A 144,179-nucleotide genomic window follows, 5' to 3' on the forward strand; every position below is an offset into this window, starting at 1 on the left:
GGAGAGGCTGCCAGTGATGGTCTATGCGGCTGGGGCCTATGGAGGGTCCAGGAGTCCAGAAGGCTATGCTGTGCTGTAGGTATCTGTAGGCATCTGTGTGTGTGTGTGCACGCGTGTGTGCACGCACGTGCACATGCACATGTGCACGCATGCATGTAATGGATTATTGGGTGTGTATGTCTGGGGAGGTGTGTGGACATGTGTTTATTGTATATGTGTGTATCAAGTAAGGTCATCAATGACAAGAGCTTCAAGGGAACATGTAGCACAACAAGTTGTTCTCTTATTCTGAAACCTATGCACAGAATTTTGACCTAGACATAAAAGACCCCTGACTTTTCTTTGCTGATGTAGATGCTGTTTCTAACCTAAGCCTAATTCCATTTCTGGCATATTAAAAATAGTACCTTGGATTTTCTGGCAATTTTATATTCCTGAATTTATTTCATTTTTTTTTCCTGTCCTGGGGCCTGAACTCTGGATCTGGGTACTGCCCCTGAGCTTTTGTGCTCAAGGTTTGGAGTTTACACTTGAACCACAATTTCACTTCCAGCTTCTTTTTTTTTTATAGTTAATTTGAGATAAGGGTCTTATGGACTTTTCTGCCCAGGCTAGCTTTGAGTCCTAATCCTCAGATCTCAGCCTCCCAAGTAGGTAGGATTACAAGTGTGAGCCACTAGCATCAGTCTATTTCATACTTCTAAACCTTATGAGCAGACAAAGATTATTATGGTAACTACTATTATAGGAGAGGACCTTGAAGCTCAGAGAAGTTAAGTGACTTATCCAGGTCTCACAGCTATAAAGTCCTGGAGGTCACTTGGAGGACAAAATCCCAACTACTTTTAATCAGACCATTGGACCTACCAGAGTGAGAGAAGGTTCTACAAACTTTGCCCCTTTGAAAGGTGTTTAACATCCACTGGATGTGGCCTCAGGCCTCCATACCTGTTACTAGTCCCTGAGACAGCCCTGTCAACACAGGATTTGAACCCTGTTTCAATTAGCTGGGGTAAGGGGAGTATAAAACCCAGCTGTGTGGATGGATGGAGGTTGACGTCAAAGCTGGCAGGGGAATGACTTGGCCACCAGAATCTGGATGAAAGACTCAGGAGCAGTAGCATCAAGGAAGGGAAGGCATCTTGTAGGGGACATGGTGCCACTGCGATGGCATTGATCTCCCTCCAGAACACATAATGGGAACAAACTGACATGTTTTGCCTGTGAGGGCTTTAGGTTAGATGCTAGAGAACTGCCTGCTACTAAGAGGGTACAGCTTTGGAGCAGAGCCCCAGGGAGGCCAGGGCTGTCTTTTCTTAGTGATCTCCATGAACAGGTCTCATCTTGTAGAGGTTGGTACAGTGGTGGAGGGTTTGGAGGGAATAAACTCCAAGCTTCCTTTCAGTTTAAGAATGTAACATTCCTTAGCTTTGGGGTAGAAATCAGGCTCCTCTCGACTTAGCTATTTGACACGCAGTCTGAGGTTGGGGATGAGTATGTCTGGTGTGCCCATGACTGTAGCCCGAGCCACGGCCCCCTGTCTGTTTGGCAGGTCTGTGGTGTGGAGGGTGACTTAAATGGGTAACTCAGATTCCAAGGGGAAGCACCTGCAACCAATGAGCCCAGTCACATTCCTGGCATTGGGGGGCAGTTTCTTCCTTCTGCAGAACATGCAAACGGCACCCAGATCCCTCCTTGTTTTGTTTCAGCTCCAAGTGAAAAGATCACAGTACATTCCCTGCCCCTCTCCAGATGTTGGCACCGCAGGCCCACATGTGGGGGCGCCCCGGCCCCGGCCGGCTGGCTCCATGGATCCGGGTGACTGCCAGCCCCGACTCCTGCGCAGCCCAGGGGTGAGCCAGGTCTCTAATTCAGCCTGACCAAGTCTCCATTCCAGCACTCCCACAGATGACAGCGCGCCTTTCCAGGGCCGGACGCACACGAAAATAGTTCTCTGGGCTCTCAGGCTGCAGTGCCTGACTGGGGATCGCGGTTTGGCCAGGAACTGCTGTGGGGCTGTGCGGCAGGCGGGAGGTGGGGGAGGACGGGGGGGGGGTGGCAGGGGGAGGGGCAGGGGCTGTGCCGGCCTCTGCGGCCACTTTGCGCCCAGCCTCTGCAGCTCCAGCTGCACCGCCCTGCCACAGCTGGCACATCAGCTCATTCCATCACAGAGTAGGTAAGCAGACCCGCTTGCTCCTCTGGTTGGACCCTTGGGCCGGTGCTGGATCTACTAGCCTAGTTGAGGCCACAACAGGTTTGTGTCTACTTGGATAGTAAATGTCAGAGTGTCAGTGTGGGGGCTTGTGACAGACAGTGTGTGCGTGTGGGAGGGAGCGTGTCTGGCCTGGGACAGAGTGGTTATAGAATGTTCTAGCATGTACTCCAGGGTGGATGAGGGTGTATAGGTGGATGTGTATGAGCACGCCCACAGATGGCTGTGTGTAGGTGACACCTAACCACCGTAGGATTGGCAGCTCGGTCTCTGGCAATGCCTTTGTGTTGGGGAGCAGCGTGGTCTCAGCCTGTCCATGTGTGAAGGATAGGTAGATGAGCGTGAGCCCCAGGGCACAGAAGCTGGGCGGTATCGTGATATCTGAATGTATGCTCTCTCAGAGTGTGACCTGATTTGTCCCCAGCTGGGGTGTCTTGTCTGTGGATCAGACAGCTTTGGTTTCTCAGGGCTTGGAGCAGAAATGCAGCTCAGAGTTCTCAGCCAACCCTGGAGCAAATGGTATCCTGATTGACTCCATATGACCGGACCAGAGTGTTGGGGACAGGTTGAGAAAGCCCACTTTGATGCCAGGAAAGGAGCCAACAGGGAAGGGCATTCACACTCCTGTGCTTGCGGCTGCTCAGGTGGATGTCCTCCTGCTACATTTGTCTGTCCTCCACACATGTCCTCACAGGCAAACCGTCTCACACAGCACACTTGCCCAATAGCATAGTGAGTACAAAATGTATATACAAAACCACATAGCCCTGGCTTGTTCTTCACCTCAGCCTCTAGTTGTTCTCAACCCCTTTGCACTCCCTATAGCCTGTATATAGCTCCTCTAACAGTGAGTCCCAGAAACTGACTCAGTAGGGGTTATCTTAAGTTAGGGGCTTTAGCTGGGGGTTAGGTGGTGGAAGTGATGGCATGAAGGCTTTGGGTTGTCTCATTGTATCTTCATGGAGGCTGTTCACAGAGCCCAGCAGCATAGCACCTTTTGGGCCTTAAAGTCTTGGGCTTGGAAGCAGTATATTCTCTTTCTGGGGTGAAAGATTGTCTTATAAGGCTAGTTAGTTTAGATAAGGATGTGGAGCAGATTTAGCACTGGTAACTTACTCCAGGGTATAGTTTATACTTCACACTTTCCCTGCTGTTGTAGAGAAGCAGGGAGCCTTTGGGGCTGGCTTGTTGGATAGTCCTGGGATGGGGAGCATCCGTGAGTGCCGCTCTTCTTCTCTAATTTCCATGGACCCCGCCGGAGTCTTCCACGTGCAGCTGATGCAGGCTGAGCCTGCAGTCTCGTCCTGTCCTCTCACCCAGTGGTTATGGGATCTTCTCTCCCCTGACTTTGTTCTCCTGGAGACCACTGGGGACACTGTAAACAGTGCTTCACAGATTAGGTACCCCCAAATATCAATTGTTGGTGATTATTATTTTGTTGTTCATATTTTCTTATGATTTCTAGACTTCTCCCATCCTGGCCATCATGTTCTGGACAGGATTAGGTGAGGTGTTTACCCTCAATGGGCTTCTGGAGTTGAGAAGTTAGAAAGACTTCTTTCTTAGTGTTGGTAGTTTGGTCTAAGGGTATGCCAGCAGCTCCCCTAATGGGCAGGGGAGCAAGTCAGATGTACATCCTGAGGGAAGTACTAGGGTCTATCTTTCTAGTTCTAGTCCTAAACCTGATCCTTGTGGATCGTTAAAAGCAGGTTGTGGTCAGTCCTAACAAGCTTCCTGCGGAGTAAAGGTGAAGTGGCAAAAAGTATTTCCTTATAGTGTTTTAATTCTCATTCTGGCTGCTAGGGAGTTCTAGTGTATCAAGTTTCTCCATTCTAGTAACTGTTGGAGCCGTGACTTTGACCTTTAATTTCTACTTCAACAATTTTATAGACTATACATCTTTAGCTGCAGGCTCTTGCATCCGTTACAGAGGGAGATCAGAACAAAAAAAAAAAACCCAAGCAACCAGTAGCTAGGTATTCTGTTAGCCAGCCTTTAAGCATAGGAACCACATTGGATGGATGTTTTTCAGGCATCCACAATTTCAAACATTTCATCGAATTTTCAAACCATATGTCTCTATTGCAACTTTTCTATGTTTGGTGACCCTGCTTGTGACCATGTCTTGGAGCTTTTCTTCTTAGTGGCCTGAGAGATAATGCCCATCTGTGCAAACTAAACAATGGTGATTGTTGAGAATGAATGGAGCCATTGATCAACAACCCCCACTCTGAGTGCTTCAGCTGCTAGCTCCCCTCTGTCTCAAAAGCTCAAGTGTCTGGATACCCAAAGGAGTGTGACCCTTGCCCTAGAACTAGCCTTAGCCCCAGTGCCACCCCTTGCTCATGTGACCCCACCTAGCCAAGGGCCCAGTTTGAAGTTCTGTATCTCTTGGGCCTGAGCCCTGCCTCCCTAACATGGACAACATTATCTTTGGTTAGGACCTTGTGGTGTCAACCTTGGAATGAGGGGCTTGGAGTTTGGGCCCAGGAGGGTTGTTCAGATTCCTTCCAGTGATGTCAAGTGAGAACCCCACTTGTCACCTCTGAGAAGCAGAGGTGCAGCTGTATTGCAAAGTTAGTGAAACTTGTAACTCATTAATTCTAAAACATTATTTTACCCTACCAAAGTCTTCCAGTGCTTAGAAAGGGGCTTGCAGGGGAGCACTGCTTAGCACGAAGAGTGATTAGAATATATTCAGGACAGACTCACAGACATTGTGTTGGGGGCCTGCTTCTCAGTCTGTGCTAAGTCAACCCTAGCTGGTGGCTGTCACCTGTTGTCAAGGCTATTCCTTCTAGAATCATTTGACCATAAAACCAGGAACTGGAAATGCCTGGGGCCTGTTACTGGCAATGTGGTGGTTTGGTATGAGAGAGGAGAGAGGAGTGACAAATGTCACTTCAAAAAGGGAACACTCAGATTTGAATCACTGATGCTGAGGATCCATTCTGTTTGTAGTCTGGTTGTTTCCTGAACTTTGGATCTCATCCCAATGCAAACAGGCTTAATGTCTAGAAAGAGCATTCATTGAATATCAGAACCCCATAAGGGAAAAGTCAGCTAATTCCCCTCACATTTATTTTGTATCCATTAAAATATCCCTCCACATTGTTCTTTCCTCTTTGCACCTTTTCTTCATGACACATCTATAACAACTCCCTGTAATAGTTAATTATTTTAAGCTCAAGGAAACTGAAGCACACTGAGGTCAAATATTAAGTGCAAGGTCAGCCCTAGTGACCATTCTTTCCTAGGTCTGACTCTAGCATCCATGGTAGATGGCCATTGATCACTGAAGGGGACGAGAACTTGTCTATTTTTTTATACTTATTTATTGTCAAAGTGATGTAAAGAGAGGTTACAGTTTCATACATTAGGTCTTGGGTACATTTCTTGTACTGTTTTGTTACCTCCTCCCTCATTCACCTTCTCCTTTTCCTTCTCCCCCATGAATTGTTCAGTTGTTTTACACCAAATGGTTTTGCAAGTATTGCTTTTGGAGTCGTTTGTCTTTTTATCCTTTGTCTCTTAATTTTGATATTCCCTTTCACTTCCCTAGTTCTAATACCAGTATATACAGTATCCAGTGTACTCAGATGAGATACAGTGATTCCGGTTTAGGCTAGTCACAGCAGAGGATCACAAGAGCCTAATAGCTATGCCCCTATGAATGCATAAGTTTATGCTAAGTGAAATGAACTCCATGTTATGGAAATGAGTGTTATATCACTGTTGTAATTACTTTCAACATGCCATGTGAAACCGTAGCTTCTTTTCTTGATGATCCTCTTGTATCCTCTTCCTGTGGTTGTACCTGGACTTGTCTATTTTGAAGGCCTCAAAAGCAGGTTAAAATTATTCCTTTAGGCAAATGGGGACAAAGCTAAGAGATCAACTAACTGATTCCAGAACTTGAACTTCATGGGTATCACTGGCTAGAAAGGCCTCATTGGCCTTGCCACTGTCTGATGTGTACCATTGTTCCACAGAAGACAGGGATGGGATGGAGGGCAGGGCAAGGAAGGCTTCCTGGGTTGGGCAGAGATCCTTCACCCAGCACTAGAGGGTGGGCAGCCTTGGACTTGTGTGGCTTCATTCTTCCCTGCAGCAATCTCTGTCCTAGAAACCCAGTCTCTACCACCCAGGCTCTGTGATCCAGCCAGCACAGGCTCCCCTCCTCCAGCTTCAGGGTCCCCTCAATGCCAAGCTCTGGGGGAGTCCTGAATTCTCTAAGGACATCTCTGGGCAGACCAGACTCTGTTCAGCATGAGGCAGTGTCTGTGGGCGTCAGCACTTTGGCTGGATAATTGTGTATAGTATTCAGTCTGTGCTGAAGAAGTGGAGGTTTTCTCTTACAAATCAAATATACTGGTTTGGAAACCATGCAACATGTGGCCTGTGGTCTGAGAGAGCAAGTTGCATGATGGGCCAGTGTGTTGTGCTGGTTTAAAGGACACTGTTGTGGGATGGAACATTCCATAAAGCCTCATGCTTCTAATGGATGGTCAGAGGTGGCTTTGCGCTCTGGCACTGTGTGGAGGACAGACATGGGCTTTGCAGACGGATGGATGTAACTTGGAACCTCCAGGTTCCTCATCTGTAAAATGAGCTTCCTCCGAATACAATGGTGATGCGAGAAGCTGGAAATGTATTAGAAGTGCGGTTGCTGGCATAGACTAGACACATCATGAAAGGAAACATCTTTCCTTCCTTTCCCACTCATCTTTATTTCTAAGTTCTTGTCTTTCCCAGCTCTCTCCTCTTTTTCCTGATTCTCCTTTCTTCTTATTGAAGCCTTATATGTTTATAATGAATTACCCGAGTTATATCAATTACTCCAAGGGGAGTAATTGTTTACATTGTCCCTGATTCAGTCAGTGGGAGGCTGTCCTGGTTGGTTTCTGTGGCTTTATGACTTGTCCTCATGACTGTCTGAGTATATCCTTATTAGCTGTTAGAGCAAGAAGTTACAGGCTCACTTTATTCTTTCCTTGCCCTAGTCCAGGAATTAGATAGCTGCCCAAATAGTCCTGGATACTCTGAGGAACATGACATTTTGAAACCAAGATCTGGAGGCTTCTTGTTATTGATCTGTCATATATCTATGCCCTCTTAGCAGAGCGAGGACATTTATATCTACCTACTTGTATAATGGACAGATATAACACATTGTTATTTACTTTTAGAAGAAACCACCCAAATATCCGAAGAGAGAGAGTAATAGGGCAGGATATGTCATATGGGAGTAGGGTGTTAGTGAGGATCTATTTCAGGAGATGATATTTAGAAAGATTTAAAGTGGGAGACGAATAGATAAGAACAGAGAGCCTGGAGATTGTTTTTGGTTACCGAGAAAATAATTGCAAGGACAAAAACTGAGCCAGGATGGGGAAGTGGTGGAATCAATGGGTCATGGTGACTTATCAGTGCAGAAAGTTGGGGAAGTAGAGTTAAGGTAACTCCCAGGTTGACATCACCAAAGCCTGTCAAACTCGACGTATGTACAAAAAAATTCCTGGCTCTCTTTCTTGGCACTCTCCCACTCATAGCTGGCTCTCTTCATAGATATCTCAGACTTCACTGGATGGCTTTTCATCTGGCCACAAGTCAGAGAGCTCTGGTGCTCATCCTCAGCATCTCTGTCCTTCATACCCAGGTCCAACTATCTCCATGTCTTGTGGATAGATGTCAGTGTATGTCTCTTAGGTCCTTCACTTTTCTCCATCTCTGTCTACATCCTCCTAGTTCCAGGTACCATTTATTTGTTCTCCATTTAGCACCAGAATACATTATAAAATCCCACTCTGTTCATGTCATTTTCCTCTTTGAAAATACTTTAGTGTCTCCCATCTGATATTAAAAACAAATAATTCAATAATTCAAATTATTGTTAAATAATTGTACAAAGGAGTTTCCACTTAAAAAGCAGTTTATGAATACAACATATCTTTTTTAATTTTAATTTTATTTTTTGGCTATAATATCTTTTTTTCTTATTTATTGTCAAAGTGATGTACAGAGAGGTTACAATTTCATTCCTTAGGCATTAGATACATTTCTTGTACTGCTGTATCTTGATCGCTGTAACCCCTTTCATCATTCTCACTCATCCCTTCCTTACCCACTTCTTTCCTCACTCATCTTAATTTTGTAGGCTATATATTGGATCCTTTTCTTCATTTCCCCCTTCTTCTCCTCCTCATCTGTTTACTCCTTTCCCCTTCACTTCACCTTACCCGCTTTGAGTACTTGAGTCTTGGTGTTTTATTTTATTAAACTTTGCTTTTGGCTTTCTAAGGAATTGCACTATTTGAGATCTTCCTTGAATCTATTGTATTTCAGTTAATACATTTCTATACACCACCTAATATACTTATGAGTTTGTAAGCTAAATCTAGTCTCTACATATAAGAGGAAACATAAATATGAATAATTTGTCTCTCTGTGCCTGACTTACTTCACTTGCCACAATTTTTTCCAAGGAAGTGCAAATCAAAACAACATTGAGATTTCACCTCACCACAGTTAGAATGGCCATTATCAAGAAAATAAACAATAACAGTTGATGGCAAGGATGTGGTCAAAAGGGAACCCTAATATACTGTTGGTGGAAATGTAAGCTTGTTAACCACTCTGGAAGGCAGTTTGGAGGTTCCCCAAAAATTAGACATAGAAATATCCCATGATCCAGCAACTTCACTGTTGGACATTTACCCAAAAGATTACAAATCAGGATACAGTAAAGCTACCAGTACAACCATGTTTATTGCAGGTAAGGTACAGAATCAGCCCAGACACCCCTCAATGGACCATGATACATGGGTCAGGAAAATGTGGTATATATACACAATAGAATTTTACTCATATTAGAAAGAATGATATTGTACCTTTTGTAAAGAAATGGAATGACTCCCCACTGATTTTAAGATAAAGATCATACTCTTGAATAATTCCTACGAGGTCTTGCTTGTCCACCATGTCATCCTACACAGCCTACACATCTACACATCCTACACTTCTTCCTACACAGCCCTCCCTCATCCATCTCTCAGGCTTGTTAAATTGCCTCCTATCACAGGCCTTTGTATCAGTATTTCCTATAGTCCTCACAGGCCAGAAACCTGGGTGAGGAACCATCAGAGCTAAGGAAGTACTACTGTGCTGGTGAGGCCTGGGCCACATGTGAGTGTAGGGTATTAGGAGGAAAATTGTTCAGACAGAAGTGGCCACACTGATCACACAGTTGTCTTTCTCTCTGATTTCTCAGTCTCTTCATGAAAATGTGGAGTTTGACTCCCCAGTAAGACAGGCAGAACGAGATAGTTGGAAGGGTAGGGTCTCAGGCCCAAGAGAGGGGAGAGAGGAAAAGGGGGGGCAGATTTTGCTCCCTTTGGACCTTATTTTGAAAATAAGATGCTTTCTTTTTGGCCACATTTGCCCTTTAACCTTGTGGAATTTGTAGAGAGGCTGGAGGGAGGGTGGGGGAGCAGTGTTTTTAAATGTGGCATTTAGAAAGCATGCAGTGGGCTAATCTATCCCCACCCTGCAGAAGCTGCCCTTTAGTTTTCTGAGAGCTGTCATTTACAAAGAGCTGCAGAAGGCATGCTGTCCATCTGCTGTGGCAGCAGACAGGGCTGGAACTGAGCAGACAAGGACAATGGCAACCACATCAGATAAGCACATCTTGGAAAAATGCCTAAAGGGGCCAAGGGCCTCTGTTAGAGACTCATTTATGCATTTGACAAGTAATCTTCTCAGCACCTACTAAGTGCTGTGTATTGCGTTCAGTGGATACATCTTTAAGCAAAGCTGAACTCCATGTTCTTGTGGCATTTTGTTTTTACTTGAGAAGACAGGACATAAGCAGTATCATGTACAGTATGCAAAGCGGTGCTGAGGGCTATGGAGGAATATAAAGAATCCTAAGGGTGCTTCAAGAGTAGGTGGGGTTTGCATGCTTATACAAGCTTACTCTCAGATGTGTAGATACTTTAGGCAGAGGCCAGGAGGGAGTAAAGGAGCAATGTGGGCATGTGGCGAAAGAGAAGTCAAATAGAAGAGATTAAAGGTCAAGGCCCTGATGTGTGTTTGAATCATGTGACTGGAACAAAGGGAGAGTTGGGAAGAGCAGCATGAGTTGAAGTCAGTACGATAACAGGAGAAAAATCATGAGGGCTATGCTTTGTTATTTTAAGAAGACCTTTGGCCTTAAATCTGAGTGATATGGGTGGATAGTGAAAGTTGTCTTTTTTTTTCCCCATTGGTAGTATTGTGATTTGAACTCAAGATCTCATTGCTTGGTAGGCATTCAGCCACTTGGAGCAATGAACTAAAATCTAGTTCTAAAGCCAGATTTGGATATGCTATAAGAAAAGACTCATAAAGAAGTGGCCTCTAGTTCCTGGGAACCATGAGAACAGATAAGTAGGTCTAGGGAAGTCTCGGAGGCCCAGCCTCTCCTGCTGTCCCTTCAGCTGGACAGGGTCTCTTGTCTCTTTTAGTGGCACGGGACACAGGACATACCAGTCCTTCATGTCCCACTCTTTCCTAGAGGGTATCTTCCTGGCAGCTGTCTGCCTCCTCTTTAGCCACCTGAGTTCATGGCCACTTCTAAGATCATGCTAAGGGCTGTGAGTAGACCTGAGGTGGAACTGGTCCCAGGTGATGGTGAATGCAATAAGGACCCAGATCCATGCTTTGTCTCCACCCACAGGTGTCTTTTCTGATCCCATATCCTGTCTCAGTTAAGATCAAGAGGAAAGACAGCATAGTTCTATGGGTTAGCCAGAGCAACTGCCCTGCTTCAAGCCACAGCTAGAAGATAAAGATGGGCATGGATAAAAACAGTTCTCTTCATAGAGTTTCCCTTCACTTGACAGAGATGTATAAATGTGTAATTAAGTAAAACATAGTGATTCCCCAGCATGAATTCAGTAAGATGTTTGACCTTTCTCTGCCACAAGCAATTGCTCTATATGCCTTAGGGAATTTATGCCTTGCTTGGGCCTCCAATTTCCCATCTGGTTGAATTAGCTGTGCTCCTGCCCTGATTGTCATGTTCCTACAGTCCCATGAGCCCCTCTACAAGTTTCTGAAAGAGTCACTCATGACCAGTGGCCAGACCCAACCCTTTGTCTAGCCCGTTCTGCCAGAACCCAGGCTGCTCTGTATCCTTTGATCAAAGGAAGCTTTGAATTGCAGGAGACATCTGGGTCCTGTCCTATTGACAACCACTCACATCTGCTGACAGTGTCAGCTGCTGTCTACATCACCACATGCTTGGCTACCATGCATCCAAAGGTCACTCCAACTGCACTCTTGCCTCAAGTCTGGGAGGATTCTCGACTCCTTCCCTTCTTCAGGCTGATGTCAATTTCTGCCACTTAAAAAAACACAATTCTCATGGAAACATCCTGTGTCATGGAAACCTGTCCTGTGTCCCTATTGGTCCAAGCAACTCAGCTTCACAGTGACCTCTGTACCCTGTTCCCAGCACACAGGTCTTTTATGTTCAAGCTTCAGGAGCATGCTCTACTATCCTCACAACTGACCTGCCTACCTCTCCTCCTCACCCTTCTCCTCATCATCTGTTATCTTCACCATAAGCAGAGCACATTGAGTTTCTCCTCAAAATCTTTTAATAAATCCAGGCTTACACAGTGGCTCATGCCTATAATTCCAGTTACTTGGGTGGTAGAGATTGGGAAAATCTCAATTCAAGGCCAGTCCAAGCAAAATAAACTGGACATAGTGGTTCACAGCTATAATCCCAGCTACATGAAAGGTATACCTAAGAAGACTGGGTCTGAAGCTAGTTTCAGGCAAAGCATGAGAACCTATATTAAAAAATAACTAACAGCAGACAAAAGTTCTGGGAACATTGCTCAAGTAGTATTGCCTACCTAGGAAACATGAGGCCCCGAGTTCAAATTTCAATTCCACTTAAAAGCATTTAAAAACCTTCCATATCCACACACAGCACTCAGAATAAAGGCCAAAGGTCTTCAGACAACATACCAGAGCCCTCATTATTTGGTATCCATTACTGAACTGAACTGATCCTAAATTTTATTCCAGGTATTGATGTCTAGGCCTGCACTTGACTTGGATTTATTCATTTCTTGTCAACTTTCTAAGCTTTAATATAAAAAAAATTGTGTTGTAGATCCTTCTGGCTTTTCTATGTAGACAATAAGGGTGAATTCTTGTCAGAATCATGGAAAGGTACCATGTCGGGCGATCCAGACCCACAGACACTGGTGCACAGGCTGGTAGACCCAGCCCTGTGGCTGATCAGAGTCCACTCACTCCTTTGACTGTATTCTGGCCTGCATAGGTAGGAGCATAATGACAATTTGGATTATTCTCATTCTTATTTTCTTTCTATTCTAGCCAAGATGTCTAATTCAGTAATGTATAGAAAGATGTTGGTAAAAACAAGGCATCTTGTTCTAATCTCCCTGGAAATGCTTTAAATATGTCATTGAGTATGTTGACCATAGTAGTTTCCCTTTTTCAAGTAGATGTTGTTTAATTCATTTAAAGAGTTCTTTAATTGGTCTGTTCTAGTTTTCTCAAAGGTTTTATTGTGAATGGGTGTTGAATTCTCTTGAATTATTTTTTATTATTTATTGAGATAGTAATAAACCTTTTTCTACTTATAATTTGTTAATATTGTGTTTCGTTAATTTACTTACTAATGTTAAATAATTATGCATTTTAGTCCAAACCCAAGCTGTATTATTTATTTTTATTTATTTACCTAGTTTATTTTGCTGGTTCTGGGATTTGAACTCAAGGGCCTGGGCTTTGCCCCTATGCCTTAAGGCTAGTGTTACACTACATGAGCCACAGCTGTATTTCCAGCTTTCTGGTGGTAAATTGGAGCTAAGAGTCTCATGGATGCTCCTGCCCTGTCTAGCTTGATACCTCAATCCTCAGATCTCATTCTCCTGAGTATCTAGGATTATAGGCATGAGTTATTGGCACCCAACTGCCAAGCTGTATTATTATCCTTTCCATTCCATTGTCTAATATTTTGCATAATGTATATTCCTCTGTTCATATATATGTCTGTATATTTCCTTTCTTGTATTGTTCTTGTCTAGTTTGAATACCAAAGTTATGACAGCCTCATAAAATCAGTTAAAATATACATTTTCTTTCTTATTCTCTGGAAGAATGTGGGTAACTATAATTCCTTTGAATGACATAAATTCCTCTATGAACTTCCGTTGGCCTGGCATTTTCTTTATAGGAAGATTTTAAACTACTGATTAGTTAATTCAGTAGATACAAATCTATCTCTTTTTGAATCAGCTTTGTTAAGTTGTAATTTTGTGGGAACTTATTGCGTTCATTTATGTTTTGAATGACATTCTCTTATTTATATGTTTAATAATATCCTCTTATCTGCTTCATCTATAACAATAAACCTTTTTCTTTGCAAATATTGTTTGTGTTTTCTCTTTTTTTCTTGATCTTACCCAGTGCTTGTCTAGCTTATTTGCATTTTCAAAAACCAATGTTAACTTTATTATTAATTTTTTGTGGGCTTATATTTTGTTCTGTTAATTTTTCTCATAATTATTTTTCTTCTTTTATTTTGAAATTATTTTCTTCTTTGTAAATTTCCTTTTATTAGATGCTGGAAATATTTCTAATTTTCAGAAGCTATAGAGGTATAGTCTTTGCTCTAAATTCTACTCTACTGAGATCGTGCTTAAATGTGTATTTTTAAAAATAATTTATAGTCACTCAGTTTTGCTCTCATTTTTGTTATGATTGCTTCTTTGCCCTGTGACTTGTATGTGTAAAAATATCTAAATGTATGGGAATGTTTATGTGGGGGTAGAGATTGCAATCTGTAGAATCTGCAGTGGGATGTTTATTCTTTCTTTTATCTTCTTTAGTGGTATTGGGGTTTGTACTCAGGACTTGGTCATTATTAGGCAGACACTCAGTTAAGCCACTCTAACAACCCTTTTTTGGGTTGGTTATTTTCAGGACAGGGTCTTACTTCCATCTTCCTATTTGCACTTCCTTATATTACAGGGATGACAGGCATGTCCAGTCATTGGTCCAGATGGAGTCTTTCAAACTTGTTTCTGCCAATACTGGCCTTGAATTATAATTCCCTGATCTCTGCTTTCTAAGTAAGAATCATAGGCTTGAGCCCTTGAGCCTGGCCTAGACTCTGTCAATCTTTTGATATTTACTGAGTCCTGCTTCAAGCTATTCCTCTTTCTCTATCCTCTTTAGTAGTACAGCACTGGTAATCCTTGCTCATAACCGGTTAGTTTGGCTATGGTTACTAGCATGCATGGATGCATCTCTTTCTATGATTTTTTTTTATTTTGGGTTGATTATTTTTGTTCATAACTCATTTATTTTTCCCCTTAGAGGAGATATTTCTTTTCTACACTTATGCTTTTACTTAGTTATCTTTGATATTATAACATTAATAAAAACCTAATAAGCTTAAAGTTAATTCACATCTCGATTTTCTTCCCTATGCAATATAAGAAACAGCACACTTACATTTATTTTAATCATGTCCTTCTGAATTTATATACAATATTTTATATTTAGCTTTTTCTCACAAATGAAATACTGTAATTGTTTCTCATATTTAAAGCTTATTTGGATTTATAGTTTTGCTTCAAATAAATGATTTCTTTGTCAGTGTGTGTATGTGTGTGTGTGTGTGTATGTGTGTGTGTGTGTGTCCTGGGGCTTGAACTTATTGTCCAGGAGCTGTCCCTGAGCTTTTTTGCTCAAGGCCAGTGCTATACTACATGAGCTACAGCTTCATTTCCAGCTTTCTGGTGGTTAATTGGAGCTCAGAGTCTCACAGGCTCTCTTGCCCTGTCTCACATTATACCTTAATCCTCAGATCTCAGCCTCCTGAGTAGCTAGGATTATAAGCATGAGCCACCAGCATCTGGCAATTATTTATTTTTCTACATCAATCTTCTGTCTAACATTACATTTTTTACACTTAAATTTTCCAGAATTTCTTCTAGTATGAGATTTTTATTTTTCTAAAAAAAGTCTTATTTCATCTGTATCCTCATAAAAGAAGTTCTCTGGAATCAGAATTTTAGGACAATTATTTACGGCAATCAGGTTTTTTTCCCCTGATATTTCTGAATTTCACAATCTCTATTTAGTAGTTATCACTCAGTTTAGTTTGCTTTATCCTTTGGGTGGTTTCAGATTTTTCTTTGTCCTCAGTGTTTTTCAGTCTTAGGAATTGTCTAGTATGTGTATGTGTTTTCTATTTATCTTGATGGGACTCATTGATTTCTGGATTTGAAAGGTGTGTTGATTGAATATCACTTTCTCCCCTATATTTTCTCTTATCTTCTTTGGAAATATGATACAATATTTATTAGACTACTACTATTCTATATTCCTTGATATTAATTTTTTCATGTTTTATCTCTCTTTGTCAGAGAGAGGGCTAAATTTTGAGTGATTACTTTTGTTCTATCTTATACCAACCCATCTTTGGGCTGTAATTAATTTGTCCAATGAGTTTTTTTCATTTTAATTATTGTATTTTGATTTATAGACATTCTATTTGACCCTTTCTCAAATTTTCATGGCTATGTTTTACAGTCTTTGTTCAGTGAAACTCTTTCCAAGACTCTCTTGCATTTCTTGACTAAATTCTGTAACTGAGCCCTTCCAACAGAAAAAATAAATTCAAGCCATTGCTTCTATGGGAGTCAAATAGTAGCGATCAATTCTCAGCTTTCTTTGGTGGTACTTCAGGTACAAAGGTTCATTTGCCATTCACTTTTCCACTGAGTTTCTGGTGTTCTGGAGTTCTATTTGTTTCTTTACTTTTGGAAGTCTCTAGTTTTTATTTCATCTCCCTTCCTTCCCCCTGTTTTGTATACACATAAGACAGAAACTTAGAAAATAGAGGATTCAGCAGATATTCAAAGAGGAAAATCTGCCTTAACTCCCCATGGTTGCTTCTGTTTTGCTTTTGACCTCTTACATTTTTGCGAGTTCAGTGATAGCTAGCTAGCTAGCTAGAGATAGAGATTTTTTTTTTTTTTTGCCAGTCCTGGGGTTTGGGACTCAGGGCCTGGGCACTGTCCTTGGCTTCATTTTGCTCAAGGCTAGCATTCTACCTCTTAAGCCACAGTGCCACTTCTTGCTTTTTCTGTTTATATGGTGCTAAGGAATCCAACCCAGGGCTTCATGCATGCTAAGCAAGCACTCTACCACTAAGCCACATTCCCATCCCCTAGTTCAGTGATATTTTAAGGACATCATGGATATTTCAGTGATATTTTAAATACTTCTTTAGTTTAAAAGTTTCTTTGATGGAGGAGTATTTTCAAGTACCCAGTTTACTATATTGATGGAAATAAGAATTCCATGTGATTTTTTTTTCTGTAAAGAAAGGACTTGGTTATTGCTTTAAAATTAACTGCTGAAAAATAGTGAATATAATAGAGGATCTCAAGGAAGGTCTACAGTCTTCACCACATTCACTCACTTTATTCATCTATGCTTACAAATTATTGAACCTCTCTGGGTAACTATTTCCACATCTTTAAAATGAGGATTCTAGTAGTATTTGTTGTTTTAAACTTTTAGAAAGAGAAATGCATTCATTTATGTGAAATGTGGCACATTAGTTAAGTGCCTAACACCTTATTTCTTTGACTTTAAGATGCAGTGTATTGTAAGATGCCGTGCTACTTCACAAAGATAAAATGTTGTTCCATTCAAACTACAACACAATGCCAAGATGCCATTGGTTGAAACACAATCCATGTTCCAATATACAAAACACATCTTAGAATGACATGACTATAGTAAATTGTACCTATTTTTATGAATGAGTACATAAGACTAAAGAAGAGGGAAGTGGCTTAGAAGCAGAATCTTTCTCTCCAAAATGATAGGACTTTAAATGCTCATAGGTATTCATTTCACCCTATCATCATATTTATTAAGTTTCTACACTGGGTTTCTGATCTTTTTAACTCCTATTTTATTCCTTCCCTTGGGAAGTCTCTAGGCATTATGTTCTGTCTCCCCAAATTACAGCATTCTGTGATATTCTTTGTGTGGGGGGGGATACAGTCTGTGTTAGGCACGGTCCAAATGTTACTATAACACATTGGCATAGTAGATAAAAGATGAGTTTTAGTAATGCAGTGTTCTGTGAATGGGCATTTTTCATGCTTGATTCATTCCTAAATAATTCACTCAGTAGCAAGATGTAGACCATGTGGTCCCTGTACCTGACACCTTCCCTCCTGCAACTCAAAGAATTCTGAGGGCTTGGAATATGTCTTAGCGGTAGAGTGCTTGTCTTACATCCATGGAGCCCTGGGTTCAATTCCTTAGCACAACATAAACAGAAAAAGCCAGACGTTGTACTGTGGCTTTAGTGGAACATTGTTAGCCTTGAGCAAAAGAAGCCAGGGACAGTGCTCAGGCCCTGAGTCCAAACCCAAGGACTGGCAAAAAAAAAATTCTGAGTGTGTTATGACAATTACAATAAGATTTGTTGAGAATGATTGTGTTGTCTGGGTACCTTTGTTTATAACCCTAGAATGACTGGAGTCCCAGAGTGTTTGCTGGCTTTGGTTCCTTTACTAGTAAGCTGAGAACTCATTGGTGTTATGGCTGAGACAAGATTCTGGTTCAGTTTGGATACTCTTTTGTATGTCCCAAATTCTTTGTCACACAGAACTTGTGTGTGTGTGGTTTTTTTTTTTTTTTTCAGATTGTAACTAATCATAGGAAATGTGTTAGCTTTTTGGTCTGGGCTTATTCAGAGCCTGCTTTCTGTCTTCATCTGTTTTGTGTTGCTGTAACAAAATTGTACAGTGTCTACAATGAACAGAAATGTGTAGGCTCTCACTACTTTTGGTTAGGAAGTTCAATATCAAGGTACCAGCAAGTTTGGTGTTTGGGAAGGCCCTTCCTTCTTCCAAGTTGATGTCTGCATGCTGAATCTGATGCTGATGTTCAATGGACAGGAAGCCTGGATCCTCTCATGGTAGAAGGGAAAAGGGAAAATTGAACAAACCTTAAGTTATCCCTTTATATGATGGAATTCATCATAGTCACTAAGTACAGAGTTTTATTTTTAAATCATATGTCCTATATGGAAGACATTGCCTCTTTCCAATATATTCTGCTTTATTTGTTTCTAATATACTCTATTTTTTTCTCTGATGGCAAACAGCTCTTTGAACCTGATTCTGGATAAGAAATATATCCCTCATTGGGTACAAAGAGGACTATCATGAAACTTCTTATATAGCACTGCTAACTCACTTCCTGGGTTCTAGCACCTTTGAAGATTCATAAGGCTACATGGCTTTAGATGGTTCTTACAATGAAAAATAGATTACATTCCAATTTTACCAAGAAGCTGAGTGTCAGAGAGGCCTAGTAAGAGGTGGATTTGTGACTGGCCATGGCTTTTGGTGACCTTCCTTCTGTGCTACCTTCCCAATGTTACTGAGAAAGTTCCAGTTTGGAGAATCTGGAGAGGAAATAAAATCAGAGAAGATTCGATTGACATGGTTGTTGATGGAGCACTGTCATCTGCTCTTAGCTTTAGAAGAAAAAATTATACTTGTGAGATATAAGATATTTTATATTCTCCCTCCTGTGTTCTTCAACCTGGGTTCTTGTCATGACTCAGAAGGAAATAGCTTGCCCAGTGTGACCTCTGAGTGTGATTTATGAAATAAGATGTATCCAAATTCTCACCATATTGGAGCAATTCAATTTTCTCTAATGGCCTTTATCTGAGAGTTATGTCTATTCATGGCAGTCACAACCAGTAAGTCATTAGCTTAAAGTATAATGATTGTTAATTTTAGCCCTGTGGGACCTGGGCCCAGGGAGAAAAGTCTCTTGCTTTTGCAGATTGAAGCTATGGAACATTCCATAAATTGGCTCACATTTCCATCAGGGAAAGTTAGAAAGTAAAAAGAGATTAAAATTTAAAGAGGAAAAATTAGTTGAAGAGTTGATGTTGAGAAATAGGCAGACAAGTCTCTGTCTGGCTTCCTCTGCACAGCTAGATGCCAGCCGTTGCCCAAGGAGAAATGGAACCAATTGTTATACCAAGTGTGCAATCCTCCACATACTCAGTGATATGCATAGAATTCTCAGAATATTATTATTATATGCTCTATTTTACAAAGAAACCTATATCTGAGGTCATATCCATATTCTAATAACAGATTTGAACCTGGGCAGCTTGACTCCTGAATCTATACTTGAATTCAGGGCCTGGGCACTGTCCTTAATCTCTTTCACTCAAGACTAGCACAATTCCTTTTCCATTTTTCTGATTGTTAATTAGAGATAAGGGTCTCACAGATTTTCTTGCCCAGGCTGGCTTTGAACTGTGATCCTCAGATCTCAGCCTCCCAAGTAGCTCACAGGTGTGAGCCACCTGTGCTTGGCTTGTCTATACTCTCAATCAACAGAGTTCTGATTGAGGGTACTAAAAGACCCAGCTAGGTTTCTTCTGTGAGGCTAGTCCACCTGTGGTCGTAGAAGCCTGCGTATCAATTACTTACCTTTGACCTTTAGAAACCTTCCAGCTCTGGGCTAGCTTCCAGGATGTCAAGATCTACAGCTTCCTGTGCAATTTTCCATGCCCAGGGCTTGGGTCCTTTTATGGGCTGTTGGGCAGTGCAAGGCTCCTAGTGATGAGATGCCTCCTAAGTTATACTGAGGAGGTATATCCTCCTTAGGAGGAGGCTGAGCATTCTTCTGCCACACAAGCCTCCAGAGAAAGCTGCTTTGTGGTGTAATTGGACAAAGTGGAGGCTTTTTAGAAGACACATATTTCTATAAATCAGGTACTGGGTCACATGGGCCTTAGTGGGGAGAGCCTGATGCTGGCTTTTCCCTCTCACTGACTGGAGATTTATAGGCACTGTTTCATCAACCTTTCCATCCCATTTCAGGGCTGGCTGTATCTAACCTATCCTATCCTCTCTTTACTTGTATGCACTGTATGAGAATAACAAAGGAGAACAAGCATGGCAAGAAGTCCCATCTTTACAATTGGAGAAAGAGGTTCCATTGATCCATGGCAAAACACTGGGACACCCTGGTCTGCTGACTCTCTAGGCTTCTCTTGAGCAAAGCTACCTTGGGCTTTCCCAGGGGGTGATGAAGAGTTTATGGAAGTGACAAAGCATGCATGCATGTCCCAAGCGCAGCTCAGCTTGCTGCATGACCTTGGGCAGGCTGTTTGCTTCGAATGTGTCTCTTCATCATTCCATATTAACCTGTGCTCCAATTCCTCATGTGAGAAATGGGATCAACAATAGTATCCTACCTCATAGGGTTATTTTGACTAAATGTAAAGCACTTGGAACAGTGCCATATACACAGTAAACACCCAATATATATTTCTTCTTCTTCTGCTCTTCATTTACCTCCTCCTTGTTGCTGTTGTCACAAGAAAGATAATCTCCAAGACACTTGAAATTTGAAGGCTCTAAAAGTATGATGTGCACTCCTCCAAGAAAGCTGTCGGAATTACCCTGGGTACTGTAGCCTAACTTGTGTTAATGTTGGTGTGAATTTTTATACCTGAGATTCCTATACCTGTCTTTGATGGTTGGTCCAGAAGGTAGATGGTATCCAGACATGCAGGCACAGGCTTGAGACTTTATCTGTGCCTTGCTGAGACTAGTTTGGGCCATGTGGTGAGGGTTTTCAATGCCTGGAGGCATTGTGAGTCCTGTGGTCTGTTCTGCCTGTTACCTGGACTCTGTCGCTTGACAGCTGTGAGGGGCTGTGAGGGCCTCCTCCAGGGAGCTAGATCTTTCTATATTTCATGAGGCTCAGTCTATTGGGCAAGGCTTTGTGGCAGCTTGCTTGGTTTCTTGCACCTCCCCTGGGAATGAGAATTCTTAAACGATCTGATTGCCACAGGATGCTAGCCTTCTCAGCTAGCGACACAGAACATCTCTGATGTCTGTTGCCACCTGCATTGCACAGGTCAAACAGAGGCCCAGGTTTGGGGGTTGGGAGGGCAATTTAGTGTCACTACCTTCAAGAGTTCTTGATGTATCTCCTTTCTCCCCTACTGTCCTTACCTCTTCTTCCCCTGAAAGCTCTCATTTACTTTTAAAATGAACTTAACAAATTGTAGTTCAATATTACGGCATCGGTATTAAGTTTTTCGTGCCTTGTGTCTGATCGATATTTTGTTCTGACTGAAAAGCATATCAAGAAACAAGTATCCAGCCTTCTCTGTTCCTGTTTTGGGAGACCAATTTTCTCTTCACTAGAACTCATAAGTGCACGAGTATTTCTCAAATGTAGGAAATAGGTGCATATCTTAAGAGGTCAGAAACAAAGATTTTACACATGAATTATCTTAATGCCCATAATACTACTAGAAAGTTGTCTATCCCCTCCCCAATTTTGCAGATGAGGAAGAAAGCCCCACTTTTTTCTCCAGTGAAGTAGCACCCCTACAAGGACCTTTCCTTTTAGCTATAAAAGTGGATGGAGATTTATAATGATGATGGGACATCTCTGTCACTCCTAGCTTTTGTACTCTCTGAAGCCTCGGAGAAAGAAATCACAGCATGGTTTGTTTGGTTCACTTTTCTCCTCCCAGCTCCTCCTTGGCCCTACTCTAGCACTGCTGCTGCTGTTGTTGAACTGTATTCTACAGCATTGACAGCCCTAATGGACTCTGAAAATAAAACAATCCCAGCCCAGCCTTGAGTGGAACCCATATTGGCCCATTAAATGACAGCAGAAAACTCTATTGCTACTGGTTCTAATTGAAAAAAATGGCTGTAAATAGCTTGCATTTCCTGCACATGGCCTGTCTCTTTTTCCAAATGGGAGTAAGGGCTGCCTTTAATGGGATATGGGAGCAGAAAAGGGTTGTTCAAATGGAACTGTTGCTGCAACAGGTGTTGAATTAAATATGAAACAGTCAAGGCTTTAAGTCACTCACTAACTGCTCCTGGTGGAGATACAGCCGACTATTCTAAAAAGCAAGGCTGAACATCCATTATGGAATTTTCAGCAAATTAAGACTTGTAGCAAGTGACAGAGGGTTTTTGTCTTCCTTGCTCATTTATCCCTGTGTCCTTTTCACCTCTCCTGATGAGCAGAGCAGCAACCCTGGCTCTGAAATATATTTCCCAAATCCTCCCAAGAAGAGGCAAGTGAAATTTTAGAAATGTCTTTGAGTAGTGTTGGCTAATTCTTATGAAACTCCTGTATAGTAAGTATAACTGAGGGAGACACTTTCAAAAAAAGATGGTGATTTTCCTATAGTTGTGTGCTAATCAGACAGATTTAGGGTTTCAATCTCTCATACTCTCAAATTCAAGCTTTTCTTTTTGCCTATCGGTGAGGGCACAGGGTATAACCTTGAATGAATTCTTGGCTTCCTAACACACTGCGTAGTTTTGGAGGGGTTTCACTCTTTGAATCTCTAGTCAACAGGGTGAGTTAGACTCAGAGAAGTGGGATCGGGTGGCTACAAGGACATCAGAAGGAAGATAAAACTTCACTATAGAACTCCTCTGTCAGCTCTATGCTGGAAAACCTCTCTTTACAAACGCTGCTGACATGGAGACTTTAGCTGGGGCTGCAAATTACCACTGGAGAATGAAGTCAGGCTGCTTGTTAGCAAGTACTGGGAATATTTTGGTTGTTCATTACTTTCATTATGTTCATTTGGTGCTCCCTAATCATAAAACCTGGATCCTAGTCCTCTACCACCTACTTGTACATGCTAGAATTCGCTGTTATGAATTTCTTATTGAATTTTGGAGGTGTTGTCTGTAACCAAGGGGTGATGATCATATTAAATAAGTTAATACTATCAAAAACATTTAGATCTGTGTCTGACAAATAGTACATGCACCATAAATATTAGCTGTTATTCAGTCTATCCTCTGCAGAATTTGCTGGTAGCTGTAGCCTAGTATTTGGTACATACCAGAGTAAATATTTGGCAATCGAGTGAAAGGAAGAGATTGCAAGGGGTTATCACGTGAAGGATTCAGGACAAAGGTCAAATCTATCTTGCCTTATTTATGTGAGGACTTCAGAGTATACGTTGATTCAAAAGAAGAGGAACATTAGGAGACCTTTCCTGCACACCTGCCTTGCTTCCTTCTGGACAAAATCTGAGAGAGAAAGCAATGTACCTTCTCTCTGTGTGTCCTCATTGACCCATCCCACCCTGTGTTTTCAGGGTCCTGACCGCTGTGGGCAGGCCTTGCTGCAGATTGGGATCAACATGATGGCATTGCCTGGAGGCCGCCACTTGGACCCTACACCTCTGCCAGGGCAGCGGTAAGTCCTACAGCTATACTCAGGGATGGCAGAGAATTGAGCACAGAGCTGACACTTGAGTGGTACTGATGGCTCTGGATTTAACAGAGTGGGCAGAGGAAAGGAAGTGCTTATACAGTGAGAAGTCAAAGCCCAGAAGATATGAGGAGAAAGTACTGGACATGTTTTGTCTGAAAGAAGAGACTTGGGGCTACCTGAGATGCCTTCACAGAGCTGAAGGTTTACATGGAGAACCAAGTGCTGATTTGACTCAGGGGTGTAAGTCCAGGGTACCAGATCCATGTTAACCAACTCCTTGGGTTGGTCTGGGACTGTCCTGATTTCATGTGAAAGTTCTATGCCCTCCTGGGAGCTCCACTGTCACAGACAACCTAAACAGTTGGCCACTCTGAGCTGCTTTAGTCCTGAGAAGAGGTTTTTGTTGTTGTTGTTTTGCCAGTCCTGGGGCTTAGACTCAGCCTGAACACTGTCCCTGGCTTCTTTTTGCTCAAGGCTAGCATTCTACCACTTGAGCCACAGCGCCGCTTCTGGACGTTTTCTATATATGTGGTGCTGGGGAATTGAACCCAGGGCTTCATGTATACGAGGCAAGCACTCTTCCCACTAGGCCACATTCCCAGCCCCTGAGAAGAGTTTTGCAGTATGAATGCTCAGGGCTTCTGCTCAGCTGTTTTCTCTGTTTTGGCTGAGACATTTTGATGGGGCTGTTCTGCTATGTTCTCTTCCAGGTAACCTTTGAGATTGTTATTTTGTTTTATCTATTACCTACATCACTGCTATTTTATTTTTATTCTGTTCCGAATCCCTCATCTGAGTTGAGATATAAACTTAACTCCATTCATTTACATACTTTTTGTGTTGTTTTGTTTTTTGTTGTGGTACTAGAGTATGAATTCAAGGCCTTGTATTTTCTAGGTAGGGGTTCTACCACTAGAGCCACACCTCCAGCCCCTTTAGATACTTATTTTTTAAACAGGTCTCATATTTATACTTGGAATCTAACCCTCCTATATAAGATTCTCATGTATCTGAGATGAAAAGCGCATGTCATTTATACCCATCTTTTTATTGGCTGAGATGGGTTTCATGAACTTTCTTTTGCCACAGTTGGACTTGAATTGATCCTCCCAATCTCTGCTTTCTGAGTAGCTAGGATTACAGATGTGAGTGGTGTACCTGGCCTTCTCTTTATTTTTTAGTGTGTGTTGCTTTGCATTTAAATTCATAAAAATTAGTTACTAAAATTTCCTGAAAGGGCAGTCAAATTATATGAAAGCACCAGTATGTTCCCACAAAACTATGATTAGAAAGAGATTTAGGAATAAGATCTATGCTCCTGGATGCTTCTAAGGACTTAACACATTGTTAGAAACGTGATAAAGACTTCCTATTCAGTCAGAAGCTGAGAATAAGGGATGGCATGGGACCCATTTTCTTTGTACACATTGTGTCTAAGGTGAAACTCAGAGATGACATGAGACAAGCCTGTCAGCACCGATGTGCTTACTCAGATAGGACTTGCCTCGGCCTCGTCTGTCAGGTGGTAGCCTTTCCTCAGAGGAGCAGGGGTGGTTAGCTTTGGACCCATGATTGCCTGGCTTCCAAGCATTCTACTTCTCCTAGCTGTGTGGCTGGTGCAACTTCCTGAATTCTATGTTCTCATGTCTCATGTCTATGGCAGGTGCACATTCCTAAGGTCCTGTCCTCACATCTAGGACAGGGCGAAAGGTACTACCTGCTACAGCGGGCTTCGGTGAAATTACATTTGCAAAGTGAACTTTGTCAAGTGCCTGCTGCATGACAGGATCATTTCCTGTAGGCTATCTTCCCACGCGTCTTCTTTCTTCCCATTCTTTTGTAGTACTTCTCTTGCCCACCGATCAAGCTAGGACATGTCCACATTTACTTGTCTGGGTTCTTGCTCTTGTGAAGAAACATGCTTCCCACTATTACCAGAGAGCTGGCCTTTACTAGCGCTCAGGATCAAGTTGGCTGATGCTCACAAGCATTTCCTGTGGTATAGGTACTTGGAGACACAGTACTTATTTAGTCTTCACGGTGGCCCACGTATATAATTATTTCTGTTTTTCAAAGGAGAAAGTCACAGGTTAGTTCTCTGAGAAGCAGCCTTTGAAGTAGAGTTCAGAGTTCAGGGTGGTGAATGGGGAACCTCTTTGAGATCAATGTTGTGAAGGAAGAGACAGTAAGTTGAGCTGGGAAGAGGGTGAATTTGAACTGTAATGCTAGCCCAGCAACAACTCAGCTGACCTCACAGGGAAATTCGCAATCAGAGTTGTTGGTCATTGGTCAAAATGTCCACAGCCTTTGGGTCTCACTTTCATCCATTATTGGAAGGTGTTAAAATCATTTTCCAGAAACCAGTGGACTGGTGCTGCAGCAACATGTTAGGTTAAGCAAACTAAGGCACTATGTCAATTTTTTTAAAAAAGGCTAACCAATACAACAGAGATACTTACAAGACAATATGTTGGAAATTAACTGTACAACTGGGGGGAGTGGCAAATTGGGGAGAAGGGAAGGTGGGAGAAAAAAGAGGGAGGAGGTAACAAGTTTGACAAGAAACGTACTCACTACCTTACGTATGTAAATGTACATCACCTTGACAGTAAAATTAAATTAAAAAAAGAAAAGAAGTGAAAATGGAGATTTTCCCATTCAGAAACCCAACTACCCTCTAGCTGGAGTCTTTCTACTTTAAGCAGTGAAGAATAATTTTTGTCTTCTTTCTGAATTGAACCTGCAACACATCTCTATGAGCCTCTTCTGCTTCTGAGTATGCCTAGACTCGGAGTAGTTCTTCACTCGTGGGCTGCCCTTAGAAGGGAAGGTAGCAAGGTAGCTTGAGACCATATCTAGAGGTCCTGAGATATGCAGACTATCAGCCAATGAAGGTTGAATGACAAATCTTTTTGTTACTAGGAGTGATCAGGGAAGCACCTGCAATCTACATCTCAGGAGGAAATGGAGTCTTAGGACAGTGAAGTTAATTGCCCAAGAATAGAGCCAAGCCACTTTCTGTCTTTCCTGTGGTGTTCTTGTAGGGCAATACACAGACAGATCATTTATTCTTTTATCCATTAGGCCTCAACAAAAGCATTGTACAAGTATTTACTGAGTAAAGACCACACATCTTGAATGATATTGTATGCTTGAAGACATGTTTGTGACCTGGTTGGACATGGTACACCATCACAGAACTCACATTGTATCCTAGTCACTTCTTTCTTTGTCTGATGAGATCTAGATTTATGGCAAGTACACAGTTTAGGACTTTAATCTCTGACCTTGTGCTGTGAGTTATTCCCTTTGTCACATGGTTTCTGTTCAACCCTGAGATGAGCCAAAGCTGGGTGCTGTGGTAAGGTATGATGAGAGGCCTCCTAGCTTTCCTGTCAAGCAGGGGAGACATCCAGCTTCCCAGAGCCAGTGGGGGCCATTGCCGGCAAGCCTGTCTCCAAGTCAATAATGGCTTACATGTGTGCACCCCTGGTCTGTGGCTGGTTTTCTGCTGCTGGGTCATTTTCTATGTCTGTGGTGAAATGCTCAGACTATAATTGTCAATGGGATAATTGGCCATTTTTCTGTTGTTTAAGCCAAAAGGCAGGCCAATCAAAGCTAGAATTATATTCCCTCCCTTCTCCTATTTCCCAGGAGAAATCCACAAAACTGAGTATGACCTTGAGAAGGCAGTTGATGATTCAACAGCTATTTTTAAGAAGAGAGATTGAATTTAAGTTTCCCTACTGTTCTGGGAACCGAGATGATAGGGGCATGGAATGCTGTTGCTGGAAGTTTCCTCAGAGCTCACTTGTGTTATCCCTTCATTTAAAAGTGGGAAAACTGAGGCCCAGAGGTGGGGCTGGAACTGTCATAATACATTTCAGGCATGATTCCAGCTTTGTAGAATTCTACTTTAGGCTCTTTCTTAGGCTCATTCTCTCACCCATTCTCCAGGAATCTCCTGTAGTAGACAAACAACTTCATTCATTCACTCATTTATTCATTCAAAGGAGATTTATTTTGGACTGAGACTTTAGTTTTGATCTAGGCTCCAGGCAATCCAATAGTGACTTTTTGTACATGTTATCTTCTCTATTCCATAATTAATGTCCTGAGGACTGAATTTGTATCTGATCCATAGTGGTGTTCTTGTGATTAGAATGCACAGTGTAGGAGCTCAATAAGTTGTTGTTGAATGAATAAATGTTTAACAAATGTTTGATGAATGAAGAACAGAATCTAGGGAGTCTCGAGGGCATAAGGGAGATTAAATAGCTTGGATTTTGTTTCTTTCATTGAGATATTTTTCTAACACCAGAAAGCTACTGCTTCCCTATGCCTTTTGACAGAAAACTTATGTTTACAGAGAAAAGGTAAGCTAGAGATTTATTCTGATTGACATTTATCTTGAATCAGGGCCAAACATTTAATTGCTTGAAGGAATAACAGTTGAAGAAACATTTTGTCCTTAAAAAGAAGAGTAATTCACAAGTATTTTTGGGCTTTGCTTTTAAGTTCACTGGGGAAAAAAAGGAAGTCTATAGTTTCATCATGTCTTTTGTGGGGAAGCATAGTGCAATGAGTAGCATGGATTAGAAATCAAAGGCCAGCCTTCCTCCAACCTGCTGTGCATCCTTGGCCAACCCTTCTCCCGCTCTGAGTTTTAGTTTCTTCATCTGAGGAAGAGGAGGTAAACTAGAGTCCCCACTTACCTTTCTAACTTGAGCATTCTAGGAGTCTATGAGTGACATTTGGATGGTCTTGTCGCTTTGCTGGACAAAAAAATCCTACTTGAATGCTGTAGGTCTGAGAAAACAATCCCATCAACTACAACAAGCTCTTCTCATTCCTTATTGTGAGATGCACAAAAACGTCTAGTGCTGATTGTGTCACTGGTAGAACATCGCAAGATGTATGAATTTTGGAGTCCTGCCATCTGAGCATGAGCCCTGTTTAGGTTTTATGGTTGCTCTGTGGTGCAGTCAGAAGTGCTGTGGGGGAGGTATTCAGAACAATGCAGATAAGACCATGGAGTCTTGCATTTCAACAGGCTTCCGGATTTGACCCGGCCAATTTCATCTTCACCTCTACCCACTCTGGCTACTAGGTCTTCCCCCCATGACTCCATGCCTTCACTTCTCTGCATGCGGTGCTTCTTCTGTGGACTGTGCTCTTCTAAACTTGAAGGCATCCTATAAAGATCAGGCTCAGAAACCTACTGAGACTCCTTAGTGGGTTAAGAACGTCTTGTTTCTATGTTCCCATCATATTCTCTGGTAACTTGGAAGTGCCATGAGTAGCACAGTGAGCTATGGTTATTTCTTTACTGATTTGTTACTCTGCAAATGTTTGTTGAGTGAACTATGGTAGGTGGAAGGAATTTGTCAATTGGCAGTGAAAGGTCTTTCCTATATGGGAATATCTCAGCACCTCCATTGTATATTCCTCACTCATTAGAGTGACCCATTAGAGTGTCATGTTAAAATTAGAAGACCATTGCTCAGAGTTTTGGGTACAATATGGCATTGCTTTACACAAAGCACACTTCACATAGCAGGTGGCAAAGAGCAATAAAATAGCAGAGAAATCTGTAATCCAGAATTGCAATTAATGTAAACCCAAAAATAAACTAGGCATAGCTTTCTCCAAACTATTGACTGTAGAGTTTGTGGGGGGAAGGATACTAGAGGCCAGACCACCAGCAGAAGCTGAGAGTGAGGAACTAGTACCAACTAGGTGGAGGACAGGCCAGGTCTGCTGAGAGACCATTTCCTTTGGCATTTTAAGGGTCATTCATAGTGATCTTTCTCCAGTGGTGGGCTTTGAGGAATGAAGGGGGCAATCCAGCAGGCAAGAGCAGAGGCAGAGCAAGACAAGCAAGGGGATAGGAAGTGCTGGTTGAGTCCCCAGAAGGTCACCCCAGTCATGTCATTGACTTTCCTGCTTTGGAAATATATTTGCTGCAAATATATTTCCTCAGCAATCTGTGATGATGAGACTAGGTTCAGTAGCTCTACCCTGATTTTTAGCAATATGCATTCTCTCTGGGACAGAAATGCAGCAAGGCTTTGAGAACTTATTAAACACACCATGGACTTTAAACAATCACAAGTTTCACAAAGGCAGTAGTATGTCCCATAATAGAAATAGCTCCAGCTTTGGGATTGTATGTCAGTTGAACTGTTGAAGACCAAACAATGAGCATAACAATTAAGAATGAGACTCTGGGGCTGGACATTTTCATGGTTCATACCTGTTATTCCAGCACCCAGGAGGGTGAAATAGGAGAAATGCAAATTTGAGGCTAGCCTGGGCTATGTAGAGAGACCATGTTTCCAAAAAAACACCCAAAAAACCAAAAAGCCAAAACAAAATAAACAAGTAAACTAAAAGGCTCTTAATTTCACAGTACCTGGATTTTTGTTTCTATTATCTACTGTGTGATGTTGTTTAAGTCACATAACCTTCCCATTGCAACTACCTTCATAGGACTGTTTTGAGGGGTAACTGAACAATTAAGATTGAACTGAGGACTTAGCACTGTACTCAGAATGTCTTAAGCACTCGATAAGTTTTAGCTTTCTTATCATTGTTCCTAGTGAGCGCTTGGTCAAGTAATGCAATGATGCTAAGCCTTAGTTTTTACATCTGTAAAATGGCCAATCTCCTACCATAAACTGCCAGGAGAGCTGAAGCATGTGGGGGAGCTAGGTATACAGGAGATTCTCTATAATTCTTTTTGATGTGAGATAATCATCTATGACTTTAGATCATTCCTGGTGAACTATCTTAAGCAGTTCACTGTGGTATACTATGATTCCTTGTAATGAGGCTGTTTTATTCCTTTCCCCTATTGCAACTCCATTCTGAATAATTCTAGTTAAAAAAGCTATCAGCCATCCAGTGGTCGATGGTGAGGAGATGATTGTGGTTACCCCTGGATTCGTGTTTACAGTCTGCCAGACTCCAGACTGCCTAGATCTGAGGGATTGACCATCTCATTCCAGATCTCTAGGAAAGTCTCCTTTGGAGGAGGGAATTTGGAAGAACAGGGAATTTGGAGAACAGGCATCTGCTGGAACTTGCCTGCATTCTGGAGACCCCCATCACTGTGGGATCCTCCCCCTGCTCTCCTACAGGGGCCATTTTTCTAACGTCTCTGTCCTAGGTCACCATGGAGATGGAGATAAATCCGAATCCTGGCCCTGATGCCCCTAGCTCCTTAGCCACAGATCCTATAGGATTTTCTTGGTGATTTTCCACCATGAAGGGACTGTGACTCATTGCCAGTCCATCTGTATTGACCTCAATTTTCAATTCTCCTTCCCTGTGTGAGTAATAAGATCCGCCGTCTGTACTTGCAAAGGACAGATCTCATGCATAGTGAGATGGCAGCTCAAAGTTCATGCCTGGGGACAGTTGAACTCCAGGGCATGGGGCTGGGCAGGGATAGCAAGAGCCCCTGCCACATAGTTCGAGCTGCCCTATTTAATTAGATTTTTTTTTTTAAATGTTGGGGTCAGTCAGCAAATCCAATAGGGTGGAGCCCAGAGAAGCAGAGAGCTTTAATGACAGAGAGTCAGGCAAGCCATGCAATTATGGGATGTTTAGGGCTAACACAGTCCAAACCTTAATGAGCCACAGTCCCTAGACTCCAAAACTGAGAAGAGCAGTTTATTATGTGGCGGCACAGTGACCAATCTTGGGCCCATGGTGGGGCCACATGAGGTCTACAGAGCCTGCTCTTCTCCCTGGGAAATCCTAGAACCTCTTTGATGTACCTCTCTGCAGGGCTTGGACCTCACTTCTATGGTGGCCAGGATACCTCATTTGTCATAGTACATCACTCAAACAAGATGAAGATAAGCTCCTCCCTGGAAATCTTTCCTGTCTCAGCAAGAGCAACTGCAATCTTCCAGACCTGGTCACAGAGGTCAATTTGGATATTTTCTTCCTCCTTATACCTTTCACTTCCCTCCAGGTGCCCTATTTCTTCCCTTCTCATATCACTCCCTTCTCTCTCTATTTGATTGTTATCATCTTTCAAGGAGCCCCCTCTGGCTGGTATTTAACCCTGCTTAGCTGTTCTCTCTTCCTACTGACTCACTGCACCATTTTGTCACTGCTGATCTTGAAAATGCTTTCAGTGGCTCCAATTGGCTTCCGGACTAACTCCAATTTCCCATACATGGCATTCAAGATATACGATCAGCCAGCCTGTCTGTCTTTTCAGACCCCTTCCTTGTCATCATATCTTGTGCCCCTGATGTTTCAGTCTATGTTGAAACATTAAACTTGCTGCCATATTACTATGTGTCTTCTAGGAGCAGAGCACTTCTGGCCCACTGGCTACAAAGACCTACAAAATCATATGGAAAGTGTTGACAGACATGTAATGCATTTCACTGGTTGTCTTCTGCTTGTTTACCTGTATGAATAATTTTGGATGACCCTTTATGAAGAAAGATTTTTTTTTTTTTTTTTTTTGGCCAGTCCTGGGCCTTGGACTCAGGGCCTGAGCACTGTCCCTGGCTTCCTTTTTGCTCAAGGCTAGCACTCTGCCACTTGAGCCACAGCGCCACTTCTGGCTGTTTTCTGTATATGTGGTGCTGGGGAATCGAACCCAGGGCCTCATGTATATGAGGCAAGCTCTCTCGCCACTAGGCCATATCCCCAGCCCGAAAGATTTCTTTTTTTAGATAAATTTTTTATTCAATTTTATGGTCAAGGTGACGTACAGAGGGGGTACAGTTACATAAAAAGGTAGTGAGTACATTTCTTGTCATGTTTGTTACACCCTCCCTCATTTTTCTTTCCTTTCCCTAGTTCAGATAAGCATATATACAATATCCAGTGTACAAAAATCATATACAGTGATCACAGGAGGTACACCATAGGAAATTCATCTAGTACATTAAACATAATGACAACAATAAAATCCTCCTTTTTCCATCTCTTGGAGTTCATTTTGCTTAGCCTCATCTTATATAATCATATGTACATAGCTATTGAGCTATTGTGATCCTTTGATAGGTCTGTCCTAGAACTTATGTTTATTTAGTAATTATTTGGTTTTAGAGACATAATGTAAAGTCACTGACCAAAACATGTGGAAATACCATTTGAAAAGAAGTTTGTTATTTTGTTCTCTGTGTTCTAGGCTTGTCTCGCTCAACATTATTTGTTCAAGATCTGATCATTTCTTTGTGAATGCCATTATTGTATCATTTATAATCGCTCTGTAGAATTCCATAGTGTACAGGTACCACATTTTGGGGGTCCATTCATCCGTAGTGGGGCATCTGGCTTATTTCCATATTTTGGCTATTGTGAATTGTGCAGCGATAAATATGGATATGCAGGTGTCTTTATAGTATCCTGGATCCTGTTTTTCGGAGTAGATGCCTAGGAGTGGGAATGCTGGGTCATAGGGTATGTCTATGCTGAACTTTTTGAGGAATCACCATATTGTTCTCCAGAGTGGTTGTACTAGTTTGCACTCCCACCAACAGTGGAGAAGGATTCCTCTTTCTCTGCATCTCCTCCAGCATTTGTTGTTGCCTGAGTTCAGTGTATAGGCCATTCTAACTGGAGTGAGGTGGTATCTCAGGGTTGTTTTTATTTGCATTTCCTGAAGAAAGATTTCTTGTCCCTGTGAAAGTTTATACCATGTATAAACTATACAATTTTCTTGTCCTCATCATCCTCTCCAGCTCCTTTCTTCTAAGAAGCAGGGTACATGTCATTTCCTTTATGTCAATATTCCCAGGCAAAGTCAGGCTTCATCTTCTGTAATCCTGGGCTTCCCCATTTGTATCTTTTTGATGGCAGTGTGGTGTTTAGTTAAGCTCTCTGGAGCCTCGAGACCTGGGTTTCAATGATGGATCAACCATGTATTCACCATGAGACTCCTCTAGGCAGAAGTTTCCTCATCTGTAAATGCACATAGTATCATTAGTTCTTTCACAGGGCTTTGGAAGGATAAAAGGAGCCAATGAATGTAGAGGGCTTAGAACCTTACTTGGCTTTTTGCTGAAACTTAGCACAGTAGCTACTTTTCTAATTCTTACATGATTATGTTGTTGATTCTTTCTGGCCTATTTGGAGGTCTTGATGAACTTTTTAAGGGGTGATACTGTCTCCTGTTCAACTTTGTACTCTCAGCTCCTAGAATTTGGTTTGGGTTGGGCAGACCCACAGAAAACACCAGGTTCTCCTTGTCCTGGCCTTGGTGGGATGGCAAATTGTCCTGACTTTACCTGGTAGCCCTTTTGGAGGAAAGAGATGCCAGGGCAGCCCAAGGTGGAGGATTTTCTGTCTCTAGAATCTACCTATACCTGGAGAAAGACTCTGTGGTGGGAACCTGAAGCTTTCACCATGGGGGAAAAGAGTGTATGTTCTGGAAGCTGATGAGGTTTCTGGGTTCTGTAGCTGGTGCCATGATGGGTTTGGGGAACCACTCTACTGGCGGTTTCTACACTGGAAGTCCCCATAAATGTTCCATGCTGACAAGTGCAAAGCCTCTCTAAGGCAGGGGGAGAACAGAGTGAGAAAGATTCCGTGGGGTCACCATAAAGATGGAGCCCAAACTCAGGAATGGCGGGATTTGTGCATGTGAAAACACATGTAGTTTTATCTGACAGTGGCCAACTTGATCTTGGAACAAAATGCAGCCTTTCATAATGCAGTTTAGGCAGCACTGAAGAATAGAGTGGGATGGTCTCAGAGATAAACTTGGCCATTTATAAGCTTTACAGTGGGCTATTTAACCTGGCTACATTTCAGTTTCTTCATCTGTACAAGTGAGAACTGCGGTACATTTGGAGCAGTCCATGTGCTCACTGACACAGGGCTTCCCCTCAGGAAATGTTTCTAAAATGAATATGGATGGTTTGTCTGGACTCTAACACTTCAATGAGACACACTGTCCAGCAGGACATAAGCTATTGTCATTCCCATCTGCAAGATTTTAAAATGTAATTCTATTCCATAGCTACCCATTGGGTATATTCAGGATGTCTCCAGTATTTTGGGTGCATGTAGGAGACACAAAGCAGGTCCTGCAGATAGTCTAATGGATAAAACAGAGGTTGTGGGTAGTTACATCACTGAGTCCAGGGCATGACAGTGGACATAGTGATGCAGACATATAGGACATCTGAGACATAACTAAAGCTAGAGGAGATTGTTTTAGAGGAGACCTTTAGGTCAAGACTTCAAGGATGTGTGGGCATTGGCCAGATGAAAAAGAAGTGGGTGAGAGATGGATCAGTGTCTCTCATTGGGAGGCTGGATCTCACAGCAGGGGACCTGAAAGAACTCAGTGTGATTGAGACAGTGGTTAGAAATGAGGAGGAATGAGCAGGTGAAGGAACCAAGGCTCAGAGAGGGCAAGTGTCATATGTGAGGACACATAGTTATTGGGAGGAGGGAGAAGAAAGTGAGCATGGGTGATGGTGTCTAATCGGGTATTCTTGCTGTTGACATTCATATTTATTCTGACAGGGCTGATATCTATGTTCACTTATGACAGGATAAGAAATAAGTTGCATCTGTGTCAGTGAAGTTATGGTGTTATGTTTTGTCTTATATCAGGGGGCAACAAAAATGCCAGAGTTTGACAGAGTCAACAGGATGGACTCTTTGTGACCAGAAAGAAGGCAGCTGTCAGGTGTCCATATTTTCTCATTGGACTTGAGATACATACTTGCAGCCAGACTTGGGCTCCTTGGCTTTCTGGAACAGAAACTGCAAGGCCTCAGGCAGGTGTTGGACAAACTTGAGAGGAAGGTGGTGGTAGAAGAGCTCAGGCTTTAGAGTCAGTTAGACTTGGATTTAAATGTTAGCACTGCCCTTGACCAGCCATAGGTACCTCTCTGAGCCTGGTTATTCTCTTTTCTTTGAAGCCAATAAATAGCTGCTGTTGCTTGGAACAGAGGACCAAAGCATGAGACTAGGAGACAACCCAGAAGTGCAGAGGACATGAGGCCATTTGCCACGTAAATAGGTAGGTCGAGGAGACAATGTGCCAAGTCCATGGAAGTAGACAGAACCTCCACTTTTCTGGTCCTGTACAGTTTCATCCATGACAAATTGGAAGCAAAGCTGCGCTAGCATTTCAGCATTGTTCATCAGCACATGCTCTCTCTGAGCCAGTAAACTTGGAGCTGCTAGAAATGCAGAGCTGGGGAGTTGTCACACAAAAGCCTCAGTGCAGTTCAGCCTGGTATTCAGAAGCAGATCAGAAGTAGGACCATGAAAACACTGGCAAACTTGAATAAGATTCAGTAGCAGCATTTCATTCAGTGTCACATGGCTTGGACTTCCCCAATGCTTTAGCACAGAGGAGTTAAGAGTTATAGCCCTGACAACACTGTAAATTATTTATGGCTTGTTACATAAATAGTTATACTTACATACACTGCTTAGTAAACAAAGTATAACTCCCTGTACAACAGAGGTCATGTTATTCCAAATTAATCTATGTGTTGTTTTTATAAAACCCCGAGAAGAGTGTTCCATATTGAGTTATAGAGAGGTTATAGACATCCGTGACAAGATTCCTCAGGGGACTAGGGCTTTCCACTGTTTACTCAGAGAAATCCAAACTGCTTACAGTGTCTGCCAAAGCCACCTGTGATCTGGCTCAATCCCTTTTTCTAGATTCCTTTTTTTTTCTCTCCCTTTTTTGCCATTGTGGGATTTGAACTCAGGAGCCTGGGTGCTATCCTTGAGCTTTTTGTGCTCAAGGATAGTACTCTACCACTTTGAGCCACAGGACCACTTCCATTTTTCCGGTGGTTAATTGGAGATAAAAGTTTCACAAGCTTTCCTGCAGAGGCTGGCTTCAAATCTCGATCCTCAGATCTCAGCCTCAGGAATAGCTAGGGCTATAGGCATGGACCACAAGTCTTCTGTTCTATCTTGCTTTTTAAAACATTTCATATCTTTAATTTGTATCTTTAAGCAATTGTACAAAGATGTTGCCATTTAATAAAGCAGTGCACGGATATAATGATACACTGAATCTTGATCAGTGCCACCCCTTTCTTCACTCACCCCTATCCCTCCCAACCCCACCCCTTCTCTTAATTTTCATAATTTTGTAGACTAGGCATTGAATTTTATAACTGCATTCTCCCATTTCTCTTTTCATTCATCTATCCCTCTCCCCCTCATACCACTTCCTTACATTTGAGTATGTGATTCCTGGCATTTATTTTGTTGGACTGTGAGGGACTGTGAGGGAATTACAGTATTTGAGTTCTTCCCTAAGTCTACCATATTTCAAGTAATACACTTGCTTATGCTTAGCTACCCCCCACAGCATATATTTATATATTTTAAAATTAATTCTAGCCTCTTCTGCATATAATGTGTTCTTTTAATATATAGTTTTAATTATTCTCTCCTGGATGTTTTTCTAACATATTTTTTACTATTCATTTTTCCTATGCTTTGGGTTTCTTTTCTAAGAACTTCTTATTTTATATATGCTATATCCTTTTTTCTTATTTTTAGTACTTGTCATTCTCTCTTAAAATTTTTTTTTGGAATTTATTTTATTTTATTTTTTTAAAGTTTTTATTATAAAACTGATGTACAGAGAGGTTACAGTTTCATACGTTAGGCATTGGATACATTTCTTGTACTGTTTGTTTGGCCAATCCTGGGGCTTGGACTCAGGGCCTGAGCACTGTCCCTGGCTTCTTTTTTGCTCAAGGCTAGCACTCTGCCACTTGAGCCACAGTGCCACTTTTGGCCATTTTCTGAATATGTGGTGCTGGGGAATCGAACCCAGGGCCTCATGTATATGAGGCAGGCACTCTTGCCACTAGGCCATATCCCCAGCCCCTAAAATTTTTAACTTCATCTTTAAATCTTCTTTTGACATTGGATTTTCTTAAGACATTCTTTTTTACATTAAATCTTGTTTACTCTGTTTCAAAATTAACTTTACTTCTATTTTTAATTATTCCCTGAGTTAGGATATCACCTTTGTAAGAATTTATGCCTTTCTCTTGTGTTTTATATAATTATCTAAAAATCTTAAGCTTATATTGAAATAGTAAGTTATAGCTTTTATGTATCTTGTGAGTACATTTTCCTGGCATTTTCTCATTTAAAATGCAGTCTTATGTTCTCTATTCTCTTTTAAACTATGTACAGGCTTTTTTTTTAAAAAACATGAAATCAGCTTTTATGGACTTTTGGAGGCAGGCAGTTCAGTAAAGCTCTTTTCACTTCCTAAAGCTTCACTTTCCTTTGTTTTTGTAATGGATCTCATTTGGCAATGTTCTTGGAGAATAGATTGGTTATTTAGCTTGATAAAGATATGCAACAAATGGCAGAGCTAGGATTTGAAACGAAGTAATCTAGCTCCAGAGTTCATGCTCATGGGAGAGCAACCTAGTGGCAGTAGGATAGCAACTACAGGGGATATCAATAGGAGATGAGGTGGCTGGGGTTCTGTAGGGCTCACTCAGCATGCCATAAACCAGAAGGAAAGACAGTCATATGGGAAAAACATGGCTGGGAACGGCACTAGAGTGCCTCTTATACCCAGTGTAAGAGGCCAGAATGAAGACAGGATGATAGAGTCAGCCTGTGATTAACTGGAAGGAAAAGGAGGGTTGATACTTGAGATGATCTCTAAGAATGATCTCTTGGGAACACTTGAGTAAGTCTTCTGACCCATCATGATGGCATAGAAGAAGAGATGAAGAGCAAAGCTGGGCTCTTTGTGCTTATGTCTGTCTCTTACATTGTGTGAACTTGCATCATCTGTCTCTTAGATTGTGTGAACTTCCTACAGGCCAAAGTTGCCAGCAAAAGGCTTGATACACAATCAGTATCAACAGTATTTCACTGAAGAATGATAATAAAGGATTGCCTCAAAGATAATCACTTACTGTTTTAAATCTTGAACTGGTTGAGGATACTTTATGTTTGTTACTGGTGTCATGTGGGGATAAGCACTACCCTGAGAGATCAGATGTCCCTTCAGGCCCTGCTTTTCTCCAGGACTTGAGTATATGTATCAAACCTCAGTGGAGCATCATTTGCCTGTAAGTTTAGGACAGATTCAGACCATTGCGACAGTAGTTGTTAAGGGTCCAAGTTCTACCTTACAAGAGCTGAAATATTTATAAAAATGTCTTGTACCAGAGGTTCCTCTGGTTCGATGAGACCTGCTTTAAGTATTTCTATTTAAAAATAACCCAAAGCCATAATTACCCTGTCTTTTGTGGGATCTAGTTACTTGCCCAAGTCTTTTTAGCAAAGGGCAGGAAACATTCATTCTTTGTTCCTGTAAATTTAGAATATATTTCTAGCTGGCCTGGCAAGGTTTATTATCTATGTCTCCCTAGCTTACTTCATTGAAGTGCATATTTTTATAATTAACATATGTCAATCTTTGTGCTTGCTGATGACCCTGAGATGAATCAGACATTACTTTTTGTTGAGGACATCTCAATATCTCAAGGAGAGGAGACATAGACTGGAAATTGTGCACTATGACTTAGAGGTACATAGTCTCTGGTTAGGTTGCCTGTGTGAAGTTCTGGCCCTCTAAAGTCATATAATACTCTTATACCTATGGGATTTCATCTGTAAAATGGAGACAAAAAGACTATGCACCTAGTCTGGCTGCTATATGAATAAAATAATACTTGGTAAGGGCACAGTCTTCGGGGAAACTATAAAGACTTAATAAATGTTAGTTATTACTGGTGGCTATTTTCTGCTTTTCCTTTCCCTGTGCCTTCAGAACTGTCTTTTCATCCATCCCCTTCAAGTTATACACCACTATATAATGAATCCAGCTGGGGAAGCTTGAATGGAAAGCATTCTGAGAGAAGTGAGGCTGAGTTAGTGCGTCTTGAGCAACCAACTCATTTTGTTCTTCATCTGCTGAGGGGCTAGAACTTTCAGTGTGCTCTCTTCCCTGGTCTTATCAATATAGTCTGCTTGGACAGAACGAGTGATAGTTTTCAAATAATCTCTGAAGAGTTATTTGAGAGTGTTCCTGCTTACTGACTTCGCTGATTGTGTACATCTTATGTTTGTCACAAGGAACCAGTACTCATCCATTACCACTGACTGAATTCCATATACAATTCACATTTTCATATTCTCTCAACACATGTCCTTTTCTGTTTCAAGATCCCACTCAGGATACCACATCGTATTTAGTCATCACATCTTGTTGTTCTTTCTGGTGTAGGACCATTTCTCAGCCTTCCTCTGATTTGGGTGTCAGTTTGAGGGGAGTATGGGTCAGGCCAGTTTGTAGGCTGATTTAGTTTGGGTTTACTTGGCATTTTTTTCATCATGTGATCAAGACTATGTATTTTTGGGAGCAGAAAATTGCTCTTCTTATGTTCTCAACATAACTTACCATTGTTAAGGTTAACCTTGACCACTTGGTTAAGGGAGTATCAGCTTTCTCTATCTAAGGTTAATTTTTATTTTCTTTCCTTGGAATTGAGTCACCGACAGCCCACACTCAGACCCACCTCTTCCATGTTTAATCATCAAGTTTATGTGATGTCATGCCTGCTAACATGCACAGGCTCATCTGAGGCAGGGAAGCAGACATACAAGCAGACAACACACAGACACAAGTGTCGAGATAATATAGACAGCCAGATGAGTTCATCTCCACAAACAAAGACACTCATAGGCACAAACATGCAGATCATGGAGAAATCAATAGTTTTGTTACTTTACTTTTTCTCCTAGCACAGTGATGAATCAATGAGGATTTAATTAACAGTTCCTGAAATCTCAATTTCTAATTCATATAGATCTTTAAGAGCAAAGAACTAAGCATGTTTCTTGTGGAGAATGAGGGTTAAGAACTAGATAAATGTATGATAGCATGCCAGATTTAAGCAGGCCTCCCAGGGTGGGCCTGAGCCCATCTGGTGGCCTTGAAACCCTTTATCTCCTTTCTTGGTTCTTTCCTGAAGGCTGGGATAGTGATCTTTACTCTTTGATATGGGTTGGAGGTTAAATATCCTCTGAACACTCAGATGTTGAAGGATTGGTCCTGAACTTGTAGTGATGCTAGAATGTGTTAGAATCTTTAAGAAGTGGTCCCTAGTAGAAAAAAGTAAGATCATTCAGGCTGTGCTCTTCAAGGGATATTTGAACAATGGCCCCCTTTTCTCTCCCTCTTTTGTTCCTTGGTTCTCCTGAGGTACATAGGTTTCTCCTACCATAGGCACTGTGATCTACTGCTTCACCATAGGCCCCAAAGCAATAAGACCACCCAAACCATGAACCAAAATAGATCTCTCCTCATAAGTTGACTATCTTAGGTATTTTGTCACCAGCACAAAAAGCTCGTTTAGGCCAGAGGTAAGGGATATGAATCTGTTCACTTGCATAATCCCATAGCTTGTCTTCAGGAAGATATGTTGAGGGCTTCCCCAGCACTTGGGTTTCCTCTGTGCATGTGCTAGATGCTGTGATTTAACTGTCTTACAAACCTACCAGTCCTCACCCCTATTGCATTGCTTTGTCACCCTTACATACCTTCTTGGAGATTCACTGTAAATGTCTGATTCCAATATTCTATTCTTGATTTCTCAAGACCAGGGACCCAGTCTATCACTGCGCTGTTCTTCCTTTCTGCACCTTCGTATTCAGGATGTATAGCTCAACTTCAGAAACATATTCATTTATTCATTATCCCTTTGACTGCCCCACTTTGCCATGACATGTCTAAACTGTAGCTAGCTCCTATAAACACCTCTCGACTTCCATTGGAAGAGTTTCCTCCCTTGAATTTTCAGAAGCTCTACACTAGAAAGGGCTGGTACTAACTAATACTACAGACTTATTTGTGCACTTGTGTTTTAGAACAAGTTATTTGTGTCTACAATCAACAGAAATTAACTCGGGTTATTTCTCTCTCCTTCAAATGATCCTAGAGTTTCTTTCTTATGGAGCTACAGAATTTGCCATCATTAACATGGCTCATTGAAAGCAACTCCCGTCTCTATGACTCTAGCATCATTGGAGGAGGAAATCTAATTACTATTGCTTGCTTCCCAAGCTTTCCTCTGGATCAGCCTTCACTGTTGCCATGGGTATTTTCTCTGAACCCGGACACGATTCACCCTTAAACCTGGGTGAGAGATCTTTCCCTAAAAAGAGAGAAAAGCAGAAATAGTATGTAGCTACCACAAGAGGTCACTAATAGAAGAAGGAAGAAAGAATGCTAGAAGATAAAGCTGAACAGATGTCCACTGCAAAGTACTTATGGAATGAATGAGTCATTGAGGGAGTGATTAGTTCATTTTGTTGTCTCTTAAAAGCCCCTAGATTAGTTTGTTTCCCTGTTCTATATATCTAGAGAGTACAGTGATTATGTTTTCCCATGGTCTATGTCTCTTTCCTCTTCATGTTAGTCTTGAGGTACTCTGGATATCCTGTGTGGGGGAGACATAGGAAGTCCTCTGTCTAAGTAGCATATATAGCAATAAATGCCTGAATTTCTGCCACTGAGTTGTTACTGTGCATGAATTGAGCAACTGGGCACTGGTAATAAGCCAGATACAAGGGGTTGTCCCTCATGTGATGTGGAAAGTTCAGACAAACACTAATTATAGTAGATTTTTGCTCCAGTAGAGGATTCAGCAGCCCTGGGGGAAGACTGAGGAGCTCTAGCTAAAGAGTTTTTTTTTTTTTAAGGAAGTAATGTTAGAGGTAAGTCTTGTGTGATGAATAGGACATTGCCAGATAAGGAAGAAGAAAATGGAAATAATTGTATATTTAAGATGGGGGGTTTAAATAGAGGGATGCATGGGAGAAATAGGGAGGAAGAGCATGCTGAGGGTGTGTCTATGGAAGGAGTGCCAAGAGTTGAGGGAAGATGGGAAAGGAAGATGGGAAGGAAATAAGGGGTGGCAAACCATGGAAGCCTTCTGTTCTATTCACATGGACTTTGAATTATATAAGGACATGACTCTGGGGGACACAAAGGATTTAAGTAGAGAGCAATGTATTATAATATCTACACAGAAAGTTGGGGGAATGTTAAGCCCTGATGTGTTGAACACCAATATGATAATATCTATTGAATATAATTCTGCTTCCTGTACTATGTTCCATAAAGATTAGGATATTGATATAGAGAAACATATAAATGCAGATGTTTATCTAATCCATTGCTATGGCAGTTAAGAACTGGAAACAAAGTGAGTGTCCAGAGTGTCCAGTAAATTGCAATGCACATACAACATAGAGTCATTTTCAGACTTTGAAAAGAATGCTTGTAGACTCAATTAGAACACTTAAAGGAATTTCAGTGCTAAATAAGAAAATAACAATGCAGCAAGTTGTTTATATTTATAGTCATATTTAGGAAATAAGCAGTGTGAATAAACAAGATGACATAGATAGATACAAATATTGACATAGATATAGATCGGGGCTGGATGTATGAATGTTATGAATGTGAAGACAAATATGGAATGCTACTTATGAAGTTTCCTTGGATTGGCCAAGAAGGGAGTGAGACAGGGGTAAGTGGGTGTAATGAAGTATAGATTAGACACACCTGTAAACACTATATGAGCTCTGACTACCCTTACATAAATTAAAGATGTTTAGGAAACACAATGGGGATCAGAGCACTATGGCTTCAGATACTGGGATTTTCACACACACACACACACACACACACACACACACACACACACACACACACACACACAGTGAGGTGCACATTCAAATTCTTGACAAAATATGCCGTCTCTTTTCATGAAGGGAAGGGGTGAAAGAAAGTTCATTGCATTTGTGAGTTTTTTTGTTTCTGGCAATTTGAAAGGCAATTTCCTATAGGGAACCACAAATATGATTTCTCTGGTTTCACACTATAAGCTTGTGGTTAAAAAATACATTTAAAAGCATTAAGTCAAACAGATGTATCTCTCAGAAATCCCTGGTCTTCTCATGAAAGAACAGTAAACAAAGATGATTTTAACTTTGATACCTAGAATGTCCTTATCGCTTCAGTTCCATCTGATATCTTTGGCTTGCACAGGCTGACTCCACTGGTGTCTTTTATTTGCTAATATAAACAAAAATCAAAAGCCAGGAACTTACCTGTCCTACACACTCCCCTCCCCCTCCCCCCGCATCATATCCAACCTCTTACCTCCTCATTACTGTCACTTGACCTCTCTCTCCATCCTTACTGACTCTTCTCTGCTACCGTGACATTCTTGCTGCTTGTTATGCATCTCAAATTATTTCTGACCCCCAAGCCTTTTTATTTACTGTTCCCTTGCCCTTGAACCATTTGTCACTAGATATCCATTTGGCTTTCTCCCTTCTGTCCATCAAGTCATTGACCAAATGTCTTATTGTCAACGAGTCTCTGATCCAAGTATTGTAACGCGCCAGTCCCCACCTCCCTCAGTACTCTCAAACGCCTTTCCTCCTCTTCCCTCCTAGCATCTACTACCTCCAACATAATTTATACATTGCTCATTTATTTTTCAAGTAGACTGTCATTTGGATAAGAAAATTGATTATTTGTAGTTATAGCCCCATTCTTACCACATTGCTTGGCACACTGAGGCACCAAATACCTATTTGTAGAATGGGTGAGTGGATTGTGGCAGGTGGAGAATGGCTTGAAGCCTTCTCCTCAGAGACTATTAGAGGACTCTTAGAAGGCTAGAGGAAAACCCTCTCAGTGTTGGTGACCCTATTGTGTGCACAATGTATCTTCTTAGGCTGTGCACTGATGGTAAAATTGGTCATTGTTTCATTCTTCTTGCTTCTTAGGGCAGATCCAAAGCTCTTTGAGCATGGAGGCTTAATATCTTCATGTCTGTTCACAACACTCAGGGCCTGGAGTTAAATATAAGACACATGTTTAATGTTGCATAAATTATCTGATATTACTGACTTATGTGACTAAGTGCATTCTAGAGTGAATTATGTTTAAGATCTTAGGATCTATCTAATACACATTCTTATGCTGTTGTACTAGAATTAACTTTATTTCATCTCAAGAATGATTCATAGGCTCATCATATAAAATTTGGAAACTAGCTAGACACAGTTCTACAATACTGTAATCCTACCTACTTGGTAGATGGAGTTAGGGGGAATCACTGTTCAAGGCCATCCTTGGCCCCCTCCAAAAGACTGCTAACACTCCATGTTCACTAATGGCTTGGTATGGGGGCCTGTTCCTGTTATTACCCAGTGACACAGGGGAAAGTATGATCACAGTCCCACGTGACTGGAGGAAAAGCAAGACCCTATCTTGAAAATAACTAGTATGAAAATGAGCTGGTGGAGTGGCTCAAATGGTAGAACATCTGCCTAACAAGTATGAGTGCTGAGTTCAAACCCTACAGCAACAATGACAACAATAAAAGGAAAGTAGAGAAAAGTGAATAAAGAAGAAGAGAACCCTTTTAGTTTCCTAACCCATAAAGCTCCTTCAGTTAAAAATCTTTCCTTTAAATACATTTTCTAGATATATTATTTTAACAACATAGTCATAGTTTTGTGTGTATTTGCATTTTTGTGTGTTCGCTTCCCTTTTTTATGAGTATACATTTTTCTTTGCTGTGAACTCTCTCATGATATAAAGTTAAGCACACTATATCACCTTCTGTATCAATACCCTGGCTCTCTTAGCATCACGATTTCCTTTATTGTAAGGATCACCCACTGGCTACTGTCAAGCACCATTGCCTGTTGTTTGGTAATCTGATCACTTGCTCTCACACTTCCTGCCTCGGTCCATTAGCTGGAGATCATGAGGAATAACAGAGGATGACCTTCAGGAATTAGAGAAGCATTGCTGAGTAGATAGTAGCTACTTAGTAAATGTCCAGTACCCTGGGGTTAAACCCTTTGTTTCTGGGTTGCAGGCTGTGCCTAATGCAGGTAGACTCAGTCCAGCGCTGGATGGAGGACCTGAAGCTCATGACTGAGTGTGAATGCATGTGCATCCTGCAAGCTAAGCCCATCAGCCTGGAGGAGGATGCGCAGAGTGATCTCATTCTGGCAGGAGGTCCAGGGCTTGGGGACCCCCTGCAGCTGCTGCTCAAGCGGGGCTGGGTCATCAGCACGGAGCTGCGCAGGATCGGCCAGAAGCTGGCACAGGACCGCTGGGCACGTGTGCACAGCATGAGTGTGCGGCTGACTTGCCACGCCCGCTCCATGGTCAGCGAGTACAGCACTGTCAGCCGGAGCGCCTCGAAGGAAATGGGCCAGGTCAGTTGAGCTGGGGTGGGGCTGAGTGGGAATTGGGAGTAGGTCTTTCTGAAGAACAGATCTGCATTGTATGGAGTCTGAATCTTTGGGTCAGTAATGTCCTTCCTCTTCTAAGGAAGCAGGGAAGGATAATAAAGATACAAATGGGCATGCACTATGTAATAGGTCAAACATATTGTTTAACCTGCACAACTGTTGAAGTAGACACTACCATTGTGGAAAGCTACACAGTAGTTTATGTATCAATTTTAATACTAGGCTGCCTGGGTTCACATGTTACCTTTGCTGTGACTTATCCTCTCTGTGTACCATTTCCTGCAGCCAACTCAGCATAGGAACATTTATTTCACAGACTTCTTAGAGTTAGTGCATGTAAAACATTTCAAGGATTCAGTTAAAATATTAGAATTACTATCCTCACTTTATACTTGAGGACACAGACGATCTAAAAGTTGAGCTGTGAGTAGAGTAAATGGGGCTCAAGCTCAGCTTTTCGGATTTCACAGCCCATTCAAATCTCCTCAAAGACCCAAGGAAACCACTGAAAATTTCCCCCAAATGACCTCTTTCTGGCCTCTCACACTACATACATTAGTGCTCATCCCTTTCCTCCTCCACGATGTAGATAGTAGGCTTCTGTTCATCCCTTGAAACCCAGCAAACACCCCCCTTCCTTGACTGAGCTTTTAGAGCTCCCAGAATAACTAGCTACTCAATTGTACTTTCTTGTGCTCTCAAAGCAGCAGGCATGATCACTTTTGCTGCATATAATATAGCATATTAAGGTTTATGGGATGGATTCCTTCATTCTTCCCCTTTGTGCCTCTGAGTGCTTGATATGGCAGTTGGACCTCAATCAATGCTGGTTGAATTCAGTAGCCCAGTTCTCTTTTCTATAGGTGGAGAAGTTGCTAATGGAGAAGTGCTCAGAGCTCTCTGCAGTCACTGAGAGGTAAGTCTGCCCTGGGAAGAGAAAGGAAGGGAAGAGGCTGGTATCTCTCCTGGTGGGAAAGGAGGAATGTGGGGATGAAGAGGCCTAGTGGCGGTCTAGATGGGTCCTTTTTCCTGGCTTATATCAGAAAGTTAAAAAAGATTTCCTTAGATTTTCTACCATTCATCAGATAGGAGGTAGAAAAGAGTCCTCGGCATTGGAATAAAATTGGAATCAAAAGTGTTGGGAACAAGGAAAAGGGTTCCTACAACCTTGGAAACTACCCTTGGCACTCCTCAAAATGAAGGCAAGAACCAAGGCAAGGTGAAAACCGACATGCACACCACATACACACACACACACACACACACATACACACACACACAAAATCACTTGATATCCACAGAAATAAACATACTTGCTCAATAACAAAAACACACTCATACCCTCTTCCCTCCATTTCCCATTCCTGAATATGTGTCCATCTTCAGAAGTACACACACACTCAGCCTCATAAACACACACTCCTGAGTGTGTTTTGACAATCCTTGCCCTTTCCTGCCTAGAGTGTCCTGGTTCTTGGTACCCTGGGACTCGGTGGGATTTTGGGCTTTCTCTGGGTGAATAGGAACTGGATCCTATTCTGTTCTTCCTGAATTGGAAGAAAACCCTCCAGGCTGCTCTCTGCACACTATAGGAAGCCATTTCTGCTGGGGCCATGGGTATTGCCTCATGCCCTCAGAGGGAGTGCTGAGGGCATTTGGCATGCCAGTGATCCTCTTCACAGTTTCCTACCTTCCATTGTCACCCTGGACATCACTGAGATCCTAGACACTGGTTGTAGTGATAACTGGCTATCAATGAGACAAGCCCCAAGAGCTGGGTTTGCCCAGATCTGATGGCCTTACTTCTCAGTGACAAGTGCTTTGGGTGAATCCAGCACCTCCCTGCAAACTAAGGGACCAGGGAGGAAACAAGCCAGCTATAGAAATCTCATCTTGTTCTTGCCATGCCCCTGGCCTAGAGCAGGCCAGATCTGACCCTAGGAATGGTTCTGGGGAACCATAGGCTTCGATTCACAATGCTCTCCATGATTATTCTTCCCAGGTGCCTGCAGGTGGAGAACGAGCACGTCTTGAAGTCAATGAAGGCCTGTGTGAGCGAGACCCTGAGCACACTAGGGCAGCACTTTGGCCAGCTGCTGGAGCTGGCCCTGACCCGGGAGGTGCAGGTCAGTGCAGGCTGCTCTGTGGAGGGCGCCATGATTGAGGAGGAGAGCAGAAGCAGACGGGGGAAAGCTACCACATGCCCTTTCTTGGGAGACATACTCTTCCAATCACCAAAGTTAACTCCATCATCTGTGAGACAGGACTGTCTGAGCTTGACAGAGGCTTCCTGAGCACTTAATCCAATTCTGCATTTTCCAGTTATGCAAACTAGAATCCAGAGGGAAGAGACCTACCTTGGATTGCATAACAGGATGAGGGCAAAACTTGGCATCTCTCAATTACACTTTCAGCTTCCTTTCCACCACCCTGAATCTGTTTAGTTATTCTTCATGGGTCACATAAAGGATCTTTCCTATCATGACAGGGTTAAGATGCCCTCTGGGAATTAGGCAATTCTGGAGGTCTGGGTCATAAAGAGGACTTGAGAAAGGTCAAATGCAGTCTAGCCCCCCCCCCCCTCCCACTTTAAGACACCCTCATGCTTGGTTCTAGAAAGAGGGAGGGCTCTTGGAGTCTGAAAAATCTCCTTCCAAAATGTGGTTCACTATGGGCTGTTTGTCAAGTTCCTTAACCTCTCCCAGCCTCGATTCCACATCTGTGAGGTGAGAAGCCTTCCCCAGAAGAAAAGTGAGAGGACCAGGTACAACACAGGGAGGGAAGGAGCCTAGACAGAGGTTAAAAATATGACTTCCCTTTCCTTCGCTATTTTAAATGCCTCCCAATACAGCAGATTCCATGAGGTTTTCATTATGAAAGGTATTTACATGTTATTTATAGTTACAGAAATATTATGTTACATATTTGCCATTCTTTTCCCACCACCAAAGAAAAGCTTCCCATAAATAACGAATCTCTTTCCAGGTCCCCCATCTCTCTACACTGGGTCTCTCTCCTGAGCCCAGAGCTCGGAGTTCCTCTTTATTTCTTTGTTATTTGTGGCTCATTTTGTGCATTAATTCATTAAATCACTTAGCTTAAAATATTTCCTCTTCTTTAATAAAACTGATTGGGGAACTAAGTTCTGGTCCTGAGGATGACTTGTTAAAACTTTATTTTTTGTTGGTTGTGGGGCTTGAACTCTGGGCCTGGATGCTGTCCCTGAGCTAGCGCTATACCACTTGAGACAGTGCTACTTCCATTGTTAAAACGTTATATCCCAACTAAATGTCCCCCTCCTTGTCCCAAAGCAGAGGGGAAAAATCCTCAGCTGAGGAGCAAACACCTGTCCCATAATCAGGGTTAGACCAGAGGAACCTTCTAACGGGAAGAGGGGCAGGTACTAAGCTGAACATTCTGTTCTTCCTTCCATATGCATCAATCAGATGACTCATCCCTTCCCTCTCAGCAAAGTAACTTGGAGAGGTAGAAAGCCAGGTAGAAGTGGTGCTGCCTAGAGAAGAGGGGAGAAGAGAAGAAGGGAAGGGAGGGCAGGGGAAGGGATGGGAGGAAGAGGAAAAAGATAACTGCTGTCCAAACAACCCATATCATGAATTTGTGCTTGAGCTTTGGAATTTCTGCAAGAGGCATGTTTCCTTGTAGAAAGAAAGGGGGTCAAGACCTAGATGTCATCATATGTTCTCATTACACACCAAGAAGCCTAATCCAATCCATGCCACAGAGTGTTCTTAGTTTGCTGTTTGGTATTTGGAGCTTTGTTTTTCTTTCTCTCACTTACTGGATGCTCTATGATTCATTTGGGAGTGTTTCAAGATTGCAATATCCAGATGACCAAATGAGTCTCCCTCTCTTTTTGTGTGTGGCAGTACTGGAGCTTGAACTCAGGGCCTCATGTTTACTTGGCTTGCTTGCTCAGCTGACACTCAAAACATTTGAGCCATGCTTCTAGGTCTTCTTTTTGCTGGTTATTTCAGAGATAGAGTCCAGCACTTTTCTAACCAGGCTGGTGTTGAACTGAGATTTTCCATATCTCAGCCTCCTGAGTAGGCTACAGGTGACACACGTGTAGACAGACAGGGATGTGATGCAGTACATTTGGAGATGATTGCGATGGGCAGGAGCGTGGTAGGAAGATCAGTTGTCTGTGGGATTGTCTTGGTCCCCTGTCATGAAGCTGTTACCTCAACTAAAATAATATTTCTCCTTTGTGGCTTCTTTTGGAATCATGACAGCCATCTAGATTTTGCTCCAGTGGTTCTTAATGAACTCTAGGGTTACTCTGCAACTCAAGCTCGGTCATGTATATTCCTCAATCAATTTTGGTAAAGTAAGAGTGATATTTTGACAAAATAAAATAAAATGGACAGTTGGTAAATTTTATATCTCCCTGTAAAGTCAGAAATCTGAAACAACTTTAGATGAGCCTACTTGATCTGTATTGTTTCTCATTCTTTCATCATATTCAAATGTCTTAATTTCTTGTTCCCTCTAAATGTACTTCTACTACCCCTACATGGATTTGGGTTTATTGAAGTAACTTAGACCAATGATCTTAAAGCTACTTCAAATATATTGCATTTCTTCGGTTCCCACAGATTTCCCAGTAGAAATAGAAAACATAATATTTTCAAGAAATCTATTTACAGATCTTCAATTTTCATTTGCTTCTTTCCCCAAATGATCTTCTCAGGAATACCCTGAGTTTTTGTTAGGTCTTCTCTTATATCTCAGAAGAAAAGTCTACTTGTCACTCACCCAGTATCTTCCAGTGCCCTACCCTACCATCCAGAAAACTGGGTTAGGAGTGGGGAATTGGGTAAAGTAGAAGCCTTCATTCAGGAAGCAAAAACATCCATAGGCCACCACAAATTGATTCTGTTTTTTTTTTTTCTCTCTATTAAGTAAATTTTTGTTGAGAAAGGAATTAGAAAGTCTATATCTTCCCCAGTAAAGAGATTTTCTGAATCCAAATACGTGGTAGAATATGAAGGTATGTTTGGGAAGGGTTATGAAAGTTTCCAGTTATTGTATCTCTTCCAGTCATTTATTCTCTTAGTATGTAGCTCTTAAGGGACAGACCTGTTGGATTAGAGCAAAGAAAAGACTAGCAGGATACAAGTCCTAAAAATAGCTTGTTTTAGGCACACATTTAAATGAAAGCACTTCCTTTCAACTATATTTCATATTCATCCCTAGACTGTGACATTAGCTGGAAAGAAAAGTATCTTTGAAGAGCCAAAGACTCTAAAGGTTAATGATACCGATTATTCTAAACGTAACTGGAAATGTTTTTAAGGACACATGTTTTCAAGATATATTGGACAAAATGCACATATATTATGTTTTTCAGAGTTGGCTCACATTATTAAAGAAAGCAATTCAAATCTCTTGTCAAAACATTTTTAAAAATATTTATATTGATTTGTATTTCATATTTTAAGAAATTTTAAATTAAAGAGATTTATAGAGCATATAAGTTTTCCTTCTTAAATAGGGAAAATTGAACTGAGAACTACTAAAATTAAATTACTTCTGGTTTTAAAAAGTCTTAATTATTATTTAATTTTTCCAAAGGTGAAAACCAATAGTTCAATATTTATAAACCTATTTACCAAAAAAATATGCCTTTTATGATATTCCTAGATTATAATTAAATGTGTTAGCTATGTACTATTTTGCAATGTTGCAAATTCAGTAAGATGTTTTAACAAGACCTTATAATATATGCAAATAAATAATTTTATTTGAGATCAATGTTATTTTATTTTAATTTTTTATGTTTTTGCCAGTCCTGAGGCTTGAACTCAGAGCCCAAGCACTGTTCCTGAGTCTCTTTAAGTTCAAGGCTAGTGTTCTACCACTTGAACCACAGTGCAACTTCCAGATTTTTTGAGTAATTTATTGGAGATAAGAATCTCACAGGGATTTTTCTGCCTGGGCTGGCTTTGAACCACCTTCCTCAGATCTCAGCCTTCTGAATAGCTAAGATTGCACAGGTGTAAGCCACCAGTGCCTGACTACATTATTTGAACATTGACAGATATTTAAGCATTTCCCTTAGAAATTGCTTTGTAATTACTTGACAGTGATTTTTTTTTAGCATTTCTTGCAACATAAATCAAGGCATTTTTTAATCATTAAAAATAAATGCAAGGTGTTTAGGTGTTATTAAGTATTAGATGTTATTAGGTAGGTGTTTATAGTTAGATAAAACAAAGTTTTGTTCATTTATTTTATTAGTTTTATTTATGAAATGGCTTTGTTCTACACCTATATGTATAATCTACCTGAAGGTTTAAGGTTTTGATAGAACATATGTGAAGCACAGAAACATTCTATTAAAATATTGATATTGAGATGAACATTTTTTCAATTCTCTCTGAATAAGCTGGGTGATGCAAGGTGCTCCCAGTGAAGAAGTGATAGATATAATTAGTAGTTATTTGATAAGAACCTATAGAATTTCCCCAAGAAATTGAAGAAATTAATGCAAGATTCTTATAGTTGTGTAGCAAATGCTGTCACAAACACAGAGATGTGATTCTTTTACTAATTGAGATGAGAAGCAATTAAGGGAAATTATCAGGTGCTAGATTATTAAAAATAGTATTGATGATGGGCAGATCTTACATAACTTAGTAAATACTCCAAAGATCAAGCAATATGGCTATACGAACTCCTCCCAGTCCCCTTTCTAGATTAATGGATGCAGAGATTTTAGAGTTTACATAAAAAGAACATAGCAACAAATCAATGTTCAATCATGGATAACTGGATGACTTAGAAAATCTAATAAAGATAAAAGGCTCCATTCATCTCATCAGATATATTTAAAATAAAATGTTTAATTTTGATTTATAATTATTTATTAAAAATTATGACTTATTTCTCTTGTTTTGACCAATTGTGCTTATAATAACTGTAACAGAAACTTACAAACCTTTTTAAGAGTTGGAGCTTTATGGTAACAAGATGTAAAATTTCAAATTTCCCTGCTAAGTATTATGAAGGTGATCAATAGAATACTTCAAAACTTAAATGTATCACGCTAAAAGAAAAAGAAAATTTGAGGGGGAAAGTAGAACGGGAATATAAACATAATGACAAAAGTAGAAGATGCAAAATGTTATGTGGATCATTATGCTCTCAAGTTTTCTGGTATTTAGATTTTACCTAATCCATCTGAAATATTGGTGAAATAGCTTTGTTCTATACCTATAAGTACAACCTACCCAAAGTTACTACTTTCCAACTTCATTATTTACAACCTGTGATAAGAAAAAAATACATGTCAGATTTAAATCATGCAAAGGATCATATAATTTTCTTTTAGGACTCAATGAGTAACCGTGTGTGTGTGTGTGTGTGTGTGTGTGTGTGTGTGTGTGTGTGTGTGTATGAGTGTGCCCACACTGGTATTGGAGATTGAACCCAGGGCCTGAGGACTGTCCCTTAGCTTTTTCTTTTTTAAAATGAATTGTAAACCATTTTTAACCTCCTCACATAGTTCTATTTCCTTCTTCAGATCTTCCAGTGAATATAACATCTGGATCTAAGCAATTTCTCCCACACTGACTACCTTTTACTTTCTGGTACTGTTCTTTGTTTTTTCCAACAAACTTCTAGATTTGGGGATTTTTCCATTGTAAAGAAATGGAATAAATTCAGCTCTGAGTCTTTCAAAAGCTTCTAGTTCTAATAATATACTTTATCTTTATTTATCATCCTAAATGAGATGTTTCTATCCAAGATGCATTTTGACATCTGAAACAGTGAATTTAAGTCTGAATACAATTACTACTTTGTCTAGCTCCTTTTCAGTTCATCAGTTTTTCTGTGTCTTTCCTCTAATCCTAATTATTGAATCCTACAAGCAAGTTTCCCAGAACACAGCTAATTCTACATCCTCACCTCCAAAATCTTGAGACTTGGTTAGCTGTCCAGTACCCTTGTGAGGAGTTCATGTTAATGTTTGGGACATTTTCCTGTTTCATAATTCTATTGAAGCATAAAATGGCCAGGTGCTGGTGGCTCATATCTGTAATCCTAGCTACTCAGGAGGTTGAGATCTGAGGATTGCAATTTGAAGCCAGTCTAAACAGGACCCAATGAGCCCTGATTTCCAATTAAACACCAAAAAAGCTGCAAGTGGAGCTAAGACTCAAGTGGTAGAGCCCTAGCCTTGAGCACAAAATCTAAGGAGCAGCACCAGCCCTGAGTTTAAGCCCCTAGGACTGGCACACGCGTGCGTGTACACACACACACACACACGAAGAGAGAGAGCATAAAAGCAACCCCAATATAACTTATGTTTATATATATGATTTTTTTTTTTTGGCCAGTCCTGGGCCTTGGACTCAGGGCCTGAGCACTGTCCCTGGCTTCTTTTTGCTCAAGGCTAGCACTCTGCCACTTGAGCCACAGCGCCACTTCTGGCCGCTTTCTCCATATGTGGTGCTTGGGAATCGAACCCAGGGCCTCATGTATAGGAGGCAAGCACTCTTGCCACTAGGCCATATCCCCAGCCCTATATATATGATTTTAATGGTCAGTAATTTGGGCAGTGCTTGGCTGGGTGATTGTCCCTTTCCATGGAGCATTGAAAGAGGTGATGCACACCTAGGGAAGAGGTTGGTGAGCAGAAGACAGCCTCCTTCACCTCATAATCCCTTAGAAAAGATGTCTGGAAGGGTAGTTTCAGCTGAGAGTGTTGATGGCATTCTTACATTTGGCTTTTCCACCATGATAGCCTCAGAGTTATCACACATCCTACATGGCAGCTCAGGACTCTGAAAAGAGTTTTCCAAGAAGCCTCAGTGGAAGATTCAAGCTCCTATGACTTAGTCTTGGGAGTCAGGACATCTCTGCAAGTGTTGGTGGTTTCCACTGGTCAAGGAAGGCACTAAGATTCAAGGGAAGAGGAATCTGAGCTCATCTGTAAAAGTAGAAAAGAATTTGTCACCATCTTTGATCTTTCACATTGGCTTATACCTTCTTGGTACAGATGGATGCTTTTCTGTGTCTAACTGTGGACTTTCTATCTAAAGACTCAGAGAGAGGCATAACAATATTTTCCTGCCTCTTTCCAAGACATTCATTCTAGCCTGCACTTTGAGAGTTTCTCTCTCTCCTGGTTGATTTCACTGGTAATCACTCTACTTGAGAAACTAAATTACAAAATATCCACCTGCCAGGTGCTGGGTTCTCATGTCTATAATTCTAACTATTCAGGAGGTCAAGATCCAGAGGATCATAGTTCAAAATCAGCCAGGCAGAAAGTCTTCAAAATAACTAGCAAAAATACAGGGGTGGAAATGTGGCTCCAGTGATAAAGCCTTGCTCAAACAATCAAGCTGAGCAAGCAAGCCAGTGAATTCCTGAGTTCAAACTCCAAACCACCAAAACCAAACCAAAACAACCCTCCCTCAATTGTATCCTCTTCTTACTAATTCCTCATTTAAAGTAGCTATACTGTATACATCTCCTTAAGCCTCCTCACCTCCTCCTCTTTTTCTGGATCTTATGAAGCTTATTATTATTTTCATTTTATATGTGCCTGGTCTGATTTTAACAAAATGTTTATTGTTACACCTGTTTTCCTTTTGTCTTCAGTGTTTCACTACTCTTTCTCATGGTACATGGAAAAGTCAATTTGGAGAACTTCTAAAATTTCTCCTTGATTTCCTGAGAAGATAAATCTTGATTTTTTTTTGGAACTGTGTTAGTGAGGAGACACTACGAGAGAATAGATACCCAATGCCTGAGGAGGAAGGGGAGAAAACACACGAAGGTCATGTCTTCAGTCTGCCATGGAAGAAGGATTGAGAAGGGAAGAGAAGCTTAGACGGAGAATCAAGCTGGTAGTAGCTCAGGGGAATGTGGCCTTGGCCAACAGTTAGAAGACCCAGAGGGCAGCAGCTGAGGCTTCTTGTCACTCTGCAGGAGCTTTGGTGATCTCACAGTGTTCCATGCTGATGAGAAGCCAGGATGTAGGACCATGCTCCTGCTGGTGAGAACTGCTTAATGAGCCCGCTCAGCATCCTTGCCTTCTTTGCCTTTCAGCTTCACTAATCCAGGTGAGGACCTACCCATGTAAGAGATATCATTGCTGACCTGTGCAAAGAGAAAAGCAGACTCACAGGGAACAAAGTCCAGCTACTTCTAGACCACATGTGTAACCTTGCTCAGGTTTCTTTTGTGCCTCAGCTGTCTCAATAGTGCAATAGGGGTTAGACAAAAGGCCTTTCCAATTATTGCCTATTGTAAAATTTTGGGTCTTAAACGATTCAGTGCAGTGGAGAGCAGTCTTTCTCCTATCTTCCCAAATTTACGCTGTGGGAAGCATGCTTGCAACTTTTCTTTGTCAGAGATCTGATTCACTGGGATATACCTAGGGTATAATTACTGTATATATGTGTATAGATATTAGCATAAAATTATTCTCAGACATAAATGGTCTAATATTAGTAGCTGATTGCAAAAGACATTGGGTTTGAATTGTTTAATGTAATGCTAATTTGTTTCAAGTGCAAACACTAATCAGGATCATTAGGTAATTATCATTTAGATACAGGACCCCAATATATGAGCTCTGCATCTTCATCTGAGCCTTTGTATCACATGTGTAGATGCTTCTGGTAACAATAGGGAAGGTTTCTAAGATGTATGCTCATTACAGAAATTTGTAGTAACAAATTTTGATTATTAATGTTACCTTTTGTTGAACCTCTGGCAAGAGGCATCTGTTAAGTCTTAGAGATAATGTTCATAGTTAATGTAGTTGATTAAATTCACGAATCCAGAGCTTCTCTATGTAGAAATTAGCATACTATGTGTGAAGAATTCCATGAGTCTGAATAAAGGAACAAAAACAACCCATTGAGTTTGATCCTAAATTGAATTCCATTTTAATCACTTTGTAAGTGGGATAAACAAGTCCCAAGAAGCTTATCTCTATTGAACCAAGTTAAAAAATAATAATTGCAATAATTTTTCCATTAAAATTTTTGTTAGTTTGTATTAATTGTACAAAACAATGGATGACATTAGGACATTTTCGTATATGTATATAATATACTTCAATTATGTCCATGTCTATTACTGCTTCTTGTCCCTCTTTCTAGTCCTACTTTCTCCCTTCTTCTTCCCACTAGTACCTCTTCTGCTTTCATGTTTTTAATCTAAATTCTGAATATGAGAAAAAATGTGGTATTTGTGTTTCTGAGCCTGAGTTATTTTGCTTAATTGCATGCATTTTCTTGCAAATGAGACAATTTTATTTTTCTTTATGGCTGAATAAAACTTCATTGTATACACACACACACACACACATAACATAGCATTTTCAAATCTTATAACTTGGCTATTGACAATTTTATTTCCTTCCATGTGCCAGGTACCTTTAGAAGTACTCAATATATATTAGCAAACTTAAGAGATGGGCAAAATCAGCAGAAGAGGTGGACACTTGTTTCTAACATTTTACACACAAGGAAACTAAGACAAAGAAGATAAATTGAATTTCCTGCTTTAGGGCCCATAGACAGGGCTCAAATCCAGACACTTTGGTTCTAGAGCCCATCCTCCCCCCACCCCTCATGTTTTTAATGAACATGTCAGCATTGTATATTAAAGGCAAGCCTGGACTCAAGCTCACATTTTTAAATTCCCTTCCAAGTTCCTTTTCTGTAACACAAGGTGTACAGAAACAAACCCATTGTAGTATTTAGAAATAAGCATGTTCATGGAGACTGCACAAGATGCTGCTCAGAGCACCCAGATCTGGAAGTCTTGCTCTCTTTATGAGGTCCTTAAAGGAAGTACTCCCTGATCTCCATTTCTACTTCTCCCAGGAGAAACTTGAGCAACTTGCATTAATTAGCAGGTAGAAATCAGTTATAATCAATGAATCACATGCTACAACACTAATGGCTGATTATGAAGTGGTTTTAAGATTTATAAAAAGCTTTTTTCCCAGAAATTAGCTACATTCTTCTAGGAATCGTCCTCATATCTTATTTGCAAATGATTCTTCCATTTGCTTTGTAGATTGGCCTTTTATTTGGTTATTTCTAGCCTGGGTGGTCAGTATGAATTACTCACCGAGTTATCCACCTGTTGACAGAATTCCCAGTGTGGCTCCTTTGGCATGGCTGTGCACTATAGAAAATGTCCCCTAAGCAGTAAGCTATTGTAGAGTGCTTCTCTCTGCTCCATCCCGGAAGCCATTGCCTACCTGGAGTTTACCAGTAGCCATAGTTGCAATAACTCATTATTTGTTTTCAACTTGATGTTTATTTAATGGTTTTTAATTGAGAGTCAGGAGCACCACAACATGCTATTTGCTGAGCCCATCAGTGTTGCGAGCTGATTTTCTGGTGGATTAAAACAGCACAAATGTGTTGCCTGTGTCCTAAAATGGTCCTGCATTTGGGAAATGCAACTATTACCTCCCCTAATGACAGAACCTTGTTGCCCTATCAGTGGGAAAATGGATAGATCAAGATTATAGATTCTCAGGGGCTATTAGGAGCAATAGCCCACTGGTATTCCATAAATGACAAGTAAACACAGCTGACTTTTCTCTCTCTTCTTAGGCACTGGTGAGAAAAATTGATGCCTCGGACAATATCTACACCACTGAGTCTACCACAGGGAACCTGTTCAGCCTGACCCAGGAGGGGGCTCCATTGTGTCGCATCATAGCCAAGGTAAACGTCAAGGTTACAGACCAGAATTACAGGCCTGAGGAAAGGAGGAAGCAGCTCAGTTGTTCAGTGGGTGGGAACAGCTGGCTGAGGAGCTCTGTCCTGGCCTCTGCATTTGCTTGTGGTGTGCCTGTGAAAGATACACCTCTTTTAGCTGGCTCTTGATGTTTCTATCTTTAATAGGTGGCTAGCCTCAGTACTTTCTACTAGAGATACAAAGACAGTGTCTCCAGAATCTCTCTGTGATCTCCTAGCATCATAAATGTTAGAAATATAATGTGTCCAACCCAGTTCAAAGAAAATGGTTTTAATATCTTGTAGGTTAATCCTCATCTATGTCTCTTAATCCTGCCATTATAGAAATTTCTACTCCATAGTAATTAGCAGCAGTGTTATCAGGATGAGTCGGAGAAACAGGTTTCCAAACAAGACCTCTCCTCAAATTCATGTGTCCCACCCAAACATATCTGCTTACGTAGCTTCTAGGCTGGCTCCCAGAAATATTTATAACCATTCCAATAGTATATGAGGGGAGAGGAAAAAAAACAGACAGTGGTTTAATTAGTTCCACAGAGATTGCAATCGATTAGCTTCATGGTTGATTTGCCCTTGATTATGGCCCACAAAAGCTTAGAGCAAATGTAGGCAATTGAAAGTCCTAGAACGGTTTCACTTTTCCTTAACATTTCTTTTCTTTAAAAGTCATTTACTGTTTTTGAAATAGCATACATGGATAGCAGCATGGGACCTAAAGGTGTTTTATGCTTTAGAAAGAACAGGCCATAGAGTTTCCTGGGAAGGGGATTTTGCGGTGCCTAGGCTCTAGATGGATGTTCTGTTCCAGAGCCTGAGCACTCGAAGCCTCATCTCTATGTGCTGCTTGAATGTCAACAGCTCCTCCTATTCCTTTTCCAGAAAAGCAAAGAGAGGACATCACATTGGGTGTGAGCCAAAGATGGTGTCTGGCCTTGTGTAGAGTTAATTTTCTCTGAGCACTGGGACTCACCTTTGGTGAAATATTGATCACAAACACTTCCAGTGGTGGAAACTAGGGGAGAAAGATAAGGGTGGGGATCAGTCGTAGCTCTCAGTACTGCCATTAACACACCCAGGAAGTACGCCAGGTCTCTGATGCATTATTAGCTCTCCCTTGGTAAGTACTGTAGAGACCTTCCAAATCTACCATACTGCCTGACTTTCCTTTTTGAGGCTTGAACTACAGCCTGCCTGGTATTTTTATTTACTTTTGTGTGTGTGTGTGTGTGTGTGTGTGTGTGGGTGGGTGTGGGTGAGAGAGAGCGAGAGAGAGAGAGAGAGAGAGAGAGAGAGAGAGAGAGAGAGAGAGAGAGAGCACACCAGTCCTAGGGCTTGAACTCAAGGCTAGGGTGCTGTCTCTGAACTTTTTCTTTTAACTCAAGGTTCTAACACTTGAGCCACAGCTCCACTTCTGGCTGTTTGGGTTGTTATTTGTAGGTAAGAGTCTCTTAGATGTTCCTGCCTCAGGCTAGCTTCAAATCTTGATCCTCACATCTCAGCCTTCCAAGTACCTAGGATTATAGGCATGAGCCAACAGCACCCAGCAGGTGCTTTTATTTTTAAATATATGGTTAGGGTGAATTATTTCCTACATTTAGTCATCTCTTTTATCATTTCTCTTCACAGGCTTCTTATCTATTTTACTCCTTCTCAGTGACTCACATGTTTGCAATGTATGTAACTCTAGCCCTGGACAATAAAGAACCATTATAAGTATTCAGAGATTTTTAATGAAGTTACAGGCATAGCAGTGCATGCCTGTGGTTCCAGGTATGTAGGAGGCATAGGTAGGAGGATTGAGGTCCAAACCAGTCTTGGCAAAACCCACAAGATTCTATCCAAAAAATAACTAAAGGAAAAAGAACTGGTTGTTGGGTTCAAATAGTGGAAGGCCTGTTTAGCAAATGCAAGAAGCTGAGCTCAAAAAGCTATTACCTTGAAAACAAAGAGCCAACCAACAACAACAAAAATAGTTTGCAATAATTCGTTGAGTGTTACATGGGCCATGCCATACCAAAGCCTGACCAAGGGAAGACATGAGTCCTGTTGAAGATGAATACAACACTTATAACTATATGCTGGTTATTTCACAAATGCCAGGCCCTGTATTGGCACCTTTCTTTCTTTCTTTTGGTTGTACAGAGGATTGAACCCAGGTCTTCCATGTGCTCGGCTGATGCTCTCTCACTGAGCCATATCACCAACCCTTGTACTGGTACCATTTGCTTAGTTACCGTATCTTGTCCACCTCCTTACCTGTGAGACGGATATCAATGACCCTGTTGCACAGATAAAGACTCCAGGACTCACAGTGGTTGAATAACTTATGCTAGGGACACTTGAACCCAGATTTGTTTCTAGAGCCAATACTCTTTGCATTTCACCAGCTAAATTGGCTGAAATCTAGAGTTCTTCCTTTTCTGTGTAAATCCTGCTTCTGGCTTAATCAAGATGTCCTCTTTCTTGCCTTCTGGTTCACTGCACAATAATTGATCTACACACTCCAGGTGGGAGGCAGCAACAGCCAGGACTGAGTGATGTTGGTAGGAGTGGGGAGGAATGGGGGAACTTGAGACTTCTAAAGGTGCAAGTGGTTTACTTTGGTGATGGTGGTAATGATAGATGTTCAAACAATAGTAGCTGAAACCTCAATATTCTTGGAGCACTTAACTAAGTGCCAGACAATATTCTAAGTGATTTATGCATGATAATTTGTTTAAAACTCCTAATAGTTCTATATAGTAGACAGCACCTGACCCCACTGTGAGCTCTAGGGAGCTAAGATAGTGAGATCACACAGCTAGTGAATGACAGCTAGTAAATGGCTTTCGCTACATGGCAGCGAATGTGATGTTTTTGTTTGCTGTTCTGAACTGCCCTTCTGTATCCCTTCCCTTTCCTCTTCCCTTCCTTCCTTCTTACTCTCTTCTTCCTTTGCTCTCCTTCCTCGTGCCTTCCAAGTCCTTCCTTGTGTGTTCAAGCCCTATTGCCATTCAGTAGCTCATCCCATGCTCCAACAGAGTTGAGAAGTGAAAAAATGATCATTTTCATCTGTAAGATTAGGTAACAGCTGGGACTCAATGGCTCATGTCTGCAATCCTAGCGACTCAGGAAGCTGAGATATAAGGATCTTAGTTCAAAGCTAGCTTGGGAAGACAAATCTGTGAGATTCTTAACGCCAGTTAACCACCGAAGAGTGGGAAGTAGAGTTGTATTTGAAGTGGTAGAGCATCAGTCTTGAGTGAAAAAACTAAGGGATACCATGAGGCCCTGAGTTCAAGTCCTCCCCCACACAAGAGGGAACATACGTTCAGAAAGAAGGCAAATATCTTGTTCACAACTATGCATATTGATACAGAGCTAGATATTTTAACCAAATGTGCTTATTTCAATCTCTCTGGGGTGCATCAGATGGTTGAAGCAGAGAAAAGAGTCAGTGATGGCTCTCACCTTTACAACATGTAGGAAAGCAAAATGGATTCCTTCAGCAGAATCTGTGTGAGGGTATCCAGTTCTGAAAAGCTGAAGATGCTTGGAGTCCCTAGCATTCCCTGCCCAACATCCTCACCTCCTCAGTTAATGTGGCCAGCATTGTCTGTGGTTCCTTCCCATAGACCTCCTCATCTATGTCTTTGGGACCCATTGTGGTCTTTTGTTGGGTTATGCATCTATCTGAGCTGTCCCCAGAAAAGAATCTGGCAGCATGTCTGAGGTCTGTCTTCCCCGTCTCTTGGGATTATCTGAAGACCAAGAGATGAGCCCAGTCTTCCCTCTAATAATGTGACAAACCCCATCCCTTCCCCAGAGCAGAGCACCCAAAACTCCCCTGTGCTTTGTTTAATTGCCCTCAGTTCCTCTGTTATTCCTCCCACCACCAGCCTGCACACCCCAGAGTGGCCTCTGCCAGCATTATGACAGCTCATCCCAATCCTGTCTGAATAATTCATACTGTTATATAGCTGGGCTCACAGCCCAGAGCTTTCTATAAAATTAAACAAGCTCCAGCCAACAGTGTGATCTGCTAACTCAGGCAATCCTGTTTTACTCTGGGATAGGCACTGCTCTCCCATCCTGAATGGGGGCTTCAGCGAGGTCCATGAGATGATCCATCAAAATTCCTCCGGGCCCTCCTTCCTCTTCTCCTTTTCACATCTCTCAGCCCTTGGTTCATCTATCACGAGGGTATAAAGTAAGTTTCCAGCCAAGAGGCTCTTTGAAGTCAGAACCTCAAACCAATGTCCAGAAAGGGAGCGTCAGGTCCTCTAACACACATTAACTCATTTGCTCCCCCTACTGTTCAGACATGTCACTGTCGTGGCAAAAGCTACTATCAGCAGAGCTAGGATTTTGAAGAAAATTCTCCTTCAGCCGGCTCCAGGGAGTTTCCCCTATCCTCTCCCAGTAACTAAAAATGCAAGGAAGGACATTTTTCATAGGTTTGGGAAAAGATGTAATGAGAATGCAATTCAAATCCATGCAGAGGCTTAAATATAGATGTGCTGGGCTCAGTGCCTTCTCAGCCAAACTGAGGCTGCCACATTCATCCTGGTTTTGGCCTCGTGTTCTTTGGCACCATATTATCATGATCTGTTCCAGATGTAAGTATTTTCTATCAATCATGTATCTATCTATTGAAATAATATTTGTACAATTGAGATGATTAAATATAAATACATACACATGTAAATATGCATTCCTATATAATACCTATTTATGTACATATATTTACATCTGGAGTGGTCTATTAGTGACCCAACAAGGATTGTTGAAGAAAGTTTGGGTCTACTGTTTGTGTTGTTTGTTTGTTTGTTTGTTCACTTTAAAGAGTAACTTAATTTTGCTTCATTGATTCTGTGAGTAGCCTTTATGTGGAACATATAAAGATGTTCCCTGAGAAAGCATGAAGTCAGGAGTGTAAGGATTATGGGACAAGGAATCAGAAGAGTAGACATCTTGTCTCATGCTTGACTTATTTTTATTAGAATAATTATGTGCATTTAAAACCAGAGTGCTTCTGTCCTGACCCTTCTACAAATCCATTCCAGATTGAGAGGCTCATGAACTCTGTCCCCTTAACTCTTCCTTAAGTACCAGTCTCAATTCATTGAACTTCTCTCCAGCTTTGAACATGCTTTTAGTTTCCTGCCCTTCCTGCCAGGCCAAGAATTTAGTATGAGTGGGACAATCTTGTTCAGTGTTCAGTAGAGGGTTTAGCATCTAATAAGCTGTTACTATTTTACAAATGCATGAATAATTTTACCATCCCTAAGGTATATATTTCTGTCCTAGCAAATCAACTACCCCAGAGGGAAATAGAGAGGAAAAAGTTTGCACTCAGTCGACTGATTACAAATGTCAGATTTTTATCAACTCTCCATCATTGTACACCTTCATCTTGGTCTCTGTAGTGAGCAGCAGCAAAATTCTCAGAGTAAAAAGAGCCCATAAGCCTATCCTTATCAAATGGAAGGGAAGGAAGATCCAGGATTGCGTTATTTCTTTTTTTTTTTTTTTTTTTTTTTTTTGCCAGTCCTGGGCCTTGGACTCAGGGCCTGAGCACTGTCCCTGGCTTCTTTTTGCTCAAGGCTAGCACTCTACCACTTGAGCCACAACGCCACTTCTGGCCGTTTTCTATATATGTGGTGCTGGGGAATTGAACCCAGGGCCTCATGTATACGAGGCAAGCGCTCTTGCCACTAGGCTATATCCCCAGCCCAGGATTGTGTTATTTCAATGCACCTGCTGTGGGCTATAGTGGCCATTGATTTTTCTGCCTGTCCATTCCTTCTGGTTATCCACAGCTTCATTCTTAGCACACAGAGCAGGGCCTGGCACACAGTAGGTACTCTATATATTTTTGATGACTAGACTTTTCCAAAACCTGCCAGCACATTTTACTAAATTTATCCGCTCACAACATTTTGTTCATTTGGGGGAACAGGAGTAAAGGGCTCAGTTAGATCCAGGAATGATGAGGTTCAAGGTGAGTGTCCTGAGGGCTCAGATCCGTTGCTCATCTATTATTTGCTGCTGCAACTTCTAGGCCTCTTCTAGTCCTCAAAGGCAGAAAGAGGGAGGTACAAAGACTGATAAGGGACATCAAATTCTTCTCTGCATGTGCAAGGCCATTGTACCAGAGATGGGCTCACTGAGGAGTGCCACTGCTTTGCTGGGTACTGGGCTGACCCTCTTGTGATCTGGTGCCAATCTCACTCTTAGGATCAAGGGTCTCCAGTGATGGTTACAGACTAAGTATGATCCGTAGGCAGGGCAGCTTGAGGATGAACATCTTCATGCCCAGATTGTTTTCCTGGAGGTGCACACTCTAGTGAGCAATCTCCAGGAGATATAAAAAAAATTTCAGAAGGACAAGGGAAAGGACATACTTATATTCAAGAGGTGGATGATTGTTACTACAGGAATTCTTTCTTTTACAAATAGGAGAACAGGATTGCAAATAATGATGCTATGGACTTAGGGTGGATTACTTTAGCCATCTGGACTTCTGTGCTTTCCATCTGAGTGGAAATAAGTTATAACTGTAATCTAAACAAAACTCCTTTTCTGTCTTCTTTCCACTGTAATCAGAGGGCATGAGGAGTAACATGGTGATTGCTGGTAGAGGAGAAGCATCACCAGGCTTCTATCTTCCCTTTTGTCCATCTGCCTCTGTTTCTAGGACATGTTTCTGGTGACTTTTGTCTACTCCTGGGAGCTTCTCAGGGGGGTGGGAAGCTTCTCGGGGAAGGGGGTGTTGCAGGGTACTTGGGAAAGTATTAAATGGTGTTGCTCCTTGGCTCTGGAAAAAGCTCTTACCCCAGCTTCTGCCCCTAGTCCCAGAAACACTTGAATGCCCAACTTGGACTATCAGTAGCCAGCACTGACTTCACTGTGCATGTGTGTAAGTGTGTAAGCATGAGAGGAAAAGTGCTAGGAAAAAGACCAAAAAGCTCACACGCCATTTTCTTCCTCCTGGCAGGAAGGTGGCGTTGTAGCACTCTTTAAGGTCTGCCGACAGGACAGCTTCCGGTCCTTGTATCCCCAGGCACTTCGCACACTGGCCTCCATCTGCTGCGTGGAAGAGGGTGTTCACCAGCTGGAGAAGGTAAGAATGGCTGGCTGGGGTGGGGCTGAGGTCTGATTCTCTTGAGCTCTCCCTTTTTTTCTCAGGAACCACTCAGATGAAGCTGTGGGGGGAGACTATGAGGTTTCATGTGGAGAAAAAGGGAGAAGACACTCAACACTTCACAGGGGACTGACCCACTGAAGTTCAGTAGGTGGGACAGCAGGGGGTCAGGAGAGCTAGTGTTGAGGTTTGGACTGGCTGGTCCTTCTCTCACAGCAGGACCACAGAAGGGAGGGGATCCAGGCCCTTGGGGACAGAGAGACCAAGAACAGAAGGCATTGGATACTGCCTTAGCCAGTGTTCTTCTGCTGTATGTAATGAAATACCTGAGAAAAATCAATGTAAATATGGGAAGATGTATTTGGGCTGATAGGTTCAAAGATTTTAGTTCAAGGTTGGCTGGATCCACTGCTTTGAGTCTGAGGTGAGGCAGAACGTCATGATGGTAGAAGCATGTGGTAGAGGAGGCTGCTCATCTTATGACAAACAGGAAGCCAAAGAGAAAAGTAGAGGGACCAGGGAAAGGAGTAGAGAGAGAGAAAAAAAGGAGAGAAGGAGAGAGCGAGAGAAGGCAGGGCAGAGAGAGAAATTGGTAGGTGTCCTCCTTCTGCTTTTGTTCCATCTGAACTCCAGCCTACTAGCTAGTGCTGCCCACATTCACAGTGGGTCTTCCTCAGTTGCTGTCAAAAATGCTAGTTGTTTCTGGTAAACCCCTCATGGCCACATCTAGAAATATACTTCACTAATCTCCTTGGTGTTTCTCAGTCCAATCAAGTGGTCAGTCAAGATGTACCATCATAAGCACCTAGACAAGCAAGAGGCTTGGAGCTCCTTGAGCCTAGGAGCCTCTATGGAGGTTCTTCTTCATATAGGACTATGGGCTTGAGTAGGGCTCAATGTGGCCCAGGGTACGGAGTGGTCACATAAGGAATGTGGTTCTCTGTAGGCCCAAGGGACCTCTGCTGACTGAGTGGTTCTGAGTCTGCAGATAGGCCCCCAGGGAGGAGTCTGATAGCCAGAAGGTTTCTGGAGGCTGGCTGATGTTGGGGATTTTAATATTGCCAACAGAATTTGAGGAAAAGATGCTGAGTACTCTTATGAAGAAGTGAAGGGCCTACAATATTTCAGGACCATTGTGCTGCCTGCAAGATTCAGGACAGATGCTCTGCATGTGTTGCTGTGGTTATGCCTAAATGGATAGGGTGTGGGCTATTTTTGCTTTGTGTGTGAAATAATTCCCTTTCTTCTCCCATAAATCTTCTTTCTTGGATAATGGGCAAATGGCCAAACGAGTTGTGTTTCTCATCTAATTTCATGTCTGGTTGGCAGAGAAGATGGGAAGAAAAAGTAGAAGGGGTTCGCATTACCAGTCCTCCCAAAGCAGTGGGTTGCTTGGCTTCGGTGAGCCTTCAGGAGAGCAAGTTTTTCCAAGCAGGGAAGAAAAGCAGCAAAGATATCTTGTTCAGAGCTGATATCTATGCAGCTGGGTGGTCTGGAGGAAGTTCTTCCATCCCTAGGATGCTTGCTCAAATCTAGGAGGCTTCAGTGAGTAAGCTGCTCTAGTCAGGTGTCACGCCCCACTTTCTGAAGGAGAGAAGACCGGATGGAGCTAGGGGACCTGGAAGGAGGCCTACTATGTGCTGGGTGCTGTGTTGATATCTCACACACCTCTCCATTAGCACACCAGAGCCTTGTGAGGTAAACACTTAATATTAACATGTCTAAAGGACATGGTGTCTCATGTAGTTTGCCTAAACTCACATAACTAAAGTAGGGGAGGCAGAATTTGAGCCTTGTCTGACTACATCCTCCACCCAGGGCTGTGTTCTTGTCTTGCTAGTTTAGTCGACAACATTCTGAGCATTGAGAAATCCCTGAGCCTTAACCCAAGTCACCTTACAGCTCTGGGGATGGCAGGGAGCCTACTGTTCCTCCATGTCAGATAGCAATGACACCTAGACACATCTGAAACCGTGCCTCTGGGCTAAGCTCTGAGCCGATCCCCAAGAGGCCCTTTAGGTCAGAACGTTTCACAGCAGCTACAAGGCTTGCAAAGTGGCTCCATATGGACTTGAATTTCAGCTGGTGCTTGCTTCATATGTAAAGCATCCACTGTGCACATGGAGACACAGAAGCTAAGACAGATGAGATGACATCTTGTGTACTATTTGTGTGCTCAGCAAATATTTGTTGGGGATGTGCACTGTTTTTGTGCCAGGAACACAGCAGTTTACAACTGACAAAGGCCTCGGTGCTCACAGGGATTATGTTCTAGTTCAGTAAGTGCAGTAAGTGGCAAGAGGTGGCCCATGAGCCAAATCTGACCTTTTGTCTGTGTGTGTTTGTGTGTGTGTGTGTGTGTGCGTGCTCACACGCACACACACACAGGGGCTCGAACTCAGGAATTGGATGCTGTCCCTGAAGTCTTTTGCTCAAGGCTCGTGCTGTACTACTTGAGCCACAGCTCCACTTCCAGCATTTGTAATTAACTGGAGATAAGATTCTCCAGAACTTTCTTGTCTGTGCTGGCTTTGAACCGCAATCCTGAGATCTCACCCTCCTGAGTAGCTAGGATTACAGGCGTGAGAGGACCCATAAGCCAGAAATAGGGCATTCCCCCATACTTTTAAATAGTGGAAACAAACCTCAGGAAAACCTTTTATGTCACATGAAAAAATATATAAAATTCAACTGCTAGTCTCTCCAATTTCTTTTTGTATTTTTTGTGTATGTATGCATGTATGTGGTACTATGGCTTGAACTCAGGGCCTTGTGATTACTAAACAGGTTCTTGACCACTTGTGTCACACACACGCAGTCCTTTTTGTTGTAGTGGGTAGGGTCTTTTGCCTGGAACTGGCCGTGGACCTTGATGCTTTCCATGTAGTAGACAGGAACTATAACCATGAGCCATTGTGTCTAACTTATTGGTTGAGATGGCATCTAGCCAACTTTTTGCTCAGGCTGGCCTCCCAATCTCCACCTCTCCAGTATCTGGGATTACAATTGTGAGGCACCAATCCCAGGCCAGTCCATCAACTTCCTTGAGCACAGCCAGGCTCACTTGCTTCTGGCTGACAAAGCTATCTGTCTGTGTCTGTGTCTCCATCTGTGTCTGTGCAGTATCTGCTCGCACCTACAGCAGCAGGGCTGAGTCACTGCAGCAGAGAGCTAGTGGTCTGCCAAACCAAGAACATTTACTCTCTTGTCATCCACAGAAAACATTCGCCAGCTCCTGTGCTGGCAGGTGATAGGTTGTCATGTCAGTGGGGATAAGAATAATGACGGACATGCATGCAGTCCTTGGAGCAAGCATTTTGCTCTTCTTTTTTCTTCCTCTCACTAAATCCCTGTCATAGCCACCTCCCCTTGGGGCTTCCACTGTCCCTACTGCTTAGAAAAGAAGGAAAGGAAACTCAAATAAGGCAACTTGCTTGATGGCATATAGCTACTCAATGCCTGGGTAGTAATTGAATTCCAGTTCTGCTGGGCCAGAGCCAGCCTGGATTGTTAACCATTATGCAAAACTAGGAATCAAAACCTGCTATGATGATGCCAAAGTCTGCATTCTTTCCTATCATACCATGTTGTTTCCAAAGTTGAAGAGTTACCCATGAGGCCTTCTACCATGCCCTCTCCCTGGGTCCTGCCCATACCTGCCATCCTCTGTGATCAAGACCCTCTCCCCCAAGTCCTGGCCTCTGAGGTTCCCATTAGGTCTGCAGTGCCGTGTTTGGGCTAGAAGGTGAAGACAGTGACAGGCAGCACTGTGGAAGCTACAGCCTCGCAGGTATGCAGAGAAGGGTGTACTGGGGCACCCACCAATTGTACCCTCACCAGTCACAGGAGTGGCCTAGCTAGATACTGTCACAGTGCCAGCCTTCTCCTCTGGATTTACTGGTCTGTTGATGAAGACCAGTAAGTTCACTTGCTTGTTTAATTAATTGGCAATAAGATACACGGTAGACATCGTAAAATCCATCTCTTTCAGGTGGCTTTCCCATCTTTTCTCTTCAAACTTGAAGAGGTTTGTGAAGTCCAGTTCAGTCCCACAGGAAGTGTGGGGCCAGCTAGAACTCAAGACACCCCCAGCCCTCCTGCACAGTGTGAGGCCTGAGCCTAGTCAGCTTCCAGGATTGATGTGGTCATAAATTTAGTTCTGGTCTCCTTCATTCATTCACCTGAAACTGCTTCATCTGTGCTTCTTCATTGCTTTGGGGTCACTTGGTCTCTCATGAGGTCTATCCCTGATGAAGGCTACAGATTCATTCTTCCTTTACACGTTTCTTAAGGAGACATCGCTCCAGCACGGTGAAGAGCTTGTGGCCTTTGAAAGTCAGGTGCTGCTAGGTTTGAACCTAATTCTCTGAACCCACGAGCTTGGAGAAATCACAAGTTACTTGGGGGCAAGGATGGGGACATTTCTTTTGCCTTATTTTATTTTTTGCCAGTCCTGGGGCTTGGACTCAGAACCTGATCACTGTCCCTGGATTCCTTTTTGCTCAAAGCTAGCACTTTACTACTTGAGCCACTGCACCACTTCCAGCTTTTTCTGTTTATATGGTGCTGAGGAATTGAACTCAGGGCTTCATGCATACAAGGAGCACTTTACCACTAAGCCATATTCCCAGCCCCAGACAGGGACATTTCTTGAGCTTCTCCTAGTGTATTTTCTTGAGCAAATGAACTCTATCTCACAGGACTGTTGGTGGGTTGTGGATGTACAATGAGGTGGCATTTGTCACACTGTAGACACCAAATAATGGCTAGCATCATTGGAGAAGGGACAGTGCTAAAGGCTGGGGCTCTGGGAGTCAGTGGTTTGGTAAGATCACTCTCTAATGGACAGGGAGGCCTGGTCCACTTGGAGGAGCACTAACCTGGTGAAAGAGGTAGAGGGGTGAGAGGTGCAGTGTAGAGCAACTGGGTGGGACTATAGCCAGAGTCCTCACAACCTTTCCTCCTTCGTACAGATGAGGGAACTGAGGCTCAGGGATGGCAATTCTTCAGCTCAAGAATGTGTAGAACTTGTGCTCAGTCCAAAACTGAGCTGCTTCCAAACTCCTGCTCTTTACTCTCCTGCCACCCAGGAAAGGCGGGTCCTTCTGCAGTGGGAGGCCACAAGGAATGGGTTCCTGGGAGCAGGTTCTGAGTGTTAACTTGGTCAGGAGGTTGATCTGGATAGTTGCAAGGCAGGGCTGGATAAGACATGATGTTAACACACATAGGCCTCTTAGAAATGTATGAACTGTCTGAGGCTCTATTCTTTCTTTTCATAACGACACTTTGGAAGTCTGGCTCAGTAGTAGAGATAGTAGGCGGGCATCCTGTGGCCATCAGAGAACATGGGAAGAAGCTCATCTTGCTGGCATTACTGGCATAGGCACTGCACCCAAGAAGGACCAAGGAGGCACTTAAGGCTCGCCTGAAGGGAAGCAGGGGAAAGTGGCATGGGCGGAGGAGAGGGATCCCTCCATTGCTAGTTAGCTTGTGGGGATCTGAGTCTCTAAAAGAGCTCTGGAATCAGTACACTGGAGAATCCTTAGAGTTGACTGAGTCCTATATATTACATTTGGGAGAAGACAGAAGGAAGAAATTGAGGGACAAGGGTGGAGAGTAGGATCCAGAACCAGACTGGCAATGGGAGCAGACAGACCCAACTGTATGGAGGTGGACTGGCCAGGGTGGTAACTGACAAGATGGGCAGGTATTACTAGGGGGAGAGGACTATAGGTTGGGGGGCAAGCCACTTTTTACCCTTGGCTTCCCTATGAGTGGCCAGGCCTTTCTTGTAGGGTTGCTATGGTGACACAGTAACAGATGACACATGGTGAGTTTTCCAGCATGCTACCTGCATGGCGGACACACTCTGGTTGTGTCTCCACCTTTTCAGCATGGTTTGGGAAGACTGCATTTCTGCTAAAGAGCCTGAGTGTTGGGGAGTTTTCAGTGGCCCTGGTAGACTTCCAGGCATGGGTGAAAGGAAGCCTGGGCACTTTTGATTCAGTGAATGGGGCTGGAGGGGCTGAGACTAGAGGGGGCTTGGGGATTATGGTCCAGGTGAAGGGCTCAGGGTCTGGGGGGCAGAGAGTTACAGCTAGGACTATAAGAGGCTGGGGACTGCGGCTCTTAAAGACTTATGCTCAGACAATCCTGGCTATCTACCCAGACAGTTCTAGAAATTGCTTTTCTTAGCCTTAGACCAGAGGAAAAACTCAATTTCAAAGAGCACTCTTTTATCCTATCCCCTCCCTTTGGCTTTATTTTATATATATTTTTTTTCAAATAAGGAGTTAATTTACCCTGTGCTGAAGCCAAAGGGAGAGTTTAATGAAAATCAATGGAGAAATTAAAGATGAGCAGAAGAGAGGGGGGAGGACTCAATTTCAAGTCCAAGGAGAAAACCTCTGGGGTGAGTGACGGATGGGGGGAATCGCTGCCTGTCTCTGTGCAGCTCTCTCGCTGCTCACTCTCCCTGAGAGATGGAGACAGGAAAGCCTGCAAGGAGCTATCAAAAGGTTAGCAACCCTGGGGCAGAGGGAGTGGGCTGCAAGGGGACAACAGAGAGGCTCTACAGTTAGGCTGAGGTTTGACAGGACTCGCCATTGCACATTCAGGAGAAGATCACAAAGGGCTCATTTCTACTCTGCCCCCAAACCTTTGCCCACCCCCTCCATTCTCTTGCCTGTTTGACCTTCACAGTCCTACTGCAAGGAAGATAGGGATGCTGATCACCTTCAGCCCATTTTGTAGATGAACCAATAGAAGCTAGAAAGGATGGACATCAGAAGACCCAGAGCCTTCACTGAATCTCATGCTTTTACTCCCATTCATAGGTTTTCTCTTCTCTTCTATTGGCCAAAGGGGTCACTGTGTGCTGATCCAAAGGCAAGGCCGTGCCTTGATCTTGTCAACATCAGTTCTAGTATTTAGGTGAGGTTAAGTGGAAAGAGCCAGATTCTAAAATTCAGGTAAGAAAGCAGCTGGTTTTGACTCTTGCAGTCCTTCTTTTCCTTCAAGTAACTCCCAGAGAGGAAGAGAGAACACTGTGGATGGAGGTCTCACAAGGTCGTTTCACCTTTTGGGGGTTCAACCTAAGCTTTTTCTACACCTCACAACCATCTTGCTGGCCTTTAGTTTTTCTGATGATAGGCTGAGGATACGTATAGAGCCTCAAGACCCCAGGTCAGCTGTCTGACAGGCAGAGAGGAGTAGAGACTGACAGTGTCACCTTTTGTGAGTCTCTCAGTGTCCCATCCCACAGGGAATGTGGAAACATGCCAAGTTTCCTGTCTGCCTCAAGGCTAGGGGCTGAGGTGCTTCTGAAAGCCAGGATGTGAAAAGGTAGGAGCAAATTTCCGCATACTGCCTTGCCTTCTCTTTTGCAAGAGATTATAGGGTAGAACTGTCCGAGGCAAAGAGTGGAGCTGTATGCTCCCTGCCAATTCTAAACTGAGTTTGGAGAAAGGATGGAGCTGCTAAACAATTTAGATACCTAAGTACAACAGTGTTTGCAAGAGCAGGCTCCCCCCTCCCTGACTCCGCAGGACCCCATGCACTGTGCAAGAGCGGCCCCTGGTGGACAAGAGTACTAGTGACAACCCAGTCAGACAGCCAGAGGATGCCTTCTCTTAAAGCTGCTGAGGCTGGAGGGCTCTGGACCAGAAGTGGGGTCCAGAGGATATCTTGGAGAGAGGGAAGAGGGGAAAGAATTTTCAAGTTCATGGGACATCTTCACACAGAGTCATCAGGATGTGGATAAATATTGCATGCAATCTAATATGGCCCCAATATCCCGGGTTCTTCAGAATTTCCCCCATGCCTTCTTGCTTTCTGAATCCTCAGTTCCCACCTGATAAAATCCAAACCAACCACCTTAGCAGCTAGATGCTGTCTGAGCACAGTCTTTCAGGTCTGAGTAAACTGTTCAGCATCTCCAGTTACTATGTGACCTTGTGCTCTTCTGAGCCCATTTCATTGGGTATACGTGGAGAGCTGATAGATCTCTGCTTTGCAGACTGTGCTGGTGGAATGAATCAGCACTCCATAGAAGTAAGCTATTTTCCCTGTACCTTGGGATGCTCTACTATGGGTCCTGGGGCTTTCTTATTTGGAGACTGGGGTATCCTGACCAGAGTGACATCTGTTCTCACCTCCTCCCTGACTTCCCTCCCCTTTTGGTGCTCACCCTGTATGCAAGTGCCATTCCCAGACATATCCCACAACGCCTGCTCCAGAGCTCTGCTTCATCCTCCCCACTATGAGTTCATTAGAAGTTGCTCTTGTCAGGGAAGTGGCCTATACACATAGCTGAGCCATGTTTGGTGCATGATAGAATAAATGTCCTTCACAACTGAGAGAATAGAGGCTTGGAGTTGTAGGTGGCAAGTACAGAGTGCTTCTGCTGCCAGCCACAGAGCTGAGATGTCTAACTCCACTCACAACAGTCTAGCCAGCCTTCACCAGCAGTTCCAGGCCCCTGTGTGAGGTGACAGCGATGGCAGCAGTGGGGGAGGGGACCATAAGCCTTGTGAGGTACTCTGCCTGGGTGGCGGACTGCATGGTTAAAAATCTTTCTGTTGGGGCTGGGGATATGGCTTAGTGGCAAGAGTGCTTGCCTCGTATACATGAGGCCCTGGGTTCGATTCCCCAGCACCACATATACAGAAAATGGCCAGAAGCGGTGCTGTGGCTCAAGTGGCAGAGTGCTAGCCTTGAGCAAGAAGAAGCCAGGGACGGTGCTCAGGCCCTGAGTCCAAGCCCCAGGACTGGCAAAAAACAACAACAACTTTCTGTTGAATTTTCTCTAGCCATGTATCATGTTTTCTCTCCCTCCATCCAATTCCTATATCTTTGAGGACAAATCCTTAGATCTCAAAGCTCACTTCGAAGGCTAATGAGCCAGGATGAGCTTGGTGGCTCAGCCTGAAATAGGTGAGGCAGATATAAGCAGTTGAGTCTGGCCTTGAGTCTGGCCTCCTCAGTGGAGGCTAGGGGTTAGTGGAGCCAGTACTCTCTTTGCTGCCGTTTTGCTGATGTGCCTGAAGGAAGTTTCCTAATCCTGAGGAGCCTTGCTTTTTCTCATATGGTAGAAGTTCTGGTATCATATGACATGTGAAATAAGTTTTGTAAGATGTCATGTTAGAATGAAAGAAGATGAGGAGTTGGCTGATCAGGGAATTCTGGTGCCTGCCTGTTCCTGGGGCTGATATATGAGATGAGGGAAATGTTCTTCTAGAGTCTGTAGAAGAGAACTAAATACTTCTCTCTGTGTGTGTGCGCGTGTGCGCGCTCAAGCACGTGTGTTATTGAGAAACTGTAGTTTCACAGAGTAAAATATTAGTGTATGTTTTCTGGCTGCACCTCAAATGATCTTGTGAGAACTAAAACTAAAAGTCACATGTAAACATGTCACGGAGAAGGGAACTTGTAACACTGGGGAAGCCAAGATCATGCAGGGGAACAGAGCGGCAGCACTTCTGCTTACTCCTTCCCTTTAGGTTTCTGGAGGGAAGCAGGGAAAGGAGGCTTATAGGGAAGGAAGAAGAAATGGGATGTTGAAAAGACTCATGAAGATACAGATTTGGGGTAGAATGTGCTGGGGAAGACCCTGGTTTCTAGGAATAGTCTGGTACTGACAGTGGCAATGAGGAAAACAGTGAACCCTCAAATAATGGAGCCAGGAATAAGCATCCTCAGTCCCTTGGTGGGCTCTCTGGTCACCCAGAGAGATAAAGACATACAGGGAGAGGGAAAGGCTATGAGAAAGGCTATGAAATGAGATTTACCGAGAAAGAGGAATAAGTGATAGAAACACACACACACACACACACACACACACACACACACACAGAGAGAGAGAGACAGAGACAGAGAGATGAGAGAGACAGCTGAGAGATAAGAGAGATGAGAAAGGTGGGAGGGAGAAAGAACACCCACAGTTTCTAAAAGAGCCTTTTAATCTCTTGTTGCAATGCATAAAAATGCAAATCAAGTCATTTGTAGATTTTTGACAGGTAGACATGAAGTCCTTTGCCTGTGAATCCTTGGATGTATTGTCAACTCTAGTTATTTTTCAGATGAGATCTGACTTTGAGCACTCTCTCATATTCTCGTCGATTTGCTTGTCTTCTTTCATGAAATATCTGAGATTTTTATTCATTTTTAAACATTGGATTTTTGTCTTTGCTTCATTGATTTATACATTTAAAATGTATTCTAAACACAAACCCTTTGTCAAGATATATATAGTGACAATATTTATTGTCAGCCTGTGGTTTGCTTTTTTTATCTCTTAATGTTATCTTTTGATAAATGGAAATTCTTAACTTTATTAAAGTCAAACGAATTGATTTTGTCTTTTATAGTTAGTGCTGCTTACATCCATTTAAGAAACCTTTTCAATCTCTCAAATCATAAAGCTCTTCTTTTGTATTTTGTTTGAGGAGCTTTATCATTTTGCCTTTCACATTTGGCTTGCGATTTATTTCAAATTAATTTATAAATGGCTTCCAAGGCTAAGTTTTTTCCACATGGATACTCAGTTGAGCTAGGGTCATTTATTGAAAAGATTATCCCTGTTGGGTGCTGGTGGCTCATGCCTGTAATCCTAGAAACTTAGGAGGCTAAGATCAGAGGACAACGGCTCAAAGCCAGCCCAGAAAAGTCCATCAGAATCTTATCTTCAATTATCTACCAAAAAGCCAGAAGTGGATCTGTGGCTCAAGTGGTAGAGAGCTAGCTTTGAGCAAAAAGATCTCATGGACTGCATCCAGGCCCTGAGTTAAAGCTCCAGGATTGGCACAAAAATAAATTATGAAAAATAAAGCAATCACTATTTCTTCACATAGATTTAAATAATGTCTTCATTTTAAATAAAGTGGTAATATATAGTCTAACTCTGCTTCTGGACATTAACTTCTCTGTCCCATTCTTTCTTTTTTGTCCATCTATATACCAATATAACATGGAGTCTCTGTAACTTAATACAATCTGACATTTGATTGTACAAGTCCTTAACTTTGTTCCTTAAGATCATAAAAGTCTTGACAATTTACTTGCATTTCGATATGCATTTTATCATTACCTTGTTAATGTCCACAAAAATACCTGCTAATGTTTTGATAAGGATTTCTTTAATTTTTTTTCTTCTTTCCCTCCTTCTCTTCCTCTTTTCCCCCTTCTCCCATGCTCTTTGTCTCTCCTCTTGTGTTTATGAAGGTTGAAATCAAGCATCCTACTGCTGAGCTAGGCCTTCAACTCTTTTACCCCCTGGTTATATTTGAGATAAACACTTGCTTCTTGTGCAGGTGTACATCTGGACTGTGATCTGTCTATTTTAGTCTTCTTGTCATATCTGGGATGACAGGTACAGTCCATTGAGATAGAGTCATGGGAACTTTTCTCCCTATAGGACTGGACTGTAACCACAGTCTTCCCAATATCAGCCTCCAGGGAAGGAAGGGTGACAGGCGTATGCCACAATGCACAACTATGGATTGAAAAGGGGTCTTGTGAACTTCGCTGCCTGTCATTCAAACCAGAGTCCTCTCATTTTCAGCCTCCAGAGTAGCTAGAATTACACAACTAAGTTCCTGGGTTAGGATTTCTTTAAGTTTGTCAATAAATTTTTGGGTGATTGACACCTTAAACTATAGTATTTCAGTCAGTGATCGGTATATTTTTCGCTTTACATAGATTGTCTTTTATTTCAGCAATGTTTTGAGTCTTCAGTATTGAAATATTTTTTAAAAAAATTATTTACTTTAAGTAGTTATACAAAGGAGTTGCCATTCAACAGAGTAATTTATGAATACAGTGTCTCTTGGTCAATGTCATTTTTTTAACCTTCTCAACTACTCCTCCAACCCCACTATTCTTAATTTTACATTATGTGTTGAATATTTTTGCCATTTAACAAAACAATTTTTGTATACAATGCATCTTGAGCTGTCATCCTTTCAACATTTCCCTTCCCTTCTATCCATCTCTTCCCTTACTTTTCTCCATTCTGTGGCCTACCCAATGCATTCTTGCCTGCATTAATTTAATAAAGTTCTATTTTTCCAAATGTACAGCTGGTTGGACCTGTTCATGCGTCTTCACCAGCAGCTGGGGCATCTTCACCTTTAGTATTTTAAATTATTTGAGCTCTGTGCTTTGAACTAATTTGCTAAGTCCTCTACTAAGGAGCTCCGGAAGGCCTACCCTGCCCGGGAATCATGAATCTTCAGCTTCCCAGAAACCACACCAGAGTTAGGAGCTTACAGTTGGGAACTTCCTTACAGCATGTATTGTAGGTGGCTTTGTCAAATAGGACTAGGTGGTTGAGCTTGTCCTGAACTTTGCCTTTGGACCACTTCTTCTTAGCCTTGCCCCTAGACGTGTTTACGGGGTCCTTGTCTTCACCAGTTTCCCAAAATCTTTCTTCTTCTTGTCATCCTTTGGTGGCGTCATGAAGCCTGGAGAGAGTAGCTGCCAACCACTGCGGTCTCATGAAGATGTCAGATAGAAAGAGTGTTGCCATTTTGCCCTCCCTTTTAGTTTGATTTCTAGCCATATGTGATGGTAACATACCACTTGCAAATCTTTTTGTTGTTGTTGTTGCTAACCCATAGAAAATACAGTTTTGATTGTCTACAATGGTATTACCAAATTCACACACACAGTTTAATGTTATATTGTTTTTTTCCTAGGGTTTCTATATACACAATCATGCCATTTATAAAGGCTGACAGTTTGTTTCATGTCTCATCCATAGATATCATTATTTCTTCTTTGTGTGTGATAGCCTTGACTACACATGTTAAATAGCAGTCCAGTGAAATATGTCTTTGTCGGGGCTGGGGATGTGGCCTAGTGGCAAGAGTGCTTGCCTCGTATACATGAGGCCCTGGGTTCGATTCCCCAGCACCACATATACAGAAAATGGCCAGAAGTGGCGCTGTGGCTCAAGTGGCAGAGTGCTAGCCTTGAGCAAGAAGAAGCCAGGGACAATGCTCAGGCCCTGAGTCCAAGCCCCAGGACTGGCAAAAAAATAAATAAATAAAAAAAAAAAAAATATATATATGTCTTTGTCTTATTCCTGCTCTCATCGGATGTTGCCAGTATCTCATTCACCCTCTCATTGTTGAGTATGATGTCATTTTAATGCTTAGAAAACTGAGGCTTAAAGAACGCAAATAACAATGTGGGCAAATAGCCAAGCTCTTTCCATTCCAGAGATTGTATAACTCTCTTGTATCATAGGTTTTTCCAGGATACCAGTGCTAAGCCCCAAATGTCTATTGTACTTTTATGAATGATGGTTAAAAATTTAAAAATGCTAAGACTCTTCTACAAACTACTTAAAGTCAGGTTTCTGGTAGTAAAGCTCAGATATTAATGTATTACAACCAGTCACTGATATTTGGAAAGCCAATGATCTAAAAGCATAGTTCAGGTCCCAGCATTGCTTTGCTGAAAACTTGGTGTTTTTATATTAGCATGTTTAGTAATCCTGACACAAAGGGACACTACCCCAGAGTCCCAGAGCATCTCCTTGAAATGCACTCTAAGGGGGCTGGGGATATAGCCTAGTGGCAAGAGTGCCTGCCTCGGATACACGAGGCCCTAGGTTCGATTCCCCAGCACCACATATACAGAAAACGGCCAGAAGCGGCGCTGTGGCTCAAGTGGCAGAGTGCTAGCCTTGAGCGGGAAGAAGCCAGGGACAGTGCTCAGGCCCTGAGTCCAAGGCCCAGGACTGGCCAAAAAAAAAAAAAAAAAAAAAAAGAAATGCACTCTAAGGAAAAGTGTCTGCTAACAAAGGAATTATTTTCCATTTATACTCTTGAGTGATCCAAGGAACGATTTCTCTCCACCTAAATAACTCATCTCTGCTTCCTCTGTCTCTGCATCTTCCTCTCCTCTGCTTTATTGACTTACAAAATCATTTTCTCCCATTGTTCCATTACACATCAGTATTTGTACCTACCCACTTTATCACTTAGCTTTTAACCAAAAGTTCTTATTTGAAATAGCAACAGAGGTGGAGTGAAGTCTGGGTTATGTTGAGTTAATGAAGGATACAATTACCTTTTGAAGACCTGTTTAATTTCTGTAGCTTTCTATTGAAATGCCAGGTCTACTACCATTCCATGAAACAAATACTTCATTTAATTTTTACCATTTTATTCATGTAATTATTTTGTACCAGTACTGGGCTTAAACTCAGAGTCATGTACTCTTGTTTGGCTTTTTCACTCAAAGTGGATGCTCTATCACTTGAGCTACTCTTCTATGTCCTTCTTTTTGCTAGGTAATTGGAGATTATTGTCTTGTAAACTTTTCTGCCAAAACTGGCTGTAAACTATGATTCTTAGATCTTAGCCTCCTGAATAGCTATGATTAAAAAAATCTGATCTTTTCCTTACCTAGTTCAAATTCTACATTCAGTTTCTGCTTGTGACCTGGGGGCCTCATTGCCCTATCAAAGACTGAGCTCTGTCCCTTTACCCCTCACTTGTTCTTAATTCCCTGACTCCAACTGACTCTTATTTCTGGGTTTACCCTAGACCACCTACCCTACCTTGCCTGGCCTATAAACAGGATTCAAATTACTTTACAATGACCACATGTGGTGTGTGTGTGTGTGTGTGTGTGTGTGTGTGTGTGTGTGTGTGTGTGTGTGTGTGTTTCCCACCCCACAAGTGACTAAATGGACAGAAAGGTGAAAGAAAAAATTGGGAGTCTATAGGTCTAAAGGTCATTCTGTCTCCTGTGGATGGATTTCTTTTTACTGCAGTTACATAATTTTGTTTGTTAGAAATTAGCAACCAACTCCTCTGTCTTTCCCTAAAATCTAAACACGTATACCAAAACTAATAAATGGCAGATTGGCAGATGTGATATATGCGTCTTTGTAGACTAGATTATGACTCTTTAATATCTGCATAAAAGCCACACTAACACTTTTTCAATAAGCAGGGGGAGTAGAACTCTGCTCATAAATCTGACAAGATATTTATATAAAACTTTGGACTCCTCAGTGGCATGGGTTCCAGGCTTCTCTCACTCCCTGGGGAGAATGTCAGCACTTGACAGCTTTTCCCTGTGTCCAGATTCCAGCTGCATTGGCCCTGATGTCCAGGTAATGACCAGGGCAGACCATCCTCCTTGCTACTTGTATACTCACCCGTGAGGAAAGGCTAGCCTCACTTCCAGGCCCATCACATTCCACGTGAAAGCTAATTATCTATAAGTGCTTCTAGCAGCAATTTCTTTATAAGGAAGCAACAGTACTTTGATTAGATTGCTCTCTTGGCATCAAGTTTATGACTAGGGATGGGAAATGGATGGTTTGGAGATGGAGAATTTCCTGAAACGGGACTACTGCTTGAGGGAGCTGGCCTCAGGCTGGGCTACTCCTGGGTCATTCACAGCTGAGCATTCCTGGCTAACTTGGCCAGCACCAGTTACTCTCTTTCTTCCTTAAAGGCCCCATGGAAGGAGGCACAGGATGAGGAGTTGTAACGCAAGGCTTAGAGTCCCAGCCTGACCCTGGCCTTAACCTGCTATGGGGCCTGAGCAATCTCCTTGCCTGCCTCTGTTTCTTCATCATTTAGCTTGCACTTTAGTCAAGTGCTGCATGTGGGGCCTCAGGTGGATGCCAAAGACCAAGATTCACATAAAAGCTCTGTGGAGGGAGGGGTTGGAAGCTAGTGGGGGGCTGGACATATAACCTGATAACACCAATGGAGGGAATAGATTTATAGTTGAGGTTTTAAACTTTGCTGGGTGCTAGTGGTCCACATCTATAATCCTAGCTAATCAGGAGGCTGAGACCTGAGGATGGAGGTTTGAAGCCAGCTCAGGGACAGGAAAGTCAGTGAAGTTCTTATCTCCAATAAGCTGCCAAAAAAGTTGGTAGTGGAGTGATGACTTAAATGGTAGAGCACTAGCTTTGAAGATAGCTCCCGGGATGAGTTCAAGCCCTAGGACTGGCACTAAATAAATAAATTTCTATCAAAAAGACTTAACAATCCTTGATATTTATGCACCAAATTTCAGTGCACTCAATTTGGTTAAATAAACACAGCTGGTCTTAAAAACATACAGACCCCAACACAACAATAGTAGAAAATTTCAACATCCATTCTGAAGATTATACAGTTCATCAACCCTAAAAACAAGCAAACAAACCATTTGGACCTAACAGACATCTATCTACAGAGTATTTCATCCAGCATTTGTACAATACACATTGTTCTAGTAGCCCATGGAACTTTCTGAAATAGGTAATTTCCCAGGACACAAAGCAAATCTCAGCAAGTATAAGATTACTCCCTATGTACTGTCAGACTTTAATGAAATAAAACTAGAGGTTAAGAATAAAATAGGGGCTGGGGATATAGCCTAGTGGCAAGAGTGCCTGCCTTGGATACACGAGGCCCTAGGTTCGATTTCCCCAGCACCACATATACAGAAAATGGCCAGAAGCGGCGCTGTGGCTCAAGGGGCAGAGTGCTAGCCTTGAGCGGGAAGAAGCCAGGGACAGTGCTTAGGCCCTGAGTCCAAGGCCCAGGACTGGCCAAAAAAAAAAAAAAAAAAAAAAAAAAGAGTAAAATAAACCACAGAAAATACTCAAGTCATGGAAACTAAACAACACACTGCTTAAGTAGGTCATAGAAGAAATAAGAGAGGAAATAAAGAAGTTTCTAGAACACAATGAAAATGAAACCACAATCTTCCATACCTCTAGAATATAGCAAAGGCAGTTCCAAGAGGCAAGTTCATAGCCATGAGTACACACATCAAATTAATACCCTAATGATACATCTCAAGCTCCTTGAATAAAAAAAAAGAACAAGCTAAACCCCAAACGAACAGAAGGAACAAATAATCAAGATTAGGGCAAAGATCAATTAGAGACGTCAAAAATCTGTACCAAAAAGTCTTTATCTTTAATAAATATCTAGCCAACATGACTAAAGGTGAAGGAAAATGACTCAAATAAATAAAATGAGAGAGAATGAGAATGTCATGACAAATACAAGTGAAATCCTAAAGATTATGAGGGTACTTCAAAAATATTTATTCAAATGAACTGAAAATCCGTGTAGAAATTGATGCATTTATAGATAACCTTAACTTACTAAGTTTCCTCTGAGAGGACATAAACCATCTAAATAGATCTATAATAAGCAATGAGATTAAAACAGTAATAAAAAGACCTTCCAACAAAGCAAAACCCAGTGCCCAAAGGAGTCGTAGCTAAATTCTATAGTATCTTTAAAGAAAATGGAAGACCAATGAATACTCTTCAAATGTTTCAAAAAATTAGAAAAGGAAAGAACATTATATATTTTATTCTATGCTGATATTAATCTTAAAACAATTCCAGTATGAAAATGTGGATATAGATCTTGAGAAAGAAGGTCAAGGGGGCGAGCTTTACAGTTCATCATAGTGAGTCATCAAGGCCAGTTGGATTTGGGTCCATTTATTGAATACAGTGCAAGCTAGGTTGGTTGAAACACCTGGTGCATTGCTAGTTTAGATGGAAGGAAAGGAGGAAAGGATAACAAAGGAGGTAGTGAGAAGTAGCTAGCAAGGAGGAGATGGTCCCCCATAGTGTGGTATCCTGATGTTCTGGGAGGAGAGATGGCCAAGATGTAGAAAGTTCTTAGTAGATATGAGGGATATTAGGAGGCCAAGTAGAAGAGAATGGGAGATGGGGGTTTGCTTCACATAATTTTTAAATCCTTTTACAACTATGGCTATCCTATCAATCCTACCTTGTCATACCCCAATTCTTTCTGTCTTTTTCTCTCTCTCAGCCTGGATCTGTCTGTCTGTCCTCTAGCTCTACAGAATTTACTTCTACTTCATCTCTGTGTCACTGCCTAATTCTATATCTGTTGCACTGAATAGCTTTTTGACAATAGAAATGCAAGAATGGTACCAATTTTTTACTCTCTTCCCTGTTAAAGAATTCCAATTACTTACCTTATTGTTCTGAGTCAGTTAGTATTTTCTTTCATTCAAAGAAAAAGAAAGTCCCAGTTCTGGTTGGCATGATCAGAACATGTTCAAAAAGTGAGTCAAACTTGTGAATCCCTGTGTGTTAGGGTATGGATCATAAATCTCCCCAAAGGACCCAAACTATAAAGGTATAGTCCCAAAACTGTGGCACTTTTAGGAGGTGTCAGAAACCTGTAGGAGGTAGGGTCTAGTGTTAGGAACTTAGATCACTGGGGAGTGTCCCTGAAGAGGATCAGGGGACCCTACCTCCTCATCACTGTCACTGCTCCCTACCTGCAGTGAAGTGAACAGGCCTTCTTTACCACATTCTCTCACCACAATACACTGTGCTGCCACAGGCCTAATGCAAGAAAGCCACGTGACCACGACCATGAAACCTCTGAAACAATGAGCCAAAGTAAGGTTTTCCTATTCACAACCTGATTTTCTCAGGTACTTTGCCACAGTGATAGAAAGCTGACAGATACATTAGCCAAAGACCTGAGATTCTCAGTTGGATCTCGGTTCAAGAGACATCTGCAACGCAGATGGAAGAGAAGAGAGCTAAGGTTAGGCACGCCAAACATGGTAGAGTGTAGTGGAAGCCATATGTGGGTGGAATGATGGTGCCATCATGTGGCAGGCGCTGTACACACAGCCTCTCATTTAATGATTTTTTATAGTCCTCTAGTGTTGCCAGTATTAAAAAATATATATATTTTATAAGAAAAAATCTCTATGAGATTGATATTGTTATCCTCTGTTTTGAAAAGATAAAATTTCAATGTAGGGAAGAACATTGTTCAGCTAGTGAAAGGACAGAAGCAGAATTCAGAGCTGGACAGATCTGATTCCAGTGCTCATGTATGCTCTCATACTCTAGGTACTGCCTCGCGTGCTGGAAAGTCCACAGCCTACTACTGTGTAGCGCTCTGTGGTCTCCCACTATGGTGAGCTGGGCTGAGCTGGGCTGAGCTGGAACGGCTGAGATGGTGAAAGATACAGAGATCAACTTGGGCTTAGGGCAGCCTGGTGATGGCAGGCTGAGGGCCAGGTCAACTCCATTAGAACCAAAAGCCAGGGAAAATTAGCTCCTATGAGAAGCCACTAAATTAAAAAGAATGAGTAAAACAAAAAATGTAATTCATGGTAGAGAGAATCTATCTTGCTAAAAACAAAAGCCCAAACTAAAGAAAACCAAATTATATGTCAAGACTCAATTTCATTGGTATATAAATACATACATGCAAGTTAAAATACAATTTTCACACCCACTAAATTGATAAAAAGTGTTAGAATATAACAATACCAAAATTGATGAGTTTATGAAGTGGTCTTTAAAAAAAAATCAGTACCAAGATTTGAACTCAGGGCCTTGACCTTGCTTGTTCTGCTGGTGGTCTACCATTGAGTCATACTTTCACTCAAGATTTTGATTTTTTTTTGAGGTGCTGATGGTTTAACTCTTGGCCTGTGCACTGTCCCTGAGCTCCTTTTTTCTCAAGGCTAGTGTTTTACCACTTGAGCCACTTCTGACTTTTCTCTGTGATTAATTAGAGATGAGACTCTCAGAGGCATTCCTGCCTGGGCTGGCTTCAAACGGCCATCCTCAGATCTCAGTCTCTTAAGTAGCTGGGATTACACACATGAGCCACTGGCACGCGGTATACTGGTTATTTTGGAGTAGTTCCTAGGACTTTTCTGCCACAATTCTCTAGATAGCTTTCTGAGTAGCTAGGATTACAGTTGAGCCATTACTGCCCAGCTAGGAAGTTAATTTTATATATTGCTAGAGAATGTATAAGCTGCTACAACTATGTTTCAAAACAATTTAGCTACACCAACAAAAATAGAGATGTGCAAATTCTATTCCCAAATAATTATCTTCCTATAGTAAGGCCCCTAGGGAAGTTTACACATAATCCATGGAAGACATTTAGAAAAGCATTTATAGTGGCACTGTCCAGCAAAACTGGGAAAACACTCAAATGCTCATTGACAGGAGGATGCATAAATTAATTGCAATTGATTTGTTCATTGAGACACTGTAACAGCAGTGAACATAAAAGGACCATAGCCACATACAAAAACATGAGGAGTTTCATAAATATAATGCTGCCTGGAGAAGGAAGCAAATTGCTAATAGCACTTAGAAATTCTTGTAAAACCAAACAGCATATAGGTGAAATAACATTAATGAAAATAAAGTATGAGCACAAAACACAAGGTAATGGCCCACCAAAAAGAAAATCATGGACATTAGAGTGAAGAATGTAAATAGGGAATTATTTTGGTTTGATTTTATTTCTAAGATTAGAATTTCTGAATATTTGGCATATAAATATATGCAAGAAAGTGTTCATTTTTATTGTTCTCTCTTGTAACTATGCTCGGTATACATATTCTGTTTTGAAGTGGTAACATTTTCCACAAGTATCTCACTCCCAGAAGTGCAGTTAGCAAATTAGAAGAAAATTGAGACAGTGGGAAATTAGTAATTGTATAGTGAAAAGTACATAGATCCTTTAAGAAACTAGAAAGGAATCATGGTCCATATTAGGCTGGAGTCACTTTCCTGGGGTCAGGAATCTATGGAATTTATGTTCTTGTGCTTGCTGTTCTTTAAAAAAAATTTTAAATTGTTACTATAAAGATCCTACACAGGGGGGTTACAGTTACATAAGTCAGGCAAAGAGTACATTTCTTTTTGCTCTATCCCAGCTTGCTGTTTCTTCAGTGCTGTGTTTTCCCATATCTGCCTTTTCTCACAATGGCCTTCCAGCAACCACATTCTTTTTTTTTTTTTTTTTTTTTTTTTTGGCTAGTCCTGGGCCTTGGACTCAGGGCCTGAGCACTGTCCCTGGCTTCTTTTTGCTCAAGGCTAGCACTCTGCCACTTGAGCCACAGCACCACTTCTGGCCATTTTCTGTATATGTGGTGCTGGGGAATCGAACCCAGGGCCTCATGTCTGTGAGGCAGGCGCTCTTGCCACTAGGCCATATCCCCAGCCCTCCAGCAACCACATTCTTCTTCTTTCACTAGTCTCCAGGAACACCTCAAATCTACATGTGTTGCTGAGGCTTAGGTCAAATTCTACTTTTTGCATTTATTACCAAATTACTGAAAACTCAATGTATGCCAACCTTGGAACAGCCAAAGAGAATAAGCTGTGGTCCCAGGCTTGCAGAGCAGCTGGTGAAGGGAGGAGCCAGACAGACAATGGGACAGAGAATCACATCATGGTAGAGCTTCTCCAAATTGGTGGAGAATAAATGTCAGCTGTACTGTAGACCTGTTAAGAAAGCAGATTCTCAGGTCCCTCCTGAGATTTTGATACAATGAGTTTGGCTGGGGCACTGAAATTTGCTTTCAAGTAATTCACACGTGGATATGATGTAGTCAGGCCAGAGATCCAGCTTGGAGAAACAAGGTCCCTTAGATGAAGACAGAGGAAGTGGTTGAACATTGGAGCCCAAAAGGGGGCCACCTCCCTCAGCTGGAATGTGTGCCATTACGTCAAGAGTGGTTTCCTGGAGGCCTCCAAGTAGAACATTTTCATGGGAGGTCACTGCATGATGGTTATATGTGGATGTGTGTCACCTTTCCCACCACAGAGGGGCACTTATTTCTGGGTTCCTATGACTACAACACAAGGTCTGGCACACTGTAAGGGCTTAGGTTTATAAAGCTATATACTGGTCTGGGGAGCTGGCTTGAGGGTCCTGGGGACCATTAGTTTCTTGGTCTTTATGAATGTGTTCAAATTGGCTTATCCAGGCCTGTGTTTGGGAGCAGTGCAGGACACTGGTTTGGGTTTGACTGCCGTTACCAGTCTCTAAATCAAGCATTTGGGTAGCAACTTCATCAGCAGTCAAGATGAGATTAAGGAGAGTGGATCAATTGAGATGTTTTCTCCTTAGGGACCCTGAAGTTTCTTAGCAACAGGCTTGATTCATGCTCGAAGGAGGAAAGGGGACAAGGGCCAGATGATTAAGAGGTTTCTTGTGCTGGCAACCAGACTGCTTCTTGCTTCTAGGCCCAGAAAAGCCCCCCTTTCCTTCCTTGGGCCCAATGAGGCCCCTCTCTAAGGACCTGTTAGTTAAACATCTGGCATGAATCCAGTTCTGCCAGGGGCAGGCTGGCTGCTGTTTGTTCCCTTTTATTAAGCACATCTAGGTGAGTTTTATTGCGGACAGTTCCCTGGGCTCCTGTTTCCACATTTGTCTCCTTTGAGTCTGAGATTGCCAAAGGCTTTCATAGCTAATGGACCTTACAGCTCCCAAGAGCCATTTAGGGGAGGCACAGAGCTCAGGGGTGGTAATTAGTCAAAGGAAATTCAGACCTCAGGACACCATTGGAGCTGAGTGGCAAAATGCAAAGATGTAAGGATAGTAGGCTCAGGCCTGTGACTGGTATAGAGAGCTTCATCTCAGTCTTCTTCCTATTCCCTCCCCCATCTCCACTTCCTTTTCTTGACCAGGGAAGGCCTCTTGAGTGCTTGGTGGTAAGCAAGGCTTATGTTCTGGAGCATCTGAAAGGTTTCAGGAACACTGCTGAGCTGCCATGACAAGTGACAGCTTCCTTTTATCCAAACCACACTTGTTGATTCCTTTTTTATTGTTTAAAAAGTTATCTTTAGACGGTTGTATAAAGTGGGTTTCATATCAATATATCAGTTTATGAGTACAATGCATCTTGATCAATATCATCCCTTTCATCATCTCCTGCATCTCTCCCAATCCAGCCCATAATTGCATATATATGTATATATGTGCACACACATATAATATCTGTATTTGCTCACTATTTCTTCTTCCAATCAGCTACCCCACTATCCTTTTACCTTCCACTCCCTGACCACATGTTTCTGTTTCTTGGTATTCATTTTGTTAAACTTGGAAGTAGTTTTTCAGGGCCTGGGAATATGGCCTAGTGGCAAGAGTGCTTGCCTCATGTACATGAAGCTCTAGGTTCAATTCCTCAGCACCACATATATAGAAAATGGCCAGAAGTGGCACTGTGGCTCAAGTGGCAGAGTGCTAGCCTGGAGCAAAAAGAAGCCAGAGACAGTGCTCAGGCCCCGAGTTCAAGGCCTAGGACTGGCAAAAAAAAAAAAAAAAGAATTAGTTGTTCAAAGAAGTTACACCATAACAAACATCTGCATCTATCACACTTTAGACAGTATTTTTATATGTGTATGCATGTGACCTTGCCTATGTTTTCATATGAGTTTACAATTTAGATCAAACTTCCACATAAGAGTGAAAATATGTGTCCTTTGTCTCTCTGAGTCTGACTTACTATAATTTTTTAGGTCTATCCATTTTCTTGTGACATAATATTATTCTTGCTGATGGATGAGTAAAATTCATATATATGTATATACATGTATTCATATGTACACACACATTACTTTTGTTGATCCCTTTACCTATTTTAAGACATGATGGCTGTTTCCATATCTTGGCTGCATTGAATAGCACAGCAATAAACCTGACTGTGTAAGTGTAAGATTAGAACTTATTGACAAAGGCAGAAACTTCCTGAGTAGAATTCCAGGGGTTCATCAAGTAGGGGAGAATTGTATAGGAATTGCATAAGGCTAAAAAAGTTTCTGCACAAAAAAGGACATTGCTGTTAGAGTAAAAAGACAGCTTACAGAATGTGAGATCTTTGCCAGCGATACATTTGACAAAGGCCTGATATCCAGAATATACAGGAGCTCAATTCTAAATTCCCCAAGAATCAATAACCCAGTTAATATATAATATAAACAGTAGGGATTTATATTAGAGATTTTTCAGAAGAAATAAAAATGGCCATGAATGACATATGAAGAAATGTGTAGTATGTCTGTCCATAAAGGACGTGCAAATCAAAATACTAGCTTCCATCTCTCCCCAGTTAGGATGGCCATTATCCAGAATTTAAAAAAAAAATACTGCTGGGGTTGTGGGGAAAAAGGAACTCTATTATGTTGTTGGTGAGAATGTAAGCTAGTGCAACCACTGTGGAAGGCAGTATGGAGATTTCTCAAAAAATTAAAAATAGGAAAGTGACAGAAGGAGTGACATTGTCCAAAAAAGAAATGTACTCTTTACCTGACTTACACAACTATAACCTCTCTGTACATCACCTTTGTAATAACAATAAAAATACCTGAAATAAAAATAATTAAACATAGAATTAGCTGAAAATCCAATGATACCACTCTTGGGCATTTATCCAAAAAAGACAAGTCAGGACACAATAAAGGCACTCATTAACCAGAAGCTGTTAGTAGGTCAGAGAGATCTGACAGCAGCAGAGCTGGAGGATAGAAGTCTTTGTTAGGCATTTGTGTATACACTAAGCTTGAATGTCTCTGAATGGGCAGAGAGAGCAATGTTTCTATGGTAGCAGCTCCTTTTCTATGTGGGAAATGGTGGAGGATAAGATGGGGAAAGAAAAAACATTGAGCTCAGCCTGCTGCTAAAGCCAAAGGTGGGAGGAAGAAGTCAACATTTGTGGGCATGTTTTCTAGATAAGGCATTACCATCTCTGTCTCTGTCAACCCTGCTGATGTCTGAGGAATCATCTCAGAGAGGCTAAGTGACTAATACCAAGTCATAGGACATGGAAGAGGGAGCCAGAATTGGAGCTCAGGTTGTGATAAGTCTAAGAGATAGTTCTTTGTATTACATTTGGCTGTGACAGATGACTAAGGTTAGGCTGTGGACACTTGGTTTGACATCTGCTATGTAGAAAGGCCAAAAGAAGTTGCTGTTCTCTGCTGGAGTCAAAAGCAAGGCCTCTACTTGCCATTGTGGGTAATTTGGGAGATATGGACTCATCATCAAATTGTCCCTGGCTCCACAAGGAACCTGAGGTATTCTGAGAAGCCAGGAATGGCTGTGTGTGGGGGGTGGGGGGAGGTTGAGTTCTAGGGCCTATCTCATTCCTGTCATAAACAGTGGTTCCCTCTTAGGATGCATGAAGCAGCTCCTTCTCTCCCTCTGCAGGTGGACGGTGTTCTGTGCTTAGCTGACATTCTGACTGATGACAGCCACTCAGAGGCCACTCGGGCTGAGGCTGCAGCTGTGGTGGCCCAAGTCACCTCCCCACACCTGGCGTTTACTCAGCACCTCAGTAGCTTCCTGGAGAGCATGGAGGAGATTGTGACCGCACTTGTCAGTGAGTCACGCTGGGCGGGACGTCTGGTTGAAGGGGCTGCCAAATAGTTGAAGGCCCCAAAGGCCTTCCTTCCTGTCTTGCTGTTCACTAAACCCACAAGTGATCACAGTAGCTGAAACACTACCATTATTGATTGGATTAGAGTCAGGATTTAGAGCATTATTGTCAAGAGATTCCTATTAAAATGCATGTAGCCATCTGAGAAGCAACTTAAATTGGGTTTGGATTGAGACCTTTCAGAAGAAGTTTAGGATAGGAGAATTAAATGAACTTTCTGAAAGAGTCTAAGATAGGGGAGTCTAGGGAGGAATGGAGCTTCAAAGATTCTAAGGTCTCAACCATTGTTCTCAAAAATCTGGGCACTAATGACTAGAGAGATGATTTCCATAGCTCATCATAATCTCCTGTGGAAAATTCCACCATTGACATTTCCACATTATGGAGTTATAAAATCATTGATTCTTCTAGGGCCCCTTTATTAAGACATATGTACTCCTGGCTAAAAAAAAAAATCATGGTTTGATTTGTAGAATATATTCTTTTTCTGATTTCCTTGTGATAAAATGCAGAAACTAGAAGGATTTGACAGGATAACAATTCTTAGGAAACTTATTTTTCATATCACATCCTTTCTTTAAAAATACCAGGGGTGACCTGCTGATGAACATTGGTGGCTCATGCCTGTAATCCTAGCTACTCAGGAGGCTGAGATCTGAGGACTTCAGTTCATAGCCTGGACAAGAAAGTCCATGAGACTCTTCTCTCCAGTTAACTACCAAGAAAGCCAGAAGTGGAGCTGTGGCTCAAGTGATAGAGAACTAGATTGATACAAAAAAAAGCTCAGGGACAGTGCCCAGGCCCTGAATTCAAGCCACAGGCCAGGCACACATACACACAAAAATTACTGGCAGTAATCTGCTTCTGTGTTTATCTCTGTCATCATCTGTATGTCTACACCTTAACAAAACTGAATGAAAGAAAACTTACGGTTAGTTCTTAGAGTCACCATGCCAGGGCTGGAGGTATTAGGAATAGCATGCACTGAAGGGAAGCACAGAATATTGGGCTAGGAGCTAGAACATTTAAGTTTAGATTCTGACATTTCACTCATCCATTCAACGAATACCTACTGCCTACTGACCCTGGAGGAGCCTTGTTTGAGATTTTGGCACATACTACATCACATTGTAAGTCTGACTTGACAATTTTCTTGGTATATAAAATAAGAGATCACAATCATTTTTCTCAAGGGACTTCTAGTTCTTGGATATTCCATCTGCAAGTACATTACACATGGGTGATGCTACTTAAGTTAACTTTAGGGATGATTCTGGCCACAGAGACAGTGACATTCACAGGATAAGCCGGGATAAATTGATGTGCCAATCTTCCCATTGATTCAAAACCAAGAAACCTTGGAAGCCAATTGTAGAGAGTCTCAGCTGGAAGGAGCTCAGGAGACTTAGGCTGTAAGAGATGCTTAGGCCAAGAGAGGTGGAGGAACTGTCTTAAGACTCCACAGCAGTCTTAAGATTCACTGTGCCAGGAGTCTTGTACTACCAGAGCCTGGCAAGAAACAAATGAGTTGACAAAAGCCCAGTGGAAGACCACAGTGTCCTATATTCAAATGACAAGCAAATGTGCTGATGAAAGAAACACAGTCTCTAGTGAATCCCAGTTGGTTGTTGCTCTGTAAGAAATATCTAGAACCCAAATTCTAGATTATACTGAAAAAAGTCTCAAATTAAAAATACTGTCAGATAATAAAGCAAGTGAACCCAAATCTCTGTAACACAAAATGATCTTTACTTATTGCCATATGTCCATCCATGCTTCCGTGCCCAAGCTGGCTTTCTCTCTGGAATTTACTTCATACTGGTGAAGATTCGTTGTAGAGTCCACTATGAGCTTCAGCAGATGGAATATATCTTCTGGGCAGGAAGCCAGAGCTCTGTTCTTTGGTGGGAAATAGCCCTTCCAATTTCTTGCCATTCCCTGGAAACATTTATAAATGAGTCACTGGAATCCTTAATTTAATCTTCCTAACACATCCCAGGTGACTCAGACCATAGTTCAAATAAATGTGCAGCAAAATTAAAAGGCACTTAGATGCTTGTACTAATAATTGCTGTGTCGGCAGCAATGGCAACTGCATGAGAATGAGGGGGGATGTTTTAGTCTACAAGAAGTCTTGCAACAAAGTGGGCCATTGAGTTCTATAATTCATACCAAGGCCCGATGGTAGGTAAGTTAGCCTGGGAGAAGTTGGATGAAACTGGTAATTCCTTCCAAATCAGGGGATGAGGTGACCATTGAATATGAGGAATCATAGAATTCCTAATTCATTGGTTGTGCTATTCTCCCAGCCCTAGGTGGTCATATTAAGCTTCTAAACTGCTTAGTGGTCACATGTAGGCTGTAGAAAACATCTCTGTGCAGTGGTGAGAATTACTTCCTTGATAGATCTGAAACTAAATATGTGGGAGAATGACAAAAGGGGTTGAAATAAGAGATAGGTTGGAGCAGAAAGTGAACAGGGACTTAGGAGTCCGGCAAATCTTATTTTGATCCTAGCCTCCAAAAATTACCTACTGAACAGAAGACCTTATTAAATAGCTTATCATGTAAACTCTCAGTTCTTTCATTTGTAAAATGTTCACAAACATTGGATTATTATAAGGAGTAACATATACACTAGTGTCTGCCAAGAGCTGATGATAATTAACAAATATTACCTACTGCTGCCACTGCTAGATTCTCTGAGACTCCAGTCTCACTCTAAATAGCAACAATCATTTTCTATGACAAGGATGCTAAGAATTTAATGTCTCAGTGCAAGATGTACTGCAAATGTTTAAACAATGTCGTTGTCTTGCCATTTTTAGATAGTGGGACTGGGAATAAGGCTTAGTGGTAGAGTGCTTGCCTAGCATGCATGAAGCCCTGGGTTTGATTCCTCAGTACTACATAAACAGAAAAGGCCAGAAGTGATGCTGTGGCTCGAGTGGTAGAGTGCTCATCTTGAGCAAAAAGAAGCCAGGGACAGTGCTCAGGCCCTGAGTTAAAACGCCAGGACTGGCAAAAACAAAAAAAGAACCTGGGGGCCATTTTTATATGTGGTGCTGGGGAATCGAACCTAGGGCCTCGTGTATCCGAGGCAGGCACTCTTGCCACTAGGCTATATCCTCAGCCCTGGGGGCCATTTTTAGATACTGACCAACAATTGCATTCACTAGAAGGTGCCAAGCAGTGCCAGTTGTAGTATTAGAACCTTGAAGCACAGACTCTTTTGGAGATCAGAACTTGATACCAGGACGAGTATAGCTCAACTCTGCCTCTTGAACTTTGTTCCTCTCCTGAGAGCTATTTTCTGATGCATGGCTTTTCCTCCTGTAATTTTGTAGAAGAATTGTCAGGAGGAGAGCCATGGACTGAAACACATTGATTGGTAATCAAGTTTGAAATGAGAGTCAGAAATCAGGGATGGGTCAAGTCCATTGCAAGTTCTGAGGCTCATGGAGATGTGATAGATGATGGAAGGCTAGGAATTGTCTCCCTCAAAGACCCCAGTACACATAAGAGGGTAAATAGGGACCTTTGGTTAAAACTGAGATGGTGCCAACTAGTATCAGAGGGAAAGGACCTACCATTCAGGGAGTGGATGCAAGACTTTCTTGACCAAAAGGAAAGACTTAGGCTCTACAGATAGAAGCTGGAAAGGGAGGATCTTCGTTTTAACTTCAGCCTCTTCATTGAGGCAGATTTAGAAATCATATAGTATACATTATTAGGTAGACAAATGAACTGAAAGCTCTTTCCTTCCTCATAGCTTTTATACATGCTATTCTTTTGGCACAGAACACTCCCTCCTCCAAATATTTCATGACTGGCCCCTCTCCTCCCTTAAGAGTTCAGCTGTAATGTTGTATTATTAGGGACACATTACTTGTGTATCCCAGTAGATCCTTATTATGATTTGCATACATATCAGTTGTCTTCTGTCAGGCATGGGGCTTGAACTTGGGACCTGAGCACTGTTCCTAAGCTCTAGAGTACTCAAGGCTAGCACTCTACCACTCTGAACTAAAGTACCACTTCCAGTTTTCTAGTTGTTAATTGGAGACAAGAGTCTCACAGATTTTCCTGCCTAGGCTGGCTTTAAACCACAATCCTCAGATCTCAGTCTCCTGGCTAGCTAGGAATATACACACACACACACACACACACACACACACACACACACACACACACACGTGTATAAATAAAGGTTATTTTTCTCTTCCTTACTAATAGAGTACAAATCTTACATGGTCAAGGACATGATCTAGTTTGTTCATCATCCCATCCCATGCTTGCTCCATAGTGTTCAATATTACTTGTTGGTGGAGCAGTGAATAAGAGTCACACAGCAGGTTCCCTCTCTCTGCTCTGCCACCTGTATAGACACACAGATACATTTCCCTCTCTTGTAATTTCTTATCTCTAAAATTGATATTATAATACCCACCCAAATTATCTCACCTCTGGGAAGCAAAGGAGTTCACTGATATGAAAGCCCCTGACCTTGAAGCTTTTTTCTTCCCCTTTGCCATCCAGAATTGTGCCAAGAGGCCTCATCTGGAGAAGTCTTCCTGCTGGCCTCTGCAGCCCTTGCTAACATCACCTTCTTTGACACAATGGCCTGTGAGGTGCTTCTGCAGCTGAACGCCATTCGCGTTCTCTTGGAAGCTTGCAGTGACAAGCAGAGGGTGGACACACCTTATACCCGGGATCAGGTAAGAAGCTCACGATGGCCCAGGCCACCTGCCTGTACCATGGAGATGGTGAGTAGGAAGCTAGAACTCAATTTCTTGGGCAGAGGGTTGATTGCATGGTCTGGCATCATACGGTCAGTCCTATTAGTGTCTTTTCTAACACACTGAGCTTTGCATTCTGTAGAAAGGTAAAAGAATAATCTCTTAACATATATTATTGACCTTGCTGTCTCTTTATGGCTTCCCAAACCACTTTGTTCATCTCATCCATTACAGGGTCTTCCTCTATCTCCATTCATATGACTCATCTTAGAGGCAGAAATACCTGTGGGCAGGTCCTGGAATGCACGTGTTTCAGGCATGTTGGTACTCATCTAACATTGCACCAAAAGTTCTAGTTTTACTATGAAAAGTACATGAAAATGAGGAATGTTAAAGTTTGAGCTCTGACATTCTGCCTCTTTTATTCCATTCTGCCTCTGTCTATCCTTGGCTTCTTTTTCCCATCAAAGGTGTGGTGGTAGTAGATCAGGATATATTTAAAGTGTCTCTGTAAAATTTGGCAGATACCTAAGTTCTAAGTTAGATGATCTCTCCTCTCAACCCAGCTCATCCCTGCCAGGATATAGTGTCCCAGCCCAATCTATTTCTTACAGACTCATCTCTTAGCTGAAGTTGTCTGTGCTTTGAGTCTAGCTGCTTCCCCAGCAGCTTTAGGAAAGCCTTCTCTGGTGATTTCAGCTCACATGCCATTTAGGACAATTTATACCAAGTCTTTCTTTACTTGTGAAATGGGAATGAACAATGCATACATTACAAAGTTGAAATGAGAATTAGATAAACTAATTAATACAGATTCTTGGTACAGATATTGCCATATAGAAGCTATGCTGTGAATGTTAGCAATGTTATAGTGTTACTGCACACAGCCCTGAGTCGGAACCTGCTCACATATGAGTAGGTCCTGTGGCTCTACAGACCCCTCACCTACATGAGGAGTGACTGGTCCCTTTTTGAAGCATCACCGATTCCCAGCAAGAAGAGAGCCTGGGTAGGGAGAAAAAATATTCAGCCTGCAAGCAGACCGCAATTCTTTCTGCATCTGGACTGAGGAGCTTTTTCAATCCCTCTGTCTGAGCCAGGCACATCTTCCACTGTCCTCAGGATGGCTTCACCTTCTGCCCTGGCTCTGTGCAACCACTTAGCTAGTGAGAGCAACACCCATTAAAGAAACAAATGGCTCTTCCTATGGCAGAGGGAGGATTAAGGTGATCAGAGGGCTCTCTGTAATGAAGACAAAGAAGATGAATTAGGCTTTGAAGTGCTCTCCACCCCCAGAAATACTTAGGAGATTAAATGTCCCATGAGGTTTCCGGTAATGAATTTTCCAGTGACGCCAATGCCATGCTGAGCCTCTTGGGCTTGGATCTGTACTTGGTCCACCTCTGTTTGGACAGTGAGAACCTTTCCATCATTTCAGCAAACAGTATCTACTTAAATTGTCCAACAGAAGTCTCACTGGACATGGCTAGCCTGTACCCACCCTTTGGGTGTGGACAGTGATAAGCACAGCGTAGGCCTAGGCTCTTCCTTCTTCTGCTGCTGATCTAGGAGTAGGATGGTGTGGGCTGCAGCTGATGTGGTCACATGTCATAGGCTGTCTTAAAGTAATTTGTATGATCCTGTTTTCATGCCCAGGATGTGTTTCCTAGAGGCTGTGCTGCCTGGGGAGCTAGCTATAGGCAGGATGAGAAAGAAGCTGCCTCTAGACCCTGCCTGTCCATGAGTGGTCACCTGGGATTGAAAGACTTGGCTATCATGTATACATCACAGGCGCTGACTGTCGGAGCATAACTTTCAGTGACCTTGTGAGATTGTTTTCACTGAGGTACTCTATATGCTTCCCAGGGAAATCCATTGACAGTCTCACCTTTTTAGAATAACCAGATTTTGTGGCATTTCTGGGACCTGACTGTGAATACCATTTAGCAAGAGTCCATTTGTCAGAAATGCTAGTTACTAGTGATTATAATTTGGCTGGTATTTCACAAGCCCTTTATAGTTTATAGAGGCCTTGTAGGTACATATGAAATCATACAAATAGCATAAGCTGAAGTACTTTTCCTTAGTAATTTTAAAATTTCAGATCTCCCATTAAGGTTTTATTAATTATTGCACAGAACAAGAAATAGGGATTTACAAGTAGATATCCAATATTCACAGCACCATTTGTTGAAGAAAACTCCAACATATTCTTATATTGTTGTCAAAAATGAGATTATTATTGCAGTGTGGATTTATTTCTGGCTCCTGTATGCTATTCTATTGCTTTTTAAAAACTGATTTTGTGCCTGCCACCATGCTATATTAGTTACTATGTCTCCATTGTATAATTTGAAGTCAGGAGTTGTTATACCTCCAGCTCATGATTTTGTTGGCTAGTTAGGGATTTTTGTGTTTCTTATTAAATTTTGGGATCTTTTTTCTATTTCTGTGAAGAATATCACTGGAATTTTGATGGAGATTGAATTGAATCTGAAAATCAGTTTGGTAATATAGCTATTTTCTCAATACTAATTCTGCTGCTCCATGAACACAGAAGATCTTCTTTTCTTTAGTATCTTCTTCAATTTCTTTCTTCAGTGTTTTAACATTTTTATTATAAAAAATCTTTTATCTCCTTACTCAGTTTTATTCCTAGGTGTTTTTTTGAGGCTACTGTGAATGGGATTGTTTTCTCAACTTTTTATTTTTTTAAACAAACCCTTTCATTCATTCATTCATTCATTCATTTATTTTGCCAGTCCTGGGCCTTGAACTGAGGGCCTGAGCACTGTCCCTGGCTTCTTTTTGCTCAATGCTAGCACTCTGCTACTTGAGCCACAGCACCACTTATGGCCGTTTTCTTATATGTGGTGCTGAGGAATCGAACCTAGGGCTTCATGTATACGAGGCAAGCACTTCTAACACTAGGCCATATTCCCAGCCCTTTCCTCAACTTTTTAAAGAATATTCATTGTTGGCATATAAAAAAGCTTCTGATTTTTGTATGATTTTGTCTTTTTGCTACTTTTCTGAAACTATCAGATCTAAAAAATTTTCTATGGAGTCCTTAGAGTCAGTTTGAAACAGTGTCAACTGTATAGAAGGAACATAATGACTTCTTCCTGTACAATCTATATTCTTTTTATTCTTTCTCTTGCTTTATTGCTCTGGCTGAGAATTCAAGCACTATATTCAGTAAGAGTGGAGAAAGTAGAAACTCTTTTCTTGTTTCTGATTTTAGACTAAATGTTTTTAATATTTCCCCAGTTAGCCATACTATTGGATACATTTTTCTTCTGTTGCCTTTATTTTGTAGGCTAGGAACCTTGTGTTCTTAGTTTCTTCCGAGCTTTAAATATGGGTATGCTTTAAGTTTAAATGAGGGTCTTCTTTGTGGGGGCTTTCTTTCAGGGTCAGAATCCCCATTCTTACTCAGAGGAGAAAAACAAGACAGCATTAGCAAAAAATTTTCAAAAAACAGGTCAGATATTTAATAGTAGCAAAAAGTATTGGAAACATCAACTACACCCCCCATAAGTTTAGAAAACAAAGAAATTTAAATAAACTATAAGTTTATTGAAGCTAAAAGTACTAAACAACTATATTAATAAAAAAGAAAAATGAGAAAGAAGCTAGAAAAAGCATAGATTGGAAGAAGGTATGAGAAATAATTGTAATTGGGTGCTAGTGGCTCACACCTATAAATTAAGTATTGAGGAGACTGAAATCTAGAGGGTCATGGCTCAAAAAGAGCCAAGGCAGAAAAGTATATGATTCCATCTCTAAAAATAATGAGCAAAAAGCTGAGCTGGAGATGTAGTTTAAATGGTAGAGTTCCAGCTCTATGAATAAGCCAAGCACACATGAGACCCTGAGTTCAAACTTTGCTCCCAGAAAAAAAGAACAATGAAGGAGAACATAATAAAATAATGACCCAGAGAGACAAAACAATAACAAGAAAGAAAAAGGACACTACAAGCAGTATTTCCTCTTTATTTGTGAGAAGAGGATGGATTCCTCCAGCCCAGGCTTGTCTTCTATACTTTCCTTGGTGTAGGGTAGCCTGTTTCCTCTGAAGTCCAATAGAATTAAAGTAGGAAGGTCTGTTTGCATGTTTAGTCCATGCTACTGTTTGTGGGAAGTGCTAGTGCCACCCTCAAACTGCTACCACCTGCAGAGACTCAGGACCCCTTGTTCGATGCCCCCTCACACCAAAGGCTCTCTGCTCATGCAGGTTTGACATTCCTGAACAGAATCTATTTCTCTAGCCCTTTAACAATGTAAAAAACACTCCACTCAAAGCATTCTATGCTGGCTGTGCAAGGCTAGAGTTCTGATTCTGTGTCCTGGCTTTATAGTTGTCTGTCCTAGCATCCTTGGCCATGCTTACCACAGCTTGTCTCAATTCTCTTTCTGGGGTCTGGCCGGCTACTCCACCCATATGTTTGTGTGTGGCTTCCTTCTGTGTCACAGCTTACAGCTCACACTTGGCACCCCAGTAGATCTTTGTGTATGAATCTGAGTCAAGGTCATAATGTTTCCTGGATCCACACTGATTTCTAGAGTAGTTACTTTCTTAGCCAGTGGAGTGTACAGAACTTTAATTTAGATTTGGAGTTATACATGATCTTCTGTCCTCCTCTGCTCAAAGTATTTTGTCAGACTTCTTTTAAGATGGCTCCCCTCCATGGCACCTGTGAGCAAGCAAGCTAGAAGGTGCAGAGGGCCCCTCTCCAGCATCTGCATGGTCTTCTCTCTTAGACTTTGTTTTCTCAGAGGACTTGGTTGGGTACCTGTGTATCCTCCATGGCTTTCTTTCTTCTCTTTTGCTTGCAGCCCCACTGAGGGACTCACCCTCTTCCTTACTTAGCACTTACTTTACATCCCCCATTTTGCTTAGCACTATGTGAGGGTTTGCTGTTTCTTTTATAATTCTAAAGTTCAGCATTTCTGTATTTTACCGGATCCTTCCCAGTCTACTGTTTACTGTTGACTTCCTTTGTCTTTCCATGTTACCTACCCTTACCTACCTCTCCCTGCAGCCACTGATATTTCATTTCAGATAATGTGGAGATTCAGAAATTGCTAGGTGTCGCCAATCTGTAATCTCCCTCTTTTCATTTAGAACTTTGACCTCCCTGACTACAAAAAATAAAATGATGTCGTTTTAAGCAACTAAGTGGAGTCATTATAGCAACAATAGAGAATGGAAACCATTTAATCCAGGTTAGGTAATAAGAATAACTAGGCTGATAACTTAGCCACAAACTCATGTTGCCTTTCATAGAGGGCCTCTCTAAATATGAATATCCTCTGTGTTCACCATATCAGTATATGGGAAACAGAAGTAAGACTTAAGAGAAATAGGACTTAACTGAATAGTGTCAAATAAGACTGAATTAGCCTGGGGCAGAAGAAACTCTGACAGAATTACAATAACAACTCATGTAAACCTGTTGTCCCAAAAATCCCAGCTGTGGGCCCCAATACAAGGAGAAATGTTGACCCCTTTCCCCTCTACATCACAGTGCATATGAGCATGTTTCAAAAAAGGAGACTCAAAGCAGGGTATAATTGCCATTTATTCAAATTGTGCTTAATTGACTACTTCATCTGCACCTCAGAAAACCACATGGGGTACAGGCTCTGTAAAGAGGAAGTAATTTTCATTAACAGGATCTAAATTAGTCTGACACAAAGACCTACCTGGTGCCTGTGACACAGTTAGTAATTGCCGTGTAATGAACCTGCAGACAAAGGTTTTCTTTTCTTCCTTCTTTACTTTCTTACCTCCCTCTCCTCTTCCTTCCTCCCTTCCTTCCTCTTCTTCTCCCTTCCTTCCTTCATGAATCTGCATATCAAGCAAATGTCTGTTCAAAGAGGACAGGCTGATGGTGTTTGGAGCATAGCCACAAATGACATGGGAAACCCCAAAGAACTACAATCTGATAAGGACTTGGCCTTGTGTCTCTCCCTCTTAAGACCACACACTTTCTGTATCTTAGGGAACCTTCAGCATATCTGAGTCATCTTTTCCCTTTGATTCCTTCTCAGCCCACAAACACAATCCAAAAATGGGGAGATGAGCAGCAAATAACTCTTTAAGAATTAAAACTCCATTAGTTCAATTAACTTCCTGAAATGCAAGTATGAGCTGGCCAGTCCCTTCATAGAGCACTTGCTGTTTCAGACCTGACTTCAAGATAAAGTCCAGATCTTCTCCTCTCCCTTCCCTGGCAGTGAACTCCAGTTAGGCCTACTCACCCTGCAGGGACTGAGCCGAAAGGGGCTGGCACATAGAGATGCTGCAGCACCTGACAACAATGTATCCCTTTTCAACAGGTGTTAAAGGAGAGACAGAGAACTGTTCTATAAATGTTCTATTAATATGAAAACCTTTTCCCTTTCTATTTAAAAGAAGAAATTTTGGATTACTTTCCAGGATGATATACCAGTTTTAAGCCAGTTAAAACTCAAAGACATGTTCTTTCCCGGGAAAGAACATTTCAGCGCTAACCAGCTTCAGAAATGTCCTCTTGGAGATTGTCACTTGCTATCTCGGCAGTGGAAACATGGTTCCCACTGATACCTTTCCACAAGCTTGGAGGGAAGTTCTCAGGAGTGTAGGTCTATACCAAGGACAGATAATTTAATTTTATTATTTTAATGACAATCATGCATGCTCTCTGCTTCCATGAAGGTGAGTAGTTTCTGTACTGAAGCTTGTTTCAGGGCCAGTGTCATGGGTGATGTTACTTAACAAGTACCACACTTTGTATATACCCCAGTGGTGTTTGAGTACCCTTTAGAGTCTTGATCCCTTGTTGTTCTGTTCCTTAGTCCCCTTTTGTGCTGTGAGTTTACTGAGCTCCCTTGGCCTTTCTGTAATAGTCTGTGAGACTATAACAAAGGCTGGCTGTCCACCTACCAGTAGTATCCTTGAAGACCCAGTGTTCAGTGGTATCTGACAAGTGATGTCCTTCTAGACCAGAAGCTTGTAAAGCGCAGCCAAGTAGGATCTTTCTCACCAGATTCCATATGGTACCTGATGCTTGGGGTGTAAATCTTCCTCTTATGTGTATTTTCTACCTTTATTTTAGCCTGCATCAATTTCAAGTTGAAAGTAGATATGTGTCAGTGTGTGGGGGTGGGGAGGGTTAGTGTTATAGAGAAAAGCTGGAATGGGGAAGCTCAATCCAGAGTGGGGGCAAATTTCCAAGAGGTTAAGCCGACACAAAGGAGATAGAGGGACCAGGCTTCTTTCTGCATTCAAGAGCTAGGTACCTTGGGGGGGGGGGGCGGGGAGGTACTGCATGCACAAAGACAGCTAGACTCCCAACACCACAAGCGTGATATTGATCTCTCCAGTAAGATCCTGGGGTCAGACCAGTCTCTGGGAACTGTATCTGGGTAGCAGGAGCCCATGAGGATGGAAGAAAATACCATGAAAGGATAGGCAGGGGGACAGTAAGGGGTTGTGTAGTCCCTAGCTGGCCTGTCTGTAGAGAATAACATATGGGCTGTGTATGTTCATTTTCTGAGTTTCTCACTTTTTTTTTTTCCAGATTGTGACTATCTTAGCAAACATGTCTGTTCTGGATCAGTGTGCCTCAGATATCATCCAGGAGAACGGTATGTCTTGAAGGCAGTGCACCATATGGAATGTCATAGTTTAGTGGACTCTGTGACCAAGTATTTATGTGAACACCTGCCTATGTATGCAAATATGTACATGTGTCCTCATGTTTTCATGAGAATATCTGTGTGTACATGCATGCATGCACATGTGTCTGTGTGCAACTGAACTGTGAACTGTGTGCAAATGTAAATGTTTGGTTTCCTGGGCTTCAGTTATAGTGGGACATAGCCTATGAAGAAGATAGAGAAGGTCAGATTGGAAAAATGAATCAGGGAAACAGATAAGAGTCCAGGGACATTTATGTGAATACTATTTTAACTACGGTTATAAAGAGAAGGCCACTATTTCATTATGATCCAAAAAGTAAAACTATATTCCTACCAAGGCATGCATTCCAACTTCACATCATTCTGTTCTTTTTCAGTTGGGCCTCAGTGGTAAAGTGTATAGAAAGAGTGAGGGTGAGACCAGGGCAGGGGAGCCTGAGCATCCCAGCCCCTCACAGACAGCATCTCTTCTCCCACTGCTCCCTGGCTTTTCCCTTTGTGCTGGGTGGGTTACAAGGTCCAGGGGAGGTAGGAACAGGGTTTGTTGGCCTGGAAGCTGATCTCACTGGTCTCAGTCAGAGGGCAAGGTGGCTGTCAGGCAGCTGGGAATAGACCTGGTGTGGTGAGGGCTTCCTGTGATTGGGAAATAAAGGAGCAATTAGCAACCGGTTGGAGACCAGGGACGCTAATGAGGCAGAGTGAGGTGGGAGGCTGTTTCTGCTCCTACGATCCCCCCTTCTCTCAGGCTGCCCTGCTATCTTAACAAATATGCACTTCCCCAGCCGCCATCACTCTTAAGTCTAATTGAAAGACATCATTTTGTGTTAATTTCATGTGATTGAACTAATAATGAGAAACTGCACTGAGCCAGCTGAGGCCAAGTGGAGAGGCTGTGTGGTGCCATTTGTGTGCTCCTCCTTCAGCACTTGGAGGCTGTTGGAGTGGCTGAGGGGAGCAGGACTCCACGAGCCTGCACATCTGATGTTGGAATGTCTGGCATCTGGAGAGGGCTTCATGGTTACAAAGTGCTGTTGACTGATTCACTCAGTCCGTGATTATTGACACCTATTCTATGCTTGGCATTGTGCTGGAAAGCAAGGACATCAAATTAAATAGGTCCATGCTTTTGCTCTACAGGGTTTCCTGGTCTAGACAGAGAAACTATCTTGATGAAAGTGGTAATGTAGTAGCAGTGTAACGCTGATGATAGAGACATGCCAGAGGGAGCCTGGCTTGGTGGCTGAGAGTGTGAAAAGTGGCCTGGTTCTGATTTTTACCAGCAGCATGACTTGTATCCCTTTCCATCTGCAAAATGAGAACTAGGTTGATGCCTCCTGACAGGGATGATAGGAGGATGTCCACAAAACCTGTTAGGTGTGTTCCTATCAAGACCTTATGAAATGTTAACCCCTCTTCACAATACCATAAGAACATAGAACTATAGAACCAATTTAAAGAGAAAAAATACCCTGCTTGTAAATAAAGGAACCATTTAGCCATTGGGGAAAAGAATAAGCCCTTTAAAAAATGGCTCTTCTCTCATAGGAAATAGTACAGAGTGTGTGTGTGTGTGTGTGTGTGTGTGTGTGTGTGTGTGTGTGTGTGTGTGTATGCTGGGGCTTGAATTCAGGGCCTGTGCACTGTCCCTTAACATTTTCATTCAAGGCTGGCACTCTACTGCTTGAGCCATAGCTCCACTCTGCTTTTTTGGGGGGTAGTTACTTGGAAATGAATCTCACAGACTTTCCTCCCTAGGCTGGTTTTGAACCTCAATCCTCAGATCTCGGCCTCCTGAGTAGCTAGGATTACAGGCATGAGCCACCTGCACCCAGCAGAAACAAAACAATCTTAAGCATTTAACTGAAGAGAATTTCATGAAGGAACGATTTATAAAAGTGGGGCAAGATTTGAAGGCTCAACCAATGGTGGTGACCAAAGCTACTAGAAGCTAGTAGGACTTCTAGGACTGCACAGGGACAGCCCTATTGTACAGGTTGGGCTTTAAGAGCTCATGGTTTGTGTCACAGGTTGCAAACCTAGATGCCTACAGGATCCCATCTGATGAAGCAGAGATGTATGAGGTGGACTCACCAGGGACTCCACTCATTAAGAATCATAAACTTATAACATGCTTCTTGACACACATAAGTGTGAGCCTAATGTTTATTAACTATAAGCCTACTTTAATTTAGAAGGTAGTTGTTTAGAAACCACAAAGCTAGATTTTTATGGAAATATATAAGCTTATATACAACAAAAAAATAAAATTTTAAAAATAATATGAGGTTAAAAATAAAGCAAAACCTATCTTCAGGTTATGGTTTAAGTTTTAATATGGCAGGTATCACTGAGTCCTTAGAATGGCTCAGCAGAAAGGGACTTTTGCTATAAACTTACAGGAATAGAGCTACTTAGAGAGGAAAGGGCATCCCTTGTAGAAAGAAAGAGCAGGCAGAGGCTGCCCTTGGCTATGGCTTGTGGAATAATTGGTGGGCAGATCTGATTTTGTGGGGGATGGTGGAAAGCTTCTCAGCAAACTGAATTCAAATCTCAACCTCACATTTTGACTGTTGTACCTCTTCTAGTACTTGAGTCACTTTAAGCATTTGATTTAGTAGTTGTCCAACTTGGACATTTGCATTAGCTTCATCCATGGGACTCAATTCTGGAACTGTAACAGATACAGCTAGCATCAGGGGCAAAGAAGCTATGGGTGGTACCCAGTTATCTGAGTTCTAGTACCAGCTCCTACCCACTGTGGCTTAGTGCAAAATGCTTCCCCTTTCACTGGACCTCAACATGGATTTATAACTGTAGTACCCAGCTCTTGAGGCTATTAGGAAGTCTGAGGAAACTTGCATTTATTGGGCATTTAGCATAGCAAGCACCACACATGTAAAATAAATAACAGTGTTGGAAAATGAGGGTGTGTCCCAGATGTCCTTTTCCAGTATAGTAACATGACGTATGAAATCAGACACACCAAAATAGAGTAGAAGAAAAAAAAATGCCCTTGTCCGGCTTACATTCCCTTGTATGAGATCTCCTCTAAGCCTTTTCAGAGTCCCGTGGTCATCTGTCCAGCTAGCCCCAGGAGTAAATCTCTTTGCTGGAGTGAACACCAATTGTTCATTGCTTTCTGCCCAGGAGTCCAGCTCATCATGGGTATGCTCTCTGAGAAACCAAGGTCTGGAACCCCAGCTGAAGTGGCAGCTTGTGAGAGAGTCCAGCAGAAAGCGGCAGTCACCCTGGCTCGTCTCAGCCGAGACCCAGATGTGGCCCGGGAAGCCGTGCGTCTCAGCTGTAAGTGATGCTGGCTGTGGTTGGATCGAAGTGGGGAGCTTGCGGATGGGAGTGGCTCCGCACATGGCTCTGGACCGTGGACCTAGGGCTAGCTGCGGTGAGCTCCATTCTCTGAGTGCTGAGAAATTCTGGTGTAGAGGGCTAGGATGGCAGCATCCTGTCTAGTTTGTAACCTGGGGCTGAAGCAGAGACAGGAAAGGCCTGGAGAGGTAAAAGTTGGCCAGAACAATGACTTACTTTCAGAACCCCTGTTAATTTGGATCTCATTCTTCCTTCCTTCATTTTACCGATTTATTCACTTTGGCAGTGATTTTTTCCCCTCAGTCATTTGCTTATTTACTCATTTGTTCCTCTACTATTATTTTATTTGCTAATTCAATCATTAACCACTTTTTACCCCACAAATATTTTCAGAGCTTTATGCTAAAGTTTCTAACTTTATGCTAAAGTTTCTTCACAGTACCAGGTATACAACAAACTCATTGGGATGATGATATGGAGAAACAATATCTACACTTGAATATCATAGAAATGATACTCAAAGCACATCAGGCAGACAAGAAAAGTAGATCATGGTACTCTGGATGGGTCAGAGACTATTTTAACAAGAAAGCAATTCTTCACTGTGGTTTGTGGTAACCTTTTCTCAGCAAAGCCCTAGAAAACACTAGTAGAATCATCATTTTCTATAATTTTAGCTCCAATATATTTTCTTACTGAAATAGACGTGTGCATGTGTGTGCGTGCGTGTGTGTGTGTGTGTGTGTGTGTGTGTGTCTATATCTGTCACATGCTGGTAAAACAAAAACACTGAACTAGAAGTTCCTTTTCAGAGAAATGGCCTATACCTCTGCTGTGATTTATCCAAGTTTTCATCATGCCATTTGTGGATTTGGCTTTGATGTTCTAGCTCTTCCTCCCCTTCATCAGATTATTTTCACAGTAGAGGAAGTAGAAAATCACTACCACATACTCCTCTGAAGGACTTGGGGACAATGCAGGTGTAACACAGGGCCTGTGCCTCCCCAACCTGGACATGAAGCTCTTGCTGTGTCTCACACAGGTATGTCCCGTCTCATTGAGCTCTGCAGATCCCCGTCAGAGCGGAACAGCAGTGACGCCGTGCTTGTGGCCTGCCTGGTGAGTTTCTCAGTCTGCCTCCAGCTTTCCAATGGCCTCTGAGATTCCAGACCAGAGGCTGGAATTGCTGGCTATGCTCCAATTGGCTTTGGTAAGCTCTAACCACTCTCTAAATGTTTTAGCCATCTTTAAAATGGTGATTATCACAATGCTTCTTTCTCCTAATTAATAAAATTGTGACTAAAACTATACGAGGTCAAATGTGTTAAAGATGAGGATTGAGAAACAGTCTCGCTGTCCCATGGATACAATTTTAGTAACCTTTTGGGTTGTGAGGATCTTATCAACAGATCAAAGCCAGAGTAGTTATTTTGATGTGATGCTAAATGGTGACTTGTCCCTACAGGACATGAGAAACAGAATATAGCTATCTTCTGCTTATCCCAAAGTGGACATTGTAAGAAAAAAACTTCCTTTCCTCCTAGGAGAAACCTCTCTACTGGAGTCTTCCAGCATTGCATAGCTCCATCATCTTTTGTGGGCTAAGAGGGAACGGATCATGACAGAATGGGGAGGGAGGGTGTTATTAATAAACTAGTGGAATCTTTACCTTGAACCTAAGCAAATGTATCCTGGGAGGTCCCCATCCAATGTTCTGATGGTAGGAGTACCCCAGGGGCTAATCAAATGTATGCTCTGTTTATATAATCCTCCTTATGGGACTGGAACAAGTCCCAGAGCAGAGCAGTTGAGTAGCTTCTATCAAGTAGCAGGGAATCCATTGGATAAACAGGACCGTTGAATTTTCAGAAGAGAGTGTCAGATTATTGGTCCTCAAAGGACACAAGGAAGAAGTGATGAATCTTAAGATCTTTCCAGCTGTGTCACAGTAAAGCCTTCTCCTCATCTTACGTTTTAATTGAGCTCATCTCATCTGTGGGAGTTCCTGATGGCACTTGTAAAAATAACAGAGCATTACACACACACACACACACACACACACATTGGTCCTGGTTTTACAATAATGAGCTGTGTGACACTGAGCAAGGCAAAGTGCTATACGTTTTATTCAGTAAACATTTACTGGATGATTTTATTCGCCAATTAGCTTCTAAGCTGTGGGGATGTGGATGTGGAAAAAAATTCAGTTTAGTTGGTTAGTGGCTTTCATTTTGGGACATATAGGATGATCTTAACACAGTTTGTGCCTTCAGGCCTCTGGTGAAGTTGATGGACCTCTTCTGAGAATATGTTTTTAAATGCATGAAATAAAGTATGTAGAACTAAATAAAAATGTATATGGTTATATTCAATCCTTCAAATATTTAAACACATAAAATTTTAACATGTGTTCTTTTTAATGCTGTAAATGACATTTGATTATATGTCTAATATGTGTGATGAGATATGAAAGTATTTGTGATATCTGCCAACAAGGCCAGAGTCTGCTAAGATTTCCTGGTGTGTTGTGGCATTCACAGTGGAAGGAAATGCAAAGGTCCAAGTTAAGATAGTGAAGGTAAGGATGGAATTTCTTCCCATCCACAGTCAGTCACTTATGGGGAAATCTGTACTGGCAGATATGTAATGATTTGTCTCAACTGCCTTTATTTTTACCACCCTGGCAATCACAGCTGCTCACAGAATAGACCCTGAGGAATGTCAGTGACTTGGAAAACACTTGGGAAACTTGAACTTCCTTTTAGATGTGAGGGTGTGCAATTGTTATGATGGTCATTTACAATTAGTTGGAAGATGAGCACACTGTAGGCTTCAGCCCCTAACGTGAATCACTGGAAGGACTTCCAAGTGAAAGGGGAGAACATTGGTTCTAGCAGATGTGTTGGCAGATGCTGAATAGAGCCCTTCCTTCCTAATGCATCCTCCATGAGGCTGCTGAATTAATTTTTTTCCTTTTAATTCTATTTTTTTCATTTTAAAAATTCTATTATTATTATTTTTTTAATTGTCAAACTGATATACAGAGCGGTTACAGTTTTATACGTTAGGCATTGGATACATTTCTTGTACTGAAATTTGCCTAATGCTTCCATAGACTTCCATGTTCCCCATTATCTTCAGGTTCCTCCCTACCTACCCAGCTCTCTCCATAGTGTGGCTCTGATCTTTTCCTAAGGTCTGAAGGCCTTACCAATAGCCCATCTCCTGCTCAACTCTGCCAGGCTATGTGTGTTCTAAACAACACCTTCTCCCTTGACCCAAGCAAATGTCTTCGTACAACTCTGTTCATCTTTAATGGTGAGGCCTATATCCCTTCCTCCAGGAAAGAGTTTCCCAGAATTCCCATGGTGTAGACAGGAAGTTCAGAGGACCTAGTACCTACCTGGGTCCTCCCTTCTAGATTTTGTCTTACCCATTTAAGGCAGTTTATGTTATGCATTGTCAAGGCTCTTAGAATTCAAACACAGGCCTATTTGACTAGGGAGACCTCAGTATTTTGACCAGACCATCTTGTTTCCAGACATAGTTTTTCTTTCCCATTCTCTCATGGCCCTGGTCTCACCATTGTGACTCCTGGGAGGGGTTGGGGTTTATATCTCCTTTTCAAAAATCTAGCTTGGGAAATTCTGAGGTTCTAAGAGGTTCCTTCTCAGGTTCCTGCTTTCAAATTCTAGCTTGGAATCTTCCTAGCTCTTTGTAGTTCCATGGTAACTTAAATTTGATCACTATCTACTGCCTGACTTGGGATTCACAGAGTTGGCCCCTAATCTACTCACCAGTGTTTGGGGGAGGGGGCAGGGGTGTTTATGGCCTAGCCCAGAAATAATCGGCACTGGCAAGTGGTTTCCAGGATGATGAGAAGGGTACCACTTGGGGCCTGGCAGATGGAGTTGGGAGCTGCCTTTTGTGCTCTTTCCAGGCCTTCTTTGCAGTCTCAAAGGCTGTCTTCAGGTGGGGGCAGGGCATTTCAATTATTGTCTCCTGTGTCTGGGAAAGTGGCAGTGCAGATTGCCTCTTGCAAACAGAATTGATTTTTCCTTAATGAAGCAGCTGTCAGTGTGGTACTGGGCTGTTTAATACTTGGATGTTTTGGACTGTCTTAGGAATGAGATTCTGAGATGACTGTTAACCCTCCCAAGAAAGCAGAGGGAGAGAGCAAAGCTCTGTAAGTGTACAGAGTTGAAACACTGAATCTGGGGTGCTTTGAGTTGATTGGGGTTCATGTTATGAATACTTTCTGGGGATCCTGGGAAGATGTAAGTGACTATTCCCTTTCTGTTCCAGTGTTTTAGTTTTTACTTTCCTTCCTTCCTTCCTTCCTTCCTTCCTTCCTTCCTTCCTTCCTTTCTTCTTCTTTCATTCCTTCTTCCCTTTCTTTTTTCCATACTTCTTTCTTGGATTATTTCCTCTCTTAGGTTGCTCTTGTTTTCTTCATCTCCTTCTTCTTATGCTTCTCATGTCTCTCCCCACCTCTACTTCTTCCTTTCCTCCCTTCTTCTTCTCCTCCCTCTCTTCTAGCACCCATCCTCCCTAAGACCTTGCTCTCTCTTTCCTTGTCAGTACATCTCTTTTGGTCTCCATATCCCTTTTATGCATGATTTCTTTCACTGGTTTCATCTCTGTCTCCATTTTAATACTTCCTTCTGAGTTAGGGGTGGTTGCTCTGGAGGTAAATGCAGTGTGCTATTGAGGGCACTACTTTCTCCTTTCTGAGCCTGTTTTTCTTACCTCCAAAGTGGCAATCATGAAACCTTTTAGCTTCAGGTAGGGATTGAATTGTGATGCTTTGTGGAGATAGTGAGTGAAGGCTGGCATTCTCTTCTTTGTTCTACCATTCTAGTCTACCAACCACTGTTTCTAGGGCAGGTGAGGCAGGGGTTACCCATCTCCTGTGGTGTGCTGCAGGAAGAGAGAGTAATTCATGCTCATCCAGTGCTTCATATGCCTTACCTCATTTAACTGCCACATGGTTCTAGGTGGCTGGCAGCTCCCATGTACAGTTTCAGATACTTTCATCAGCAGACTTCAGGTTTAAAGCACTTCATTTGCTCATTTCTTTTCAGAAAATGGGTTGACACCTGTGCTGTCTGGTATAGATATAGAGACATAAGAAATAAGATTTCTACCTTTGGGCTGGGGATATGGCCTAGTGGTAAAGTGCCCTCCTTCTATACATGAAGCCCTGGGTTCAATTCCCCAGCACCACATATACAGAAAACGGCCAGAAGCGGCACTGTGGCTCAAGTGACAGACTGCTAGCCTTGAGTAAAAAGAAGCCAGGGACAGTGCTCAGGCCCTGAGTCCAAGCCCCAGGACTGGCAAAAAAGAAAAGGAAAAGAAAAAGGAAAAGAAAAAAAAATTTCTACCTTTGAGGAGCTCAAAGTCTAGTCTGAGAAATACCTAACATCCAGTTACAACTGAGTATGAAAAAGTCCAGGAACTCTGGGTACAGGTGGGGTGGCGGTCAGACTTTCTCTGCATCCAAAGAAGGCTTTTCAGGGAGCGTGACAATGAATGAATGCATCTGCTAGCTGCAAAGAGTAGGAAGTGCTTCTTTTTCTCTAGGAAGAGCACGGGTCAGGGCACATGGGCATCCACCCTTGGGGTGGGCAGGGAAGATGCTCGTTTTGCCCTCTCACCTCTCTGCTGTTCAGCCTCTTTGGTGGACTTGAATTTCTCAGTGACAGAATCCCTACCTACCTGTGTTCTCTATTTTTCTTTCCTTCATATCCCATAGTTCATTGCAAGGCCTTGCTACATTTATAAATGAAATACTGAATAACTATAAACAATAAATAGTAATGAAAAAAAAGTGCTGCAAGGCTACTTCAAAGACTAGGAAGCAATAATGTAATTTCATAGATGTTTCTGGAAGTTCCAGTCTCCAGGAAGAACATATTTTTAACTTACATATGTCATTAAGTTGATGAGATACTTAAAATGATAGATCATTAAAATGATCAGTTTCCTGAAATGATTGAAAAACCAAGATGGCAAGGCAGTCATTAAGGAACCTGTAGGTGGCATCTGTCATAGTGACCAAGTTACAAATGAAACCAGGTGACCATGTGATATGGTGAACAGTTGTCATGTGGCCAAGATGATTAATCAGCTCAACTTGTCTGGTTAATGCATGCCATCCTAAAATGGTTCTTAGGGCAGCTGGAGGAACTACATGCAACTCAACTGGTAGGACCTGTATCATCCCTTGTGTTTTCTCTCTAGGCTGCTCTGCGGAGACTGGCTGGGGTCTGCCCCGAAGGCCTCCAGGACTCTGACTTCCAGCAGTTGGTCCAGCCTCGGCTTGTGGACTCCTTCTTACTCTGCAGCAACATGGAGGAGAGTTTTGTGTAGTGAGTGTGGGATAGGAAAGGCGCTCCACCCGCTGTATTCAGGTCCCCTCTCAGCATACACCTGTACACACCTTTGAACTCACAAGGCTCCTTATTTATATGTAACTTATTTTTTACACAAGAAGAGAAATCCTCTGTCACCATCATGACAGAGTAGGTGGTCTTTGGGAATTTTTTCTGTTTCTTTTTTTGACTTCTGTGGCTTTTCAGTTGCAGATGTTGAAACGCATAATAGCTAATATGACAGATTGTCATGGGTGATTTCACTTCATCTTGTTTTCTCTGCTCTCACTGTATAATCTTGCCGGGTGTTTTAAGCTTTTCAGCCAGTGTATTTTAACTGCCCAGCATTTTTTAAGTTAGATTTGTTTTTTTTTCAAGTACTTAAAATAAATTTCACAGTTGGATAGAACATCCTGAAAGAAAAGGCATTGTGTTTTTTTTTCTTTAATAAAGGGAATAATGAAAAATGTGTCTTGGGTCTTTCTGATTAACTTGAGTCTTTAACTTCTTGCTTCCCAAGGTTTCATGCATACAACATATTTCCATTTATTAAAAGTACAGAAAGAACTGTCTTATTTTTATGGTTATGTAAATGGAGCAAGTTCTGAGTGAGTCAATGAGAAATCAAGATGAGTTCAAAAAGTATTTTCAAAAATACCAGAAACTCAGCTTCTTTTGGCTCTGTTGCCTTGTGTAGACTCCTAAGATGAGACTTTGTTGAATGATTCCTCTGCCACAGGTAAGCTTGGAAGCTGGCATATGCTGGATGGAACTGGGTCACAAGGTAAGCTCTTATTCCACCTTTGTCTAGTGGTCTTATGTCGGTAGCTTGAACATGGTGCTGACAGGAGTATGTACACTACATTAATAGGCAGGCACTACAATCAGGCCTTTCAAACCTTTTCTTCAGAAAGCTGGTTTTTCAGTATCACTGCATGGAAGTATCACAAAGATCTGTGAACCTTTCTATGAACTTTAATGCCATTGGACCGTGACATGGTCTTCCACACTCCTATATTTCTTGAGTTCCCAGGTACCTGTCCTAATGTATCAGGTCCTGAGTTAAGCATTTAACATGTATTATCTCATCTATTTCTGATTATCACATGATAACTAATATAGTTAAATATCTTGCTATCTGTGATCATAATCCTAAATCACTTGAGCCAGGTCATGAGCTAGTAGGTAGTACTAGCACCTGAACTTGGCTAGATCTATTACCAGGTCCCTTATTCTGCAGTCCCACATAGAAAAGTGGTGTCTAGGGAGTTTCATCTAAAAAATGATGATAATGATAGAAGACAGTTGTTTGTTCTCACAATGTTGAACACTTAGTTTTTAATCTTCCTGTATATCAACCTATGAATATACAATAATACATAATACCATGCATTATTTATTCAGTTCTTTTACAAGTCTATGTACTCTAAGTACAAATGTATTTCTTTAAGTGCTAAGATGGCAGGTGTACCCCACCACACCCAGACATTGTGCTTTCCCAGTAGCAGGCACAGGCCTCTGCATCCAGCCATTGATTAAAATAAGTCCTCCAACCTTTTTATTTTCTTCCTCAGGGTGGTCTTAGACCATGATACCTTGATCTATAGATCTCTACTAAAATTATAGGACTGAGACCCTGTGCCTGGCTTTTTTGCTTTTTTGCTTTTTTCAGCTATTGTTTTTAATAATGTCTCATGGTTTTGCCTAGAATGTCTTCAGTGCTGATCTTTCTGCTTATATTTTACCTTCTGTAGCTGTAATCACAGGTGTGTGCTACCATGCCCAGCTCTTCTTACACGTTTGCCCACCAGTGCTTCCTATTAGCTAGTCATCAACTGGGAGACCCAGTGGTGAAATCCTTAGGAACCAACTCCTTTAGGGGATAGTAGAAGATGAGAGAGTAGAGAGCAGATCTAAGTGTGTGTAGCATCCCTCAGTCCTCATTTACCAACTTATTCACCACTCCCATCAAAATGAGGTAATAAGGTATTTGGAGCTCAACATATACCCTCCTCATCCTGTCTTTCACGTCTATGACCATGCTAGCTCCCAGTTATGTCATAGCAGTGTCCTCAGTGATTGCAAGTGCCAGAAGCTGAAGGTTGAAAGGATAATTATCACTAAATTTTCACTTCAAAGGAGGAAGCATTCAGAAAGGAAAATAAAGAAAATGTATTTACTTAGCAGAAGAGACCATATTTCTTGCTTAAAATTCCAAGCCCTTTGAGATTTCCACATAGGTTAATGAGAGTTTAGAACACTAGTTGTAAAAAAAATCTAATTTTCAGATAAGTTTTAATAAAGAATAGACAAGGAGCATTTATTTCTGTGGGAACTGAGTATTCTAAAGCACTAGGATATAAAAAGATGTCACGTCAGCTTCCATTGTCAGCTTCCTCTTGTCTGGTCGCTGCCTGTGTTAGACCTCAAAATAATGCCTGTCCCCTCACCAGTGTCTTTTTGTAATACCCATAAATGCACAGCACAAAGAGACGATGTTACACATAAAGGAAGATCTATTAATAAGGAAAAGAAAGGGAGCAAGGAAAGGGAATTGGACACACAGTAGACTCAGAGAAAGGCTTACAAGGCCTTTATAAAAATAAAATACAGGAAAGCAGAACTTATGAATCAGCTATAAAAAAGGAATGAAAGGATGACATCTGACTCTGGATAGCATTTACAGTTACAGTCCATAAAAGATGGGAAAGTGTCCCCTTTTCCTTCCCAGGCGGTGATATATAAAGCCTGGCAGGATGACACAAGTCAGCCTTCATTGGCGAGACTGCCAAAGTTCCACTCATTTAAAAGTGGCCTTGGAACATAGAGTGCAGGTGTGCTATGTACATGAGCACCTTGTGGACTTCCGGGATGCTGAGGCAGGAAGTTAAAACAGAGATCCTGGAATAAAGCATCTCCTCTGGGACTCAGAACAAGGGAGAGTTGAAATCAAAACAGACACCCTGAAAACACTAAAGGAAGGAGTAGGAGAAACACTTGGGCTCCTTGGCGCAGGACGGAACTTCCTTAACAAAGACCCAGAAAGACTACAAATCAAAGAAAGGTTGGACAAATGGGACTGCATCAAACTGCAGAGCTTCTGCATGGCAAAGGACATAGCTCGCAAGATAAACAGAAAGCCCACAGACTGGGAGAAGATCTTTACCAGACATTCAACAGACAAAGGCCTCATCTCTAAAATATATGCAGAACTAAAAAAATTACCTTCTTCCAAAACAAAACCGCAAAGAACCAATAGCCCCCTCATGAAGTGGGCTAAAGACTTACAAAGAGACTTCTCTGATGAGGAAATGACAATGGCCAAGAGACACATGAAAAAATGCTCTATATCACTGGCCATAAAAGAAATGCAAATCAAAACAACATTGAGATTCCATCTCACCCCAGTAAGAATGTCATATATCAAGAAAACTAACAATAACAATTGTTGGAGGGGATGTGGCCAAAAGGGAACCCTACTTCATTGTTGGTGGGAATGTAAACTGGTTCAGCCACTCTGGCAAGCAGTATGGAGATTCCTCAGAAGGCTCAATATAGAACTCCCCTATGACCCAGCAGCCCCACTTTTGGGTATCTATCCAAAAGACCACAAACAAAATCACAGTAATGCCACCAGCACTACAATGTTCATCGCAGCACAATTTGTCATAGCGAGAATCTGGAACCAACCCAGATGCCCCTCAGTAGACGAATGGATCAGGAAAATGTGGTACATATACACAATGGAATTTTATGCCTCTATCAGAAAGAATGACATTGTCCCATTTGTAAGGAAATGGAAGGACTTGGAAAAAATTATACTAAGTGAAGTGAGCCAGACCCAAAGAAACATGGACCCTATGGTCTCCCTTATTGGGAATAATTAGTACAGGTTTAGGCAAGTCATAGCAGAGCATCACAAGGCCCAATAGCTATACCCTTATGATCACATAAGATGATGCTAAGTGAAATGAACTCCATGCTATGGAAACAATGGTTATATCACAGTTGTAACTACTTTCAACGTCCTATGTGTATCTGTAGCTTCTATTATTGATGATGTTCTTGTATCACCTTCCTGTGGTTGTACCTACACTATCTCTGTAATCTTATCTGAGTATATTGGAAACCGTGTATACTGGTATTGGAAGTAAGAAATTGAAAGGGAATACCAAATTTGAGAGACACAGGGTAAAAAAAGACAAACAACTACAAAAGCAATACTTGCAAAATTGTTTGGTGTAAGTGAACTGAACACCTTGGGGGGGGGGAGGGAAAGGGGGAGAAGGGAGGGGGGTATGAGGGACAAGGTAACAAACAGTACAAGAAATGTATCCAATGCCTAACGTATGAAACTGTAACCTCTCTGTACATCAGTTTTATAATAAAAATTTGAAAAAAAAAAAAAGAACAAGGGAGAGTTGAAGCAGCTACTCCAGAGTTCAGTGGCTCTGAATTGAGCCAGTGCTGTTCCTTTACAGAATGAGAATGGCCCTTTGGCAGCCATTTTCCCTGTAATACTTCTCATTCTCACACTTGTTCATTGAGTAACATTCCCATTGCCACTCTCCATGACAGAAAAGGAAATAGAGGCTTCACAAAGTTAAGTAATATTTCCAAAAGTGAATGGTTAATTTGAATTAGGGATTACACTCACACCTGTGTTGTTCAGGCTAATTAGGAAGAAAGCAGGAACTTAGCACCAGACATTTACTAGAAGGTAGACAGTGCTCAAGGCCTTTGTAGAGCTATCATCCTCCACCAAACATTGCTATTTGCTGTTTGCTTGAGAAAGAAAAGTAAAAAATGAGTGGGCACTGAGATTAGCTCTGATTTTAGGCTGGATGGTGATGATGATGTGTTCATAGTAAGGAATGCTGCAAATTGAGTCTTGGCTTACCACTTACTGTGTGATCTTGAGCAAGGTACCTAGCTCGCTGTTGGTTGTCTTGTCTCTAATATGGCATGGTGATGGTGGTTTTGTCACAGAGTTGCTATGAGCATTAAATGTGTTAATACCTGGAAAAGGCTTAGAGTAGTACTTAATGGCAAGTACTCAATGAACATAGCTTCAAGCCCAACAAATGATACCTTGGCATTTATTTAGGTTGCCCGGTTCTACTAAGCAGTGCGGTCTGTGAGACATTTTCAGAGCCTCTTGACTCGTCTGTACAACCTTTACTTAAAGGTAGAGAGACAGGCTTAAAATTCATGAGCAGTGCAACTTTTGTCCAAGAATAAAAAGTTACTGTCAGGATAGCTTCCATATTTCAGTACTCACTCTGTGCCAGAGGACTCACTCTATGCACTATCTCACCAAGTTCTGAAAAACAATAATGCCCAGAGGTTATTATTTATCCCTTTTGGGCAAATAAATAAACTGAAGTTCAGAGAGACCATATCTTTCCCACGATCACATAACAAGTAGTATTGGATTGGACCAGAGCCCATGCACTTAGTACGTGGACATTTCACTGGCTTTGTGCGCAGATAACCTCAGACACCACATGGAATCTTATTTTACAAGATCTTTAAGTAGTTGTACAAAAGGTCTCCATTCAACACTTCAATGTGTGAGTACAATGTATCTTGATGGATGCTACCCCTTTCATCATGTGTAATCTTTTCATTAGGTTAATATTTCATTCCTAGAGAAATTCTGTGTAATTTCCAGTCAATACGAGTAAAGTATCTAAGTTAAATATGCATAATTCTAGTTTCAGAGTAAATCATCAAAAAGAAATGGAAGTAGATGGTATATGACATTGGTTCAATTTTAAAAGCACCAATAACTTAGCAGAACAATTGTGTTAACATTTCTTTTTGTTAAAGACTTTCAGTGATCCCCTTGTAGAGGTTCTATTTATGTTCATAATTTTGTTGTTACCATCATTGTGATTTTTACTCAGATTTCTTATACAGATTTGGGGGCTTTGCATGATTGCTGGAAACAGAAATTTGAGAATACTTTTATGTGTGTGTGTGTGTGTGTGTGTGTGTGTGTGTATACGTGTGTGTGTGAAAGAGAGGGAGAAAAAGGAGAGAGAGAGAGAGAGAGAAAGTGACAGACTGAGATTTGAGTCCCTCAAAGAAAAACAATGGAATCCAATAGAAGCCCACAGAAAAATCTACAAAAAACGTATTTCCTCATATCACAGTTTTGGCATTAGTTAGAAATAAGAATCTTGTCAGTTTTCATACACAGTTATCATGACATTTTCTTTAGGTGACATGTTCTCTCTTTTCTGTTGTCATCGCCCACCATCAACAATTGAAATAGACACACTTCTCTTTTTGGTACAGCACGTGGAGACTGCGGCTAGCCTGGGAGTCACTTTGCTGGTAGATGCCATCTCTAGACTTCTGCCCTTAGGGAGGGCTGTGAAGAGAGCCCCTCTCTGCTGTGTCTGTTCCCACTGTCGTCATCCTGTTGGTACTTCATTGAGCCCACACATGCCTGAAAGAACAGAGTAGGGAGATGATACTAATTTTAATGGATTTATTTTTTTTTCTTTTTAAGACCTCAACACATTAAGATTTAGTACTTCTACAGTTCCAAGACCATCTGGGGAGTTCCATTTAGATAACTTGTCTGGAGAACACACCACAGCACCCAGCAGTTTGGCACTTTCATGTAGCGGCCTTGGAGATAATTCCTAAATTCTGAGTAAGATGTTTTAAAGTTCTACAGAGCACACAAAGAAAGTGGAAGTCTCACCTTAAAATTCACATCCAACTTTTTCTTCCTTGTTTCAGAAGACAAATCTCCTCTGACTTTCCAATGTAGGTTAGATCTCGCTCTACAGGATTATTTCTTAGGAAGTCCCATTGCATCCTCTACTCTAAGAATGCTGTCAATCTTTACTTTCTCTTAAACTTGCCCGGGGAGGCCATTTCCTTGTCTCTTTTTTGGCACCTGAGTTTGATGCCTTGCAGGGTCTTTGGATGTGCTGCAGCCGAGCCTTCTTCTCCTCTCCATATGCATCCACTTCAGGCTTGTCATCCCTTCTGCCTTAAAGATCAAGACTTCCATCACTTTGCCAACCATCAGGACAGTCATGGCTAAAATTCTGCACAGCGGAGACTCTAGATGAGCAGATGAGACGGCTGGCTGCTCACTGCAGGAGGCCCTGAGAACCTTCCAGCAGCCTTCCCGTTATTCTTTGGCTCTTGTTTGCAGGTTGCCTGCTCACAGTGAATCAGGATCAAAGGACAGAGGGCTCAGTCTCCTCAAAGACCAGTCCAGGAGAGCCCAACAGCAGGTCCCTTGCCTGCTTCTAAGATGTTTTACTTTAGTTTAGCATATTCAGCTGTCATCCAGACTCTCTTAAGCCAAACTCAAAATTTAAAACTTACTGATTACTTAAAACATCTTCCTATCTTTGTTGTTTAGCAATATCTTGTAATAGTTAAGTGTCTCTTTTCTTGCTTCCTGGAATGTCCAAAACACTGAACATGCTAAGGCCTGAAATCATACAATTGCAAGTCAGAAAATGTAGTTAGAAACATGTAATCTTAACAAGGGCTACAACCAGAAATTTTATTTAGTCTAGGCCCAAGATGTATATGTTGTCTGTTACTATTTGCTGATGAGGTAGCATTTTTTGAATCTTATAGATATTTTAAATTTTACTTTAGAAATTTTACTTCATAGAGTAAACTATGAATAAACTAAAATTTGTTAGATGAGTACACATTATTGGGTAAAAAAAAGAGATGTTATTTATTAAAAAGTTGAATATATATAAAATGATATAATCATTATAGAAGTCAATGTCATTTATACATAGTAGAATATATACAACATCTATAGTATGTTTATGGAAAAAATCATATATAGTGAAAGAACCAACACATATGTGGCATTATGAATTGAGTTTTTTAAGATTCACATATTCTAACCCTTGATATCTGAGACTCTGACCTTATTTGGAATTACTGCAGATGTAATTAGTTAATTTGAGGTCATGCCAGAATAGTTGGCCTTGAATCTCATAGGACTAATGTTTTTATTTTTATTTTTAAAAGGCAGGGGAGGGACATTTGGTCACAGACACACACATGTAGAATATGCTATGAGAGGCTGGGGCTTTGCTGTCCCAAGTCAAGGAACTACCTGAAGCTTGGAGGGAGTCTGGCACCTTCCTGTAACAGCTCAATAGGAATGGCCCCTGTGAACACCTTCACTCCAACTTCCAGCCTCCAGAACAGTGCGGCAACAAATTTCTATTGTTTAAAATATTCAGTTGCTGGTACATCATTATAGGAGTCCCAGAAAATGAACACAGGAAGGATACGAATGAACTTCATAATAATGTCTACCCCCCGGGAAAGAGCAAAGGAAATGTGAATGGGACTAATAGTAATAAAACAGACTTGCAGCCTACAAGGTAATATGTCCAAGTCTAAGTGATAGAGAAATGAGTATTGGTTATAGTTTTTCTATATATATATATAAGAAATAGATTTTATTCCCAAAACGAATCAGAAAGACATTCAGGGGATTATATCTACAAAAGTGATGGTTCATGCCTATAATCCTAGCTTCTCAGGAGGCTAAGATCTGAGGATCCTGGTTAGAAGCCAGCCAGGACAGGAAAGTCCATGAGACTCTTATCTCCAATTGACCACAGGAAAACCGGAAGTAGCACTGTGGCTCAAAGTGGTAGAGCATTAGCCTTGAGCACAAGAGCTCAAGGACAGTGCCCAGGCCCTGAGTTCAAGCTCAATGCCCCCCCCCCAATAAATAAATAAATAAATACATAAAAACTGACATGGCAATATCATCTCTTTCTGCAATCAGTCTAAAGTCCTGCCTATTTGGGGATAAGAAGACAGAGCTTTCTGAGTCAGTCTAAGGTTGTGAAAATCATTCCAGCTGGGCTATGTAGAGGAAACCAGATAGTGGGCACAGACTTTTTTTTTTTTTTAACATCACCATATTTATTTGTCACATTCCTTGAAGTTTCTTTGTAATTGCAACTGTACTACTCATCTTGCTTTGAGAGTGAGCTATATGGTTTGGCTTTTAACCAATTAGAGTAGGTCCCTATGGAAAATAATGGTCTGAAGCTAATGCTCATATAGTCTAAAGACAGCTGTCCAGGGCAGTGGGTGATGTAATTTGATCTGTTAATACTCAGCCTGAAGAGACTCTAGATTTCATACTGACATCTGCTGGGCCCTTTGGATACTTCTTAGTCTAAGTTAGAAGCAAGGATTCTGGAGCAGGAGAACTCCCAGCAGCCCTTTAGGAGCTCTCTGACCTGGGGCGGGTCTGGCAGCATGCTGAGATATGCAACTTGAAATCAAATTTAAAGATCTTTTGCTCACTGCACACATTTAGCATAATACATCCATGGCAGAATGAGGCAGGACATCTAGGGGTATAATTAACAATCACTATTCTATGACAGTCTGAGCAACACAAATGCCAATTTGCTTGTCAAATTCCAAAGAGAGAGGAAGGGACCATGTGGTAACCATGCAAAACAAAGCCCTTGTTTTCAAGGCCCATCTCAGCAATTGCTCTGTCCTTTGTATAGCAGAAAAGAAAAATCTTTCAGGTCCTAGTCCACTGAGCCCTAGCTGCAAGTTTGCTGTCTGAACTTATCTCCAGAATCAAATTCCAATTCCACTGTGTTCTTTGTTATGATGTAAATAACAGATAACAGTGCCATGAGCCAGAGGAAGCAAAAACTAAGACATCAAATTCCTTTGCTTGGGGTGGACTGCATATATACTTGCCAAAATCTCAAAAACTGTAGCTACCATTAGACTCTGTTAGTGCTTAATAAAAGAAACAAAGTGAATTGTTTCTCAGTAACTGCTGATGATTTGGCAGGACACATTTTACTGTGTGGGATTATCTTAAAAAATAATTCAAAATATTTCTGTGATACAAATGTTGGGATGTTTTAGAGATAATGAAATGACATTTTCTTCTGATAACACAATGTGGTTTTTTATCTTGTCTATCCTATACTCCCCCAATATATGTCAAGACTGTACAATTTGGGTTGAAAGTGGATTTTTAAGCAACTTATACTATACATTGTCTGTTGTTAGTGGCAAGTCCATCTCAGATTCTTCCTGTTCTTGAAGCAGGATGAGGGAAGGAGATAAGCACATAAAATAAGTACTAGATAATCTACTTGTGTCATTACATTTCATTCTCATAGATACTGTTATACTTATTTTAAAGAAGAGAAACTTTGACTTAAAATGGTTATGTATTTTCCCCCAAATTTCAGATGAAGATCTTGTTTTGTCTGACTCCAAAGCCAATTCTCTTGCTCTTATGCAGTTTGCCTATGGCTGATTATAATGAAGGGATGAGAAAAATGGCCAGATCGCACTCCAGTCTCTTTTATATACCTACATTCTATAATCCTAGTGTTTAGACTTGAACCACCTCTCTGTATGTACTCTGATGTGAAACTCAAAAGAGGAAAATGACAAAAATGATCAGTGGCCAAAAAGTGAAGGCCAAGTAGATGGTGCTTTGATTTTGGACAAGGTAGGCATAATCTAATAGCCATGGGGCAGTAGAGAGAAATCTTCCCATCCTAGCCTAACTGAGGAAGGCCAACTCAAAGTCCAAAGATTCAGGTACTGATTAGCTTCTGTTAGATGCCCAAGGGCAGCTCCAAATAGTTTTGTCTTCCCTAGACACAGGAGAGTGTCTGCAAATGTCATCTGGGTCTGTCTAACTACTGTGCTCTTGACTAGGTTCTTTAAAAGACACCAGTAGAACTCAGTTGAGAGGCACTCTCATGATGAAGTACATGACATAATTTATTTATGATAGTAACTTTTCTTGGTGGCCTAAGACAGAGTACAGGAACACAACTATCTAGATTTGGATAGAAATTCTAGTTGGCTGCTTTGCATTAAACACCTGTGCACCTTGCCTATAAAAATGAGAAAAAACAGCCACCTGGCTGATGTAAGAACTGGAACTAGTTTATGTATATAGCTATTGCAGATATTGAAAGTGAAAACAAAATTTATAGCTTTTATTGCTTTTGTTTTTGTGTATTCAAATGGTCATTGTGTGATAGAACTGAAGGTAGATAAGTGGAAGAACAGGAAACATTCCCCACTTTGAAAAACATACATCTCATTTTGAAGCTAGACATATAGACATGTAAGGCTAAAAGAATAAGAGACGGCCCATGACTGAGGTGTCAGCAAACAGCTCCCGGAGTATATTACATAGTTTATTATACATTGCACTTAAACATAATTACAGATAGCAATTACAAGGAACATAGGATCTAAAGTCACTGTGTGTCTAGTGCGTCTACCAGTACCTCAGAGTGAAGACCCTAAGCTAGGAATCTCTGGGCCAAAGATGGAAATTAGATCCTATTCCATATGACAACTCTTACAATTGATTGTGGTTTTCTGCAAGGCTCTGTTTGTGGGAATTCTGATGGGAATTGGAGGCTCACTCTTTGGAAATGGTATGAGGTTCGTTTTTGCAACCAGACTGTCCTGCCATTTGCTTAATCTTAAACAAGTTTTTTCTTGTCATCATCTGTATGTCCTGTTAACAGCAATATCTACATCATGATGTTATGCTTAGGATATATAAGTTAGTTTGTTAAAGAACTTAAAACAGTATCAAACTTAGGTTTTACTATTATTTAAATAATTATTTGTGTGTGTGTGTGTGTGTGTGTGTGTGTGTGTGTGTGTCGCCCATGTGCACATGTCTGTGCACATGTGGCTGGGGCTTAAACTCAGGGCCTGGATGCTATCCATGAGCTTTTTATGTTTAAGGCTAGTGGTGGTTAATTGGAGATAAGCATCTCATGGACTTTCCTGCCTGAGCTGGCTTTGAACTACCATCCTCTGATCTCAGGCTCCTGAGTAGCTTAGCATTATAGACATGAACCAACTACCAGCACTTGTCTTCTTAATTTTCATTTTTATTATAATCCATAGTGATTTCCATTGGTCATAAGAAGGAAACAAAGTATAAGGAAGAATGTTCACTATTTTTTCCTATGGGAGTGCTTGCCTGATTCTTATCCAAGCTCTTTTCTTCTGTACTTCAAGGTTCCACATCCAGTGCTGACAACAGTAGCTTCCAGAAGGCAGTATTTTTCAATGAATACTTGAAGAGATAAGAAAAATAACAAGAAAATGGAGCAGAGCTCTCAGAAAAAAAAGGCCCATTTACAAATCAAATGCAGTCAGGAACACATGGTCTAGTCTATATTTTGTTCTTTGCAGTTATGAGATCAGTGGACTGATGTGGACCATTAATAGGACAAGGGCAAGGAAAACTAAGTACTGCAGAATAGGCCCGGAAGGGTAATTGGCATAGTGGCAACAGTGTGGTTGGGTATTAGACAGGGGGACAGGTAGGAGTTTCTGGCCTAAAACAAATGAGCCTATCTAATTATTAGAATATGGAACAGAGCTTTTGTATTTGGGAGAATCGGCAAGTGGTAGCTTGGCCTTTCCTCAGAGGATTCTTACAGAAGAACAAGGTGACTATAGAGTTTCCATTCTAGTGGTATGACAGCTACCAGGTATCCTGATTGATTCCCACTGAAAACAGTGAATAAATTACCGACAACATCTTATTAAAGGCTTTAATGAGCTGGCAAGAGAATAAGAAGCCGTGAATTAAATGAAAGTAGAAACTTAAGAAAAAAGGCCTCTTATGATGAGGACATTTGTTAAATCAGATGAAAAATAGCTGTGTGTTTTAAATCCTTGTTAACTCGACAACTATTGCTGATTTAAAACAAAGTCCAAAGCTCAAAGGATGTGGAGGAGTCTAAAAAGAAGCCACCCCCTCATCCTTGCCAGGCACTGGTGGCTCATGCCTGTAATCCTAGCTACTCAGGAGGCTGAGATCTGAGGAACATGGTTCAGAGCCAGCCCAGGCAGGAAAGTCTGTGAGACTCTTATCTCCAATAAATCATAGAAAAGCCAGTGGTGCAGTGGCTCATGTGGTAGAATGCTAGACTTGAGCAAAAAAGAGCTAAGGGAAACACCCAGGCTTAGTGTTCAAGCCCCACAATTGGTACACACACATACCCCCCCCCCTACACACACACTGAAAAGAAGCCCTCACTTAAAGTTGAGGCTCAGAAGAATTTATCCATTACAGTATAAGGATATGCTAGAAAAAAATCTAACATCTGACCAGAAGGTTGGAAAGAAAACTGCCTAGCTTGATTCTTGGCACTAAGGGAGAGAGAGGTCTTTGTGCCACAAGATGTCCCTCACACGACTTTTCATCCTGCATTCATGTTATCTGAGTGATATAATAAAAATATCTGCAGGCCAAGATTTTTGATTAAAGTGATACTTTAATTTGATGAAACCATAATTCTCTCTGGACAAAACAATTTCAAAGGCTTCAAACATTTACACGGATAAAGATCCAAACTCAACCCAAAAAACAAATCCCATGGAAAATAAAAGGATATAAAGTCTCTGAGAGCAAGAAAGTGTTAGAACTACACTTGCATTGAATATAGACATACAATTCATCAAATACAAATATAAATAAAATAATTGATTTTTTGAGACATTTTATGAGACATTTTATGACATTTGAGAAGAGCCAAAGGTATTAAAAAAATACCCAAATGGGTTTAATATAAAATCAAAAGAACTTCTAAAATTAATGAAAAAAACTGAAATGAAAATTTGGTATATTGTTCTAAAAGTGGATTGATAGCAGCTGAATGGTGAGCTGATAAAGTGGGAGGTATATCTGAATAAAGTATTCGTCTGTTGGCCTTGATAGAAGAGAGTTAAGGAAAAACAGCATAGAATAGATTCTATGTAGAGAAAACTGGAATTTCAGAAGTGGGAAGAAAGAGTTGTGAAAAGATTACTTTCAAAGACGTTAAAGAATCAACAATTCCCTTCACTGGTGAAGGACGTCATTCCCACACTCAGAAACTAATAACTTCTAAAAAAAAAAAAGAAACTAATAACTTCTAAGCAGAAGAAATAAAAATACAGCTATAGGTAGATATAGAACATATCTACAAGTATATCATGTATATACATATGTAGATTCTATACATATATTTATAGATATATAGGTATATCTATATATTTTATATATAGATTCTATACATATGTAAAACTGAAACTTCAGGCACTAAAGACAAGAACTTTAATAAAAAAGAAATGACCATTCAGCTAACAATAGTGTAAGACAAATGATAGTATCATTATACAATTTGCAGATTTAACAGCTTTAAGGACACAAATATATTCTATCAGAGCTCAGTGGGACCGAAGTCCTGGTGGGCTCAGTTGGTTTCTCTGCTGTGGGTTTCACAAAGCTGAAATCAAGCTGTTACTCTGTTGTCTTCTTATTGACAGACTTTGGGAGCTGTTTCCATACTCCTTAAGGTTTGGTTTTTATACGACAATTCAGTTCCTTGCAGCTGCAGGACTGAAGTTCTTGTTTCTTTGCTGGCTCACAGCTGGGTACAGTCCTGGGACATTGGCAGCTTCTCTCTGGTCCTTACATAACATCATCTCTCTCTCTCTCTCTCTCTCTCTCTCTCTCTCTCTCTCTCTCTCAGAAACAGCAACAGAATCCCAAATTCTTCTTATATTTACCACCTTCCAGATCTTCCCCTTCCTGCAGCTCCCCTCCTTTCTTCTATTGCATGTCTCTGACTGAAGGCAGGGACAGTTTTCTGCTTTTAAGGGCTTGTGTGATTTGTTGGACTCAACAGGATGCTCTAGGACACTTCCCCATGTGAAAAGTCAAAGACCTTTATTATATCCACATATATATATATATGTGGATATAATATAAAACTTGGTCTCAGGTTCCCAGCATTAGTGTGAACATCTTTGGGGCATGAAGTTTTGTATTGTTTTGTTTTCCTTCCCTAACTGCAAGAAAGTAACTTTATTTGGAAGCTCTTTTTTTTTTCAAGAATAAAGGGAAAATAGTATTTTCAGTTGAACGATAACAAAGAGAATTTTCTAACTACTAACTCTTAGTAAAGAAAATTGAAGACAATTTATTTTAAGAAGTGTGATCTGAGAGAGAGTGAGAACCAAGAAGAAATGAAAGGGGTTGGGGATATGGCCTAGTGGCAAGAGTGCTTGCCTCGTATACATGAGGCCCTGGGTTTGATTCCCCAGCACCACATATACAGAAAATGGCCAGAAGTGGCGCTGTGGCTCAAGTGGCAGAGTGCTAGCCTTGAGCAAAAAGAAGCCAGGGACAGTGCTCAGGCCCTGAGTCCAAGCCCAGGACTGGCCAAAAAAAAAAAAAAAAAGAAGAAATGAAAGGTAAAAACAATGACAAGTGTATGTGTAAATCTTAGTTATCAGTGAGTAAAACGGTAGAAAGAATGTTTCATGGATCATCAAATAGTACATATATGCACTTTATTATATGTAATTTATACTTCAATAAAAGATGGCTCTTAAGAAATTGTTAGATACAAAAGAATATAAGATTAAAATATCTGACAATAATAAATAAATTAGGTGAAAAGAATACCTACTAAATTATTTTACATATTCTTTGAATGTAAGCGAACTTCCTGTAAAGGATAAATTTTCAGACAAGACATCTGAGGGGTCTTTCTGTGCTAGCTTATGGAATCTAAGTAATACTGTCTCCTTAATGAAAGTTTTTTTTCTGGACTAATTTATGACATGTAGTATTTTAATCATTATTAAAATTAATTCAGTGAGAATTACTAAAATTAATTGATAACATTGATTTTATTAGTAAAATTAATCCATTAATTTTCATTGTTATATATCAAGTGTGTAAAATAGTGGGATTTATTATGGCATCTTTACCTTGTCATTCTCTATGGGCAGAGTTTTCAAATATCAATTCAAGTTACTTAGGGATTATTGGCTTTTTCTTTAATAGAGTCAATTTTCATAAGCTGTAATTTTGGAGGATTTTGTAATTCATATCTAGATTATTTATTAGGAAAAAATGTCAGAATAGCCCTTAATTGCCTTTTAAACTGAATCTGAATTATGACCCAATTCTCATTTCTAGTATTTTGGGCTTTTATCTTTTGTATTGACCAAATTTATCAGAAGTTTGCTGATTTTGTTAGTCTATGCAAAGAATTAATTCATGGTATACTATCTATTTTATGTTTTCTTATATTTCATTTAAATGAATATTATACATTTGGTATAGTAATATTTTTAGGCACATATTTCCTTTTGTTTTTACTTGGTTGTTGTTGTTGATTGTGGAGCCTGAACTCAGGGCCTGGGCTCTGCCTGAGTATTTTTGCTCAAAGCTAGCTAATGCTCTACCACTTTGAGCCACAGTGCCACTTCCAGTTTTCTAGTGGTTAATTGGAGATAAGAGTCTGCAGACTGTGTCACTAGGAATACAGGTGGGAGCCACCAGTGCCCAGCTTGTATGTATGTATATATTTTTTGCTAGTCCTGGGGCTTGAACTCAGGATCTGGGCACTGTCCCTGGCTTCTTCCCGCTCAAGGCTAGCACTCCGCCACTTGAGCCACAGCGCCGCTTCTGGCCGTTTTCTGTATATGTGGTGCTGGGGAATCGAACCTAGGGCCTCGTGTATCCGAGGCAGGCACTCTTGCCACTAGGCTATATCCCCAGCCCTGTCCCTGAGCTTTTTTTGCTCATTCTAACATGTGAGCCATGGCACCACTTCTGGCTTTTTCTGTTTATGTGGTGCTAAGGAATTGAGCCTAGGGCTTCATGCATGCTAGGTAAGCATTCTACCACTAGGCCACATTCCTAGACCCTGTTTTTATTTTTATTTTTTTAATTTTTAATTTATTTATTAATTAAAATTTTTTGACAAGGTGTTGTGCAAAAGCGGTACAGTTACATAACAGGGCAGAGTGTACATTTCCTGTGATATCTTACACCCTGTTTTTCTTTCCCTTCCATAGATCAGGTAGATATATATACAATACACAGTGTACCAAAAACATATACAGTAGCCACGTAGCATACGCCAAAGGAAATTCACCTAGGACTTTAAATATAATGTCAACAATAGAGTTTGCTTATCTTTGTCTTATAGAATCATACATACATAGCTTTTGAGCTATTGTGATCCACTGAGAGGTCTATTTTTGACCTTTATATGTTGAGTAGTTGTTTGGTTTTAGTTACATAATGTAAGGTCGCTGACCCAAACCTGTGGGAAATACCATTTGACAAAAAGGTTTTTGGTTTCGCAGACCTGGTCTCTACTGTCTCCCCCTCCCCCCACCTTAACAGTCATATATCAAGGAGATCATGCCCCTTTGTTTTCTGTGTTCTAAGCTTGTCTCGCTCAACATTATTTGTTCAAGTTCTGACCATTTCCCTGCGAATACTAATATTCCATCATTTCTAATCGCTATGTAGTATTCCATTGTGTACAGGTACCACATTTTTTGAATCCATTCATCTGTAGTGGGGCATCTAGGTTGTTTCCATATTTTGGCTATTGTGAATTGTGCAGTGATAAACATGGAAGTACAGATGTCTTTTTGATATCTTGAGACCTGTTGTTCAGGATAGATGCCTAGGAATGGTATGGCTGGGTCATAGGGTAGGTCTACGTTGAGCTTTTTGAGGAACCTCCATACTGTTCTCCAAAGTGGTTGTACTAATTTGCACTCCTACCAACAATGGAGAAAGGTTCCTCTTTCCCCGCACCCCCTCCAGCATTTGTTGTTGCCTGAGTTTAGAGTATAGGCCATTCTAACTGGGGTGAGGTGGTATCTCAGGGTTGTTTTTATTTGCATTTCCTTTACTGCCAGGGATGTTGAACATTTCCTTATATGTTTCTTTGCCATTTTTATTTCTTCTCCTGTGAAGTCTCTCTTTAGCTTCTTTGCCCATTTCCTAATTGGTTTACTGGTCTTGGAGGGGGTTAGTTTTTTGAGTTCTCTGTACATGACAGATAGTAGGCCTTTGTCTGTTGCTGTACTGTTGAACATCCTTTCCCACATGGTTGGCTGTCTTTCTAGTTTAGTGGCTAAGTCTTTAGCTGTGCAGAAACTTTTTATTTTGTAGTAGTCCCATTTGTTGAGTCTCTCCCCTATCTGTTGTGCCCCTGGGACTCTATTCAGGAAGTTCCTACCTGTGCCTATGAGTTCTAGTGTCTTTCCTACTCTGTCCTTCAGTAGTTTCAAGGATTCAGGTCTGATGTTGAGGTCCTTGATCCATTTTGAGTTGATCTTGGTGCATGGTGATAGGTTAGGGTCTACTTTGAGTTTTCTACATATGGCTGCCCAGTTTTCCCAGCACCAGTAGTTGAAGAGGCTATATGTTTTCCATTGTATGTCTTTAGCTCCTTTGTCGAATATCAGCTGACTGTAAGAGTGTGGTTTTATTTCTGGGTCTTCAATTCTATTCCATTGGTCTTCAGGTCTGTTTGTATACCAATACCAGGCTGTTTTTGTTATGATGGCTCTATAATAGAGCTTGAAGTCTGGTATTGTGATACCTCCTGCACTGCTTTTTTTGCCTAGAATTGCTTTGGCTATACTAGGTCTTTTGCTGTTCCATATGAATTTATGGGTTGCTTTCTCTATTTCAGTGAAGAATGTAGCTGGGATCTTGATGGGGATTGCATTGAATTTGTATTACAATTTAGGCAATATGGCCATTTTCACTATATTGATTCTGCCTACCCATGAGCATGGAAGGTCTTTCCATCTCCTTGTGTCTTCTTTGATTTCCCTGTTTAGATTTTTATAGTTCTCATTAAATAGGTCCTTCACGTCTTTAGTTAGGCTGATCCCTAGGTAATTTATTCTTTTTTTTAGCTATTATAAATGGTTTTATTTCCATATTTTCCTTTTCTGCTTGTACGTTGCTGGTGTACAGAAAAGCTGCTGACTTTTGTGGATTGATTTTGTATCCTGCTACTTTGCCAAAATGGTTTATTAGGTGTAGGAGTTTGGGGACTGAGTTTTTTGGGTCCTTCACATATAATAAGATCATGTCATCTGTGAATAGGGATAGTTTGATTTCTTCCTTGCCGATGTGGATCCCTTTGATGTCCTCTTCTTGCCTTATTGCTATGGCTAGGGATTCCAGCACTATATTGAAAAGAAGTGGGGAGAGTGGGCATCCTTGTCTTGTTCCTGAGTTTAGGGGGAATGATTTTAGTTTCTCCTCATTTAATACGATATTAGCAGTTGGTCTGTTGTATATGGCTTTTATTGTTTTGAGGAATGTTCCATCTATTCCTGTTCTCTCCAGAGCTTTTAATAAGTATGAAGGTTGTATTTTGTCAAAGGCTTTTTGGGCATCAACTGAGATAACAATGTGATTCTTGATTTTAGTTCTTTTTATGTGGGGAATTACATTAATTGATTTACGGATCTTGAACCATCCTTGTGTCTATGGGATGAAGCCTACTTGGTCATGATATATAATTTTCTTGATCAGTTTCTGGATCCTGTTAGCTAATAATTTATTGAGGAGTTTTGTGTCTGTGTTCATTAGTGATATTGGTCTGTACTTCTCTTTTTTTGTTGGGTCTTTGCCTGGTTTGGGGATGAGTATAATATTAGCTTCATAGAATAAGTTTGGGATTTCTCCCTCTGTTTCTATTTCGAGGAAGAGTTTGAGGAATATTGGTATTAGCTCCTCACTAAAGGTTTTATAGAATTCAATGGTGAATCCATCCGGGCCTGGGATTTTCTTTGCTGGGAGGCTCTTGATTAACCCCTGTATCTCGCTGTAAGTTATTGGTTTATTTAGTTGATTTATTTCTTCTTGATTCAGTTTGGGCAGTTTATACTTCTCTACGAATTGATCCATTTCTGTAAAATTATTGTTTTGTAGTGAGTAGAGGTTCTGGAAATAGTTCCTTATGATTGTTTGACTATCGTGTGTATTTGTTGTAATTTTTCTGGTGGAGTCCCTGATTTTACGTATATGAGTCTCTCCTCTTCTTTTTTTTTGTGAGTCTTGTGAAGGGTCTGTCAATTTTATTTATTTTCTCAAAGAGCCAGCTTTTAGTTTTATTTATTTGTTGAATGGTCTTTCTATTTTCAATCAGATTTATGTTTTCTTTAATCTTTGTGATCTCTCTCCTCCCTGTCATTTTAGATTTGATCATTTCTTGTTACTCCAGATGTTTTAGTTTCATTGTGAGGTTTTTCACCTGCCTGTTTTTATTTTTAATCTTTCTATATTCTTATATTTTCAGTTGTTGTGGTGAATGCAACCCACGCTTAAAACTGTATGAAAACATTTGTATAAATGAAAACTTTTTAAGTGTCGGGGGTTGTGTCAAGCTAGAGTTTCTGTAGGGACTCATTGGAACAAAGTCTAGCAGTGCTGAGTCATTGATCAAGTTCTGACATGATGTCCAGGAATGGCATGTTCAGCAAAATACAGGGAGTAAGTTTAAAAGTCCCTTTTAGATGTTGAGCAGAAGAACTATCTGAGAAACAGTTTTATCTTAATGGGAGATTACTTTCATTTTTGGAGCAGGGAATCAAATACATGAAAAGACCTTTCTAGAATGAACTCAAGAGCAGAGTAACTTTTTTGTAAAGGGTCTAAAGTTATTTTTCTATAAATAATTTGAGCCCAATCCATACTTGATGATAAATACAAGATAGTCATTTTTTTTATTCAGAAGAAAAGAGGAACATCCCACAGCTGCACATAATTAATGAGTGCTGAGATACTCCAAGACTAAGAGAAATGAGATAAAAGAAATATTAAGACTATTGTTCCTCAATGAAACATCCTCTGATGTCCTTCAAAGTGCAGTGTGATGTTTTAAGGCTATATGAAAACATTTCTAGGCACATTTATGTTAATAGCAAAAGAAAGAACTATCATTTCACAGTCAAATAAGACTTAAAGAAGCATCTTGCCAACTTCTCATCAAAGAGGCACTATCAGGGCTCCAAAGACGGTTAGGGAGTGAGTTCATCTATTTCAAGAGGATCGAAGGACAATCAGTATATTGAACCGCACCGAATTTCTAAATGTTTTAGCAGTAGAAATAAGAGACCCCTCAATATTTACATCAATGATAAGGACTTAGAGACTATGTAGGATACACATCATTAATGAGACAACAGGACAGATAAGAGGCAGACTTTTTTTTTCAAGTCCCAATTTTAAAAGGAAAGTTCAGGATCAGATCCAACTTCAATGAGAGCAATGAGAGATGATTCAGTCACTCACACAGAGTGTGTCAAGGAATGAATGTGGATAAGCATCCTTAAGAAAGTACAGGAACAGACAAAAGCAGCAATGGATTCATATGCTCCAGATGTTCCTGAAGAGGTAGTGGAAGCATTTCTATTCCCCAGATTGGTGATTGATGCACATTTTACATAATACATTGAAAAGACACCTCATACTTGTGTCTCTCTTTAGTCTGGAATGCCATTCCATCAATGGATGACAAGATGTAATCCTCTCCAGAAGGCTCTTGCCATGTTATTCCATACTTGAATTCTGGACATGCTCCAGAATAGAAACTTCTCTGAATGACTTAGGAACTGTATTTCCCTTTATTGGGAGAGGGGGGTCTGTATACAATTTTCAGATCACTTTTTATTATACATATTTAATTAAATACAGACTTCCTGGTAAATTATCCTCTGTGAGGAATGGATCACAAAACTCTCCAGGGAGTAAGGTAAGAAAGACAAGTAGAGCTTTGCTTGAATAGGTAGATTCAGCTAATATTTTTCTTATAGATTCATGATTCTTCATAGATAATATGAAATCCTGTGTTGCAACTAGAAGTTGTCTTAATAAGTACATCCTTTTGGTATAAGTGTATATAATGCTGTACTTATACTCAAGATTATTGAGCAGTAAGCTGCTGTAACACACACAGCAAATGGGAAGTTCAAACCCTAGCTCCATGATGAAGTGCAAAAGGTATGAAAAAAGGTATTTTTATTTATATTTATTATATTATATTCTTTATGTATTGTGTTCTTTGTATTTATAATATAAGAATACATGTTATATTCTTTCATGTATTTCAGAATTTTCTATTTTAACACCCAATCATTTCCCATTTCATTTTCAGATTTTATGATCCGGTTGGAAAGTAGAAGCTGGGAAGATACTCCAAACTGAAGACTTTTATGCCATTACCATCAGTGTCTCTGTTAATTGATGAAGCAAAAGCTACACACTGTTGGTGCAGTTTTCATTACTTCCATATTTTCAAAACATATCTAGTGTCAGTTTTCTTCTGTGTTAAGACCCTACATTAATATTTCTTGTAACGTTATCAGTCAGTATTGCATTCTTTTAGTTTCTGAATGTCTGGAAAAAAAAAACGTTTTTATATGATGTAGTGCTTGACAGTTTGGATGACTCTTTTATACTCCATTTTTGCTATGTTGTCTTCTGCGTTACATTGTTTTACAATGGCTCTGCTGTCATTTTTATCTTATATTTTATTTATATTTTATAATTTTTATATACAAAGGTATGTCTTTTATTAGTAGTAGTTTAATTTTTCTATCAGTTTTCTAAGCAATCACATTATGATATGCCTTGATATCATTTTGTTGTGATTATTGTGATTTTGGTTCTAGTACCTTCTTGGATCTGTTTATTATTTTCATCATATTTGAAAAGATGTGGGTCAGTATGTCTCTGAATCATTTTCTGATCCACTTCATCTTTCGTTCAGAGACTCCAAGCACATGTATATTGAGCTGCTTGAAATTCCCCCACAGCTCAGTCATACTCCCTTCATTGTTTCCCAGTTTTTGGTAAAATTTATGTTTTATTTGAGGTAATTTCTATTACTGTATCTTCAATAGAAACTTTATCAACATTTTCTAGTGTAAAATCTAGCCTATTATTGTTGATATCGGATGTATTTTCATTAGAGACTGCAGGTTTTATCTCTAAATGTTAAACTTGAGTATTTAAAAGCAAACCTTCTGTGTTTTTACAGCTATTCCTTTTTACATTGTTCTAGCACACATTTACAGACCTTAAGTTAATATTCTGTAATAATTCTATCATCTGTACGTTTTGTGATCAGTTTCTATTGATCAGTTATTTTTTATAGCTATTAGTTTTATGCTTGAGTACTTGGCTATTATTGATTGTATGTAATATGTTGTGAATTTCAGTTTTGGTGTACTAGATATTTTCTGTGTTTCTATAAATACTTTTAAATTTTGTGGTAAGATATAAATAAAATGTTTGGAAATAATTTTGGTTTTCAAGGATTGCTTATAGCATCGGTAATAGAGAATAAGTAGCCTTAAGTTATGAATACATTTTCCCTACTATTGCAAATATGCTTTTTGGGGGGGATCACTTTCTACTTGCTGTCTTATGAATTGTAAAACTTTTCCATTAGGGATGGTGAGATCTGCATGTTCCTAGCTGTGTGTAAACTCTGGGTATTTTTACTCTAAAGTAGTCCTGACTACTTTCCTTCTACAACCAAATGGATCACTATACAACTAGAACCTAAAGGGGGACTGATGATGCCTCTTTTCTCTGACAGTGTGTCTTTTGAATTCTAGCTGCACTGGTCTCTCTGCCTCCCAACTCCATTTTCTCACTTCATAATACTACAGACACTGTGAAGATTTCTTCTCCCTGTTCTGCAGCTTAGAAAACTCAGCAGGGACATGGAACAATCAAAAGTGCCACTTAATTTCCAACCCTCCTTACAGTCTCACAGTATGTAAGAGTGATTGACTTACACATTTCATTCAAGTTTTCAGTTACTTCAAGAGAAAGTCAAATCTAGTTGCTGTTACTCTACCATTCCCAAAAGCAAATGTTGCCTTTCTATGAATGACAGAAGTTAAATATTCACTGACTAGAAAACCCTTTTGTTCTTTGATATAATCTTTCAACACATAATAAAAATTCTAATGAAAAAATTTTAAGTGATCACATGAAATTCACTCAGAATGCTCCCTTTAATAGATATGCTTGATTAGTGAGGATTAATGGTTCTTTTTATGTTGGAACAAGATTCAAGAACCTCAAAATCTGGGAGAGAATGATGAAAGGGTTGATATCAATCAAGTTGCATTATATTTATAAGCTGATTTACTGAATGGTTACCAGCTACTTAAAAAATAAAAATATAATTTAAAAAAGAATCTTAAAATCAAAAAGTGAGAGTCTCTAAAATACCAGATCACTTAAAAAACAAATGGTTTGGGCAATCATTCATAACTTGATGTAGAAGGAATGTTTATCTTCAGCCATCCACAGATGCCACAGAGACAAGAGCCATAGTAATATCAAGAAATTAAGTATTTTAAGCTGGATACTATGTGTTCTTCATATTGGGACTGGCAAGTTAACCTTGATTACTGAGTATGTCCATGTTCTATTTTTATCACAAACATTTTGGAAGAATTCTGACTGAAGCCTAGCCTTTCTAAAATGGTGTAAGAGCTGAAATTTCAGGTGATGACCAGGAAAACATATACACTATAGCAGCTTTGCTATTAGCTTTGGTTGCTTGCTGCTTGAAAGCAACATTTACTGTAAATACCTACAATACTAACTTCAAATTGATTCAGAAAATGTAACATCTGTTATTCATACAGACAGAGGGTAATCTGCAATTTTTATATTTTTGCATTCATTTGAATCTGAATTCCTTGTAATAAAATATCCCAATTAACTAGCAGTCACAGCTTGTGAAACAATGATATTCTAATCATTATGTCAACAATTTTGTAGTCAAAGGTATATATATTTCATTAGCAGTTATTATTTTTATCAGTGTAGTACTACCTCTTTCCTTCCAGGTGCTTGAATATTCAGAATACCCTGTAATCCTTTCTGATTGGATACATTGGTTAAAAAAAAGTATATATATATATATATATATATATATATATATATTAAGCTAGTCTGTTAAATGTTCAATTAGGCAGTTATGAGCCAGCATGGCTTTTCTTTCATGTTCTGCACCTCCTTTTGAGACATTAATATCTCTTTTCTGATCTGTAATCAAATGGCCAAGGTCTGTTAATTGTTACGAAGCACTTATAGGGATATGATTTCAAGTTCTCCATTTTCTGGGGACCTTTTATCTTTTCTTTGCAATGATAAGATGCTTTTTGTATCCACCTGTGTTTGATTGGAATTCCTGGCTTCTTTAGGATTTTCTTTTCTTTTCTTCAAAGACTCTCATAAATTCTTTTACAGTTTTCGTGAGAAGGAGTACCTCACTGTATAAAGAGAGTTAGTGCTTGATAGATGACATCAGCAATTGATTTTCTTTGGTGGTACTGGGGTTTGAGCTCAGGGCCTTGCACTTGCTAGGCAAGTGCTCTATCATGTAAGCCACATCTCTGTCACTTTTATTATTTATTTTTGTTTTAGTTATTTACACAGGTGTGGTTTTGCTTTTTGTCTGGGGTCAGTCTAGGGTTGCAATCCCCTTACTTGTCACCAGCCTTCTACTTAGGCATGGCTGGTGCTCCCCACCACACATAGTTTGTTTCATTGAAATGAGGTCTTACTAATTTTTTTTACTATGATGGCCTCAAACCCCTATCCTTTTGGTCTCCTTCTTCTCAATAGCTAGGATTTTTTAACTAATTAATCAATTAATGTTGCGGTGAATTAGGGGTATAATTTTAGTTATGTATCTAACTTTAAATCATCTTTTAGTATCTTGCTATATGACATCTTGTTCTTTTGCTTTGGGCACTGGGATTTGAACTGAGGGCCTCATGCTTGCTAGGCAAGTACTATACCACTTGATCCATTTTCCCACTCTTATTTTATTTTTCAGGTGGGCTTTCACTTTTTTTTTCTCAAATTTTTATTATCAAACTGATTACAGAGCGGTTACAGTATCATACGTTGGGCATTGGATACATTTCTTGTACTGTTTGTTCAGGTATCAATATATTCTACCTCTAACATAGCTTGGGTTACAGGAATGTGCCATTATGCTTCTCTTGTTTTGGCAAAAAGTCTTGCCAACTTTTTGCCTGGGCTGGCCTTGACCTGCCATCCTATTCTCTACCTTCTGTGTAACTGGGATTATAGGTGTGCACCATGAAACCTGGACATAGCATCATCTTGTTTGTTTCTTTTGACTCCCTATCATTCAGCTATATTGCCCATAATCTAATATTTGTGGTTTTCCAGGAATAAAAAGTGTTCCTGACACCATGTTCTCCAGACTGATTATTCTCAAATTCCCTGGAGCCCAATCCTTGACTATACTCATTAACTATTATGAGTCCTCATGGTGAGTTGTATAATTAATCAGTCTGAGGTCTTCATAAAGAGAGATGATGTCTTTGGCCTTTCAGTAATAGTTTTATTTTATTTTCCTGAAATTCTTTTCTAAAGACTTACCCATAGTTACCTTTTCTGAGCTGGAAGTCAGATTGGATGAAAAGGACTGTTTTTCCTTTCCATCTCCAGAAGCAGTTCGTCCTGTGTTCCCGTGGTCATCTTTATCCCCGGGTAGTGACAAGTCCCTCCCATCTAATTGCTTAAACTGAAAGACTTTGAGTGACACCTCATGCATCCTTTCTCTCACAACCCAAGGCCAGGTCAAGAGCAAATCTGCTTATCTTTGACTTCTACTAAAACATATGTGGAAACATGTTAGCTGTTTTTCTCCCATCATATTACTGTACAGAGAAAACTTTATAAATCAGAATTCAAACAGATGGTTTGAGAACTGAGTTGAAGCTAATCTTCAAATAAAAAAATAGATCTAGTAGTGTTGAAGTAATTCCATTCCAAGAACAATCATAGAAAGATGCAATTTATTTCATGAATAATATAACATTAACACAGAGGTCCAGGAGCAGTGAAACTACAACCTGGGTATTAATCTTTCTTTTGGGGTTAACATCTAGTTAACATATAGTTCACAAGGACTATACCAGGTAAACCTTGACGAGATATGACTGTTACGGAAGTTATCTTTACTCATTCCTTTTCTTTTGATTTCCCTGAACATATCAGGCTTGGTTAGCTTTTCTAAAGTAAAAAATTAATCAACAAATTTATCACTCTTCTAAATATTACCAGTGATACCTTATTATAATCAATCTTTTCCAGGGAATGGTTATCATTTTGGTATATTTATTTTTGTTTGGCTTATAATCCACAAGACAGTATTATTTTGTTTTATATAGTGATAGTTTGTTGAGACTCACATATTTACCAATTTATTTGCATGCCTACTTTTGTCTCTGATATGTAGTCTTAGATTACTTCCTACAGAAAAATTTTGTTAAAGTTCATCATAAGACACAAATAAGCATGTGCGTGGCATATAATATCTCTATAATATCTAAGCTTGGAGACCACCCAAGTATCCATTCAACGCTATAATGAATAGTTACATTCCTCAGTGGAAATCTATAAAAGAGTGAAAAATAAGTGGATTGAAGCTATGCAGAAGTACATAAATCCTAGTAAAATAACACTAAGCTAAGGAAGTAAAGTCATAAAACACAGGCGGCATGATTACATTTACATGAATTTCACAAGCTGTAGCACTGAATAATATGTTGGTTAAAGACAAAAATATGTGGCAAAGTAATTTTAAAAAAACATGATGATATTGTTTGAAAGAACCATCCTGATGTCATGATGAATACAGCACTCGAGATGGTAGCCATTTCTGTGGGTGAAGAAAAGTGGCTGGCACCTGAGGAATGCACACAGAACATGTACAGCAATAACCTTCCTCTTTTGTGTAGCAATAACCTTCCTCTTCTGCTCCATGAGTGTGAAGTTTTTTGAGCAACCTGCCTTGCTGAACTATTGCTGATAGAACTGTTAATCTACAGAATTATCCAGCTAGCAGCTGATTTTGCAGAAGGGAGAAAACTGCATTTGTTGTGTTTCTCCACTGGTATGTGGTGCTTGTTTATGTCTTTGTAACATAACTTACTGTCTTGGAAAAATATACATGCTCTTTTAAAAAATATTCTTATATATTTTCTCAATATGTAATACAATCAATTTAGAAGGTCTACCTTCCAAATGTCCATACATTGGAATAAAGAAACAGTGTCTCTAAGGACTTGAGATGAGCTGGCCATGACTCTTGCCACCTTCTTCTGGCTTGGAAGGTAATGGAACTTAGTATACACTCATCTATTGCTCTCCTGTCAAATCCAGAGAAGAGTCAACAGGGTGAGAAAATTGGCCATTCATAAGCATCAGTGGGATGGAGTGAAGACAAGTGGTGGCCCTAACTGACTTTGGCCTACTCCTCCAAGGAGCTAACCCCATAGGGCTAAACTTGCCTGTAAGCAAGGACTATGAGGTCTTTTGCATCTCCTGGCTCTCCTCACCCTGGAACCAGGCTTTCAAGTGTTTTAAAATACTTGTTGCACGGAGCTCAGAAAGTCTCCATTTCCTCCCAGGCTGCACAAAGCTCTTGACAGCTCCTCCATCTGCCTGCCCTGCCCTGCTTCACCTTGCAATACACCTTTGGCCTGGGAACTTGCAAAACAAGACCCAGGGGACACAGATTTCTAAGAAAAGCTGACTTCTCCAGTGGGGAGCGTTTGCCAGCAGACAGGATGTCATGCGAGACAGATTGCAGATGCTTCGCCTCTGTGGCCATCAGAATCAGAAACGCTTGCCTGCCAATCAGCATTACTGTGAGGAGCTGTGACATGACAGTTGTCTGACTTGTGTTAATACGTTCTAATCTCGCAAAGTAATTTTGTTCCCCCATTTGGCCATCCCCACATTGTGTTTGGCCTGCCAGGGCTGGCACCATCCATCAATCTTAGTTAGTGGCCCGCTCCTTCCACCTTACAGCTGAGTGTTTCCAGTCCCTTTGAGATGCCTATAACCCCCTCAACAAAGCATCTTTTGCAATCAGCTCTGTAAGAATGCGGTCGTCTGTTCACAACAAAGATGCATGTCCCTGTCTACGAGGGCCCACAAGGTGGCTATTGTCTGGTAATGCTTTTCAGAATGGCTTTTCTGGAGAAAAACAAGGGCTTTGTGGCATAAGGAAAGCATTGTAGGCCTGGATGTCATTTATTAACCAGTGAAACATGTTTGGTTGGTTGGAGTCAATTGCACACTGAACTCTCTTTTGGCTTAGTTTCCCCGTTTATATGTAGAGGTCTGAGCACCATGATCTCCAAGGTATTTCTTGTCTCTGAAGTGTAGTTGGTTCAGTGCATCATTCAGTTATTCAGTGATTCAGTCCTGTGTCTGGCAATAGCACTTCTTTTAAATCTATTTTAATGCTATTTTAATGGTTTTGGAGAAAGGTATATAAGATCTTTGATAATCCGATGAAAGATACAAAACTTTCACCCCAGAATAAAAGGCAGCACCGTGGGACTTGTTCCAAAATTGTCCCAGTGTTTACAACCCCTAAAGTAAATGTGTAGTGATTAGATAAAACTGACTTTAACTTATTTCTAAATTTATTTCTTATGTAGGTATTTACCTTATTTTTTCACTCATAAGCTAACTTGTAATATAAGTTTTTTTATTTCAACTTTCTGTTTAAGAATTTTTTAATGAAAGAAAAGGCTGACAAATATCGATATGGCCTTCAACTAGATTCACCAATAATCCTAATTGCCATCCTCCTCTTCCTTCTCCTCCATTTTTCTCCCCTTCCCTCTTTTCCCCATCTCATCCTCTTCTCCCCATCTCATCCTCTTCTTTCACTTCCTTCTTCCTTCCTTCCTCTTTCTTTATTTCTCTTCTCCTGCTCCATTTGAAAATAAGTTACAGAGACCATTTAAATACTTGTCAAACAGGGCTATACACTAAAAATGAAGATACAGATAAGAGTCTTTAAGGAAAGGGCTGGATGCCCTTTGGGGTTCCTATATGTTCTCTATCATGGAATAGAGACCTTTGTCGCACTTGAATCAAATACTGACGGCAAAACTCTTTAACAAGAGGTCTCATACCAGAGGCTGGGTCTCTGGAGATGCACAAACACACACTATGGGATGATAAGACAAGGATACACACAAGTATAATGGAAAATAGATTGGCCACTGCCTTACTAGCATCACAGGTAAGATGCTATGGGGAGAAGCAGGACACTTCCATTAGGTGTGAGGGTATGGGATTGAACTGGCAAAAGGCCTTATGGAAGGATGCTGTTGGCCTTGAAGTGGAGTCCTTGAAGAATGGACACACATTACAGATTACAACAACTGATCCCATGGAGTGTTTTTGAGCATGGCCATTATAAGCAATGATGGACAGTTGTTCTTTGGCCTACTAGCTTTTGCATTACAGTTTTCTGTCCTACTGGCTTTTCCCTTTATGAATTCACCCTGTCACCTTTATAATTTGAGGGGAGGCTTTCCTAGAAGGAACTGGCACTAAGGGTCACTCCTGGGGTTCCTAGACCTTTTCATGTTAATGTGAGGAGGAATTTCTTTCTGCTTGCGTAACACTGGGATAAAAAAGAGATGATGAGTTTTATCTAGCTCCATTTCCAGTAACCATTCTGTCCTTTGGGTAGGGTGTGACCCGGCTGGGTTGGGGAAAACCACTAACTTAACCAGTTTGAAAAATCCATTGAAAGACAGGGAATACCTGTGATTTTCTTCTGAGCCACAAGAGGGGGAAGTGTGAACACAAATGGAAAATGAAATGGGGGCAGGGAGGGGATACTGGTAAGGAGAAAGGAACCAACAAAAGCCAGCTGGGAAATGAACAGCTTTCCAGAGCCCCTTCCTGATGTCGGGCTGGCAGTTTCAATCTGTTGTGTTCTGTTGTGTTTCTCTGTCTCTGGGTTTCCCCTCCTCTCTCCGTCACTGTTCTTTCTGTGCCTCGCTGGCTTGCTCACTTTGTCTCTCACTTTCCCTCTGGAATTTCTCTGGGGGAAAAAAAAAAAAAAACAACGCACATTTGTTTTTGCTGTCTCTAGGTTAAAAGTCAATTGCACAATTCCTAGAAGGGGGAAGCCCAAGATCTGAGGGGTTTAACTGTAATCTTAGTGGGAGTCAATGAGGAATTTTAGAAGCTAATTTCCTCTCACTTTGCAAACACAAAACAGAAAAGCTTAAATGAAACCCAGTGCTGCATAATCACAGACAGCATTTGCACAGCCAATGCCA

At 41.1% G+C, this 144,179-nt stretch overlaps 1 protein-coding gene and 1 pseudogene across 1 annotated transcript; one reads left to right on the forward strand and one right to left on the reverse strand.

Moving 5' to 3' along the window:
* Nucleotides 1–23,297: 23,297 nt before the first annotated feature.
* On the forward strand, nt 23,298–113,533 carry Insc (INSC spindle orientation adaptor protein). The gene is made up of 12 exons (XM_048360450.1): nt 23,298–23,563; nt 45,496–45,841; nt 46,741–46,793; nt 47,880–48,003; nt 58,495–58,608; nt 65,621–65,746; nt 90,772–90,943; nt 95,540–95,718; nt 103,308–103,374; nt 106,576–106,731; nt 107,795–107,871; nt 112,999–113,533. The coding sequence occupies exons 1-12, from the start codon at nt 23,508–23,510 to the stop codon at nt 113,125–113,127; spliced, it is 1,599 nt and encodes a 532-aa protein (XP_048216407.1). The 5' UTR covers nt 23,298–23,507; the 3' UTR covers nt 113,128–113,533.
* LOC125361869 lies at nt 77,809–78,223 on the reverse strand (annotated as a pseudogene).
* Nucleotides 113,534–144,179: the final 30,646 nt, after the last annotated feature.

Source organism: Perognathus longimembris, chromosome 13 (assembly GCF_023159225.1).
Source record: "Perognathus longimembris pacificus isolate PPM17 chromosome 13, ASM2315922v1, whole genome shotgun sequence".
Lineage (NCBI taxonomy): Eukaryota > Metazoa > Chordata > Mammalia > Rodentia > Heteromyidae > Perognathus > Perognathus longimembris.

What these genes read in the sequence shown, in the direction of transcription:
- Insc (XM_048360450.1), top strand. Translation starts at nt 23,508, where the DNA reads ATGATGGCATTGCCTGGAGGCCGCCACTTGGACCCTACACCTCTGCCA. An exon ending in CCCTGACCCGGGAGGTGCAG is followed by an intron (nt 48,004 to 58,494) that starts GTCAGTGCAGGC and finishes CTCTCTTCTTAG; the next exon opens with GCACTGGTGAGAAAAATTGA. An exon ending in GGAAGCCGTGCGTCTCAGCT is followed by an intron (nt 106,732 to 107,794) that starts GTAAGTGATGCT and finishes TGTCTCACACAG; the next exon opens with GTATGTCCCGTCTCATTGAG.